The 144179-nt window shown below is 46.0% G+C and overlaps 5 protein-coding genes across 5 annotated transcripts; all 5 read left to right on the top strand.

The window, feature by feature from the left end:
• Nucleotides 1–75421: 75421 nt before the first annotated feature.
• Nucleotides 75422–76166, top strand: LOC123447328 (defensin Ec-AMP-D2-like). The gene is made up of 2 exons (XM_045123919.1): nucleotides 75422–75571; nucleotides 75671–76166. The coding sequence occupies exons 1-2, from the start codon at nucleotides 75508–75510 to the stop codon at nucleotides 75853–75855; spliced, it is 249 nt and encodes an 82-aa protein (XP_044979854.1). The 5' UTR covers nucleotides 75422–75507; the 3' UTR covers nucleotides 75856–76166.
• Nucleotides 76167–82551: 6385 nt separating this feature from the next.
• On the top strand, nucleotides 82552–83023 carry LOC123447327 (defensin-like protein 1). Its single transcript, XM_045123918.1, has one exon. It carries the CDS (start codon nucleotides 82640–82642, stop codon nucleotides 82886–82888), a length of 249 nt encoding a protein of 82 aa, XP_044979853.1. The 5' UTR covers nucleotides 82552–82639; the 3' UTR covers nucleotides 82889–83023.
• Nucleotides 83024–115957: 32934 nt separating this feature from the next.
• Nucleotides 115958–121417, top strand: LOC123450845 (beta-1,2-xylosyltransferease XAX1-like). Its single transcript, XM_045127910.1, has 9 exons — nucleotides 115958–116371; nucleotides 116852–116920; nucleotides 117012–117083; nucleotides 117192–117266; nucleotides 117729–117842; nucleotides 117971–118402; nucleotides 119284–120522; nucleotides 120609–120677; nucleotides 121392–121417. Exons 1-9 carry the CDS (start codon nucleotides 116236–116238, stop codon nucleotides 121415–121417), a joined length of 2232 nt encoding a protein of 743 aa, XP_044983845.1. The 5' UTR covers nucleotides 115958–116235.
• A 107-nt stretch (nucleotides 121418–121524) lies between these two features.
• On the top strand, nucleotides 121525–123233 carry LOC123450844 (alpha-1,3-arabinosyltransferase XAT3-like). The gene is made up of 3 exons (XM_045127909.1): nucleotides 121525–121542; nucleotides 121771–123058; nucleotides 123151–123233. Exons 1-3 carry the CDS (start codon nucleotides 121525–121527, stop codon nucleotides 123231–123233), a joined length of 1389 nt encoding a protein of 462 aa, XP_044983844.1.
• On the top strand, nucleotides 123155–125178 carry LOC123447325 (alpha-1,3-arabinosyltransferase XAT3-like). Its single transcript, XM_045123915.1, has 2 exons — nucleotides 123155–123216; nucleotides 123787–125178. The coding sequence occupies exon 2, from the start codon at nucleotides 123837–123839 to the stop codon at nucleotides 124968–124970; it is 1134 nt and encodes a 377-aa protein (XP_044979850.1). The 5' UTR covers nucleotides 123155–123216; nucleotides 123787–123836; the 3' UTR covers nucleotides 124971–125178.
• Nucleotides 125179–144179: the final 19001 nt, after the last annotated feature.

Here is a 144179-nt window from a genome sequence, read left to right as displayed (position 1 = left end):
GCCGTGGTCATCCCAGGTATTCCACTGTGAGCTTTTAGGGCGTCCAACAGGTAGGCATTCCCAGCTCCATACTGAAAGTAGGAGCATACAACCACCAACTCCACCGTCCTTTGTCGTCCTGCGACAAGCATCGTCCAACTACAAGTAACAACAAACATGCATCAGTTTAGCAGAAAAAGATAACAGAGAGTACTTAATACTAACAATTTATTACCTGCCGATACAAGTAAGCCAGTGCGGCCGAGCCCCAGCTGAACTTGTGGTCGAAAACAGTCAACGCCTTCAGCCACATCCATGGAGCATTCTTGCCTGTGCCGTCAGCAAAGATAGTCCTAGAGATGACGTACGACATGTACACGCGAGCATACCTCTGGATCACCTCGTCATCTGCGTCCTCAGGACAATGAGCAAAGTTCGCGGCAATCCAAGTGAAAGGAGCGCCGGCCGGGACTCTATCTTTCTTCCCTCCATCTTCTACCTCCGGCTCGTGCGACAACATACCAATAAGAGCCTCCATTTGTTGCCGCCATCCCTCGGAATCAGTGCTCATACAAAGAGGCTTCCCCTCGATCGGAAGTGCGGTGATCATGGAAACATCTTGAAGAGTAACCGTCATCTCTCCGGTCCGGAGGTGAAAACTATGTGTCTCAGGCCTCCAACGATCAGTAAGTGTTGTGACTGCCGCAGCGTTCAGATTGGGCGTTGACCGACTCACAAGCTGCACGAATGGAAGGAGTCCTGTCATCTCGATGTACGGGGTGTACCGCTCATCGTACTGCATTACAGACGATGCCCCATGAGACCGGATCTTCAAGGGCGTAAGCTCCTGCAAACAGATAGGAGAAGAAGATATCAAGTGCTTATTACATTTTCAAAAAATTACTCATCTACTAATCATTTTGTACTTACCATGTTCTTCTCCGACATGAAATAGGCCCGGTGTTCAACGTCATAAACATTATTCAGAAGCCACACCATCCTACAAATCACAAAAAAATAATCATATTCAAAAAATTACTCATCTACTCATGTACTAACTAATATTCAAAAAATACTCATATTTAAAAAATTACACCATCCTACAAATCCTAAGAACTCATATGAACTACATATCCTAACTACTACTACTCATCCACTAATCTACATATCCTAACTACTCAAATCCTAAGAACTCATATGAACTACTACTACTCATATACTCATATACTAACTACAAATATGAACTACTACTACTAATATACTCATATACTAACTACTAATATTAACTACTATTACTAACTACTAATACTAACTATTAATACTAACTACAAATATGAACTACTACTACTAATATACTCATATACTAACTACAAATATGAACTACTGCTACTCATCTACTCATATACTAACTCATATCCTAACTAGTCAAATCCTAAGAACCTACTCAAATCAATCTACTCAAATCAATCTACTCAACAAAAACCTAGTACACTTGGATAGAAGGATGGGAAAAGGAAGGGATGGGGGAGGAGATTACCTTGGGGGATCAATCCAAGGAAGAAATCACCAGATCTGAAGGATATGGGGGAGGGGATTAGGGATTCGAAGAGAGCCAACCGCCGCCGTTGCAGTTTCTGTTTGAATGAGGGAGGGGAATGGGGAGGGGGGCTGGCCCGTGGCTAGTTAAGTCAATGTGTGGCGCCTAAGCGTTCGGCGCCACACATTACAATGTGTGACGCCTGAGGCTTAGGCGTCACACGGCCTGGGGGGTGGGCCCTCCCTGCCAGGTGGTCGGGGGGTGTGGCGCCGAACGACTAGGCGTCACACAGTGTAGTGTGGCGCCTAGGTGTCGGACGCCACACAAAAGGGTCAGGCGGGTGAAATATTTCCCGCGAGGGGTCATTCTGTGAGTTTTTTTTCCCCGAGGGGTCATTTTTGTCAATTTTGCCGGGAATTGGCGCCCCAGCTTTCCTCGTCTGTTTGAGCGCTCTGGCAATGTGATTGTCTAGCTAGAAAGTGCTCGGTATGGAGAATGGCACTGTAGTACCCCGGCCAGTGTGAGCATATTGCACACGCGCTTGATGGGTATCGTCATCTCCATATGTACAACTCAGATTTTGCTCATATGCCCATTTGCTATTCAATATTTCTCTCGCACCACACAAACCATAAGAGCATCTCTAGCAGACCCCATATAATGTCCCGCTCTGTAAAATAACCGTTAAAATACGGATCGGGGCCGGAAATGCTGTCAGACCAGACACCGCAAACGCGTCCGATCCGTAATTTTTTTTGTGGGGCACGACAAAAATTCGTCCTCAACCTTCAGTTTCACGGGTGGGAGACCGACCCGAGCTCGCCCCTTATCCGCAACGAGATTTGGCGCGAGGGAAGTTTTCGTGCGCCGTTTCCCGCTCCCTCCTCCTCGACAGCCGTTTCTCCACCCACCGCGTGCTCCGGAACTTCTTCCCCGCCATTCTTCACCGCCATTGAAGCCTTCCAGCCAGCGGATCTCGTCAACATGGAGGTCACGCATGCGTAGTCCCGTCCAGCGGATCTCGTCGCCGGTCATGTCGCCCCCGTCGCCGCCCTAGTCACCAACGCGCCAGCCCCCAAGCGGCTCGGCCGCCGGCGGGGAAAATGAGCGAGGTTTCAGGCGTGAAGCGGAAGAAGGTTCCTACGAAGAAACCTTTGGCCACTCTACGGCGCTGCTTCCACCGACGAGACGTTCCCCGATAGTGCCTTTCTACGGTGCTGCTTCCACCGCAGGGCGTGATGTGCTTTCTTCGCTCACTTACTGTTTTCTTTGATTTTTCGCCATTTGTGGTAGGTCATGATGTGCTTTCACTCAATGTAACGACGGTTCAAACAATGTCGTTGCCGAGTTCATGAACTTGTTGGCCAACAACGCAGTCGACTTCAATCAAGCCCCGATCGATGGTTTCGAGTATAATGAATTGGAGGGTGGTGTTGATGACCACGGTGGTGAAGGTGGGGTGGAGGAGGTAGATGAGACGACGTATCAGCAACCGCGAGGAAAAAAGCATGAGATCGAAGAACTACACGATCTTGAAAGATCAAATCTTGATTAAGGCTTGGAGTGCGGTGTCTATGGATCATTGCACGGGGGTGTCCCAAACCGCCAAGACGTATTGGCAAAGAATTGAAGATCAATACTTCCAACTCATGACCAAGTATCCAACAGGACAGCACGAACCTTTCAGTCACTCCAAGGTCGTTGGGAGCCGTTGGGCAACTTGCTTGGATCATCGAAAAATCATGTATGGATGGATCATCGGAAAATCATGTATGTACTCATGGCCAAGTATCCAACAGGACAGCACGAACCTTTTGGTCACTCCAAGATCATGGACGGATCATCGGAAAATCATGTATGTACTCATCAAACCGACTTGTAGCCGTTGGGCAGCTTGCTTGTAACAAGTTTACAATGCTCCTCCAAGTGGAACTGTCGAATCCGACTATGTGGGTTGGTTCATGTCAAATGATTTCAACAGTTTGCATAATGTAAAATGGTTCTATCAGTTTGACTTTATTTTAATTGTGTAGGAAAAAATTGCCCAACAATGATACAAAGACATGGATGCTTGCGTAGGCAGATTTTTTAAACTAGAGAATTGTTAGGAATTGCTCAAAAACTACGACAAGTGGGAATTTATTGACAAAGAACCCCCACCGAAGAGAGGTTCATTTACATACATGGATGAAGATGAAGATGATGATGGCCCAAGAAACTTGCACAAGCTCGATGATGACAAAAAGACAAAGGAGAAGCTCAAAAGGGAACGCAAATCATCGACCTTGCGGGACAAGATAGATTCCATGTTGCAATCAAATGAGGTATTGTTAGCGAAGTCTTTGGAGGCAAAGATAGAGTTGACCGAGAAAAAGGCGCGAGAGAAGCAAGAGAGGTGGAAATTGCTCAAGAAAGTTGAGGAGAGAAAAACACGTGCCGCTGAGAACAAAACCATGGCCAACCTTCTTGCTGAAGAGAATAGGATCATCACTTTGAACCGTAATGACATGGACGACATCAACAAAGATTGGCATGATATGACAAGAAGAGAAATCTTCAAGAGGAGGATGATCGCTGTCAAATTCCAACTATGTTTTATTAGGAGGTTTTTCGGTTTGCGGGTCGACGCGGTGCCGCCCGAGCAGACCACGCATTGACGACCCGCACAATAGCATATTCTGTGAATATCCTTTTATACGGACCCGTTTTGGGGGTCTGTCTCTGTCCGCACCCGTGCCGTCCCGCAAAATACGTTTTTCGTGAATTGGTAAACGATTTTTGCGGATCAACATTATACGGGGTCTGCTAGAGATGCTCTAACGTACCAAAAACCTCATCCGGACCGCATTCAAATATTTGCTTGTTGAATTCAAGTTTGAATTATTTCATTTGAAAACTTAATTGGATTATAATATTTACATTAAAACTACGATCGTATTTAAATATTTTCAATCGTCTATAATTTGATACGATGTTATTTTGAGCTTGCTAAAAGAAAAACGAACAAATAAAGGGACATGGTTAAATGGTCGGTTTCAGTAGACTAGTCCAGGGACGAATACCGTGTTTGTATTGAGGGTAAACGTTGGAGATGTCTTTAAACTAGAAATTACCCTCCTTATAAATTTGTTTTCTTTCATGTCATGTCCCCCTCCTCAATTATGCTCAAGCTCTGCCACCGGAAATGAGTACATCGTTTGGCAAAACCAAACAGTGTGACCACACCTTTGCCATTCGCTAGTGGATCACCAACAAAGGAAGATGACAGGGACGCCTGCCTCGTAGATTTGGCGACAAACATGGTTCTATCTTCCAACCGATTTTATGATCCCCCGGTAGACCCAAACTCTCGTCCGGGTGATGGATTGATCGATTGATTGGCACGCCCTCCCTTTTGCCCCGGCATGGAAATGTCTGTGCCTGCCTACATATGGAAACGGATAGCGTTACCATCTTCTCCGACTGATAGACTCCTACTCAGAAAGAGCTAGCGGTAGACACCAGCGATGCGTAGGTAGGTACATGTTTTGGGTAAACTGTTTCAGTGGACTGCCCATCCATGACTATATTTCTTGCACTATCTTGGATGAGTACATACATGATTTTCCGATGACGGTCGGGCTGCACTATTTTGGGTGAGTACATACATGATTTTCCGTTGACGGTCGGGCTGTTTCGGATGAGTAGCAGTAGTGTTTGTAGCCACTATTTCAGTGGGCTGCCGAGATCTTCAAATTAAACGTTGGCGGGGAATTTATGAACTTTGTATGATTGTTCGTGTTGTGTGCTTGCGTAGCTACATCTAGAAAATAGTACAGACCAACCACGCCGACGTCGCCGAGGTGCTCCATCTGTGCAAAGAAAAGAGGCATGCGGCCCGGACAGCAATGTGATTATTTATGCTTCATTCTTAGACCAGCAGTCCTCCTGTTTTAGTGCGTCTCGGACGTCCTCACAGGTTTGAGGAAAAGCTTCTATCCTTGTGTTGCACGCACTTTGTATGAGTGCGGTGTGCCGATACAACAGGAATCTCGAGACAGTACGACAAGGGCCGGGCGTGCTCCGGACAGGAGCCGGTATGCATGTACACAGGACAGAGGCAGCTACTAGAATGGAGAATAGTTTGTTTTTGTTACAATACCGTGACCTTTGCATACTAAGAGGGTGCTTGGATCCAAAGGACTAAAACTAGTCTGACTAAAAATAGTCTTTTTAAGAAGCTAAAGTTTCAAGCACCCCTGACTAAAAAAAGGCTAAAACTATTGTTGAGGCTAAAATCTTTTCGTCAGGCGTACCCCTACTAAAATGTGGATTAGTCCTCTCTCTCCTTATTTAACTCCTCTCCTTTAACACATGCGAGTTCCGGATTGGAGGGTTTGGAGGATAATAAATGCTCATTAACCTGATTTTAGTCTCTTTAGTATTTCGATCCAAGCATGGATGAGGCTAGCAAATTTTAGTCCCACTATTTTTAATCATGGGACTAAAACATATCCGCCCTCTAAATCTTACTTAAATGATTAGGTTATTTATGGTGAAACCAGTTCGTACGGGTTTAGAACATCTACAACCGGACTTAACAAATTTATCTTCTCTAAACATCCACAAACGTGTCCGATCAGTGATCGGATCTGTCCGTTTTAAGTTCTTGTTTTTTCGTCCATACAATCATACTATTTATGTCCACCCTTGTATGTCCGTTTATTTGTACGTGTTATAGACACGGAGTGAGGAAAAGAAAAAAATAAGGAAAGAAAAAATATAGTCTGGGATGGACCGCGTCCTATGTGACGGACTAACCGGATGGATACGCAAGCCCTTATATATTTCTTACATTTGTTCTCAATACGAGGTTTTACGGACAGTCCAAATATATAAGGATGTTATGAGCAGTTGAGTTTGGTCATTTTTTCACTTCTCTATTTTGTGTGGTCAATGACCGTATGCGTCCGTAAACGTTTGATGTGGATTTGAGGAGGCCGGATGTAAATGCTCTTAAATCTTCGTGAAAACATGACTGGTTGGCTCCAACGACCGTGTCGCCCCCGCGGGCAACCGGTCACGGCCTACCTCCCCTTCCTCCAGCCCCACTCTCTCCCTTCCCTCTCCGCCGCCGTCGCTAGCACCCGCGGCCAACCTGGCCCCGGGTTCGCCGGTGGCGGCGGCCCCCCGGCACTTCCAATCCCGGTGGCTCTACGACGCGGGGCGGAGCTGCACCAAGGGGAGCTCCTAGACGGCGGCGTTCCCCGGCACGGCGTGGGCAGACGGCTAGGCGTCGGCATCGTCATTGGAGGCGGGGTGATGCTGCGGTGAGATCTGGCGGCGGCCTTTCGGCCCAGATCTGGGCCCTGCGGGGGCCATGTGGGCCTGGGCGGGCCAACGGCGGAGCAGGTTTGTGACGGAGCTTCCAGGAGACGGGGGAGCAGCGACGAGCGTTTGGGTGCTGGCGGCGCCTTTCCCAACCCGCTAAAGCATGGCCGACAGGGCTTAGCGAGCCCGTTTCGGGCCCGGCTCGGCCAAGGGTAGCCTGGTATGCTCTACTGCCGTGTCCGGTGGATGACCGCGGCGGTGCTGGAGGCGCGGGCCTCCCGCACGTCGGTGGTGGAGGTGGATCTCCTCCCGCTCGGTTTCGATGCTGTTGCTTCATCGTTTGGTGCAGCTCTTCGGTCTCTTTGGCCTCGTGTTGGTGTTCGTAGTCAGACTGCGTGGATGATGGCGCAACCGTGCTGGCGCATGGGGTTTGGCGGTGCTTTGGCTGGTCGGCTCCGGTTGGACGGTGGGGTGTGGAGTGCGGGAGAAATCCTTGCCGGTTCGTCCGGCTCTGATGCGATGACATCGACGGGTGCCACCATTCCTTTCTGAAGGGTGTCAGTGGTAGCCATCCCCTACCTTCTTCCACGTGCCAGGGGAAACCCTAGGACTTGTCCGGGCAGCAGCGTTGTTGATGTCGCATCCCTTCTTGGAGGTACTGCTTGGCACGCGGCGGATCGGAGCCTCGGGTTCTGGTGGTTTGTCTTCGGAAGGCTCAGCTGTGGCGGATCATCCGTTCTTTGTCGAGCTAACGCTGTTGGCATTTGTTTCTTTTTCGTTTTTTGGGCTTGATGTGATGTTCGCCCCCGCATTGATCTTTGTATGATGTTGGTTGCCTTGTATATAAAGCGGGGGAAACCCTTTTTCGGCAATGCTCTTAGATCCTAGACTTAAGAGGGTGTCTTTAGCTCGTAATATCTCATAAATTTATTTCTAGCGTTTTGGGGCTGTTTTCCTGGTGACATGTCGTGTATGTCAATTATGAGATGTCTGTAACAAGTTCATCAATCTCAACGACTTAGTCTCTTCTAGATGATAATACGAGTAAGATTGCATGTGCATTCCTATAGTGATGAACACTAGTAGAAAATGAGGCTTTCGGCCGGAGCCCCAAATCCCATTAGCCTCGGGTCCAAGTAAAACCAAGACCAATGCCATACATTGGTCCCGGTTTGAGCTGCCAGGGCCTCGCGGGGCAATAGTCCCGGTTCGGTTCGATGCATTAGTCCCGGTTCGTGCCAAAAACCGAGACTAAAGATCCAACAACTCACACATGGCGTGTCGCAGAGCATTAGTCCCGGTTGGGGGCTGTAACCGGGACTAATGGTTAGTCTTCTGTCCCGGTTCTGGCCACCAACCGGGACCAAAGAGATGCCTATATATACCCGCACCCTGCCCACCCTCTCCTCTATTTTTTGGCCTAGGTGTGCATGCCATGCTCTTGTTGCCACCCTTCTATGCTTGCACATGAGGTGTTCGATGAAATGATCGAGCCACACTCAAGCTTTCTCCTCTCCAAGCTTGACCTCCAAGCTCCATTTTCCTCAATACTTGTCTAGGTTTGACGGTGCACCAACTACACAACTGTTCTAAAAGGTTAGCTACTTCATCCTTTCATCTCTCACTACTAGTTTAGTTCATTTCAAATGCTCTAGAAGTAGAGTGGTTTATAGGTTTTAGTGTAGGAGTGTATGTGGGAGTTCTTTTGATTTAGATGCAAAATTTGAGCTCAAACCAACTTCTTAGAGTCTGCACATGTGTAGGGAGCCGTCCCGTGCCCGTCCTCACCGTCGTCGATTGCCCGCGCCGATCTCGTCGCCAGCACCACCGTGGTGAGCCTCTTGTTCTTATCGTATTTTTAAAAGAAAAAAATCTTACTTGTATGATTTAGATAGATACTTGTATAAATTACTTACTTTTATTATTTGTTGTTATTATATAGTGTGATGGTTTTGGTATCCGCCCACGTCGGCCCTCGTCCGGCCTATGATTCGGACGTGGTATATTTTCTTTTATTACTATTTGTTTCATTTAGTGTTTATGACGATAATTATGCCGACCAACGTGATATGGATGTTTTTATCTAGGATGTATGTGAACCGGAAATTCCAACTGATCCTCTTGTCGAGAGGTTAAATTTAGTTGAAAAAGAAAACAATTACTTGAAGAAAAAATTGAAAATAATTGAGGAGAAGAATATGAACTGGAGTTGCATGTTGTCGATGTCGTCGATGATCACAAGATCAAGATGGATGCAATGCGGTTGAAGATGGATGCAATGCGCTTGAAGATTATGTATATTAAAAAATATGACATTGATAAAGAGGCTTGGTATCATTATGTTGTTGGGTCAATTGTTACCTTAGTTGCGGTTTTGATCGCATTTGTTGTGGCAATTAAATTTTTTACATAGTTGTATATTGTTTTACGAGAGAACTTTATGTATTTATTTTTGCACTAATAACATTTGATCACTACTGTACTTTGGTTTTAAGGTGATGATGAACTTGTATTAATTTGGTCATTTCTCTATTCATGATGTTCTGCAATGGTTTTTTTCATATACTTAGTGGGAAAACGGCATTTTTTGTGAAAGAGGTACCAACTACGAGAACTAAAACAACTACGAGTACGAGAACTAAACCCTAAACAACTACACCAACTTTCAATCTTTTTAGAGCCCATTTCTAGTGCTTTTCAATATCAGGGTCAATTAGCTCAAAGAATAAACTAATAGCAAAAATAATGAAGTAAAAAGAATCAACTAAAACATTAACTAAAAAGAATGAACTAAAAAGAATCAACTAAAATTATCAAAGTGTTTATTTGTTAAAAAGAATCAAGTAAAACATTAACTAAAAAGAATAAAAAAATGTCAATTCAAAAGAGTTTTCATAAAGTTTTCAGAGCTCATTTGTAGTGCTTTTTAATTTCAGGGTCAATTAGCTCAAAGAATGAACTAATAGCAAAATGAATGAAGTAAAAAAGAATCAACTAAAAAGAATGAACTAAAGGGGGTGAGTCCCCGACGATCGTCAGAGGAGTCCTCGACGATCGCCGGTGAGGAGTCCCTGACGATCGCTGGAGGAGTCCCGACGGTCGCGGTGAGGAGCCCCTCATGATCGTCGAAGTAGTCTCCGACGGTCGTTAGAGGAGTCTCCGACGATAGCCGGTGCGGAGTCCCCGACGGTCGTCAAAGGAGTCACCGGTGATCGCCGGTGAAGAGTTCCCGACGATCGCCGGTTAGGAGTCCCCGACGATCGCCGGTGAGGAGTCATCGATGATCGCAAATGAGGAGACCCCGCCGATCGTCCAAGGAGTCCCTGATGATCGCCAGTGAAGTGTGCCTGACGATCGCCGATGAGGAGTCCCCGACGATCATCGGAGGAGTGTACTCTCGTGAAAGTATAACCCCGATAACTTCGACATGAGGGGAGCATCATGAGCCCCCCCCCCCCTGTTAAATGACAATACTAAAACGTTTCCCTCTCCCCAAGTTAATTAAAAAAAATCCCTTTTCCTATTATTCTTAATTTTGCACATTGTTCATAATTTGCACATACTATGGATCCAATACACGGCACAAACGAATATTAGGAAGACATGATGCATGGTGTCATCCGTGGGGATTATTTTATTGTTGGCGATGTCGCCAATCAGTTTTTGAACGAGTCCAGTGAGGGAGATGAGTCTCTCAAGACAGGAGGTAGAAGCTCCGGTGAGGTAGACGCTCACGCCTCGGGCAAGGGAGGACTCAGCGGCTCCGATGAGGGAGAAGTCGACGGCTCCGGCGAGGTGCACATATATATTAATAAATTAATCCTCTGCTGTCTATATACATATATTAACGCTCTTTATTCTTTTAGCCCTCCGGATCGAGGAAAACTTCTGTACGGATGAAACGAGGCCCAACCAAGAAGATGGATGATGGTGAGAGGCTCAAAAGGCGGGCAACCGATTGCTCCCACAGATGTAAAGAATAAATTTGTCAAGTCATGCGGAGTTGTTGTTAGGGACCACATCCATATCACCAATCGAGAATGTCTTAAGCCAAGGGCGGAAGGAGTCTCATATGTCGGCACAGTAGCCAAAGAAAACCTTTGGATAAAGCTCATGCTTCATTTCACCCTGCCGGCGCCAGAGGTGGATCCATATGAGGAGGAGACAAACGAGGAGGAAATGAAGAAGTGAAAAAAGGTCAAGGAGTGGGCTCTTAAGAAGATGGTCGATCTATTCAGCGGTTGGAAGAAAAGATTGCACCAGGATTTTATCTTGCAAGACAAGACTCCAGATTTCGATAACGGCTATGAGAAGATAAAAGACTACTGGACCGAATTTGTGGCATACAAGAAATCGGAGGACGCCTTGAAAAAGTCTGTAACAAATAAAAGGAGTGCACGTATGAAGAAGTACCACCATATTATGGGGCCTGCTCGCTACGCCGGTAACATGCCTAAGTGGGATGCACTTGAGGCACCATTTCTGGCTAACAATATCACTCGAGAGCCCTTAACATGGATCGAACAGTCAAGAAACTGGTTTTACGGGCATGGGGGCATGTTGGACGCAGAAGGGAAGGCAATATATAACCAAAGACACAAAGATAATCCCTACTACCCATCGAGAATATTAGAAGTGCAGTAAAGGATGTTGAAGAGGGACGGTTCGTTCTCGATAAATAGAACGACGAGCTCTCACACGCCCTTGGTAATGATGAACACAAAGGACGAGCACGAGGCTTACCAGGCTCCCCGTCGTGGATGCTTGCGTTTTCCGAGGAAAGGAAGAAATTTCCCGATAGAAGCCATCAGAGGAGAAAGGATAAGGAGGCAGCTGAGAAAGCGGCTGCTGCAGATCAGGTGCATAATGTAGAAGAAGCAGTAAAGTGACTGCAGCAGGATCAAATCGACAGACTTAGCTGGCAAGGTAGCGGCCAATCTCAGCGGCTCATGATAGAAGCTGCATCGAATGGAAAAGCAGTGTCGCTTCCACGCAGCTCCAAGATGATGGTGATGATGATGCACTCATGACGGCTCCTCCTCGTCGCTACCGAGTGGATGATATCAGAGAGAGCACACCTTGTGAGCTAAAGGTGAAAGTTGCTAACTTAAGGTTGACGGTGGCGGTCGGCATGGCCGTACCAACTGGACATAATCCAACTTGGCATTGCTCTTTGGTTCCAAAATGGTATGATGTCATCACGGTGGATGAAGTGATGAAAGATTATGAGGAGCTGAAGCTGGACTACCGTGCAAGTGAAGATAGGGATTTGACTGAACTTGGACAAGTCAAGAAACAGACCGTTGTATGGCCAAAGGAGCACATCTTGCTTCCAAATTGGCCGCCAAGGCCACCGACTCCTGAGAGCAGCAATCCTTCTTCGCCTCCGCCTCACCAGTCTCCAGCACAACCGTCGTCTTCGCCACCTCACTAGTCTCTGATACGTCTCCATCGTATCTACTTTTCCAAACTCTTTTGCCCTTGTTTTGGACTCTAATTTGCATTATTTGAATGGAACTAACCTGGTCTCACGCTGTTTTCAGCAGAATTGCCTTGGTGTTATTTTTGTGCAGAAATCAAAGTTCTCCAAATGTCCTGAAAATTTACGGGGAGCAGTTTTGGAAAATATCAAAAATATCTGCGCCAAGTTCCACCTTAGGGGGTGGGCCAGTGGGCCACAAGCCCCTGCTCCGCCACCACCCCCTGGTGGCGGTGGGCAGGCTTGTGGGGCCCACAGGCACCTGCCGCCCCCAACTCCAGCTCTATAAGCGGCCTTTCGTCCTAGAAAAAATAAAAAGAGAAGTTTCCATCGCGTTTTCGATACGGAGGCGCCGCCACCACATGTTCTTCATGTGGAGGGCAGATCTGGAGTCCGTCTTGGGCTCCGGAGAGGGGAAATCGTTGCCATCGTCATCATCAACCTTCTTCCCTCTCCAATTCCATGAAGCACTTCGTCGTTCGTGAGTAATCTATTCGTAGGCTCACTGGGCGGTGATGAGTAGGATGAGATCTATCATGTAATCGAGTTAGTTTTGATGGGGATTGATCCCTAGTATCCACTATGTTCTGAGATTGACGTTGCTACTACTTTTCCATGCTTAATGCTTGTCACTAGGGCCCGAGTGCCATGATTTCAGATCTGAAATTATTATGTTGTCACCAATATATGTGTGTTTTAGATCCGATCTTGCAAGTTGTAGTTACCTACTATGTGTTATGATCCGGCAACCCCGGAGTGACAATAACCGAAACCACTCCCGGTGATGACCATAGTTTGAGGAGTTCATGTGTTCACCAAGTGCTAATGCGTTGGTCCGGTTCTTTATTAAAAGGAGAACCTTAATATCCCGTAGTTTCCTTTTGGACCCCGCTGCCACGGGAGGGATGGACAATAGATGTCATGCAAGTTCTTTTCCCTAAGCACGTATGACGACACACAGAATGCATGCCTACATCACATTGACGAACGGGAGCTAGCCACTTATCTCTCCGTGTTATAGCTATTGCATGATGAATATCATCCAAACAAATCACCGACCCATTGCCTACGAGTTTGTCCTACTACTGCTGCTACTTGTTTTGCTCTGCTGCTGCTGCTACTACTGTTGCTACTTCTGTTACTTGTCTTGCTCTGCTACTGCTGCTACTACTGTTGCTACTGCTGTTACTTGTCTTGCTCTGCTGCTACTGTTGCTAGTACTGTCGCTTGCTACTGTTGCTACTTGCTACTACTGTTCCTTGCCACTGCTATTGCTCGTTACACTGCCGTTACTCGCTACTTTGCTGTTACTACTGTGCTTGCAGATACTAATCTTTCAGGTGTGGTTGAATCTGACAAATTCAGCTGCTAATACTTGAGAGTATTCTCTCACCTCCCGTCATGCGAACCAACAAATTTGGGTTGAATACTGTACCCTCGAAAACTGCTGCGAACCCACGCGCTGGTGGGCCATCAACAACATTCTTCTAGTTTCATTGTCGGGGAGTGCTAGCAACATTCTTCTGGTGTCGTTGCAGGAGAAGGTTTGTTGTCATAAGCATTCGTCTAGCTAACGCCAGAGATTGCAGGATCATCACTTTTCTGGCGCGGTTGCCGGGGAAGCACAGCTGACATCAGCATTTTTCTGGCGCCGTTGCCGGGGAGGTATTGCTATATTCTTTGAGTCACTTGGGATTTATATCTGCTGATCACTATGAAGAATCTGAAGGATCCGAAGACCAAAGTATTGCCCTCAACTACGAGGGGAGGTAAGGAATTGCCATCTAGCTCTGCACTTGATTCACCTTCAGTTATGAGTAAGTTTGCGACATCACCTCCTGCTAGAAATCTTGATATGTCGCTTGTGCTTGATGATGCTTATGATGCTACTGCTAGAGATGCTATGCTTGATACTGCTAGAGATGCTATGCTTGATACTGCTTTGCCTGATGATGCTAGAGATGCTATTTTGCCTAATGATGCTATGCTTGATACTGCTAGAGATACTCATTTGCCTGATGTTCCACTAGGAGTGTTCCTTGATGCTCATATTGCTAGAGTTATTGTCAATGCTCATGATGCTTCTGAAACTACCGATACTATTGAGATAGAACCTGCTTTTGCTCCTGCTAGATCTAGCTCTCCTAGATATGAATTGCCTGATATACAGGAGGGTTATGTTATGGAGGGAGAGATAGCTAAGGATTTTCTTGCGTGTAAGGATGCCTATGACGCTGAGAAATTACTTCTCAACTGGAAGGAAAAATCTCGGGAAGCTAGGATGAAAAATGACCCGAAGTTTGCCACTTCGCCTATCTTTGTCACCGATAAGTATTATGAATTCTCTGTCGACCCTGAGATAATCTCTCTAGTCGAATCTGATCCTTTTCACGGTTATGAGTCTGAGACGGTCTTAGCCCATCTTTCCAAACTATCCGAAATAGCCAACCTTTTCACTAATGAGGAGAAGATCCGCCACTACTATATCCTTAAGTTGTTTCCTTTCTCTCTAAAGGATGTCCTGGATGTGTGCGTAGTCCCCAGGAGATGGTCTATTACTTCTGTGAGAAATATTTCCCTGCCCATAAGAAACAAGCTGCCCTGCAGGAAATATACAACTTTGCGCAACTCCAAGAAGAGAGTCTTCCACAAGCTTGGGGGAGGCTCGTCCAGCTACAGAATGCTTTGCCTGATCACCCTCTTAAGAAGAACGAGATACTTGATATCCTCTATAACGGACTTACCGATGCCTCTAGAGACTACCTAGATAGTTGTGCCGGTTGTGTTTTTAGGGAACGAACTGTAGAACAAGTTGAGACCCTACTGAATAACCTCTTGATCAACGATAATGCTTGGACTATTCCCGAACCACCTCCTAAGCCAACCCCTAAGAAAAGAGGTATTCTATTCCTCAGTCCCGAAGATATGCAAGAAGCCAAGAAATTTATGTAAGAGAAAGGCATTAGATCTGAAGATGTCAAAAATCTACCACCTATCGAAGAGATCCTTGGTCTCGATAACCCGATACAGGTAGTAGAAGTGAATTCTCTGCGTAGGTCTGATGAGAGTGATATTCCTTTTGATAAACCTGCTAGCCTATGCTTTGATGAATTTGACAACTTTGTTGCCAAACAACAGAGTTTCAATGATTATGTTAGCAGACATTTGGAACAAAGTACTCGTATGCTTAGCCATTTAAGTGCTTGCGTAGACAGAAATGTCAATGCTCTGAAGCTTCTGAGTAAACATGCCTCTATGATTACTACTCAAGTAGAACAAGTACTTAAAGCTCAGAATGACCTGCTCAATGAATTAAATGACAACTCTGTCAGAGTCATTACTAGAGGAGGCAAAATGACTCAGGAACCTTTGTATCCTGAAGGTCATCCTAAGAGAATTGATCTAGATTCTCAAGGAACCAATGCTGATACACCCAGTCATCCTAAGGAGAAGAAGAAGGATGATAGAAACATGCACGCCAGTTCACCAAACACTATCACACCTGAAGAACCTAATGATATTTCTGCGTCTCATGCAAAAACACGATCTGGTGATGAACATGAACCTGGTGACAATATGGACTGTGATGTTCATAATAATGCTCAACCTAGCAATGACGAGGATGTGGAGATTGAACGTACGGTTAATCCTGATAATCCACAACCTAAGAAGTACGACAAGACTGACTTCGCTGCTAGGAAGCATGGTAAAGAAAGAGAGCCATGGGTTAGAGACCTATGCCCTTTCCTCCTAAGCCATCCAAGAAAAAGGATGATGAGGATTTTGAGCGCTTCGTTGAGATGATAAGACCCGTCTTTCTGCAGATGCGGTTAACTGATATGCTCAAGATGTCCCCGTATGCCAAGTACATAAAAGATATCGTAACTAATAAACGGAAGATACCAGATCTTGAGATCTCTACCATGCTTGCCAACTATACTTTCAAAGGTGGAACTCCTAAGAAACTTGGTGATCTCGGAGTGCCCACTATACCTTGCTCCATTAAAGGAAACTACGTAAGAACTGCCTTATGTGACCTTGGAGCCGGTGTTAGTGTTATGCCGCTCTCTCTTTATCGTAGACTTGAGTTGGATAAGTTGACGCCCACTGAAATTTCTCTGCAAATGGCCGACAAATCAACTGCTTTCCCTATCGGCGTTTGCGAGGATGTGCCTGTTGTGGTTGCTAACACCATTATCTTAACAGACTTTGTTATCTTGGATATTCCCGAGGACGATGACATGGCTATCATCCTCGGAAGACCCTTTTTAAACACCGCAGGGGCTGTTATAGATTGCAACAAAGGCAATGTCACTTTCCATGTCAACGGTAATGAGCACACAGTGCACTTTCCGAAGAAACGATATCAAGTACATTGCATCAATGCTATCGAAAAGACTTCATCGATTCTCATTGGGAGCTTTGAATGCCATATTCCTCGTGTCAAGATGAAGTATGATTTGCTTGTTGGGGAAATACATATCCCCACTGAGGTGACTTAGTGGCTATTCGAAGATTCTCCGTTCTCTCTTGTGATTCGAGAAGGTTTTGTCATAAGGACTTGATCAATCCCATTGACGGATTTCTTTCGATGACCATGAGACGGATGAATCAGAGAGTCACATACCTCTGTTTTGAGTTTTCCTTTTTGGTTGCTTAGAAGAAAAATGATGGAATTAGTTTAGCTTTTCCTGTTATCTGTTTTAGCGTCCCAGAGAAAAATACCTTGAAAATAAAAGATCTCCAATGGTCCTGAAAATTTAGTATGATTTTTTCTGGAATTTTTGAAAATTTCTGGGCCTGAGAGCTGGTCAGGGGGCGTGACTAGTGGTCCACAAGCCCCCCCACCGCCACCTACCCCCTGCTGGCGGGGTGCAAGCTTCTGGGGCCCACATGCACCCCCTCCACTCATTCTAGCTCCTAGACTCTTCTTCCACCTCCAGAAAAAATTGTTTCGCAGCTCAAACCATTGTTCTTGCTCATTTGGCTGTAATTTTCGATCTCCTTGCTCAAAGCACCCTTCTCCGAACTGTTTTGGGGGAAATTACTCCTTGTTAAGTAACTCCTCCATTGGTCCAATTAGTTTTTTGCTCTAGTGCTTTATCCTTCGCGTATTCTTGCTACCTTGGTGACCCTGTTCTTGAGCTAGAAAAGTTGATTTTAGCTGGTCCCAAGTAGTTTTAGCGCGTGATACGGTCTCTAGGCACTAGTAGGAGTAGTTGCTACAAGGTGTGGTGGGTCTTTATTCACTTTTCTCTTGAACTTCAAAAATTTCAGCAAAAGGAAATTATGTTCAGGAGGAAGTTTCATGGTGGTTCCTCAAGTAAGAAGGGTCCCCGTCTCTCTTTTCAGGAGCCCGAACCTTTTCAACTAAGGGACGCGCCGGTGCAACCATGTGAATGGCCTTCCGATGAGTTCATGATCGAAGCAGGCTTCAAGGATGAGTTTGATGCACTTGTCCGCAATACCGGGTTAGAAGAATTCCTCTCAGATAAATGTGAACAATATGCTATGTTCACTACCTCTTTCGTGCATAGATTTAAATTTTTAGCTGGCCGTGAATCATCCATACTGTTTGATCTGTACGATAAATCCTATATCGTGGATCTGGGCGATTTCAATAGGATTTGCAAAATATCCGATGGGGGTAGTGTTAATGATCCTCCTAAGTCTTCGGTAAGAGACTTTGTCTCCAGTATCATTGTTGGAGAAACCAGAGATATCACACAAGCCACCATAGGAAGCATCCATTTCCCTGCCTTGCACTACCTTGCCCTCTTCATAGGTAGGTGCATTAACGGCAAGGGTGCACATTGTCACCTATGCGCTTCCGACCTTAGTATCCTTAAGAGCGTAGTAACAGGTGAGAGGAGCTTCAATATGGGAGCCATTATAGCAAGGAGGCTGAATAAAAATGCCAGTGAGGGGGATTTCTTTGGTGGAGTTTATGCTACATGCTTAGCAAATTTTCTTGGGGTATCCATCCGTCCAGAAGACCCGCCTCTCCGTACAGCCTACCTTGATCGCGTCGCGCTAACACGCTACCAGTTCGTTGAGAGAGATCATGGATCCCTCCTATACCGATTGATATTTAACCGGCAGCGTGTTTTCCATATTACCCTTCCTGCTCCTGCTTTCTTTGACTTTCAGGTTAAACGAAGATACTACATAACTATAGGAGAGGCACAGGAGTATGAGAGGGAGGCGACGGCTGCTCGACTTCGTGAGGCAGCTATTCAGGCAGTGGCTGCAGCACTCCCGTATAACACCCATTATGACTTTGGGTTTCGCCAGGATCATCCATGGGAGTAGACCAAGCTAGGCCAAAAGCCTAAGCTTGGGGGAGTACGTGTTCTCACTGACTTTACATTCATGCTTATTCTTTCACTTTGTTAGCCGGTGTTTACACTTTGCCACTGTATTATCCATGCTAGTTTCTTTTCGTTTTCTTGTTTTCTTGTTTTGTGTCCTTTTGAGAAAACCCAAAAAGATTTTTCTTTCTTCTTTTGCTTGTTGGGAGCTTTCCCGTGTAAATAGCTTTCTTTTCCTTTGTGTCAAGGTAGAAGATATTGGTTACAATGCTTAGTGGTTCTTACATGCTTACCTGTTTAGCTTTCAAAGAGCCATATTATTTTGTCTTCTCCTTTGTGTTTGCCTGTAGATTCAGCTTAGTGCAATGCGCTTATTATCGTTTTCATCGTTCGATCGTGCAAATGAAAGGCAACAATGATGATATATGATGAAGTGACTGAGACTGAAAAGCTGGTATGAACTCTATCTATTTTGGTTTTGTAAATATGACTAGCTTGTCGACCGAGATTTAGCTTTGTTGTGAGAGAACCATGTTTGCAATGACAACTTAGAGATCATAGTTTCTGATGCCATGCTTATTTAGCTGAGAGCTTATAATGGTTTGTCTTGATTGCCAACATAGATTTTGAGATGACTATGATGTAGTATGATAGGATGGTATTCTCCTTTGAATGTTTCAAGTGGCTTGACTTGGCGCATGTTCATGCATGTAGTTGAAACAAAATCAACATAGCCTCTGTGATGTTCGTGTTCATGGTGATTTATATCCTGGTCATGCTTGCATTCAATGTTAGTCAAACTCATTGCATCTTGATGACTGTTTTCGCTCTCTAGTTGGTCGCTTCCCAGTCTTTTGCTAGCCTTCACTTGTACTAAGCGGGAATACTGCTTGTGCATCCACTTCCATAAACCCAAAAGTTTTTCCATGAGAGTCCACCATACCTACCTATTTGCGGTATCTACCTGCCGTTCCAAGTAAATTTGCATGTGCCACTCTCTAAACCTTCAAGAAATAATTTGTTTTGCATGCCCGAACCGCTCATGTGGTGACAGAGGGCTGTTGGTATCTTCCATGCTAGGAGTGTTATCCTCGACATGTGTTTATTCACAGTCATTCGAGAAAGGGGCTGGTATTTGGGATGCCCAGTTCCACGCTTAAATCAAAAACATAACTGTAAAACAAAGACCCCCCCACCCGGATTGATGTTAGTATGGACGGTACCCGAGGATTCGGCTAGCCGTGGAGTGTGATTGATTGGTGGTGGGGGAGTTAAAACTTTACTTTTCTGTTTGGGAACCGCCTATAGCATGAGTAGCATGGAAGATATTGAGAACTCTTGGTCATTGCGTTGACAATGAAAGCATGCCACCCAAAATTATTATCTCTGTTTTCAAAGCTTGAGCTCTGGCACCTCTGCAAATCAATGCTTCCCTCTGCGAAGGGCCTGTCTATTTATTTTCCTGTCGAGTCATCCTCCTCTTATATAAGCACCAATTATAGAGCACCTTTGTCATTTTTATGCTTTGCTTTTGATTGATATTGAGTATGACTATGACTGGATCTTCGTTGCTATGAATTACAATGTTTAGTCAGCCCTTGATCTTTGAAAGTGCTCTGCATTTATCTTTTGCGGTCTTAGAAAGAGCTAGCGAGATACCACCTATTCATATTGCGTCATGCTTGTTTTGATTGAAGTATTGGTATTTGAAACTCATTATTATTTGCTCGTTAGCTGATTATGCCATTGATATTAGTTTACCGTGAGACCTTTGTGTCATTTTCTTATGTGGTTAACTTGTGATCTTGCTGAAATTCTGGTTATGAGTTAGACATAGTTGCAACAACAAGATCAAACAGAGTTTGTCAAAGTTTTTCTTTCTCTCTCAGTTTGTCAACTGAGTTGCTTGAGGACAAGCAAGGTTTTAAGCTTTGGGGAGTTGATACGTCTCCATTGTATCTACTTTTCCAAACTCTTTTGCCCTTGTTTTGGACTCTAATTTGCATGATTTGAATGGAACTAACCTGGACTGGCGCTGTTTTCAGCAGAATTGCCTTGTTGTTATTTTTGTGCAGAAATCAAAGTTCTCCAAACGTCCTGAAAATTTACGGGGAGCAGTTTTGGAAAATATCAATAATATCTGCGCCAAGTTCCACCTTAGGGGGTGGGCCAGTGGTCCACAAGCCCCTGCTCCGCCACCACCCCCTGGTGGCGGTGGGCAAGCTTGTGGGGCCCACAGGCACCTACCGCCCCCAACTCTAGCTCTATAAGTTGCCTTTCGTCCCAGAAAAAATAAAAAGAGAAGTTTTCGTCGCGTTTTCGATACGGAGGCGCCGCCACCACCTGTTCTTCATCTGGAGGGCAGATCTGGAGTCTGTCTTGGGCGCCGGAGAGGGGAAATCGTCGCCATCGTCATCATCAACCTTCTTCCCTCTCCAATTCCATGAAGCTCTTCGTCGTTTGTGAGTCATCTATTCGTAGGCTCGCTGGGCGGTGATGAGTAGGATGAGACCTATCATGTAATCGAGTTAGTTTTGATGGGCATTGATCCCTAGTATCCACTATGTTCTGAGATTGATGTTGCTACTACTTTGCCATGCTTAATTCTTGTCACTAGGGCCCGAGTGCCATGATTTCAGATCTGAAATTATTATGTTGTCACCAATATATGTGTGTTTTAGATCCGATCTTGCAAGTTGTAGTTACCTACTATGTGTTATGATCCGGCAACCCCGGAGTGACAATAACCGGAACCACTCCCGGTGATGACCATAGTTTGAGGAGTTCATGTGTTCACCAATTGCTAATGCGTTGGTCCGGTTCTTTATTAAAAGGAGAACCTTAATATCCCGTAGTTTCCTTTTGGACCCCGCTGCCACGGGAGGGATGGATAATAGATGTCATCCAAGTTCTTTTCCCTAAGCACGTACGACGACACACGGAATGCATGCCTACATCACATTGATGAACGGGAGCTAGCGACTTATCTCTCCGTGTTATAGATGTTGCATGATGAATATCATCCAAACAAATCACCGACCCATTGCCTACGAGTTTGTCCTACTACTGTTGTTACTTGTTTTGCTCTGTTGCTGTTGCTACTACTGTTGCTACTTCTGTTACTTGTCTTGCTCTGCTGATGTTGCTACTACTGTTGCTACTGCTGTTACTTGTCTTGCTCTGCTGCTACTGTCGCTTGCTACTGTTGCTACTTGCTACTGGTGTCACTACTGCTGTTCCTTGCCACTGCTATTGCTCGTTACACTGCCGTTACTCGCTACTTTGTTGTTACTACTGTGCTTCCAGATACTAATCTTTTAGGTGTGGTTGAATCTGACAAATTTAGCTTCTAATACTTGAGAGTATTCTCTCACCTCTTGTCGTGCGAACCAACAAATTTGGTTGAATACTCTACCCTCGAAAACTGCTGCGAACCCACGCACTGGTGGGCCATCAACAACATTGTTCAAGTTTCATTGCCGGGGAGTGCTAGCAGCATTCTTCTGGTGCCGTTGCAGGAGAAGGTTTGTTGTCATAAGCATTCGTCTAGCTAACGCCAGAGATTGCAGGATCAACACTTTTCTGGCGCCGTTGCCGGGGAAGCACAGCTGACATTAGTCTCCGGCGCAACCGTCGTCTTTGCTGCCACACCAGTCTCCAACGCAGCCATCTCCACCGCCGCATCAGCCGTCTCAACCACCCCATCAGCCGTCTCCGCCCACTCAGGATCAAAGCCAAAAGTGGAAACGTACCACCGCTAATAGTGGTGGTACAAAGGGGTTTCGATCACCGAAACGTAATTCGTTGCCCCTCCCAAAAGTACCTCATAAGGATATGGAGATGAGACCTTAGGACTATAGTGAAGAGGAGAATAAGAAGAGGGCAAACGCCCAGTATCAATAGTGGAAGGCTGACATGGCTAACAAGAAGAAGCCAAAAGAGCCAGAGTTCCCGGTCATCCCAGAAGATCACGCCGCGTGCGTGAAAATGCTGAATACCCTTGCACAAGCCCCGCCAACGTTGCCAGCAGACTATGAACGCTATATTCTCAAGTCGGTTGAGGCAAAAAAAGCAGCGGTTGAAGAGTAATAGGTCCAGCAGGAAATCAGTTGCCCAGCTCGGACAACAGAAAAACCAATCGTGCCCCCCGCTCAAAGTGTATTCCTATACACAGGTGTGCTCGAACGGAGCTGCGGACGAGCAGAGGTATGATGAAACAACTGACATCGATCCGGAGTTTGCTGCACTTTATGGAGAAGCGGCCAAGGCTCATGGCATGTCTATGGTTCGGTACTTAAACCATATACAAGATTTCGCTGACGTAACATACCGGTACCGGGACGGGTCTCCTCTCGTCAAACCTGAGTTAGTCAACGAGGTACCAACAAAAATGCGAAGATTGCATAAGTGGTACATGCGAGGATCTGCTGAACAGTGAAACTGGATCTACTACGCATATAAAAACGAGCATTACGGGCATGGAGAAGGCGTTCTAATGATTGAATTCGACGAATTATTTTAGTTATACAAACAAGACGCCCTCGACAAATCTATCATCAGTGTCTATTGTTTGTAAGTATTATTAATTTATGTCATTAAGTCTTACTCAGCTCGTTCATTGCATGTATAATCTTACTCATCACTATATTAATTTTGCAGAATGAAGATTCTCTAATGCAAAAGAGGACGAATCTATGACATTGGGTTCATTGACCCATATTTCATTCATGATAAAATTCTCGAACTGAATCCCCGCGAGACAAAGAATAAGAATAACTTGGTACAAGGGTTAAGGTTTTCCGCTACCAAAAGGGAAATACTATTTCCTTACAACTTCAAGTGAATGTTACTGTCTTGTACACACATTCTATTTTCGCTTACTCGGTGTTAAATGTATAATTGACTCGGTATGCGTGCGCAGCTTTCACTTTATTCTGTTAATCATTGTACCTAACGATGGACTAGTAAAAGTCATGGACCCGAAACGCAAACCCCTCGCTGATTGGGCGAACATGCAGGAATGCCTCGAGAGGTAATTTCAATCACTATGGTACTATATCGGCAACTTTTCGTTCATTTCCTGATAGCAAGTAATTACTATAGAACTCCTTTATTCATTTTCTTTTCTTGGCAGGCCTTAGAAATGCTTCACCGCCAAGTGTCGGGGTGTTTGGAAGCGAAAGTTTACATTTAGACAAATGGGTGTAAGTATATACTATTAGCTAGATCTGCGCATCTCTTTATTCTAGCTTCCATACCATTATCATGCTTGATTATATTTTTGATTGAACTATGTTATCGTAAAGTGCTTGAGGCAGGAACAGGGGAACAATTTATGTGGATACTCTCTTTGTGAGTTCATTCGCTAGACGACCCATGTGACGGGCAAAAACCGGGACTTCAAAAAAAAATTGAAGTACGATAAACAATAGTCACAAGTTTATTTTATTACCATCAATTGTGTTCGGTTTCATTGATATATATTGACCCCTTCTTTAAATTGGATCGAACGGTTGCGGGACCGTCCTCTACCACAGGAACACGTACGAGCAATTCAGGAGGAAATTGTGGTATTCTTAGATGCAAAGGTCCTAGATCTGAAGGGAGAATACTATTGCCCACCGGTTGAAGCGAGATGAAAGTGTAAAAGAGAAGCATATGTGCATATAACTCGTGTGTACATTTTGTAATATATTCGACAAAGCATGACTGATGAGATGGTGTAATATATTCGTGATGATGATGTGCAATATAGTTGTTCCTTTATTGTTGTGTATTTACCATCCAATTTAGTGCAAAACATAAATTAAAAAGTGCCCAAAATAGATAAATGGGAAAATAGCAAACAAAAAAGTGGCAGCAAAATAACCCACATCCAATTTAGTGCAAAATCCTAAACCCTAAAAAGTGCGTTAAAAAAGGCAGCGAAGCAATAGCTCCGGTTCCTAATAAGAACCGGGACTAATACCCCTCCACCCCCTCGCTCCCAGCCCCGCCACATGGAGGACCATTAGCCCCGGTTCGGAACCGAACCTGGGCTAGCATTAGTCCTGCTTTTCTGATCTCGGTTCCTTAACCGGGGCTAATGGCTCACACGAACCGGGTCTCAAGCCTATATTTCTGCTAGTGGAATGTGCATGCTTGTGTATTTTTGAACCTAATAAGTCATAAATGTTTATATATACTCACATACATTTATCAAGCTGGGTGCTGTTTTTCCTTTTAAGCAAAAGAATGTTTCACCTCCGATTTCATTTAAAGAAACCAGCGAGCCGGAACCAGAATTCAGCAACAGAGTGCAATCGTCAAATACAAAAGAAAAGTCTAAACTAAGGCTAATCACCTAGATTTGTTAACTAGACTAGAGCATCTACAATCGAACCCCTCAAACATTTTTTAAATGTTCGGGCAAGCCGCCATCCCTCATATCCAGCCCAAATATGGGCCGGATATGAGGGAACCGTCCGCCAAGTCGGCCTGACGATGTGTCCCCACACGAACTCGTCGGGAAACCCGACGGTTCAACGGGCACCTCGACCGGCATCGCTGTGTGAACGTCGCATGGCGCCGCTCCGGCTCCCCGCCCTTATCCATAGCTGACTATTTAAGCCGGCCGGCGTCCCCCAGCCCTAGCACATCCACCTCCTTCCTTCCTTCCGTCGCCGCCCGAGCCATTCAGCCATGCCCCCATGCCGCCGGCACTACCCAATCCGGCACCGTCTCTGGCTCCTTAAGCAGGTCCGGATCCGGAGGAAGGCTGGGCTACCTCTGGATCTGGAGGAGGATTTCCAGAAGGTGGAGGACGAAGAGGAGGAGGAGGAGTTGGGGATGGAAGAGAAGGAGGAGCAGGAGTCGGCGGAGGAGGCGCCGCCGCTATCTGTGGGAGAGTATCAACAAGAGCCGATGAAGGAGGCACCGCCGCTAGTTATGGGGGAGGGCTAGTAGGAGTCGGCGCCTCCACTAGATGTGGGGGAGGAGGAGGCATCGACGGTCGTGGATCTGTGATCCGAGCAGCTGGTCATCCTTAACTTCATCCGCTCGGAGGCAGCTGCGGAGGCCAGACGACTTCATCGGCAACAGACGAAGGCGGCACAGGCCATCTCCGACAACGTCGATGAGCAATATAGTACTACGTAGTACGTAGGCGTTTCATTTTGCATGTTTTTTATGAAAGTATGGGATAAAATATGGAAGACTTGAATATGAATGAACATATTTAAGATGTGACTGGTCACTGTCCATGACCGCGCCCGGCCAGATCAGCGAAAGGGTCCAGATTTACAATGTCCGGATGTGGACGCATTTGTGTTGTTGAGCGCCTAAGTACGTACTGTGTTATAAAAATGTACTCCTAGTGACGTTCCAGTACGGCGATACGTATATGTGTGCGCGGCTCATTTGACTTTGATCGACCGGGTGTGAAAGTTGACAACGGACTAAGTTTTCTTTATGCTTTCTTTAGAGAATTCGTTATGCGCATTTTCGCAGGTACCACGCTGAACTAGTAGAAAACTTCGCGGGTCTTTCGTCCTGCACCCAACTTAACTAGTCCCAAAGTCAATGCTGCAGGTTCGCAGCTGAGCAGGACGAGCGACTCAACGCTGCGAGATGATCGAGACCACTTGTCAACTTCACTCCATCGGCAGCGGCAGTCTTTGTTCAGTAGAGTAGACGAAAGAAGACAATGCAAGGGTCGTCTCGAGTTGTTCAGGTCCGGGGTTGTTTCGGGGAGAGGAGAAGAAAATCACAGCTGCCGCAGGGATATACAGCGTTGATCGATCATCTGGTGACTCGCTCCAAAGTGGCCCGGCACTACTATGAATTGATTTCTTTTTGGCTCAGCGTGAGATGATGGATCCATGCATGGACTGACCGCTTCCCCGGCATACGTGTAACGGGAGGACGAATTAACCATGTAATTGCGTGGCTAATGCTTCGCTGGTAAATTACCTGCGGGTGCTCCAGCATTTGCATTTGCATTTCTGCGTTCTAGTACTAGCAAACGCAAGCCTGGAAGGAGAACGAAAAATAAGTTCATACATCAACGTGAGGTGGAGACAAACTTCGTATTTTTAAAAAAGGGAGAGTCATCGAAAATGGAAAAAAAAAAGTAAATTCCAATTTCATCCCCAAGTTCAGGCTTATGACATAAAAATAACTGTTTAGTAGGATTTTCTTCTTTTTAACCAATTTAAGCAAAGTACCATACTTATATACTCCATTCGTCCTAAAATAAATGACTCAAAAATAACTTAAATTTGCACTACCTTTAGTACAAAGTTAAATCATTTTTAAGTCACTTATTTTAATACGAGTGAGTATTTTTTTAGTAGGAGTAATTACTAGCAAACATTTTGATTGTTGGGCCTAAATATCAGTCTTGATCTGGCTTGCCATGTAGATAGATTACTTACTTTTAAAAAAGATAGATTAATTACTTTGACTGTATTTTTTGTTTATTTTGTGGTTTGTCCTAGCTCCGGTATTCTTCCTTGGGCGAGAGGCCGCAACGGTACCTGTGAGCCGCATGGTAGTGGGTAGGCTCTATGGCGCTGTCTCGATAGTGGCGACGACGGTATGAGGGCGTGCGACAGCAAGAGGTACCTGCATGACCATGAAAAAAAGGATTTGTCGTTGTGTGGGTGGGCTTCGTATTTAGGACGAGTTCTTTTGTTAGCTTTTTTGAATTTCTAAAATAAGCTGTCTTGTACCTAGCTTATTCTAAAAGTCTAACTACAAATATATTTTTTTAAAGTCAACTAGTCAAGTTTTAATTAGCAGGCTTCTAAAATGATAATTTTGATTGAGCTTTTAGAATAAGTTGGATAGGAAACATATTATTTTAACTTACTCTAAAAGCCAGCAAAAGAACCGGCCCATAATGTTGGTCTGGTTGCACACAAAGAAACTAGAGAAAACTTTGGCTTCAAAAATTCAGCTACATGGCACACCGGAAAAGGCTTATGCTCTGATTTATAGATAAAGCAATGACCAACATACGACCCAACATATACTAGTGATGTTCATGTCCCTCATCGCTTGTTCTATTTTTCAATCGGAGCGAGCAGTCGGCACATGATCAGTACACATGTGTCGTCCCGTTTATCTATGTATCTATCTACTTCACGCGTCCGGGCGACGTCTCTACTTGCACCTGACCACTATATCATTTCACGTAGTGTCAATGCACATGTCAGCATATGATTTAACATACTAAGATGGCTAAGACGGGGCAAGCAACGGCCGGACTCCTCCGCAAGCTAGAGCTAGCTAGCTCATTCGAATCGATTCAGTCAGAGTTAGATAGCTAGGTAGCGTCATTGGAATCGAATCAATTAAGCTAGAGCTAGCTAGCCCCTTCGAATCGAATGGATTCAGCTAGATAGTTGAGCCGCAGACGGGCACAACCAACGAGCGCAGCAGCCGGTCAGCGGACGGCCGGCGGGCGCAGCGGACGGCCGGCGGGCGCAGCGGCCGGGCGAGTGGCCGGTGGGCGCCGGGGAAGGGCGGACGGAAGCAAGCCATAAAGGTTTCGATGGCAGTTGGACTCCCGCCAATGGTCTTTCGCGTATACAGGTTGTCCTCGGATTACCTTCGAAATCCTTATTTTTACGGGTTTGATGGAAATGTTTTTAGTGCCCTTAAAACATTTCACAGGTCGCGGTTAATACAGTCTGATATGATAAAAAAAATTCATGAATCCATATTTTAAAGGTTATTTTATCGTTTGGGATATTATACGGATCTGCTAGAGATGCTCTTAGCCACAAGACCCAAGCAATTTGCAGGGAAATCCGGGTCCTCGTGCATGCGACCTTTTCATACGCGCTGATCGACGCTAGACGCGAGCATTGTTGGAGTACTTAAATTGGCGTGGACGGTGGCGTAAACCGTCAGACGTCATTTCAAGATTAATCCATGACCATCGCGCATTGAAACGAGGTCAACTTGATTATGGTTGGACGAAAACTTTCCGGTTGATGGTTTAATTATGCATGGACGCACATGCATGCATGGACTGGTCAAGCCATGTGGACGGAGCGAGCTTGAGTGGTACAGCAGCCCGTATTAGGTATTTTCGTCGCGGTGCAGGGGAGAGATCCTACGGGGCGAGGGGATGGGATTCCCTGGAACGAGACCTTCAAGAGAATAAATTAAGCATGATTACGAACGTATGTCCGTAAGAGCAGCTCTAGCGTAAACTACGGAACTGATATCGCGATTTACAATTGGCGCAACAGGATGTATACGGGCTTAAAAGATCCCTGGCAGAACCGAATCCGAAAGGAAAAAAGTCTAATTTGAACTTTGAACTTGTATTGATCGGACGGAATAAACCCCGAATTGAAATCCCGGTCAATTATACCCTGAACTATGCTTTTCCGGTCTAAGTCGAACATCGCACCATATCAACTGGGATTCGTCTGATGGGCCGGTCCGTTTTAATTTTTGCTGTTTAATTTTTTTCAATAGGCGCGCACCCTACTCCCTGCTGGACCAGCCCACTTATTTTTTCCCAAATGCATGTGTTTCGTGCAGGGGCTGGTAACCTGGGCCGGTCCATTTGCGTTGTCACGACCATGAGACTAAAAAAGCAAAATTCGAATTATTTTTTATAATAGCAAACATTTTAAAAAGGAACAAAATAAAAAGGAACATTTTTTTCGTGCAGGGGCTGGTAACCTGGGCCGGTCCATTTGCGTTGTCACGTACATGGTGGTGTCGGTCTCCCTACAGCTGCCTGTCACGTACATGGTGGTGTCGGTCTCCCTGCAGCTTCCTGTCGGTCTCCCTCCCCGCAGAGCATGCGAGACCGAGCCTTCTTCTTGTGGAGATTCTTGCCATCGATGATGAGTAGCATGGTGATGAACAGGGACGCCACAAACACCATGGTGTTGGAGAATATGAACACCGGGTGCCGGCGCCGTATGCGCCCATGAGACTGAGGAGGTCCAGCATCATGAAGACCCGCAGGGGCACGATGACCCATGAGGCTAAGGAGGTCCAGCATGCAGCATCAGAAAGATGAACGTTTTTTCAAATTGCAACATTGTGTTGAAAAACTTGAACATTTTTTAAATAGACAAACAATTTATTGAAAACACGGACATTTTTTCAAAATGAGGACAAATACGCATCAAAAAATATATAATAGAAAAATATAAATAGAAAAAACGAAAAAAAAAGAACCAACGAACTAGGCCCGATCCATTGTGTGAAAAAAACAATCCCGACCATCCTTTACAATCCCGGTTTGGTAAACAATCTCAGGGTTCGATTTAGACCGAGATTGCATTGTTTAGGATGCAATCGATAGGGATTTCGACTTTGGGGTTCATTTCGCTGAAACTCTGCGGATTCAGGATTTAAAATGAACTTTTGCCAACCCGAAACTGTAAATTTTGAAAAACTAGTTTCGCGCGAGAAATAAACGTAAAAGCGGGATTATCGTTTTTTTCTTGGAAAAGAAGGTTAAAACCCCCGACATCAGCAACAACTTATGCATACAACCATATTTCATACATGCCATAGATTCCGTACATAAAAAGATCGCCGGAGCCCATCCGGTGCGGCAGCCGACCTCGAGCTCACCGAAGCCCAGCGGCGGCGCTCAATCCTCGTCGAAGGTGAGGTCGACATAGATCTTCTCATCACGGCGCCACTCCTCCTTCTTCTTGTCGAACACGAGGGCCTTCACGAGGCCTTGCTCGTAGAGCACAACGTCAATTTCCTCCTCCCGCCGGCGGTGCTGCAGCTCCTCTTCCTCCTCCCACGTACAGCGTGCGCGAAAGGCGTTCGCCTTCGTCGGGGGGAGGAACTCCTCCAGACGGACGACGCCACCGGCCCGCTCCTTCGGCCCAGTGTTGGCCTCCGGCTCCCTCTTGACCGCGCGAACTGGGGGGAGCTCCTATGGCTCCATTTTCACTGGGGTGAGCGACGAGCGCGAGCTCGGCGTCCCTGGGGAGTTGCCTGCGCCAAAGAAGAGCCGCCCGCACGCGTTCTCGTACTCCTCCGTCCCGCGGCGAAGGAGCGACGACGGTGGCGACAACCCATGCTTTGTGTATCGCAGGCTTCCGTTGGCTATGATGCAGCGTCTCCGCTCAAGGTCGTCGTCACCATGACGGTCGGAGCTCGACGTCCCGTGGATCGATGGGCGGGGCGACGGATTTTAGACACCGATGACGAAAAATGAAGGTGAGGAATCGAGAATGGCGACGATGGAGGCATAGGGTTTCAACCCGTACCGATCTCGCGAACCCGAATATATACCGCGCGCGGGGATGGGGCATCCATTTGCGGGCCACTGTAAAATATTTACGGGCCGGCCCGAATATAAAGGGTCTGATGTGAAAAAAAACCAAATCCGTATACTCGTCGGAACTTTACCTTTCACGCACTTTTACAAGGGTGTACTAGAGTTGTTCTAAGTTCCGACATTTGGTGCAAACTGAGCGTATCTCACATGGTTAGATTATTGGTGAGGAAATCAACCAATCAGGTTTCAAACCTTGGATTTATCACCGATGCTTTCTTTTTTGCGGTTTATTTCGAGCTTTCTGACGACGTCAGTTGAGTTGGTGGTGACATTTTTGTCGACTACAGATTTATGATGATTTCTTCAATTCAAGACGTGATACCGGCTCAATATCTCACAGAAGCTTAGAGATAAAGTGTGTGTGCATGTATTTATAGAGATAAAAGCTTAGAGATAAAGTGTGTGTGCATGTATTTATAGAGATAAACGTACATGAATATTATTGATTGTTACCGTATTTAAAGTTACATCATTTCTGATCACGGAAATCTATCGATCCATCGATCTGTCTATCAATATAAATGCGCGTGTACATAAACAAACTAAATAGAACTGATTATAATGGATAGTATCATATACTAGTATATCATGCATATGATACTAGTGTATGATATCACATCCGTAATGCATATTATCATATATTAGTATCATAGGGTAGGCCATTTATTGTCATGTAATACATATAGTAGCACATCATTTAATATGATACGGTATCATGATATGATACTTAATCATCTCTTTATTCATTTAATTCTATGTCACTTCATCAAAATTGCCCAGTTGGCATGCATGATACTACCTATGATACTCCCATTACGGGCAGACTAAGAGTGATCGACGGTGTCCATACACCTCGAGGTGTACGTACATACGTGGAACTTCAAGCCACGGTGACTCGCGGATAGGGATTGCAATGGATACCCATTGCCCATGTATCCAGCGAGTAAAAGCCCTATTAGTATAAGGTATGCCTTAAAAAATACCCATGGATACATAAATGAAAAATATATAAAACCCATATGTATAATAAGTAAGGGTATGGTTTGGTATAACCCATACCCGAGTACCCAAGTACCCGCATATAATATAAGAGATAAGACTTAAATATTATTTATCCATATATTAAACGTATTATGTACACATAAATTCCGTAGCTAGCCCATATCTAGAATGTTTTTCTATTTACAAGTATGTGTTGTTGCATAAAGTGTTGTTGTTTATATATTACTATTGTAAGTTGTTGTTTACGATTATATAATACTCGAATTGAATTTTGCAAATCTAGGTAATTTTATTCGCGGGTACCTATTTACCGTGACGCGTGATGGGTATGTTGAAGAGAGATGATTGGTGAAATAGTTGTTCTATTGCATGAGCCTCATGGGCATATATATATATATATATATAGGGTCGCGCTATTCGTCACCTTGGGTGAGGAATAGTTATTCTTCACCCCCTTCTATTTTAACATCAATGCATCGTAATTTCACGTTTCGTAAATTTTGTCTTATTTTATACGTAAAAAGAGACCATAAAAAATATAATTAATGTAAAAATATTTTATGTCACGTAAAATTACGGCCATACAAAAATAGTGCAAAAAATACAATAAACTCATTTTTTTGGTCTTGTGACCTATATTTTTGTTTTTCTTTTGTCAAATTTTACATAGTGATTCAATATAAATGTAAATAATTGTATTTCAAATGTAATTTATTTGTAAATTGATCGTAAGATTATCTCGGGTGAAGAATAAACTATTTTGCATCCTGGGTGATGAATAGAGTTTCTATATATATATATATATATATATATATATATATATATATATATATATATATATATATATATATATATATATATATATATATATTCAACATCCATTCGGAGTTACAATGATAATGACGCAGACGGTGAGACTGTAGAAGAATCCGAAGGTAAGACAACGGTCATCCCTCCCATAGTTGTAACGGTCAATGCGGAAGTTGTGGCTCGAGTGGAAACCGACGAGGTTACTCAAGCAAGGCGGTATCCCTTTGTGTCGTTGTCGAGGTAGCCGAGAACGGAAGGTGGCGTAGCCGTGGTTGAGGGATCCGTGTGTCAAGGTAGCCGTGCAAAGAACGCCGTGGTCGATGTCAAGTCGGGATAGCCGGTGTCGAGGAAGTCACCGTGAAGCTGCGAGCGCAAGGAGACCCAGAGTTAGTCATGGACGCAGTGGTGTCGAAGTAGTGATGCACCGGGAAGGAGACGTAGTTGACGACTCATCGCGCCAGGTTTGCCAAGCCCGAGGACACTTCGTGGACGAAGGCACACCTCGGTGTTGCCAACATCGGGCATGCATAGACGAATGAAGACAATGTGCGTTGTTCCAGGTTTGCCAGGCCTGGGAACACACCAGGGACAAAGGCACACGTCGGTGTTGCCTGCACCATACATGCGTAGATGAGGGACCTGCACAAGCTATACGTCATGTCGAGGAATCGGAGGGGCCATCACAGAAGGAGACTCAACGACGGTTGCGGTACAAATTGTTGGGGGCGATGTCGCCCGCGGTGGTCGAGGTAGACGATGACGATGTTGGCGATGAGCAGGTGCTGGTCGGATGACGAAGGGGGTAGACGGGAGGCGCGACTCGGTTGGACCAGCAACAACGACGTCTAAAAAGAGGCGCGACGTCGCTCGGGTCGACGAACGCAGCGTCGCCAAAGAGGATCGGTGGTCGCGGCCTGACGGCAGCGGTGACGGTTGGTTAGGAGTGCGACGACGATGCTCGAAGTAGACGAGGAAGAACTCGACAACGTGACGAAGACCGACGCGGATAGTGTCGTTCCCACGCCAAGGGAGGCAGCGCGGCGCATACCACATTGAATCGACACACGGAGACGGCGGATTGGACCGCGAGCCGCGACGCTACGCCCCGAATAGGTGCCGCAACGCGGGAAGGCGGGTTAGGGCAACGACGAGAAGACCTTGGGGCGGCGACGTGGACCGTGTGCCGTGATGCTACGGCTCGAAGAGGGGACGCAGCGGTGGTGCGCGGCTCGATGCAGCCATGAGGACGGCCTCGAGTGACGGGCGACCGCGTGCCACCACGCTATAGCCCCGAAGGTGCGGCGTAGTGTCTCCTCGTGGGTCGAGGCAGCCACAGAAGACCTTGAGGCGGTGACATGCACCGCTTGTCGTGACGCTACGGCCCGAAAGGGCGATGCAGCGGCGGTGCGCGGGTCGGTGCTGCCACGGGGACGGCCTCAGGCGGCGGTGGGGACCGCGTGTCCCCGCGCTATAGCCTGAAGGGGCGATGTAGCAGCATCTTGGGTCGAGGCAACCACGGCCAGAACCGGCGGCAGGACGGGCGGCAACATGGACTGTGTGCCGCGCCGCGACAACCCTGAAGGGGTGATGCGAAGGCGGTGGCTACGGGAGTAGCCGTCGAGAGGATCTCGGTGCGATGGCATGGACAGCGTGCCACAACGTAACGGCCCGAAGGGCGTCGGCGGTAGCGTCGTGTAGGTCGAAGAAGTCGGTGGGAGGACCTCGGGGTAGTGACGCAGGAGTCCGAAGGGACGACGCGACGGCATCCTGTGGCTCGATCGGTGATAGGTGCGTGCTCGGGGACGTGTTTGGCGAAGAGAGGTGCGTGATCGGTTGATCAAACCGATGGTAGCGTTGCATGTGCCACGATGACGACGACGCACAAATCAGAGTCGATGCCGACGTTGTGGGTGATGTCCCGAGCGATGACAAAAAAGACGAGCCGACAATTGAGACCACGCGTGTCACGTCCAAGATGCGACCCTGTCCTTAATTTGGCACGAAGGTCTCGTCAGGGATAGAAGCGCATCTCGTCGTGTCACAAGAATGGATATCGTTACAAGTACAAGTACTGAAAAGAAGAGATATATATATAGAATTGGCTTACACTCGCCAGAAGCTACATCAGAGTCACATCAGTACATTACATATTCATCAAGCATAAGAGCAGGGTCCGACTACGGACGAAAACAAACGAGAAAAAAAGAACGACGTCCACCCTTGCTATCCCTGGCTGCCGGCCTAGAACCCATCCTAGATCGAAGAAGAAGAAGAAGAAGAAGAAGAAGAAGCAACTCCAAATGAACAATCAACGCGCTCGCGTCAAGTAACCTTTAACTGTACCTGCAACTGGTGTTGTAGTAATCTCTGAGCCACAGGAGACTCAGCAATCTCATTTCCAAAGGTATCAAGACTAGCAAAGCTTAATGGGTGAGGCATGGTTAAGTGGTGAGGTTGCAGCAGCGGCTAAGCAGATATTTGGTGGCTAAACTTATGAGTACCCGAAATAAGAGGGAGAAGATCTACGCCTAGCGGACGTGAACTACTGTTGATCAAATAAATGATCCTGAACACCTACCTACGTCAGACATAACCCCACCGAGTCCTCGATCGGAGAAGCAACTCACGAAAGAGACAATCACGGTTACGCACACGGTTGGCATATTTTAATTAAGTTTAACTTCAAGTTATTTAGAACCAGTGTTAAACAAAGCTTCCATGTTGCCACATAACTGCGGGCACGACTTTCCGAAAAGATTTAAACCTGCACGGGTGCTCCAACTAGTCCATCACAAATTACCACAAGCCGCATAGAAATCCTCAATCACGAAGCTCCCGATCTCGTCGGATTCCTAGTGGAAAACCTCAACTCTGAGATTACCCAAAGCATCACCGGAATCCCGATGCACAAGATATCTCGTCAAAGGTAAAACTAATCCAGCAAGGCCGCCCGACGTGTCGACGAACCCGATAGGAGCCGCGTATCTCGTTCTCAGGACACGACGGATGGAAAATCCTACAGGTGCCAAACCTCGAGTTGCCCCGTGGTGGCCCCACAGTCTGTCCAGTTTGGACCAACACTCATGAGGAGCACTCGCCCAGGAGTTGATTAAATTATCCTCGGGGTCCGGAAAGTCCCTATGCAATTTTATTAGGTGATTAGGCAAATGTAGTACCAAAGATGGGCCTTGCCAGACCAGCTTTAATCTAAAACGAATTATCAAGGGGGTCCCCATAACAACCCCGATCGTGTTAGGAGCGCTCAACTATGGAACATAACACCGGTAGCCGAAACTAAGGGGTCAAAGGTGGAAAATAACACCTGGCTAGAAAGGCCGAGCCTTCCACCTTTAACCAAGTATATAGGTGCATTAAATTAAATAGCATAAATAGGGTGATATAACAAGGAACCCATGTTATCACATGGAAGCAACTGCACCTGCAAACTAGCAACGCTATCAACAGGGTTAAGCAAGCAGTAACATAACCAATCAGTGGTTTGCTAGGTTGAACAGTTGAAGGTTTTCATGGCATTGTTGAGAGGCTAATATTTAACATGTGGTAGGCAACGAGACATAGACGGTAGAAACGGTAAAACTAGCATGGCTATGATAGTAATGGTATCTGGGGAAATGGTCATCTTGCCTGAAATCCCGCTTGGAAGAAGAACAACTCCGTGAAGCAGACGAACCGATGTAGTCGGACGGGTCCTCACTTTCCGACACGCTTGCGAAACTCTATCGAGACGAAGGAAACCGGAAACAAGAATCAACACACGATATACACCACACGATGCAAGACACACATGATGCATGAACGGTCTAATGCAAGGCATTATAATCACAACAATCAAACACTACACATTAAGTGAAGCTCGGTATGCAACGGGTTGCACATCGACGAAACTCCATATTTAATTATTAGTTCACTCCCGTTTATTTACACGGAAATATTTAAATGTTGTTAACATGGCACGGGGTGAAGCACAATTAAACTACCTATCTAGGCATTTTAAATGAGGCCGGAAACGACATATAGCATCTCTGAAATGACCCCACGTGTTAAATCCTAATTCTGTCCAGATTTGTTCTAATCACCTTTTATGTTTGTTAAACGGTGAAACAAAGTTGTTCATGTGATTCTACTCGTCGTTCTGGTCCATTTACATATATGACACATCCCCAACGGAGCTACGAACAAATAGTTACGACCTCAACCGTTTTCAACATGTCTTCACGCACACCGATGCAAACAGCACGCTAAACAGCTCTGATTATGCATGAGAGTTGGAAAATATTACCCTACGCAAAATTCTACATGTTTTACATATACAGCTTGCTCCGATCCGATGCACAGCTTAAAATCTACGGTAGTTTTTAAATCAATGCTTTTGTGAAAAGGAAATAAAACGGAGGCGTAAAAAAAAAGAAAACCCTACACGGGCCGAAACAGGGCACGGTCCAAAGAGTGCAGAGTTACTATGATGTGCCTAGGGCGATCTATTCTCCCTCAAAAAGATGGAAACAACGAAAAAAGGCTCCCATGGATTCGATCCCTTGGTCGCCTGGGTTGCAAAGAGTGGCGCTGTCCACTAGGCTAGAGTCTTTATCATGGCTTAAGTGTGGCTGTGGGTGAAGTGTAGTGCCCAGGAATAAATTTAGAATACCACACGCAAAAATTGGGTTGCCTCGGACTCGAACCCAGGATCTCTCAGGTGCAAAACTGCTCAGATAACCAACTCGGCTAGGCATCTGATCGTGTTATAGAATACATACGCTAGATGAACAAGGACCGCACTGAACTGAACCTGAACAGGTCACGACGGATCCGGACGAGGGGATTCCATTCCCGAGGCTGTAGGCGTCGCGCGCAGCTGTCGTGATCTAGGGCGGCGGCGGCGGTCTCCCGTTCTGCTCCTGGCAGAAGAACGAGTAGAGGGAGAGATTATAGTAGAGGAGGGAGAAGAAAAGAGAGAGGGAGAAGAGAGGGATGGCACAGGGGCACCGGCCTGGGTGTCATGGGCTTGGGCGCGGCTCGGCTAGAGGAGCAGGGTGCAGCGGGCGCTGCTGCTGGCGGATGCTGGCCCCGCTGTCCATGGCGGATCATGTGGCTGCGAGCTCTGTTCGTTCCGTGACAGAGAAGGGGAAAAACCAGGAGAGAGAGAGAGATTAGAGGAGGAAGGAGATGGGAAGGAGCAGGAGGAAGAGAGCACAGGACGGCGGGGTACTGGCCTGGGCGTGGTGCTACTCCGGCGCCATCAGTCGCCGGTGCGGCTACCGACAAGGCTGGCCTCGAGAGCTTGCTGCCCCCGTTCTAGATCGGAAGCGCCAGCTGGGGTTGGGACTGCTGCAAGACAGAGAGAGATGAGACGAGGAAGAGAGAAGAATCAGGGAAGAGAGGAGGAGAGAGGAGAAGGGGCACCAGCGTGGATGCAGGGAGCTAACGGTGACGGACGCTGGCATCGCCGGCTCCTGGACGCGTCCAACATGTAGAGTAGAAGGTGGCTCGGGGCATGCTTCTTGCTGGTTGGGCAGGGGAACGAGATCCCGAGGAAACAGGAGGAGTGGCGGCGGCGGTGATGGGACAAGATCCCTAGGAATTAGGGTTGAACCTCTTTTTATATAAAGCTATTGAATTGGGCTAGAGTCTATCAGGACCCTCCGATGCAGATTAGACGGTCGAGAATAACTAGGTTAGGGAGTCCAATGGACAAACCAATGATGGTTTGCGGTATTACGGGGTTGAACCGGATCCAACGGTCACAACCGTGTGTTTCGGGCACCGGGAGGTTTCGGACTGGGCTGCGCGTAGGGACGAAGCACTGTGCAGAGGGGCTAGGCGGAGATGAGAGGGAAAACGACACCCGGCAACGTAATTCTGAAGACACCGAGAAACGTCCGACGATAGACCGAATACGGTGCCGCTACGGTCGACCGTTCGGGTACCAGACGGACTCCGATCGCGACGAAATTTGACATGCGTCCTAGCTATATTAAAATAACTCCGCACGTCAAATCTCACCCCAATCAGAGAAAGTTTTACGCATACTTTTAAAACAAGGTTTGACGATGCCGCGGGCGCGTGCGGGTGCGGTCGGGCTCAGAACGGACAACGACGAGAACCGGCAACTACTAACGGATGCAAGTTTTGAAAACTGGCGGCAACGGAGATGCTGATGTAATGCAGATGATGCGAATGATGCGATGATGATGCGACAAATGAAAATAGACACACGACAAAAACGAAAAGAAAAGGGGAATCTTCTAGAAACGTCGGCATCGGGCTGTCACAACTCTCCTACACTACAAGAGGATCTCGCCCCGAGATCCAAGAATGAAAGGGGGAGAGGATGAGAAAAGCAAAAGGTAAAACTTAGTCGCTTCTTTGACAAACGAGTGAAAACAATGAACCTTGAAGGTTGCAAAGCGTTGAGGAGAGATATGAGAAAGAAGCAAGAATTCACGGAAAATTTCGGCAGCACTTCGGTAGGAAAATGGGACAAAAAATTCGGTAAGATGGAAGAAATAGACAATATTCACAACCAACAACTAAATAGAGCAAGGAAACACCATGATCTTGATAGAACAACATGATTGACCCAAAAGAGCAACATCACAAGGCCTCTGGAACAATAGAATAGGAATTAGCTCAAACGGAAGAAGAGGATGAAGAAAAGAATGACAACAATTATCTCAAATGAGCTTGGCAAGCATCCTTGTAAGAAGAATTGAACGGAGTTGTTGGAAAACAACAACGAAAAGAACAAGACAGTAGTGGGCTTATGGAAACATTTTCAAACTAATGAAGTGACAACCAGCCACTAACAGAACAAGGATTGTTTGGGAGAACAAGATATGAACAATTTCTTACACCAAGAGGATACATTGAGAACTTGGATTAATGACAAGCACCATGATAGCAACAATCCATAGGAAAAGCTTTTGGTGAAAACTAAGCCAAGATAGCTCAATGAAGAAATCATGGGTTGAAAATATCTCATGATCATAGAATTGGTGGATTTAATTATCTCACTCTTGAAAGGAAAATCTCTTCAAGTCTCCTACACTAACAAGAATGCTATAATACCACCTCAAATGATAAAGGAGGAAGAATTGCACTTTGAAATGCAAGAGAAAGGGTACTTGAGGTTCTTCAACAAGAATCTTGAAGTACACTTGAGAATGGATTGAAACCTTGATGAACCACCATGAAGGACCTCCGTATACAAATGAATGATGCAACGATATGAAGGTAGAAAGGAATAAGATTATGACCTTGCCAAAATTTAGATGAAGCCTCACAAAGAGATACTTAAAAGAACTTGGAACTCCAGAAAATAAAGATAAGCACACGAGAAAAGAATTGAAACCATGAGCCACTCCGGAAGAAGAATTCAAAATACTACGAACAAGAATAAGAATTATGTTATGCTTGTCCTTCATCAAGTTTAATTGATGACAAGCAGCGGATTTAGCATACCACTTATTCTTCTTGAAAGACTCTTGGAGAGACAGAGAGGAAAAACACCACTTGGAGCAAAATTGAAGGAAGCACCGGTAAGAATTCACAATTGAATGGGAACACCGTGAATTGATGGATATACAAGAGAATGAAAAGATCATGAGCCACCTAACAGAAAACTTGAATAAGGCACCGGAATAATCGAGAGACGAACGAAGAGACAACAATTGAGAAGAATCGAGGATGAAAGCTCAAAGTTGAGAACGAAGAATCTTCTCAAATGATGGCATGCGGAGGAACGAGAATGAAAACAACTCAGAAAAGCACCGGATAGCGAGAAATGGATTCTCATGATTGGAACAATTCAAGATGATGGCACAAGCTGAAAAGATAAATCTTCTAGAGAATGAACCAAGATTCGAGAGAAACACTCCTTCGGATACAAGCTGAGAATGATGACGAGAAACAACACCAAGAACTACTGAGACACTCCGGAATAATGAAGAATGAAAGGTTGAGCCAATATGAGAATTAAATTCCAATAGATCTTGGAGAAGGGATATGACTGATGAAATTCATACTTCCGTCATAGTTGAAAAGAATTAAAGATCTCCGGATGATTACAAGAGCGAGACAAGATCCTGGGAAAACCTGTGGGTTATGGGCCCACTCAAAGAAATCACCGTTGAAACAATTGCTATAACGAGAGATATTGCACCGGTATAAGAAAACTAGATGAGGTTAGCACCTCAAAATAATTAAAAGAATTGAAAACACAAAACTACTGAGATAACTTCAACGCTCCGGATAGAAAAAGAGGAATTAGTAACAAGATAGGCTGAAAGAATTTCCAACATAGGAAAGAATTACAAGGATGAATGGATAAGATGACACGGATAATTAAATTGGATTGGCCGGAAAAGATAACAAGATTGAATAAAGATGAACACTAAGCTCCTGATAATCTTCACAACGGATCACCGGGTAAGAGAGAAAGGACAGACAGCGGAAGCTCAATAAAAAGAAAACTGTTGGATGAAAATTGAATCACTGAGAAAAAAGGGCGGGAGGGTGGGGAAAAACAAAGACAACTTGGGCTAGATGAGACAACTCCGGAAAGAATTCAGAGAATGATCTTGCAAAATAGGAGAGGATGGAATGCACTTGAAGATAAACACACCGATTGGAAAAGAATGAACATGACGACTCCGGTTGACAAGAATTGACATGACAATTGAACGAACAAAAGAATTTGCATTCTCACATAAAAATATGAGAACACCTCTTAGGAAAGATCTGAAATCACCACTTGACATCGAAGCAACTTAAATTACCATATTCCAACAAAACAAGGATGCGGCTTGCAATTATCCAGAACAAACTCATGAGAAAGATTTCGTCCGAAATTTTCATGGACAGGATCGCACGGGCTCGATTTTACAGTAGCCATCAAGTGCAAGGCAGTGCACCCGACATACGAAGCATCCCCGAGTCGTAGCAAGCTACAAGGACTCTATAAGACACAACGTGTACCGCTGTAAGTCGACCGTGAACAAACGAATCCACTAGATGTCGAACCCCAACCTAACATCATGCATTTGTTGGAAGATTGTCCTATAAGCAACTACCTGAATTCCCACCTATGAATTCCCGAAATATCTGGTCATGCAATCTGGTACACGGATACAAGGAGTAATATCACACAACTCCTATACTAACCCGTCACCTGTATCACATCTGTCAACACACGACCAGAATCTCGGACCTTCATCTACAACAGACCCTAGTGATCACAATGATACAAAGTATGGCAGTACTCCCGAACAATCTGCACCAGTACTGGAGACATCGGGGTTATCTCGCCACTACTAGTATTGAAGCAATTACGAACATCCTTGGTTCTGAGATAGTAAGAAATCTGAATGATAACGATGTGCTCAAGAATCCCCTGGAGCTCAATTCCCCTGAAACTCAAAGCAGATAGGAGGCACCAAGACAGAACTCCATCACATCGGCATCATATAGATCGCAAGAATATCCGCGTGATCCTAATTTTTTTTGAGTGAGAAGAGGAGTAGAATTAAAATATTACGTCATGATTCCTCACCAGAGCATAGAAGAGGAGAAAAAAGAATCCTACTCTCCGATATATAACTAGACTCAAATCAGTTTTTCACTAGACTCGACTCGGCCAAGTTCGATCAATCAAGGGGGCTCCTAGGTCGGTACTGCTCTGATACCAACTTGTCACGCCCAAGATGCGACCCTATCCTCAATTTGGCACGAAGGCCTCGTCAGGGATAGAAGCGCATCTCGTTGTGTCGTAAGAATGGATATCGTTACAAGTACAAGTACTGAAAAGAAGAGATATATATATAGAATTGGCTTACACTCGCCAGAAGCTACATCAGAGTCACATCAGTACATTACATATTCATCAAGCATAAGAGCAGGGTCCGACTACGGACGAAAACAAACGAGAAAAAAAGAACGACGTCCACCCTTGCTATCCCTGGCTGCCGGCCTGGAACCCATCCTAGATCGAAGAAGAAGAAGAAGAAGAAGAAGAAGCAACTCCAAATGAACAATCAACGCGCTCGCGTCAAGTAACCTGTACCTGCAACTGGTGTTCTAGTAATCTGTGAGCCACAGGAGACTCAGCAATCTCATTTCCAAAGGTATCAAGACTAGCAAAGCTTAATGGGTGAGGCATGGTTAACTGGTGAGGTTGCAGCAGTGGCTAAGCAGATATTTGGTGGCTAAACTTACGAGTACCAGAAATAAGAGGGGGAAGATCTACGCATAGCGGACGTGAACTAATGTTGATCAAATAAATGATCCTGAACACCTACCTACGTCAGACATAACCCCACCGAGTCCTCGATCGGAGAAGGAACTCACGAAAGAGATAGTCACGGTTACGCACACGGTTGGCATATTTTAATTAAGTTTAACTTCAAGTTATCTAGAACCAGTGTTAAACAAAGCTTCCACGTTGCCACATAACCGCAGGCATGTTGGAGAACGTCGCATGGGAAACAAAAAATTTCCTACGCGCACGAAGACCTATCATGGTGGTGTCCATCTACGAGAGGGGATTTCTGATCTACGTACCCTTGTAGATCACACAGCAGAAGCATTAAGAAACGCGGTTGATGTAGTGGAACGTCCTCACGTCCCTCGATCCGCCCCGCGAACCGTCCCGCGATCCGTCCCACGATCCGCTTCGATCTAGTGCCGAACGGACGGCACCTCCGCGTTCAGCACACGTACAGCTCGACGATAATCTCGACCTTCTTGATCCAGCAAGAGAGACGGAGAGGTAGATAAGTTCTCCGGCAGCGTGACGGTGCTCCGGAGGTTGCTGGTGATCTAATCTCAGCAGGGCTCCGCCCGAGCTCCGCAGAAACGCGATCTAGAGGTAAAACCGTGGAGGCATGTGGTCGGGCTGCCGTGGCAAAAGTTTTCTCAAATCAGCCCTAATTGCTCCATATATATAGGAGGAGGGAGGGGAGGCTTGCCTTGAGGCTCAAGGAGCCCCAAGGGCAGCACACCAAGGGGAGGAGGATTCCTCCTCCAATCCTAGTCCAACTAGGATTGGAAAGTGGAGTCCTTCTCTCCTTTCCCACCACTTTTTTTTCTTTTCTCTTTGATTTTCTATCCTTGGCGCATAGGGCCCTCTTGGGCTGTCCCACCAGCCCACCAAGAGCTGGTGCGCCACCCCCAAGGCCTGTGGGCTTCCTCGGGGTGGGTTGTCCCCCCCCCCCCCCGGTGAACACTCGGAACCCATTCGTCATTCCCGGTACATTCCCGGTAACTCCGAAAACCTTCCGGTAATCAAATGAGGTCATCCTATATATCAATCTTTGTTTCCGGACCATTCCGGAAACCCTCGTGACGTCCGTGATCTCATCCGGGACTCCGAACAACATTCGGTAACCAACCATATACCTCAAATACGCATAAAACAACGTCAAACCTTAAGTGTGCAGACCCTGCGGGTTCGAGAACTATGTAGACATGACCTGAGTGACTCCTCGGTCAATATCCAATAGCGGGACCTGGATGCCCATATTGGATCCTACATATTATATGAAGATCTTATCATTTGAACCTCAGTGCAAAGGATTCATATAATCCCGTATGTCATTCCCTTTGTCCTTCGGTATGTTACTTGCCCGAGATTCGATCGTCAGTATCCGCATACCTATTTCAATCTCGTTTACCGGCAAGTCTCTTTACTCGTTCCGTAATACAAGATCCTGCAACTTACACTAAGTCACATTGCTTGCAAGGCTTGAGTGTGATGTTGTATTACCGAGTGTGCCCCGAGATACCTCTCCGTCACACGGAGTGACAAATCCCAGTCTCGATCCATACTAACTCAACGAACACCTTCGGAGATACCTGTAGAGCATCTTTATAGTCACCCAGTTACGTTGCGACGTTTGATACACACAAAGCATTCCTCCGGTGTCAGTGAGTTATATGATCTCATGGTCATAGGAACAAATACTTGACACGCAGAAAACAGTAGCAACAAAATGACATGATCAACATGCTACGTCTATTAGTTTGGGTCTATTCCATCACATGATTCTCCTAATGATGTGATCCTGTTATCAAGTGACAACACTTGCCTATGCTCAGGAAACCTTGACCATCTCTGATCAACGAGCTAGTCAACTAGAGGCTTACTAGGGACAGTGTTTTGTCTATGTATCCACACATGCACTGTGTTTCCAATCAATACAATTATAGCATGGATAATAAACCATTATCATGAACAAAGAGATATAATACTAACTAATTTATTATTTCCTCTAGGGCATATTTCCAACAAGGCACGGCTTTCCGAAAAGATTTAACCATGCAGGGGTGCTCCAACTAGTCCATCACAAATTACCACAAGCGGCATAGAAATCCTCAATCACGAAGCTCGCGATCTCGTCGGATTCCCTAGTGGAAAACCTCAACTCTGAGATTACCCAAAGCATCACCGGAATCCCGATGCACAAGATATCTCGTCAAAGGTAAAACTAATCCAGCAAGGCCGCGCGACGTGTCGACGAACCCGATAGGAGCCGCGTATCTCGTTCTCAGGACACGACGGATGGAAAAGCCTACAGGTGCCAAACCTCGAGTTGCCCCGTGGTGGCCCCGCAGTCTGTCGAGTTTGGACCAACACTCATGAGGAGCACTGGCCCGGGAGTTGATTAAATTGTCCTCGGGGTCTGGAAAGTCCCTATGCAATTTTATTAGGTGATTAGGCAAATGTAGTACCAAAGATGGGCCTTGCCAGACCAGCTTTAATCTAAAACGAATTATCAAGGGGGTCCCCATAACAACCCCGATCGTGTTAGGAGAGCTCAATTATGGAACATAACACCGATAGCCGAAACTAAGGGGGCAAAGGTGGAACAAAACACCAGGCTAGAAAGGCCGAGCCTTCCACCTTTAACCAAGTATATAGGTGCATTAAATTAAATAGCATAAATAGGGTGATATAACAAGGAACCCATGTTATCACATGGAAACAACTGCACCTGCAAACTAGCAACGCTATCAACAGGGTTAAGCAAGCAGTAACATAACCAATTAGTGGTTTGCTAGGTTGAACAGTTGAAGGTTTTCATGGCATTGTTGAGAGGCTGATATTTAACATGTGGTAGGCAACGAGACATAGACGGTAGCAATGGTAAAACTAGCATGGCTATGATAGTAATGGTATCTGGGGAAATGGTCATCTTGCCTGAAATCCCGCTTGGAAGAAGAACGACTCCGTGAAGCAGACGAACCGATGTAGTCGAACGGGTCCTCACTTTCCGACACGCTTGCGGAACTCTATCGAGACGAAGGAAACCGGAAACAAGAATCAACACACGATATACACCACACGATGCAAGACACACATGATGCATGAACGGTCTAATGCAAGGCATGACAATCACAACAATCAAACACCACACATTAAGTGAAGCTCGGTATGCAACGGGTTGCATATCGACGAAACTCCATATTTAATTATTAGTTCACTCCCGTTTATTTACACGGCAATATTAAAATGTTGTTAACATGGCACGGGGTGAAGCACAAATTAAACTACCTATCTAGGCATTTTAAATGAGGCCGGAAACGACATATAGCATCTCCGAAATGACCCCACGTGTTAAATTCTAATTCTGTCCAGATTTATTCTAATCACCTTTTATGTTTATTAAACGGCGAAACAAATTTTTTCATGTGATTCTACTCGTCGTTCTGGTCCATATACATATATGGCACATCCAGAACGGAGCTACGAACAAATAGTTACGACATCAACCGTTTTCAACATGTCTTCACGCACACCGATGCAAACAACACGCTAAACAGCTCTGATTATGCATGAGAGTTGGAAAATATTACCCTACGCAAAATTCTACATGTTTTACATATACAGCTTGCTCCGATCCGATGCACAGCTTAAAATCTACGGTAGTTTTTAAATCAATGCTTTTGTGAAAAGGAAATAAATCGGAGGCGTAAAAAAAAGAAAACCCTACACGGGCCGAAACAGGGCACGGTCCAAAGAGTGCAGAGTTACTATGATGTGCTAGGGCGTTCTATTCTCCCTCAAAAAGATGGAAACAACGAAAAAAAGGGTTCCCAAGGATTCGATCCCCTGGTCGCCTGGGTTGCAAAGAGTGGCGCTGTCCACTAGGCTAGAGCCTGAATCATGGCTTAAGTGTGGCTGTGGGTGAAGTGTAGTGCCTAGGAATAAATTTAGAATACCACACGCAAAAATTGGGTTGCCTGGGACTCGAACCCAGGATCTCTCAGGTGCAAAACTGCTGAGATAACCAACTCGGCTAGGCATCTGATCGTGTTATAGAATACATACGCTAGATGAACAAGGACCGCACTGAACTGAACCTGAACAAGACTGAATCGCAAGGATGATAAATGAACCTGCGAAACAACAGGCCGGCCTTGGCTCTGCTTGCGGCGGCGCGGTGCTGCAGGCGGCTCTCCAGCGCGGATCCTAGGGGGAACGGCGGGGTTTGAGCAGGTCAGGACGGATCCGGACGAGGGGATCCCATTCCCGAGGCTGTAGGCATCGGGCGCAGCTGTCGTGATCTAGGGCGGCGGCGGCGGTCTCCCGTTCTGCTCCTGGTAGAAGAACGAGCAGAGGGAGAGATTATAGCAGAGGAGGGAGAAGAAAAGAGAGAGGGAGAAGAGAGGGATGGCACAAGGACACCGCCCTGGGTGCCATGGGCTTGGGCGCGGATCGGCTAGAGGAGCAGGGTGCAGCGGGCGCTGCGGCTGGCGGATGCTGGCCCCGCTGTCCATGGCGGCTCCTGTGGCTGCGAGCTCTGTTCGTTCCGTGACAGAGAAGGGGAAAAAAACAGGAGAGAGAGAGATTAGAGGAGGAAGGAGATGGGAAGGAGCAGGAGGAAGAGAGCACGGGACGGCGGGGTACTGGCCTGGGCGTGGTGCTGCTCCGGCGGCATCGGTCGCCTTTGCGGCTGCCAACGAGGCTGGCCTCGAGAGCTTGCTGCCCCCGTTCTAGATCGGAAGCGCCGGCTGGGGTTGGGACTGCTACAAGACAGAGAGAGATGAGACGAGGAAGAGAGAAGAATCAGGGAAGAGAGGAGGAGAGAGGAGAAGGGGCACCAGCGCGGATGCAGGGAGCTAACGGTGACGGACGTTGGCATCTGCCGGCTCGTGGACGCGTCCAACATGCAGAGTAGAAGGTGGCTCGGGGCATGCTTCTTGCTGGTTGGGCAGGGGAACGAGATCCCGAGGAAACAGGAGGAGTGGCGGCGGCGGTGATGGGACAAGATCCCTAGGAATTAGGGCTGGACCTCTTTTTATATAAAGCTATTGAATTGGGCTAGAGTCTATCAGGACCCTCCGATGCAGATCAGACGGTCGAGAATAACTAGGTTAGGGAGTCCAATGGACAAACCGATGATGGTTTGCGGTATTACGGGTTGAACCGGATCCAACGGTCACAACCGTGTGTTTCGGGCACCGGGAGGTTTCGGACTGGGCTGCGCGTAGGGACGAAGCACTGTGCAGAGGGGCTAGGCGGAGATGAGACGGAAAACGGCACCCGGCAACGTAATTCTCAAGACACCGAGAAACGTCCGACGATAGACCGAATACGGTGTTGCTACGGTCGATCGTTCGGGTACCAGACGGATTCCGATCGCGACGAAATTCGACAGGCGTCCTAGCTATATTAAAATAACACCGCACGTCAAATTTCACCCCAATCAGTGAAAGTTTTACGCACACTTTTAAAACAAGGTTTGACGATGCCGCGGGCGCGTGCGGGTGCGGTCGGGCTCAGAACGGACAACGACGAGAACCGGCAACTACTAACGGATGCAAGTTTTGAAAACTGGCGGCAACGGAGATGTTGATGTAACGCAGATGATGCGAATGATGCGATGATGATGCGACAAAAGAAAATAGACACACGACGAAAACGGAAAGAAAAGGGGAATCTTCTAGAACGTCGGCATCGGGCTGTCACAACGCGGGCGAGCGGCCGACGGCCATGCACGAAGGCGTCCCTTGGGCGGCGCGTCCATCCTTTCCGCGCGATGGATGACGATGTGATGGGTGAAGAGTCGATGTCGGTGTCGGATTAGAGGCGCGGGAGTCGACAATGGCAGCGGCGGGCGACGCAAACCGTTCTTAGATCGGAAAACCGAAAATAAAACGTCGACCAAAGCGACCGGCGGAGGAGAGAAAAATCCGGATCAAGAGATTGGGAAAAAGACTCTCTAGGACAGCCGGTCAACAAGACCGGTGGACAAACCTAGGTACGGGCGACGCGGCCTCCGACGGCGATCATGGAGGCCAACTGCCCCCGGGGCGGCGCGCGGGGAGGAAGCAGTGGGCAACGGCTAGGTCTAGGAATTTGCAGCAGATACCATGTTGACGAGAGAGAGGGATTGGTGAATAGTTGTTGTATTACTTGAGTCTCATAGACCTATATATAGGAATAGAGTGATCAATTTGAAGTACAATGCAAGGTAGGATAAATCATAGTCTATCTCATATTTTCTTATTAATCAATATATAATCAACATGATATAGACAACATGGTATAAGAAAAAATTACATCATTGACGAATATGAATACAGATGATTGGTAAGATTTAGAACGACTTGATGGCCTCACCGCTATGCAAACCACGGGTGCCATTCTTGTAGTCGAGATGGTCAACACACTCTACTCGTCTCCTACGGCACAGTGCTAGTATCGTCCGGTATTCTTCCGTCCGGATGGCGCATATGTATTATTCTTGGGAAACGTTTATATACGACGCGTCGGTCGAACCGTTTCGACCGGACGCACCGTGTTCGTCCGATCTGGGCGGATCGCGTGCGTCTCCTCTGCGCAAGTCGCCGTCGCCCCTCCCCCCGCGAGGCGTCGCCGTCGTGTGCTTCCCCTCTACGCAGGTCGCCGTCGCCCCCTCCCCCCAGCAGGTGCCGCCGTCGCGTGCTTCTCCTCTGTGCAGGCCGCCGTCGCCCCCTCCCCCGCGCAGGCGCTGCCGCACGCCCTCTTACCTTCATTAGCGTTCCCTTTGCGCAGGCCGCCATCGCCCCCTCCCCCGCAGACACCACCGCACGCCCTCGTACCCTTCGCTGGCGCTGCTGCAAAACCACCATCGCCGGTGCTCGGGCCGAGCCACAGGGGAGATGACATGGCTGCCTCCTGCCATGGACGGATCTGTGTGTGTGCATCTATTAAAAAAAGCTACAAGCGGTGTGCAAAAAACTTCAAACGGCATAAAAATAGCTTCAACCGTTGATAAAAGAAGTTACAACCACGTCCATGAGAGTTGCAACCAAACTTCGCCGGAGTTGCAACCATGATGAAAAAATGCTGCAACCATTATACAAATTTGCTACATCAGTCATTCTTTTTTGTTGCAACCGTATTGTTTTTTTGCTACAACCGTTGACATGGGCGAGTTGCAACCATGATGGAAAATGCTGCAACCATTATACAAATTTGCTACATCAGTCATTTTTTTTGTTGCAACCGTATTGTTTTTTTGCTACAACCGTTGACATGGGCGAGTTGCAACCATGATGGGAAATGCTGCAACCTTTATACAATTTTGCTATATTTGTCGTTCTGTTTTGTTGCAACCGTATTGTTTTTTACAAGGGTTGCTACCATGAGCGCACGTTGCTACATTCATGGAGGTTAGAAACGCACAGAAGGCGATATAGGTGAGGGCGGCGAGGGCAGCGACCGACGGTGAGGGCGGCCAGCGGTGAGGAGGTGAGGCGAGGCGGTCGGCGCGTGCTGGGGCGTCAGCGGGTGCGAGGCGGGCCTCTCCCCTTTTTCCGTGCGAGAGGTTGAAGATAGGAGGGATGGGGACGACGGGATCTGACGGCTCGGGGGGGGGGGGGGGCAAATCTGACGGCTGGAGCTCGACCGGCCCAACAGTTGGGCCGGCGCGGCGGCGCAGGGTGCTTTCCATTATTCTTTGAATTAAAATCATCTCCTAGAGGAAGTACGTAGGTAAGTAGTTGCACGGCTAGTCTGGTCCTGTGGTCCGTTATTCTCAGTTTCAACTCTGGTCACTGTCGCATGGTGAGAGCAGGTGGGTGCGTTGTGGGCTGCATTAGAGCATCCATAGCCAGACATAGTAAATAAAACATTCTAAACGTCCACAAACATGTTTGATCCTATTTGTGCATTCGCATAGTTATATTTTTTTATTTATTTTTTTCGTACGTTTCGTCACTTGCACGTGGTTGATGAAAAGGGAGAGAGATAAAGAAAAGAATGACTAAAACAAAAGGTAATTTGGGGTGGATCGCGTTCTATGTCACAGACAGACCAGGCGCGTGGGCGTGCTACTGAGCCCTCACATCCTTTTTATATTTGAGATGAATATATGCATTTGTGGACAGTTTGGATGTATAAGGATGATACGAGGAATTCGGTTGGATCATTCAATCCTTTTCTCCTATCTGATCATCGATTGGACGGGTCCGCGTCCCGCGGGCATATAAGGAATGGTTTGAGGTGTCCAATTGTAGATGTTGTTATGGACTTTGAGTACCGCTCAATCTATAGGATATCGGTCCGCTAACCGCTTTGGTTTGTCCATTGGAGCCCAGCCACAACATATTCCCATCAATAGGTTTAGCCCATAAGTTCATGGGCATGATCTAAAACGGCCTGTTAAGAAAAAAGCAAGCTACTCAAAATACTATACAGATGGCACCCCGTGTGTTCTTGTGAGAATTGAGCGTTTTATATGAATATGAATTTTTAAAGTAATAATATAGGAGTTAATTTTGATATTTTTCTTATTGTTTGATTACTATATAGTTCTAGAATATATATTGAATACACATAGCATGCATGGTTGCATGTTGTGGTGGCCCTTTTTTTCCAGGCAATGGTGGCCCCTTTGCCATGCATTATGTCACCTTGGGTGGCATGGTTACATGTTGTTGAGAGAAATATATCAGTGATGATCATCTATTAAGTTATACTAGATGATACTTCAAGCGTTGTTGCGATAATTGGTAACAATATTTCTCGATGAGATACAATTGTAGGAACATCAACATTTGTATTTGTAACATATTGTGTATCTATGATTCCATTATATCTGCCTCAGTTAAATAATGTGGGTGAATGAAACTGGATATGAAAGACGTATGCATGCAATCATCTTCTAAAGCTAATTGGGGTGAAGAGGCAATCATGATGAGGTAACATATATAGTTGTATGTGCTCTAAATAAGTTAGTTGCCGCTAGTTTTTAGATATAACATATAGTAAATCAAGGTTTAAAGTATACCTTGTATATTATTTTATTAAATAAATTTTAAACAAATTTTAGGTAACATTGGACACTAAGAAGATTCATCCTTGAATTTCTACATGAGAGTTAGTTACGAGGGTTCTTTACGCCATGGGTTGCATCATACAAGATTATTTCTTTAGGTTACTAGGTAATTGCATGTGTGTGTTTTTTGAGGGAAATCACAATACTCATTAACTTAAATGGTGTGAGGGTAGATCCCCTTCCACACAAACTGCCACATGGGCAGGAACAAGGTTATCCCACTCCTCTACTTGGTTGGGATGATACATACGAGCGATTCTAGCTAGTTGGTGCGCAACCGAGTTTGCTGCCCGCCGGCAGAGCATGATTTCATGTGCAGAAAACCAGATTTTGAGCTGGTACTTCAGGTCCTCGATTACCGCTGCGTATGCAGAAGCATCGACACGGGCAAAGTCCATGGCCTCCATTAGCAACGAGCAATCTGTCTCCAGAATGACCCTCACGACCCCAAGGTCAGCTGCGAAAGAGATCGCATGTGCCAGGGCGTATAGTTCAGCCGCGAATGCATCCTGCACATGGGCTTGATGACCTGCTCGTGCACCAATGACGCTCCCAGTCGAATCACGCACCACCACGCCCCAGCCTGAGCTATCCTCCCCCGGAACAAAGGACCCATCCATATTGATCTTGATCATGCCGTCAGGGGGTTTTCGCCAACGAGGGGCTTCCTTTTCAGGGTCCAAGCGGGTATAGACTTGTTCATATTGCATGACATTAGCTCGTGTCCTGCAGGCAACGACCTCTGCCGCCTCCGGGAGTTCTCCTTCCCTTAGTTTGTTGCGGTTAGACCACCAGAGCCACCAGAAGGTTAGGATATGCAGTCTCGTATTCTCGCTAAGACTCCAGATATAGTCCAGGGCATGATGTACTGATGGGATATTCTGCAATACCTTCCTCTCCTGCTCCAGCTCCAGCTCACGCCACACCACCTTGGAGTATTTGCACTTAATGAATAGATGTCCCCCATCTTCGTCTGCCTTACCACAAAATAGGCACCTCGTATCCTCCACTGGAATCCCTCTCTTCTTAAGGTTCATCCGAAACGCTAGGGATTCATGCTTCAATCTCCATGTGAACATTTGGATGTTCCTTGGGCTTTTTAACTTCGACAGTCTGGTCCAAGAGTCATCAGCTCGCGGGATAATAGTCGCGCCACCCGAACTAGATCCCACATCCCCTCTGTCCATAGCTTTGTTGAGTTTCACCTGCAATTTGTACGCGCTTTTCACTGAATGGGAGCCCTTACTGTCATACTGCCAGGCTACAAAATCCGAAACTCCTCACAGGGGGATTTGCAGGATGTACCGGGCGTCCTCCGGCCAAAACGTCCCACGAACAAGTGTTTCATCCCATTGAACAGTGACTGGATCAAAGAGCTCACACACCTGCTCCAGAAGGTTCCCACGCCTAGGTGTTACCACCCTTCTTGACCATGGTCTCGGAATCCAGGGGTCCCTCCAGATATTGACATGCTCACCATCCCCAATCCGCCATATATATCCCTCCTTGATAAGTTCCAACCCATGAAGCAGGCTGCGCCATGAGTAAGATATGCCCAGTTTAGGGGTAGTGTTCAGAACATGGGTGTTGGGGAAGTATCTGGCCTTCAGAACTCTGGCACAGAGTGTATCTGGGTATTGGATTAGCCTCCAGATCTGTCTCGACAGCATGGCTATGTTGAAACTATCCATGTCTCTAAACCCCAGACCACCTTGATTCTTCGGTCGTGTAAGCTTTTCCCAACTGATCCAGTGAATAGTATCCTCCTTGTCTTGTCGACTCCACCAGGAGCGCCCTAGCAATGAGCTGAGCTCCTCACAAAAGGTCTTGGTAAGGTAAAAACAAGACATCGCATAGGTTGGAATAGCTTGTGCAACGGCCTTAACCAAAACCTATTTGCCTGGTTTGGCGATCAACTTCTCTTTCCATCCATATATTCTCCCTGTGACAACCCCTTTTATATACGCGAACGCCTTCCTCCTGGAGCGTCCCACATGTACCGGCAATCCCAAATACTTATCATTCCAATTCTCACTTTGGATCCCTAGCACACCCTTCACTATTGCTCATATGTCCTCATGAGTGTTCGGACTAAACATGATCGCAGATTTCTCCGTGTTGATGCATTGGCCCGAGCAACTCTCATACAGGTCCAGTATGCCTCGCAGCACCTCAGCCTCCTGCAGATCAGCCTTCATGAGCAGAATAGAGTCATCAGCAAAGAAAAGATGGGACACACTTGGCGTCGTGCTGCAGATCTTGACTCCACTTAAGCGGCCTGATCGTTCTGCATCATGGAGTAACGCTGATAGTCCCTCCGCACAGATGATGAATAGGTACGGCGACAAAGGGTCCCCCTGCCGTAAACCTCTGGATGGGCTGAACTGATTTGTAAGAGCACCGTTGACTTTGATTTGGTATCTCACCGTTGTAATACACTTCATAATTAGTTGTACAATGCTTGGAACGAAACCCAACCTGAGCAGCATGGCCTCCAGAAAGTGCCATTCAACCCGATCGTACGCTTTGCTCATGTCGGCCTTGATTGCCGCATGCCCTTCTTTCCCCTTCTTCTTGTGAAGCAGGTAGTCCGAGATTTCATAAGAGATCAGCACATTATCTGTAATGAGCCTGCCTGGAACGAATGCACTTTGGTTGTCAGAGATAATCTCAGGGAGGATCATTTTCATTCTGTTGGCAATCACCTTTGACACTAGCTTGTAGATAACATTACACAGACTGATCGGGCGCAGATCCTTGATCCTACTTGGGTTTTTGACCTTGGGTATTAGGACGACGATAGTATCATTCCACCCTGGTGGGATTTCACCTCCGTGCAGAACTGCTAACACTTCCTCCACAACCTGGTCCCCCATAAGAGGCCAACTGCTTTTGTACACGATCGCCGGCATCCCATCTGGCCCCGGGGCCTTCAGATCACCAATATGATCCAGCGCGGCTTTGATCTCCTCTCGCGAAAACTCAGCAGTCATGAGATTGTTCATTGCATTTGTGACACGGGGTTGCACCGTTCCCAGGAGCTCAGGCAAGCGGTCTCCCAGGGTAGAGGTGAACAGGTCCTGAAAAAACGAAGGCACATAGTTAGTCAGCTCCTCCCCCTCCTTCACTACCGTGCCATCCTCCCTCCTAAGCCCCTTAATCTTGTTCTTCTTCCTCCTGGCAGAAGCAACTGCCATGAAATAACTAGTATTCTTGTTTCCATCCTTCAGCCAAGCTACATGGGCTCGTTGCTTCGCTCTTGTGTTCTTCTTCTCCTCAAGATTATGCACTACGCCCCGTAGTCTCCCCTCTTCTCTGATTTTGGATTCAGACACTGGTTCCCGCATGCACTTCTCCAAATCAGCCCGTGCCCTCTTTAGACGTCCTGCCAACTCCCCAATCTCCTCCTTGTGCCAGGTGCGCATTCTGGCCGCCACCTTCCGTAGATTTTGCACTACACTACAACCTTCATCTTTCCCTTCGTCCCATGCTTCCTTAATCGCCTCAGCACACCCTTCCTCCTGTAGCCACCAGGCTTCAAATCGGAAGCCCCGGTCACCCCCACCTCCTCTTCGATCTTCCTCACCCACCGTATTGACGATTAGCGGCCGATGGTCTGAATGGCGTGGACTCGCGTTCACAATCGAGAAGCCGGGGAAACGCTCACACCAGTTGGTATTGGCTGTAGCTCGGTCCAACCGCTCACAAATATAGGACTGCATATCCTTACTATGGTTCCTCCATGTGAACTTATCTCCAGTGTACCCAATGTCGCACAAGCCTGCTACGTCTAAGGTCGCCCGGAATCTATTCATACATGCTTGGGGCCGCCGACACCCTCCTACCTTCTCACCATCCAGAAGTATCTCATTAAAGTCACCTAGGCACATCCATGGTCTCCCCGGCTGGTGTTGCTGCCCCAACAGACGCATGGTGCGCCAGGTCTCCTTCTTGCGTTCTGCTTCCGACTCTCCATAGATCCCAGTCAGCCTCCAAACCCCTCCATCCTCCTCTGTGACATCAACGTCAATGTGCCGTCGACCATAAGATCTGAGAGCCAACCGGACCTCCTTCCTCCAGAAGAGTGCAACTCCTCTACTCCGTCCCTCCGAACTCCATGCGATCATATTACTTAGTCCTAACTTCCACTTGAACTTCTCCATCTCCCTGTCCGAAAGCTTGGTTTCTGACATGAACATGATATCGGGATCCTCCATTCTCCCCAGCTCGAGGAGACTTTGAACTGCCGGGCCGTTCCCGAGCCCCCGGCAGTTCCATCCTATGATTTTCATTGATTCCGGCGGGGCTGCTCCAACAGCCCGGCCGATGAGTTCAAGGTTTGCATGACTTCTGTTCCTTCCTCTGCTCCCGTACCAACTCGTCACCATTGTCCATCCGCCCCCTCTTTGCCTCCTCCTCCGCCACCCAACTTTCTTGGGGCCGTTTGTGTCCAGCGAGATTACCCTGGTTCTGGACTTCTACTCCGCTGCCCCCATTTGCTCTTGCAATGCGTTTGAACCTCTTTTGCCCAGAGCCTTTGGCCTTCCTCACCTCTTCCCCTTCCTGCGCTCCCACTCCCTCTAGTTGTGTGTCAATCAGGTTCCTTCCCCCTTCTGCAAGATGACCTATAGTAGCAATGCTCGCTCCCTCTACTCCTGCCTGACGAGATTTGTCTGTGACTTCTGCATGTGGGCGAGGATCCGTGGCCTGAACTGCCTCCTTTTCCACTCCTGTCCCACCCTCCTGTGCCACCATGAGTTGCCTCTTAGATTTACCCCCCTCCCCCTCCACTGGTATTGTTTGTTTAGCCGGGCTAGTCACCTCCTCCCCCTTCTCTGCTTCCACTTGCTTACCCTCCGTACTCCTAGAACTATCCTTTCGCCACGATAGACTGTCACTTCCACTCCCAGATCGCTCCTGTGACTTACTACTCCCAAAGGGTTTGACTCCGCCTACTCCTCTTCCTCTACCCCTCCAGCTACCGGCCTCCTCTCCATATATCTTCCTCCGACCCATATCTGCTCGAAGCCAACATGCAAACTGCGCCTGCTCCCCTTTCTCCATCCTCATCTCACACATTTTCTCACTGTGTCCAACGAGTCCACAGACATAGCAGAAATCAGGTAAAAACTCATATTCAAACCGGCACCAAGCTCCCTCCTCCTCCTCCCTGCCCCCATCAATGTTCATATTCCTTTTCTGTTTCTGTCCAGTCCCCGTGGAAGCTTCATCCAGCATGATGCCCCTCATGATTGGTTTGTCGATGTTCATCCTGATCTTCACCCTCATAAACCTTCCCATAGCTTCCCCATTTCCTCCAACATCCGCCTCCACATAGCTTCCAATGATATTCCCTATGACCTCTGCTGCATGAACGTTCATCATCCCTAACGGAAGGCTAAAGATCCTCACCCAAATGGGTACTTCGTTAAAAGCATAGTCCTCCGGCCTCTTCCCTGGATCGTAATCTTCCACCACCACCAGATCTTTCTCAAACATCCAAGGTCCATCCTCCAAGGCCCTCCTCTTCCTGGATTCTTGGTTGAATCTGAATACAAACAGGTTCTCTCCCACTTCCTTGCAGTCAATTCCTTTGATCGGACACCACACACGCCCTAGTGACAGCCGGATCGCATCAGGATGTGCCAACTTTTCCGACAGTACCTTCCCCACCGCCTGCGCCGCCATTGTCTTCCCTTTCTCGCGATCCAGGATCTTGATCTTGACTCCACGCCGTTCCTCCTCGGACAGCCGCAATCCCCTCATCAAACCATCCACCGCATCCATCCCCCCACTTCCTCTCTCTACCAATGGGATGTAGGGTTTTGGGTGTCTTACGACCGTGCAACCCTAGGCACACGGAAGGCTTTTGAGGTGGGTAGGCACTACGCTCATGGGAAGAATGACACTGGATTCCTACCCCTACGTCGATGATCGGAGAGACCTCCGCCGCCGGCCAGATCCGTTCGCCCCTTTTTTGTTGCAACTGGCGATAAATGTTCTATTAAGTTTGCTCGTTCTTGAATTTGTAAACGAGGGAGGTCGAGGAGGAGGAGGGTGGGTCACATGCGGGTGGGAGGGGGATCGGCAAAATCAGCGCCCATGATCTGGTGCAGAGTGCAGACCACACGATCGTGTGACCCCCGCACGCGGTGTTGAGTTGATTGGCCAAAACCTCCTCCACACGGAAACTGCCAACCCACCAACGAGAGGGGCATCTAGTGCAACCGACGAGTGGGACCAGAAACAGTGTCGGCCCACCCATCATCACGGCAAGCCAAAGGCGAGTGGAGTAGTCGGGTGCACACGCACTAGTCAACCCCCTCTGCAATTGCTCCCCACGACGTGGGCAGTGCACCGGGAATGTCCCACCATGAGCAGTTGACCCGAAAAAGCTCTAACCTACACCCCCACGCCGTGCGACATGCAACCCAGCAACCGACAAGCAGGACCGAGGACAACATTGGCCCGCCTGGCATCGGTACAACACCGGTGTGGGCGTAAAAACTGGCTGCATAAACGCCAGCCAACCCCACTGCAGCTTGCCCTCGCCGCACGACGCAGACTCCATGTGACAAGACTCGCAATGCAGCAAGAGTGGCTCACCCGATGCAATCTGACCCAACAAATGGAAGGCTTTCCGGAGCCCACGAGTCACCCACGAAGCAATTCGAGGTCAAAACGGACTGTAAGAATCAAACGGCTGGCAAAACAACGTTGACCCGACCAAGGCCCAATCGAAGGGTCAAAACGAGATGAAATTGAGGGAGCACTTGGGATGGCGGGTTGCCCAGCCTCCTTATAGCTAGGTTAGAATAGAATGAGTGTTCATCAAGATGGTTCTTTCCGGCATGGGTTGCATTGTAGAAGATTTTTTTTAGGTTAGTACTCCCTCCGTTCCTAAATATAAGTTTTTTAAGAGATTTCACTAAAGGACTACATACGGAGCAAAATGAGTGAATTTATACTCTAAAGTATGTCTATATACATCCGTATGTAGTCCTTTAATGAAACCTCGAAAAAAACTTATATTTAGGAACGGAGGGAGTAGATAATTGGGTGTGCGTTCTAATGAGAGAATAAATGCTCTATTAGGTTAGCTTGCTCTTGAATTTTCAAATGAGTAACTAGGAGGCTTATTTCTGGCGTGGGTTGCATCGTACAAGATTTCTTTCAAGTTACTAGATAATTACATGTCCAGTGCAACGCGGTGCTAAATATTCTATTATGTTAGCTTGTGATTTAGGTGTCTGTATTAATGCTTTTTTAAAAGTATAGCTTTTGGTAATCTTACTTCAAAAACATTTATTGACGTATTAAAGCGGAAACCCGATGCACACAGCTCCCATTTGCGTAGGGTCCGGGAAAGTGTTTGAACATTTTGGGTCAATTGTACGTAACAATTTTCTACATTTCTTTAAGAGTTTGTGGTTTCGAACATGTGAGATTACGGGGCAACAAATTTACCACCGTACAAGGCTCCCCTTCATATTCACTTATTGAAGAATTATTTTTTTGGCAAGCCAATAAAAGGTGAGGCTGCTGATGCGTTTTTAGGCAAAATTGATGGGATGTGGGGACAAGAGACGGGAGGAGAAGTAATAAAAAATGTGAGAACTTGGGGGATACGTATGTAAGATTGACAAAGGATGAGCGAACAACATAACATTATGTTCCTTTAAGTAGGAGGGAAGATAATTGGGAAATTTGTGCACGTCTATTTGGTTCTACACCTCCTAGCGTGAATCATAATATTACTCTGATGCAATATACTCCCTCCGGTTCTTTCTACACCACATATAATTTTCTACAATCAAACATTGTAAAGTTCAATCAACTTTATAGAAATTAATATCATCATTCCCAATACAAAATCAATACTCCTGACGTTTTTATATACAAGGCCACTGTCAAAATTACAATTTGCACAAATACAAGACCAGTAACACTAATCGATGTAATATTAATGATGTGTGTCTCGTACTACTAACAAAGGAGAACATTAATTATCCCTTCCATGCATTAGGAAGTGAGATTATTGGCTTGATGTGCATGAGAGAAAAAAATACATTAATTTACACGGCAAACAAGGGGACAAATGTTGAAATTTGGAGGTGGGCCTTAGGCCCATTAGAGAATTTCAGAAAAATCTACAAGGGCCCATGTAGGTGGTGGCATGGCAAGGTGGTGGGAGTTTAGTCCCACACCGCTAGTGGAGGAGAGTTTGGACCCCTTTATAAGGGTCTCTCTTCCACATGCTATTGGAGAGTGAGAAGAGAAGGTGCCCCCGCGCACTCCTCCTCCGCCGCCCGCCTCGTCACGACGCGAGTTGCGGGAATGAGCCGAGCTCATACCTACGCGCTTATTTTTGCCGGTCAGGAACGGAGAATACGTAACGGACAAGGAACGATCCGAGACGTCGGATCGTGGCTGTTACCGACTCGGACGTGGGCTTAAGCACGCGATCGCCTACCCTAGCCGTCACGAAAATCAGATCACATCTGCCTCACGCCTTCGTTCCTTGACTGCTGCTGCCGCCGGCGACTCCGTCCCGTTTACCGCGTACACGGTCGACGGGAGAGCAGGCCTCCGAAACCTCGCCTCAGATCACATCTGCCTCACGCCTTCGTTCCTTGACTGCTGCTGCCGCCGGCGACTCCGTCCCGTTTACCGCGTACACGGTCGACGGGAGAGCAGGCCTCCGAAACCTCGCCTCAGATCACATCTGCCTCACGCCTTCGTTCCTTGACTGCTGCTGCCGCCGGCGACTCCGTCCCGTTTACCGCGTACACGGTCGACGGGAGAGCAGGCCTCCGAAACCTCGCCTCAGATCACATCTGCCTCACGCCTTCGTTCCTTGACTGCTGCTACCGCCGGCGACTCCGTCCCGTTTACCGCGTACACGGTCGACGGGAGAGCAGGCCTCCGAAACCTCGCCTCTCCGGTTCCTGTACGGGAGAGGGGCGATTAGGTTTTTGGGGAGCGATCACGCGACTGCTCGCCTCCGTCCGTCTGCTTCGTCTACGTCCGCGTCGCCCTCGTCATCGCCATGTCTTCACCAAGCGAAGCTGATCGTCTCCGCGAGGAAGCCGAGAAGAAGACGGCAGAGGATACTGCCGCCGCCGCCGCTGCTGCTGCTACGGCCAACTGGCCGATTGGAGGGTATGACTCGTTTATCCTCTTGTTCGTATCTATTCTAGAAGTACTACTTGTTTGCATAGATGTATCCACTATATGCGTAGTATGTGCTAGGTTAGCTCAAGATCAGTATGTCATTAGTCTAGTCAATGCCATGCTATTTATTATTTTGTGGATTAATCTACTCGGAAAATTGCCTATTTACTCAACAACAAATTGTCTTGAAACATTGACTTAAAATGCATTAAATTTTACCTTAATACCTGTAATATGAATTTGTGACCTTGTATACAAAAATGAAGGGAGTATCATTAGATGTGTCATCAAATTTTCTTTTGTTGTGTAAGTTTAGTATTGTGCATCTTAATATCTTTTCATATAAATAAGGTGAAATTATATGAAGTCTGACTCCAGACAAATCTTATATGCATGGTAAAAAGGGCGAGACGGAGTATATCATAAATTGTGTATTCCTTCTTGCTCTATACTATACTCCTTAGATGTTTGCCGCACGTGACCATTTCTGCACATATGCTAATACTCCATTCGTTTTAAAATAAATGTCTTAAGCTTAATATAATTTTATACTAAAGATAGTACAAAGTTGAGACACTTATTTTAGGACGGAGGGAGTACAAAAGTTAGCATGTTGGCAGACATATGAAGCTCAGGTTATGAAGCTCACCCTCTGCTTTACGCAGACGCAGACGTACGTACGTGGGAGATATTTTGACACACCCTTGGAGATGCCTTTGATTACGCGACCGGAAAAATTGCCGGATATTCAAGTGAGTTGCGAGCATGCGGGATGCCCATGGATCACGTGAAGCTAGCCGGGGAACGCAAATCCTTCCATCAACATCCACGTAGATCTGAACCGACCAAACGGTCGCCGGTGTTCACACACCACAACGAGGCCGTGAGGCGTACGTGCGTATATTTGCGCTCGAGATGGTCAACGGTCTACCTATCTCCTCGTACCGTGATAGTCCGGTCCGGTGTCCCGGCGCATACATATACTTGTACCTGCATAGTTGCGGACGGTCGCCGTAGACGTAGCGTGTGATGTCCTTGCAAACTACGGTCGCCGTCGTACTAGGCGACAGCAGCTGGTGCGTTCTGAAGGCCCACTTTGGTCTGTCCATTGGAACCCAACAAGAGTACATGGCCCACAAGCTAGGCAAATCTTATTTAGAGCCGCAGGCGTCTGTTTTACTTCTTTTTGCAAACCGGCGCATGCAGCGCGTTAGCTGGGCTCGGACCGTTTTTGCAAACCAACGCGTTAGTTCTTTTATTAGTTCTTTACGTAGCGTTTTTTTCTTGATTTTCAATGCCCCAAAAAGTTCATAAGAGCTAGGAACCGAACCAGGATCTCCTGATTCACTTCGCACTCTGGTAACCACACGACCACGAGAACTTAATGTAGAACTTTTCCATCACTATTATATGTTCCATACTTTTGTTTCGCTTTTTCCTTTTTCGTTTTTTTCTTCTGATTTTTGTTTTTTGGGTTTTTCGGTTTTTGTTTCATCGTACCATCAATTCGATGAACTTTTTTCAAATTCAATTATTTTTTTAACAGGATGAACGATTTTCAAATTCGATAAAGTTTTTATAAAACTTCATGAACTTTATCCAAATTCGATGAACTTTTTCCAAATCCAGTGAACTCTTTTCAAGATCGATGGATTTTTTTTCTTCAAATTTGAGATTTTTTTCAAAATCGATGAACTAGTTTTCAAACTTGATGGACTTTTTAGTCTTTCTCTAGTTTACATTCCTTTTTCTTTTCTACCTCTTCCGTCCCAAAATTCTTGTCTTAGATTTGTGTAGAAATTGATGTATCTAAATACTAAAACTTGACCAAATACATTCATATCTAGACAAATTTAAGACAAAAAATTTGGGACAGAGGGAGTATTTCTTAGTCTTTTTCCAGTTTGCATTTCTTTTTTTACTTTTATACTCATTTATTTTTCATAAATGCACAATTTTAAATTGATGAACTTTTTCTTCAAAATCAGCGAACGTTTTTTTCTCAAATCCATGAATGTTTTTCCAAATCAATGAACTTTTCTCAAAAGTTGTGAACTTATATAAACATTTGATGAATTTTCTTCAAAAATCCACGAACTTAATTTTCGAATTCAATGTTTTTTTAAATCCAATGAACTTTTTACAAAAAACCATGAACTTGTTTTTCAAAATCGATGTTTCTTTCAAATTCAACAAACTGATTGTTTTGAAAATTCATGCACATTTTCAATTAAGATGAACCTTTATCAAAATTGATGTGCTTTTTTTCTAATTCAATGAAAAAATTTCAATACATGAACATTTTTCGTATTTAATGAGGTTTTGTTTGAAAATTGATGAACTTTTTTCAGGTTCATGAATTTTTCTTGAAAATTGAGGAACCTTTTTGAAATCTACGAACCTTTTCAAAGTCATGATTTCTTGGTCCAATTATTCAAAATATATATATATCAATATAATGACATTATTATGAAGCGTTTGGTGTCGGTACCTATCACTAATGCTTGGTAGCTCGAGTGGTCAATACAACACGTACGCTAATATAACTGTATGAGTTCAAAACGTGGAAAGAGCTTTTTCGGCATTTCCTATTTGGCATCACAGGCGCTATTTTTTTTTTAGGGGTAAGGCCAACTTTATTCATAAAAAACCACAGATAGTGGGATACAACGAGGATCATGGGGTTGACCCAGCCATACATGGCGGCCCGGACCCAGACCTAGCGAGAACTTAGCTAACTTAGGTGCTTCAGAATTTGCAGCACGGCCTTCAAAATAAAAAATACAATTGAAAAGGGAAACTCTAAGAGAGATTTCATGAACTATAGAACCATTACGCCCTCCTGCACCCTTCTTAATATCCGAAATAGTTTGTTTTGAATCTGACGCTATGGCGATGTGTGTTATGTTGAGATCATCTGCGAGAGCCAAGGCCTCACGGCAAGCGATGGTTTATAGGATTGCTGGATCCTCCAAACCTGCAATCACAAACGCCGAGCTCCCCATATAATTTCCTTGACTATCCCAACAAACAGCTGCAACGGGACCTCCTCTTCCCTTTCTAACAGCACCATCGACATGTATCTTGGCAGAGCTAGTTAATGTGCATTTTTGTTAACCGAAGCCTAAGTTACTTATAAATGGACAGTCCCATCTAAACATCACTTAAAGATTTTTTTTATGTATGAACTTACTTGAATATTGATAATTTTTTAGAAAATTTAGATTATCTATTTTTAAGATTAATGAACTTTTCTGAATATTGATTAACTTTTTTGAATTGTGATGCGCATTTTTTTAAGATCTATGAACTTTTTTCAGTTCAATGAACTTTAAAAAAAAAACTACATTAATTTTTATTTAGTTTTAAGGCATTTTTGTAAATTTATTGAACTTTTTAGAAAATTAGTGCACTCTTACTAAATTGGATTAAATTTTTTTCATTTTCAATGAACTTTATTTTTTTATCTGATGAACTTTTTTCAAAATTGATGAACCTTTTTTTAAAGATATGAACTTTTTCAAATGGATGAACATTTTTCTCTAAATCTGTAAACCTTTTTTGATTTTATATTTTTATTTTCATAAAGAAAAACTGGGCATACCTCTAATGGGCCGGCCCTTGGTAGCAGCGCTGCAGGTTCCGAATCGATAACGGGCGCATGCGTCGCTGGATAGGAGCTGCCAACTTTTCCCTTTGCAGCTTTTTTCAAATATAAATTTTGACGCTGTGGTGTTTCATGGACCAGCCCAACTAACGGTAGTAGGCGCCAGAGAGGACTTCTCGCGCTTCAAACGTCTAATAGGGAGAGCAACTAGTTAGCAAGCGCTCCCTCCCGAGCCTTCAGTGACCGCTTCCGCGAATCGCCATTCGGCACGTTTCCAGCCGCCGCCACGTGTCGCGCTTTGAACGTTTCCTTTGGTTTATGTTTTTTTTTGCACGCGTTTTTGTCTTTTTGAGTGGTTTTTTCAATTTTTTTGGTGTTATGGTTTTTCACCAGTCTTTCTTAACTTTTGGATGAAAAAAATATATTTTTTTATGAAAAATGTGTTTTCTTTTTTTACGGGAAAAGAAAAAAACGCGTCTTCATTTTTCTTGCCAGAGGCACGATTTTTTGGTTTCATGAAAGGCATAAGTTTGCCTTCGCGACAGGTACGGTTTTGCTTCGGCGAGAGACACGATTTTGCCTTCGCGAGAGGCATGACCCGTGCCTCTCGGAAAGGGAAAAAACCGCGTTTTGTGTTTTTTTTCTATCGCGTGAGGCATGATTTTTTCTTCCGGTTTTTCATGGAAAAAAAAAGATCATCAAAACCTATCAACATGGGATCTAGTTTTGAAGATCTTGACGCGAGAAAGCCAACGATGAAAACGGTTCGAGATTTGGACGCACGATATAGGAGATAAAACGTTTTGAAAAAACGGATCTACGGAAAAAGGGAAACTCCCAGGTTGCGACAAATGGCATGCATGCAGTATCTCATTTGTCACAACCTGTGGAGATGAAATTAATCGTTGGATGGTGTACTCGCTAATTAATTATTTCGTCTAATACGAGATCCCCACAAGCTAAGGGAGCTCCTAGTCAGTGTTGCAGGCCTCCGTTACCTATCCGGTTCCTGGAGCATCGCTCGCCTGTGCAGGCCCACTAGCATGCATGTGAGCTGCTCATTTGTTTCCTATTTTTCTTATACAGTAGGAAAATACATATAGAGTTTTTATATTTTATGGAAAATAAAAATATAAACTCAAAAAAGGTTTATAGATTGAACGAAAAAAGTTCATGCATTTGAAAAGTAGAATTATATGTTTCCAAAAAGTTCATTCATTTGAAAAAAGTACGTTTTCATTGAAAAAATTCATCCAATTTGTAAAATGTTCTTTAAATTTGTAAGTAGTTCATTAAATTTGAAATATATTCATCAAAATTCAGAAAACATTCATGTATTTTCTAAATTTTCATTAAATTGAAAGAAAAGTTCATAAATCTTTAAAAAGTTCATCAATTTAAAAAATCATCCATTTTTAAACAGATTTTCATCAATTTTCAAAAACATTCATTGATATTCAAAAAAGTTCATAGAATTTAAGGGTTCATCGATTGTCACAGAAAATTTCATAAGTTTTGGAAAATTTAAAACAAATTCAGTAACATTTTATAAAAAAACATAGAATCTTCAAGAAATGTTTATCACCCAGCGTCTAGTGGACATCCCATTTAACAAAAATGCACATTGACGCCTGCAGCGCTAAATAGAAAATGTCGTTTTTCGTTGAAACTCTTATACGAGGCATAATCATGTTTACAACGTTAAGGAGATTCCCGTTTTCGGGAATCTAATATTTCAAGCCGGTTTTTACCGGTTTTAGAAACCTTCTAGCGGTTTTCTGAACCTAATTGTTTTCTGCTATTTCTATTTCTTTTCCTTTTTTGATTTTTTTGTTTTTGTTTCTGTTTCTGTTTCTCTTTTCTTTTTTGTTTCTTTTACAAACATTTATGAACAAATAAACAGCTTTTTTCAAAAATGATCACATTTTTGAAAAAATATGATTTCAGAAAATGTACAAGATTAATAATTTTGTTCACAAATTAGAAATATGTTCGCATTTCCAAAATTTGTTTATATTTTTAGAATTCTTTTTAGAAACTTACAAAATGTTCATTCTTTAATAAATGTTCTATACGTTTTTTATTGGTCATGTTTTCAATAACCAGTAGTCAATTCAAATAATATTGGCATTTTAAATAAAAGTCGGCATATTTTTCTTATTTTTCAAAAATTATTCAGAAGTTATCTGTTCAGTATTTTCAGAACTTTTGAAATATTGAGCGGGATTTCAAAAAGTGTCTCTATTTTCATAACTTGTTCACAAATAAAAATGTTCTTGTTTCCAAAAAATTGAACGTACTCAAAAGTTGTTCCATTTTTTAATTCTCTTAACAATTTAAAGAAAATGTTTGAATGATTTGAACAAAAATCGGTTTTAGTTTTTTGTTCACTAATATAGAAAAGGTTTGCATTTCAAAAAAAAAGTCAGGATTTTCCAATTGTTCATAGTATAATTTTTTTGTTCTGAATCTAAAACATTATCCCAGGTTTCAAATTTTGTTTACCAATTGAAGAAAGGTTCGCGTTTTCAAAGCATGTACAAACAAATTATGAAATTTTGAACAAAATTTTCAACCTCAAATATATTTTGAATTTCTGGACAAGTATTTGAAAAATGGAACATTTCATGAAATTACAAAAAAAAAATCAAACCACGAGAAGTGATGTCCAAAATGTGTACTCTTCAATTAGTGATTTCGATTCAAAACAGTCGTGTTCACGGTTCTTGTTCTTTCTATTTGTTTTCTTCCTTGTTTTTTTTTCATTGCCTAGTTTGCTGGTTCTTCTTTCTAAAAGAAAACCAAAGGACCAGGAATTACAAAAGAAAGAATTACACAATATTTCCAATAAAGAGCATCTATAGGAAGGAGAAAGAATTGGACTAAGGCCTTGGCTAGGCCGGACGGGCAGCTAACAAAAAATGTAGATGAGCTTGAGTCGATGACAACAGAGTTTTACGAAAGTCTTTATACTTTGGAGGGATGCACATATATGCATCAAGTCTTAGCTTCGGCCTCTATGAAGGTCACAAATGAAATGCGAGTACAACTTGATGCGGCTTACATGGAGAAGGAAGTGAAAACAACTCTTTATCAAATGTTCCCCACTAAAGCACCAGGCCCCGACGGATTTTCGCTGCATTTCTTCCAGAAACACTGGGGTGTGTGTCGAGAAGAGGTGACTAAGGTAGTCCTCGAGATTATAGAGGGGAAGGATAGTGCGAAGGTATTACCCAAATGTATCTTGTTTTAATCCCTAAGGTAAAAAAAACCCATCTCAACTTTCACAGTTTCGTTCAATCAGTTTGTGCAATGTGCTCTACAAAATAGCTTCCAAAGTTGTTGCTAATCAACCGAAGGAGATACTTCCAGAGATCATTTCAGTAGAGCAATCTCTTTTTGTACTAGGTCAGCTGATTACGGATAACATCATTGTAGCATATGAATGTTTGCACTTTATGAAATGTAACATGGCAGTTAAACACCGGCATTGTGCTCTCAAGCTAGACATGATGAATGCTTATGATAGACTGGAATGGGAGTACCTAAGAGCAATAATGTTAAAGATGGGTTCTCCCAGAGGTGGGCTGATATTGTGATGAGCCTGGTCACATCAGTATCATACTCTGTTTTATTCAATGGAAAGAAATTGGATAAGTATAGACCTAGGAGAGGGATCCGACAGGGAGATCCTATCTCCCCTTACGTACTCTTATTGGCATCGGAGGGCCTTTGAGGCCCATTGAAAAATTTAAGTCAGTCATCTCAACTTGGTGGGATACAAGTGGCGCCTTGAGCTCCACGGTCAACCACTTGTTATTCGCATATGATAGCCTGTTGTTCTTTAAAGCAATTGGAGGAGGGCGACTAAGGTGTCAAACCTGTTGGAGAAATACTACGAGGCTTCAGGGCAGAAAATCAACAATTCAAAGACATCTGTTTTTTCAGCAAGGGAGGTCCAACCACCATAAAAGATGAAATAAAATTTATCCTCAATGTGCCTAATGAGACTCTGAATGAAAAGTATCTAGGCATGCCGTCGGATGTTGGTACATCCAAATTTGGTGCATTTAAGTATTTGAAAGACATGTTATGGAATAAAGTGAAGGGATGGATGGAGAAATGTTTATCTCCAACGGGGAAGGAAGTTTTAGTAAAATCAATGGCATGGGTAATTCCAGTGTTTTCAATGTCATGCTTCAAACTACCTAGAGGCCTATGTGAGCATCTGAACAAGCTTATAAGACTATTTTGGCGGGGGAGCAAAGAAGACATAAGAAAGCCAGCTTGGGTTTTATGTAATTCTATGACCCAACCAAAATTCATGGGAGTTCTAGGTTTCGAGTTGTTCAATTTAGCTCTCCTAGCGAGGCAACCGTGGAGACTCTTTCAAACGTGATGATTCCTTTTGTGCAAAAAATTTAAAGGCCGTATATTTCCCTCAAAGCAATATTATGGAAGTCGAGTTCGACAACCACCCCTCTTAGGTCTTGCGGGCAATCATTGAGGGAAGAAATGTACTCAAATAGGGTTTCATCAGAAGGATTGGCGATGGCTCTACTACAAGGATATGGCTTGATAATTGGATACCAAGACATGCTACAGTGAGACCGCCAACTTTCTTGTCGGTTGATCCTCCAACATTGGTGCAAGAGTTGATCGATGCTCAAAATGCGGCGTGGAATAGGGAGGCCCTTGACCAAGTCTTTGTAGCAGCACATACAACGACAATCCTAACTATCCCTATATGTACGGGGTAGATGGAGGACCATCGGGCATGGAACTATGAGAGGAACAACTTATTCTCGGTAAGATCTGCATATAGAATGCTATGTGACACAAAGAGGCGAAGGGAGCGGTGGTTAGAAGGCAATGCTGGCTCCTCTGATTACGCTCCTTAAGCCAAGTCATGGACGTTGTTATGGTCTGTCCAAGTGCTCGGGCAAGTACGTAATTTCTTGTGGAGATTGGCTAATCATACGATATCGAGAGAGGATGTACGCCATAACAGAAACATGTATGGTGATGATAAGTGCCAGCTATGTGGAATGCCGGATTCGTCGCGCCATTCACTTTTTGAATGCTCGGTTGCCTGATGTGTCTGGTCATTAGTTGATGAAGATGTTATGAATTATATACAATGTTCCACGGAACCGAGCTCTAAGGTATGGCTGTTGTCCGCAATGGAACACCTGCCACATGAGGGCTTTGTGAAGTTTGTGGTGACCATGTGGACAATATGGTGGGTGCGGCGTAAAGCAATACACGAGGGCTTCCTACAGAGTCCGCATGCCACACACTTTTTCATCAGAAACTTTATCGCAGAACTTGCAACGATCCAATGTGCGGCGACAGGAACTACACAAGGCCCACAAAATGGGGGACGCCCTAGTGGTATGCAGAGATGGCTTGCTCCTGAACCGGGTTTTGCCAAAATACCAGTTGACGAAGGGATCTAAAAAACAAGCGGAGCAGGAGCAGCTGCTACTATTGGTAGAGACAACACACGGCAATTCCTAGGGTCCTCAACAATGGTGTTCAATGATATAACTGATCCGCCGATGCTGGAAGCGCTCGAGTGCAGGGAGTCCCTTGCCCTAGCTTTTGATCTATCCTTGGATCGAATTGTTATCGCTTGTGATTGCAAAACAATGGTTTAAGAAATCAAGACTGGAATGGTGGGAAGATATAGTGCCATCATTAAGGAGATCCAGGCACAGGCTAGAGAGTTTACTAGTTGTGATTTTATTTTTGAAAGTCCGCCAGCTCAACATTTTGGCTCATAATTTCGTTAAATTTTGTACTACTTTAGAGTTGGGGCGCCACTTGTGGCTGGGAGTACCCCATGATCCCTTTGTTATCCCTGTAAGCCGTAACATGAATCAATAAAGTTTGGTTTACCGCTCAAAAGAAAAACTAATCTCCTGCCGTGTTAAACCCATTGAAAAAATAGCGTGCTATAGCGTCCCTAATAGCATATGGTATATCATGTAAAAAATTATCTCACTATATCGATCAATGTCTCGTTAATGATATACTAATAACATATTTTATGGAGCGACGTTATTTTATATAGCGTGTTATTATTTTTTCTTGGTTCAATCCCCTAAACAAATCAGGAGCTAAACGTAATCTACCTTGATAAAAGCTTGCCAAAGAAGAAAAGCCTAGTTGTCAAGAAGAAAAGCTTCTTTTTTTCTTTTAACACAAGAAGAAAAGCTGAGATGAACACGTTGAAATCTGTGGGATTATCACTTTGCTCAGCTTTCCTTTTCTGGAAATGAGCTAGCCTTGTCCCGCTTTCCCGCTCCAATCCTTGTCACAGGCACGCACCTGGTGATCCCTTGCACCTCTGGTGCGGCGATCCTTTGCTGACATTCTGCACGTCGGCACCGACGCGAAAGGCCCGGCTTTTACCTATTTCGTGCCCTTTCCGCTTTATTCGCGCTACGCTTTTGCCTCAGAAATCCATCGACCGACCTCGAGATCGATTCGGGCGTGTGATGCGGACCAATCGATCGAACAAGCATCAAACGGTAAAGGGTAAAGCGCCACAGCACTGCGCCCCCCGCAAGAATGCTAGATACTACGTTCAAAGCGGGGATGCAGATAGCTAGACGTAGCTAGAGCATCTTCAACAGTTGTCCAACACGCTGATTTGCGACGCGTTTATCGTCAGGTTTGGCGCGGCACGCAGCGCTAGTTCCAGCAGCCGCGTTAAAATTCAGCGCGCGCTGCTCAGCGAGTGCGAGCAGCCGGCGCTTACATTTGTTCATTTTGGACACAAATTTCACACATCAACACAAAACACATGGCATATAATTTGAATCACAAACATCATTCAACCAAGTTCGTGCCCAAAAGTTCATGCCCACAAGTTTAAATTCATGTCCACAACATCATTTAACGAAGTTCAAAATGTAAACCAAGTTCATGACACAAACAAAAGCACAACAATCAAGCAATGAGGCAAGGTAAATGGCCTTCCTTTCTTTATCTTCCCCTTCTTGGTCCTCTTCTCCTCTTCTTTAAACAAGTTTTGTGCAATATATAACTACACGAAAACAAAATAAGTTAGCACAAGAAACACCAACAACAAGCATGATGATGAACATGAGGAATGATGAAATGGCACTTACCCTATCGTTATCATTGGTGCCACTTGGGTTCAACTTGACAATCACTTTTTGTGCGGCCGCCCATTGTTGACAATCCTTGTTGATGGTCGACCACCGGGAGCGAAGCAATCGTGCCGAGCGGTCAATTCTACTCACGTTGCGAAGATCAAAGTGTTCTTTCATCCAGAGCTAATAAGCATCTCTACTTTGATCACCTCCAACGGATCCTCGACACATCCAACCAAGTTTTGCATAGCACGACGTCTTCTTCGTTGGTGTAGTTACCACCTCTTCCTTTCGGTGCACCGACAATGCCCTCACCATCCTCGTCCACCTCGAACTCATGGTCTTCCAAATGCATGTCATTGGTTTGAGACCAATGCGAATTATTCGAGCCAACACCCATTGACACTACAAAATATATAGAACAATGCAAATAAGATATCTATATGTATGCATTCAAAAAATAACAAGAAAAAAAGTTGAGGAAATTTTCTACCTTTGGGGCATATCGTCGAACACGTTGTGCGCGTCGGCCGCCGGCTCAACAAGTGAGCTCGCCGACGCTTCGGTAGCCGCCTCGCCCCTCACACGCCCTGCAAGCTTCTTCCTCGACGCCTTCGAGGTGCCGGAGCTGCCCGTCGCCTTGTTCTTCTTCACGGATGTCTTGCCCTTCTTCGGTCGCGCCGCATTTGGGAGCTTTCGAGGGGGGTGCACAGGGCTTCATCACGGCGGGCGCCGGCGCCGGCGCGACAATGCCCGCCGCCGAGGTCATCCGCGGCGGCATGAAGAGGCCACGCGCGAGGATGATGCTCGGAGGAGCTCCGGCGGAGGCCAACGCTCCCAGCGCTAGGGTTTGCGGTGGTGGCGACGACGGCGATGGCGGCTGAGGGTTCGCCGCTGTAGGATGCGGTGAGGGGGGGAGCCGGCGCGTGCGTCCATCGGGTCAGTTTGCCGGTGTCGGCGCGTGCGGGGCTAAGGTGGCGCGGTCGAGAGAGTGCGGCACGAGCGCTCGTGTGTGCCGCACGTGGAAGCGGATCCCTCAAATACGCAGCGCGCGATGGCGATTCAGACCGTGCGCCCAACTCTATATGCCGCGCGCACGGTTATTGGGCGCCAGCTTGAGACACTCTGTCGATTGCTCTCGCGCTAAAATGAGTAAATTTAAGGCGCGGCGCTTGTTTAGCACGGCTGTTGAAGATGCTCTTAGAGCATCTACATCCGAATGTCTTAAATTCATTACAAACATGTAAGCGGATGATTCATTCACAAAAAATTAATCCACACGGGCGTTTTAAACGAATCTTAAACGTTCGGACCGACCGTCACGTCTAACCCGATCCATATTTTGGCTAGATGTAAAGGATGTCGATCGGCCTCGGTGTTTAAAATTCGTTTAAGACCCTCATCTGGATTGATTTTTCATGACCATTCAATGTTTGGACAATTTTGTCCGAACATTTGAGACGGATTTGGGATGTACGGTCGTAGATGCTTTAATGGCGGCTAGCTAGCTGCATCTTTGTTGTGCACTCCCGGTCCTGTGACCCGCGAAACATATCTAGCATTTTTGCTAGGGGTGCGTAGTGCGGTTGTGGCGCTTCACTCTCCTTCACCCCCCTTTGTCATTCGAGCTCATCTTCGGCGATCTTCGACCTTTTCCGACATGACGGGCAGCCGATCTGACTACGGCCAGTCCGAATCTAGTGACCGGGGTGTCATCACGTGTGGGTTGAAGAAGCCAATGACCGTCCGCATTGCACTCCGTCGCTCTAGAGAAGACAAGCCCGACCGATAGCAGGATCTGTCCCGTGCAAATCCATAGCGCCGGCTCAACAGGCTCACGGATCCTCCAGGGATGGATCATCGTTTTCCCGACAACCTTCTAGTCTCTCCTTCCCTATCATCGGTGTGCGGAGTATGAGTCTCACCAGAACCGATGTGCCTGCCGTGAGAAGGAGAGGATAAGGGCCTCAGAGCCCGGACTCGTTGCCAACATGACGACGGCTGGTGCGGCGGCGCGGGCTGCCGTAGAGAAGGAAACTAACGCGTGCATTATGAAGAAGCGGCAACGGAGGAAAACGTGTGCCCTCGTCCGAGAGCAAGATCAGGCGGTCCGTGAAATGGTCGGACAACCATCAAAAAAGGATAACGCTGGTTTGATGCATACCGCATCTTCAAGCGGTACTTACGTAAGAAAGACGACAATGGCATTGGAAAGGGCAAGGACAACTGGGTATGGTCTTCTTCACAATAGACAAACATGCTAATTGTTTATAGTTCGATGACATGTTATATTTAATAGTTGAACGTTGTGTATATATCATTCATATAGTTGAATGAGTTTGTATCGATTTAAGGTAGTACTTCCTTCGTCATAATTTAGAAGACATGGTTAAATTTACGCGTGTTTTCATAATAGACAAGGTTTATGGCGCATTGAATTTATTTCTAGTAGCTAATTAGACTCCGCTATACTACTCATATTTCCATACATAGTGTGAATGTTATTTTTAAGCTTATATTACAGCCAATCAATAATCATATAGGTTTTAGAGAATTTTCAAGCACGTCTTCTAAACCGTGACGAAGAGAATATACTAATTGAGGTGGTTGGTTATGAAAAAATATATACATATACTCCCTTCGTTCCAAAATTCTTGTCTTAGGTTTGTTCAGAAATGAATGTAGTATCTAAATACAAAAACATGACTATATACATTCATGTCTGCACAAATATAAGATAAGAATTTTGGGACTGAGGGAGTATATAACACATGACCAATCAATGTGTGCACATACGTTTGATGGACGGAATTAGCCCGTCATAAACGTGGATGCTCATAGTGTTTCGTGTTCACGAGACGAGAGGCGTGCGCGACAAAACCGTTCGTCGCTCCCTAGCTAGCTCACGGCGACCCAACCAATAATCGTCGGCGCCGTAAGTCACGTGAATTTGCTCTAGCGATTCACCATAGCTCGAAGACAAACGCTCGCAGCAGTGCAAGTATAACGGCTAGTTAGTAGTACTCCCTCCGTTTCTAAATACAAGTCTTTTAAGAGATTTCACTATGTGTCTACATACGGAGCAAAATGAGTGAATCACACTCTAAAATATATCTATATATATCCGTTTGTAGTCCACTAATGGAACCTCTAAAAAGACTTATATTTAGAAACGGAGCGACTAGCTAGCTAGCTCTGCACTGTGATCGCCGAGCCGCCTCCTGGAGCGGAGCGGACGGTAGCAGAGCACGACAGCACGTACGTGCTGGAGCGTCCACGTTGCTCGGCGCCTCGTTGCCTTTTCCTTCGAGGCGCACACATGCTCTAACTGCCGCATCGGTGCGTGTGGCGTGACCACCACCCCCATGGCATCGGCATCGGCATCGCTTGGGCGTGCGGCGCCGTGCCTCTATATAACGCAGGCCCCCGGGCTGGGCTGCTCACACACAGACGCAACACACACACCAGCTCTATCCCTCCCCCAACACCCTGACCTCCGAGCTGTAGCCGATCCATCCATGGAGGCTTCACGCAGGCTCCTCTCGGCGGCGCTGCTCCTCGTGCTGCTGCTCGCCGCCACAGGTACGCATAGCAACGGTGCAGTGAGCCGGTGTGTGTGTGGTACTGTATTTGGTTTGGCTCTGAGCTTGTGGTCTGATCTGATTGGCTTTGCATTTGCAGGGGAGCTGGGAGGGCCGGTGATGGTGGCGGAGGCGCGGACGTGCGAGTCGCGGAGCCACAGGTTCAGGGGGCCCTGCGTGCGCAGGTCCAACTGCGCCAACGTCTGCAAGACCGAGGGCTTCCCCGACGGCAAGTGCCGCGGGTTCCGCCGCCGCTGCTTCTGCACCACCCACTGCCACCATTAACCAACAGGCCTCTGCTTCGCGTCATGCATGCCTAGCTTCGTCCGCCCGTGCACGTACGACGGTGGCTGAACTGCGCCTCTCTCTTCCTGCGTGCGTCCATGCGTGTCCATGAATAAGTCTCAGCTTGTCTCGGCAAGCTTCCCTTCTTCCTTTTTTTTGTATGTTTGTTACGAGTGTGCACGAGTCGTTGTGTCTCGCTCGGTTCGTTCTCAGAGTTTGCTGTAAGGTTTGCCAATTATCACAGTGGAATCCTTCTTTCGATCATGTAAGTTTTTTCTTCTTTGAAAATTGAAATCATGTGTGGTGTACTATATGCGTTACTCGGTTGCTCACTAGCTCTGTACACAAATGGCATGCATGCCTCGTCGTGTTGTGACCAGTATAGACATTCGCGTGATTGATCGATACGATCGGCGCGCCATGTGTGCGTCGGCCGCTGACACCCGGCGGCACGCATGCGCGAGGACCGCTGCTAGACCTGACCATCTGTTGGGCCGGGCTTTTAAAAGCCCAACCCTACAAATCTAAGCCTGAGCCCAGCCCGGTCCAGAATAAATAACAGTAGTGTCTTCCTATTTAAAATACTTAATTTTATCATTCCAGAATAGATTAATACATTATTATAACTTTTATAGAAATTTTGTTTTTGTTTTCTAACGATACAGATGCTAATGATACAGAATGCTAATGAATAGATTAATACAAAGTCATCACACGTTCCTCACTATCGACAACAACATCTCCTTAATTTTCAAAATGTGACATTGAAGCCACTGGCAATCAATTGTCTCATTTTTTTGGGGTAAGTTAAAACATGGACATAAGTATCATTTGGTCAAATGGGGGCTCATCTCTAGAAGGAAAGAATTTGATGGACTGGGAGTCCCTAGTCTACGGGATTTTAATATGGCTATGCTTGCCTCTTGGAGTTAGAGATTCTTTGACAATAGATCAGGTGGCCGGCTTCCGGGAGCACGTGCTCCTGCCGATCAAAAATTAAAAAAAAAATGTGTTCTTTGTCACATTCAAATGCTGCCTGAAATTTTTTAGTTAAAAAGGTTAAGCATATTGGTATGTGCAAAAAAACAAAAACAAATTAAACATCAATTGTTACCCCAAAATGTCACATCCAAATTTATTCTTTTCAGTGAGGAAACACCACTCTTTCGATTCGCATGACAAATTTCAAGCATGCTTGCAACACTAACACGAACATCTAGAAAAAAATTCAGATTTTCATGGAAACAGTTACTATTATTTTTTCAAGTTACTCTTCATCCGGATGCAAATGCATCAGGTAGCCAAAACACCTTTCCTGATAAATCCAATATTCTTTGGGCTAAACCTAGGTTGGGGTCTCCCTTTCTGAAGAGCATATCTTGGGCCTTTCATGCCGCATTTTTTTATATATGGAAACTTGGTAATGAGCAACCTATTGCTTTCTAGGATGACATTTTGATTGAAGATTGAAACTCAATTTTGGGACCTCTTTGAAATATGTCCATTATAAGATGCCTCTGTTGCTAAAATTTGGGATGGTCATGATCTAAAATTTACTTTCACGAGATGTGTTGATGCACACACTATGTCTAGGTGTTGTGAGTTGGTGACACCATTTGGAAATATTAGAATTTCATCCGAGGATGACACGGCTATCTAGATGCTTACACCATCTGGTGTTTACTCTATCAAGGCTCTTCATAAGCTGATTAATTTTGACGGCGTGCTTTCTAACTTACAAGATTGTATTCGAAAAATAAAAGTGTCTCCAAACATTTGTATCTTTATTTGGCTCATTCTCTCCAATAAAATTTTAAGTAGAGATAATTTAGCTAAACGTCATCCTGTTATTGATCCTACATGTGTGTTCCGTGATGAATTTGAATCCATTCAACATCTTATTTTTTGATAGCATTGCTGCAAACAAAATTTGGAATATAATTGCTGACATCCTTAACATTCAAGTGCCTACATCCTTTTCCTCCCAGTGTACTTTTTTGAACAGAGAAATGAATCTGATTCCATTAACTTGATATAACTTCTGCTATTTTGTGGGGCTTATGGCTTCTTTATAACAATTTTCCCCTTCGAGGGTCAAAAATGGCGAAGCTTATGGTGCATCATGGATTTGGAAGGTTCTTTGGTCAATCAATGGAATATTTTGTGTTTCAATGCTCAGACTACATTGCTCCTCCGATGCATAAGGTTGCTTGATCATGGTCATGAGGAACTTCTTAGCATTCTCGGGCCTAGTTATCCACAATGGCATCATGATAGCTCTTTTTGCTCTGCATATGTACATGTTGAAATGCCTTCTTTCATTTCAAAACTATTGTTAGGAAACTTGTGTTGTAATAATCCTTTGCAACTACTCATAGATGTGGCCAAGAGATGTGAAACATTTATGTCGTCGTTTTTTGCCTTGGTTGTTTCTTACAAAAACTCATTTGTTACAAAAAGGATTTCATTTTTTTGAACTTATTTGAACTTCAAACTTTATGTGTGTTCAAAATGCACCATTAAAGGCCACATCATCAATTTCCAACACTTTCTGACTCTCAATTGGTTGAAAGTTGGCATGGTATCATCATTTCACCCACATAGCATGTGCTAAAAAGTTGAGAGGGTTATGGCAAAAACTGGATGCACTTCGTGTACAAATCGGACAACCTCTTTCGAAGCATTAGGGTTTCTTACGAAAACTCATTTGCTACAAAAGAGATTTCATTTTTTTGAACTTATTTGAATTCTAGATTTTTGTGGGTTCAAAATTAACCATTCAAGGCAACGTCATCAATTTCCAACACTTTCTGACTTCATTTGGTATTTTTCATGCATTTACTGATTTGTTTTGAGCTAAATGAAACAGAAATTGAAAAGCACTACAAATGAACTCTGAATAGGTTGAAAATTGGCATGGTATCATAATTTCACCCACATAGCATGTGCTAAAAAGTTGAGAGGGTTGTGAAAAAAAACTGAATGCACTTCGTGTACAAATCGGACAATCTCTTTCGAAGTATCACAGTTTCTTACGAAAACTCATCTGTTACAAAAGGGATTTCATTTTTTTGAACTTATTTGAACTCTAGACTTTTTGTGTGTTCAAAATGAACCATTCAAGGTCACATCATCAATTTGCAACACTTTTTGACTTCATTTGGTATTTTTCATACATTTACTGATTTTTTCTGACTTCATCAGGTTTTCATTTTTAACGCTTTTCAATTTCAGGGTCATTAGTTTGTACACGAAGTTAAGAGGGTTACATCAAATGAAACATGCTATATGATCGAAATGCATGATACCATGAAAAGCAGCAAATGAAGTTAGAAAGGGATAAACCATTCAAATTTGAAAACTATAATGACACAAACAGAAACTAGACATATATAAATTGGTCCAAGAAGTACATAATAATACTCGTGTAAGTAGTACATAATAATATCTAGCACATATATATATATACAAGTGTTCGCCGTTGTGAACACTACTCATCTGAATCAGAATGTCCACAAGCTAGTGTGAGGTGATGCTGGCCATAGTTCATGATTCGAATCTTGCGGTACAGCTCGTATGAAACGTATGCATCTTTTGTTGCATACTCAATGTTGATAGGGTCAAGTGTGGCCATCTCCCACTTTTTGTGTTGATACCTTGGGAATTTGGTCTTCATATCAGCGTACTCCTCGTCAATCAAGGCGACTGCCATATGAGCCATCGAAGTCCTCTCATGTTGAAGCTTGAATTTGTCTTGGATATCAATGTGGAAGTGAGCTGGTATCTCAGTACCGAAGTTGTGCCTCATCTTGAGCTTGTCGTTCCTTATATCAACAATAGCAAAATGTATGTCGCTGCGAAGGAAGTCCATGAGTTCAGGACAATGCTTGTCACTACTGCAACAACAACAAATTAAAATGAAATAGATGTTACATACTACTACAACAAGGAGAATTGTTTCACTACAACTAAAGATAAATTGATCTTTAGGATTCAAATGGAACATATTTTAGGATTCTGCAACAAGGAAAATTATTTCATTACAACTTTTGCTTCAGCAACCTAAATTTTGTGTCATTCTTGCGGGAAAAGTACAAGATTCTCGACAAAGAAGGTAGTATGTAGTACTACTGCTTCTAGCATGAAATATGTATAACTTTAGTTTTTTATCTTCTTCTTTTGCCACCTCATGATGCTAAATAAAATGCTTCTACACCTGCTACTACAACTATGAGATTGCTAAAAGCAAAGTTGATGTTTGTTGATCACGTTTTTTATACTACAAATTAGCTTTTCCTAGTAAATGCAATATTTACTAGGAGCAATTCAGGAAATGGCCATCATTGCCATTGTTTGTAACATAGCTGTCAATACTAGTTCGGGACATTGCAACATCTACATCTCCCTAACTTCTCTATTGTAGAAACACAATAACATGCCTAATTTTGAACGATGCAATTCATACTGCAGTTTTATACAGAAAACCATGAACATGTCACTCTCATCTTGCTACATGCTTGTACATGAATGATTATATTTTTGGTCATTTCGTTTCTAAGCTTTCCTAGATGTTGCAACATTTTGTTCGTTCAACCTTTTTAGTACAGAAAATTGTCCAATATCAGCAGATATCATTAACATGCAACATGCAGGTTATTTGAGGAATTTTTCTTACTTACTATTGCAATTCTTAAATATTTTTAAACTATATTTCACTACAACTTAAGAGAAATTGATCTTTAGGATTCAAATGAAACATATTGCTATCCCATGCAATTTTCATATCCTATGAATTGATAAATAAACCCTAAATTAACTATGACATTTCTATCCAATGGAACATAGAAACTGCATATATTATAGAAATTGCATAAAGTAACTATGACATGTATTTTTCATTGGATAACTACATATATATATACATATATATATATATATACATACATATATATATATATATATATATATATATATATGTATATATGTATGTATAGTTATCCTATGAAACCTAGATCACTATATGCAATTGCTATCCAATGGAACATAGAAACTGCATATTGCTATCCAATGAAACCTAGATCGCTATATGAAAATTTCATAACCTTGGATCAAATAAAGCCTCAAAACTTACTCGCCCATTGAAAGATCATGACATTTCTCTTGAAACATAGTTGGATGACGGCAACACCTTGTTGATTGGCCGTGTACTCCAGATCAAGCCCCATGAAATTCTCATTCTCCTCCGCCTCTTGAAGCCATTTCTTGAAATAGGTAAGAAAACGCGGCATCGTGGCACTGTCATTCGTGTACACGACATTGAGTTCGGTCGTGCCATGTGCGAGCACCTCTCTATAGCGAGTGGTTGGCATGGTGGAAGAAGAGAAGGGAAGAAAAGAGGGGAAGAAGAGAGGAGAGCGAGAGAGAAGAAGAAACAGAGAAATGGCGATACTCTGCTTCAGTTCGTGCTTTTCATTGCTCGAAACGACGCGGGAGAGGAACCGTTTGGACCTTCAGTCCCGGGTTGAGCCACCAACCGGGACTAAAGGGGCGAGACGAACGGTTGCCATCACCCCATAATCCCGGGTTGAGCCACCAACCGGGACTAAAGGGGGATACGAACGGTTGCCGGCCTATTAGTCACGGTTTGTGTCTGGAATCGGGACCAAAGGGATGACACGAACCGGGACCAATGGCCTAGGATGCCCGGCCGGCGCCCTGGCCTCACGAACCGGGACCGATGCTCCATGGATCCCGGTTCGTGAGTGAACCGGGACTAATGAGATTTGATGCCCTAGACCAAAGTCCTCTTTTCTACTAGTGTATTCAACAAGAAAAAAAATACTAGAATACCCCGAACAGGCCAGCATAAGGGTCTATCCTTCCTCATGATGCTCTCAGCCTGGACCATGTGAAGGCATCACAACACGTGCATCTTTGACGGCGCGATACCATCCGCATCCCTCGAGTCCACACCATCAAGGAGGAAGCTCGCACCCGGACCAGTGCTGGCGCTTGAGGGCTTAGCTCAAACATTTCCGTAACTTGACTCTTGTAGCTTGAGGGCTGCGCATCCCATCTTCTGCTCCTAGCGATCTCCTAAGCGCTTGCGAGTGTATGCTCTTCAAGATCTGTCATTGTATTTTCTCCCCCCTATTAATGGAATGATACACCATAACGCGTATTCATGAAATTAAAAGAACAACCCAAAAACGAGTGCACGCAGAAAGTAGAGAGCTCACGATTGCAGTTTGTAACGACGCATCCTCGAAAAGCTTGTCTTCATCACTCGATCCAGAGCCCGAAGGGCACCCCCTCTTCTCCAAAAATTATAATCCTTCAAACGTCACATTTGACCGGTCGCCGCAGGCCGCGTCGCAGGCTGGCGGAACGACGTCCACCTGCCATATAGTCGTCGGCGTCACAGACAACGTAATTAAGTTTGTTGTAGCAATCCATCCACCTTGCTTGAACACAAACGCTCACGGCAGTACGTACGTACCGGAAGCACCGTGTCCTGGAGAGCTGACAGGCAGCGGACGGCCGCACGCACCTTCGTCGGATCCTACCTACTTCGCTTTGCCGCCATTTTTTCTCTTTGAGACGTATGGTACACTCTGGGCTCTGGCTGCCAAATCGTTGTGTCTCGTGTCGTGTGGCATCGTTTGTGCGCGCGGTGTGCCGCTATATATGAGCTGGGGGTGCTCACACACAGCAGCTCCGTCGACACCCAACCCTGACACACTCGTATAAACTACATACAGTACAAAGCAGGATTAATCGATCGATGGAGGCTTCACGCAAGCTCCTCTCCGCCGCGCTCTTCCTCGTGCTGCTGCTCGCGGCCACGGGGGAGATGGGAGGCCCGGTGGCGGTGGCGGAGGCTCGGAGGTGCGAGTCGCCGAGCCACAGGTTCAGGGGCCCCTGCGTGCGCGGACACAACTGCGCCAACGTCTGCCGGACCGAGGGCTTCCCCGGCGGCAACTGCCGCGGCCTCCGCCGCCGCTGCTTCTGCACCACCCACTGCCGCTACTAGCCCGCCTCCACTTCGTCCGCACCTTTGTCCGTGTCTGCGTCCATGTCCGTGTCTGCGTCAATGTCCATGAATAAACCTCGGCCGGCCTGTCAAGGCCGAGCTGGGTACATGAAATAGCTTCTCCTTGTTGTGTCCCTTCGATATCTCGGTTCGTCCTCAGAGTTGCTGTGAGGTTTGGATCGGTGCGTTGCGTATTATCGGATGTTCACTTTTTCCTTTCACGTGTGTTGTGTGCGTGTTCCCTCGGTCACTCATTTGATCTGTACACGAAAGGACATGCATGTCGCATGCTAGTGCGCTGCTTTCGCGTGATCTAGGCAGGTCATTTGTGCAGCAAGGAACACGACAGCTAACAACTGGCGCTGCTCATGCACGTACGATGGATTAGCCACGCGTAAAGTCCCGGGCTCTATACATCGCGAGGTGATGGCTTTCCTCACATCTATCTCATCTCCCTCACCGCAGGCGCGCCCGCGGCGGCGCTCATCATCGCCGGCGGCTCAGGCCGACACGCAGGAGAGCGTGACCGTGGAAAGTATCCACGTACACCTGCGCGACCGTGTGCCGCAAGCCACGCACGAGTCGGGTATTCTCGGGCCTAGGCCCATGTCGAGCGTTGGGCAAGGAGAGGCCCCGGCCCCGCTAAGAGAAGGCCCGCGTGCTACAGGAAGCGGTGGTAGGGTTTCGACGATATCCCCACCCGTCCCCGCAGCGTCGCCCATTCCAGATCTCGCCTCCCTCCTCGGCCACTTCTGGGGAAAAGCTAGGGTTTCGCCACCTAGGGTTCCACCTTCATTCGGCTGGTGGGAGGGGAAGGTGGGAGCGGATAGCAGATCATTTGCTGAGGTGACAACGTCGCCACCGTGGAATCCACCCATGGCAGGGCGAGAGATGGGTGGTCGTGGGTTCCGTGGAGATGGAGGTGGCGAAGGTCGATTCAGGCGCGGTGGAGGTGGTGGTCAGATCGGACCTGGAGGAGGTCGCGGCCGTGGCGAAGGCGGAGGCGGACACAACATGGTGTGGACGCGCGAAGCCGAAGACGGCGGGCAAAACTCCTCCGACATAGATCCACGACACGGTGGTTCTGACAAGGCCAGATGGGAGGCGGCGGCCATGAAGGTGCAAGGAGGAGCCCGCGGGGAGAAGTGGGGCGACAACAGCACCTAGGTCGCCCCGGGTGGATCTGCGGGAGGACGACTTCAGGAGACGCGTCCGCAACAACTTCATCAACCTCCTGATCGTCGACATCCTACTCCCGGCAAGAGGAACGCCTCTCCACTAGTGGGAGGCGCTGAGGTTTGCGTCACTTGCAAGGATCCTGGGCACTTGCCTGTTTGCTGTCCGCGTGCTATTTGTGGTAGATGTGGGATTCATGGACATCTAGCCCCGATATGCAATACTGTTCTTCCATGGGAGTGTGTAGCACCCATGTGTGGGTTCCAGGCAGAGGGGAAATGCTTTTTCTATATCCATGATCATAGTACTCCTAGCCAGACTACTGATAGGAACAGGTTTATTGTGATTTCTATGGTGGAGGGCCATGCATCTGCTAGACAGTTGGAGGAATTTTTTAATTCATACATCAATACTAACTGGAGGTGCTCGGCCAGATCTATTGGCCCTAATACCTTTTTTATGATATTTCCATCTCCTAGAGATGTGGATAAAGCTTGCTTTGCTGAGAGTATGAATGTTTAGAGTTGTGGTGCTGTTATTAATCTGAGAAAATGGTCTGAATCTGTGGGGGCTAAAGGGGTGCTGAATGTTGCTTGGGTTAATGTGAGTAACATTCCTCTAGATAAGAGACATGAGAAGAATATTGCTTATGTGGGATCCCTTGTGGGAGTAACCTTGGAGATTGATAAAGCAACTATTAATAGGCCTGAATCTGTTAGAATTAAGCTGGGTTGTAGAGATGCCGAGGATATCCCTACTTTAGCACAAGGGGTGTTGGGAGGACACTTTTATGATTTCTTCTTTTCTGTTGATAAAATCCTGATTAAAAATCCTCCAAGAGAGAGAATTGGAGTGCAACAAGAAAATGAGGAAGGTAATGCTGCTAAAAAGTCTAGATTCAATACTGATATTCGTGGTGAGAGAAACATTGCATCCTCATCGAATATGGGGGAGTCTTCGGCTCCTCTAGGAACAGCTGGAGGTGGTTATGGGAAAAATGTGGTGATGAATCCTGTGGAAGAAAATATGGAGGAGGAAAAGAAACAAAATGAGAGTGAGGACATATTGTCTGAGGAAGAAAGTGAGGAAGTGAGAAATGAACTGCTTATTGATACTATGGTGGAAGAGGCTGAAAAAAATCAAAACAATGAGGAAGGGGGGAATGTGGATTCTGGGATGGTATCCTATGATGAAATTATAGTGAATTCTATGCAGATTTTGCCAAGCTCTATTTTTGTTTCTGGTAAAAAATTCTTATCATATCTTGATGCTTGTATGGGTGAACCTGTGGTGACTGAGATGGATCCAAGTGACATCTCTGGTAACCAAAAAATGCAGTCCTATCTGGTGCAGTCCCCTGATAATTCTGGTGAGAAAGTGGAAGTGATTCCTACTCCCCCTGTGAGGGAGGAAATGCAAGTCAGATGTAGCAAGAGGAATGTGGGGCAATGTGGAACATATGGGTGTCAGAGCTGAGAGGCTGGCTCAAAAGAGAGACCTACAAGGTAATAGCATATCTCCTGGTAATTCTTTTGAAGTTTTATCAAATCTTGAGATTATATCTGCTGCTGTCAAAATGGGTGTTAATATTCCTGATGATGATTTTGAAACCATAGATATTATAAGAGAACTTGAGATTTCTAGAGCTAATATTGCTAAAAAAGTTGATAAGAATGATAATCAACATGATAAAGTTTTGTTGATCACTAATGCTGCTGGAGAAGCATCTCCCTTAGATACTGAGTGGGGAAGAGATGAGGGTTTAGATGCTGATGACTTTACTGTGGTTAGATCTAGGAAAAAAGAAGGAAAAAGTTAATATCACTATATCTAAACCTGTGACTAGAAGTCAAAAACAGAAAGTGGGAGATGGTGCAGGTAAGGCTATGGCTCCTGGCAAACCTAGCACCAAAAACCACAATCCAAGAAACAAAAAAAAAATGATTAGTCTCTTTTGGAATTGTAGGGGGATTGGGAAGAGAGGCATGGGGACATATATTTCTAACTTGGTCAGGGATTTTAAACTTGATTTTATTGGGATTCAAGAAACTATGAAGAAAGATTTTTCACCTAAATTCTTGAGAAAAATTGATCCTGGAGAAGCTTTCAGTTGGAAGTGGACCCCTTCGGAAGGGAAGTCGGGTGGAATATTGGGAGGCTTTAGAAGTAATATATTTGATCTTGTTAGCTGTGTGGAGGGCAAATATCTTATGAATTTCGAATTATGGAACAAGATTCTTAAGATGAAATGTTGTATTCTGGTGGTGTATGGATCAACACATGAAGAATTTAAAACTGATTTCCTGACGGAGCTTGCGGCTACTTGTAGTCACATTACTTGTCCCTACATTGTGGGGGGAGATTTTAATATCCTTAGATTTGTGGGGGAGAAAAATAAGAAGGTGAGGCTAGGACATTCCTCAGACCTTTTTAATTCCATTATTAATGCTCTTTCCTTGCGGGAGGTGGATATGAGTGGTGGCATTTATACCTGGTCTAATAATCAGCAGAATCCAACTTTGGAGAAACTGGATAGAGTCTTCATGTCCAAATCCTGGGAACATCTGTTTCCTTTCACTTTTGTTAGGAAGATTGTTAGAGAGATTTCGGACCACTGTCCCCTGATTCTTAATACTGATGATAATGTTCCCATTAATTTTGGAAAGAGGGAGTTCAATTTGATCTGAATTGGTTAAACAAACCTGATTTTCATACTTTGGTGGCTAAAATCTGGAGGCAACCTGTTTATTCTGGTAATCCTATTGATGTCAGGAATATCAAATTAAAGAGGTTCAAAAAGTATTTTAAAGGGTGGGGCTCAAATAATTTTGGTCAAGCCAGGAAGAGAAGAAAGTGGTTGAGAGAGGAATTAGGGCATATTGAGGAGTTGCAAGAAAATGATACTTTGAGCCCTGAGCTCTACTGCAAAAAAGTGGAAATGCTAGTAGAACTAAACAGCTTGCTGATGGAAGAGGAGGTAGCTTGGCTACATAAATCACATGACAATTGGTTGCTAAAGGGTGATAGCAACACTGAATATTTTCATAGGATTGTGAATGGGAGGAGAAGAAGAAATACTATAGTTTCTCTTAGCTGTGGGGATGTGATAATAGAAGGGAATAAGAACATGCTTAAACATGCTACTGATTTTTATAAAGAACTTTTTGGTCCTGCTCCTGGGAACATGTGTAAGATAGATGGGGATATGTGGGATAAAGAGAAATTGGGAGATATTGAGAATTTTCTCTTACTTAGACCTTTTTCGGATACAGAATTTAAAAATGCTTTGTTTTCAATGAAACATAATAAGGCCCGTGGACCTGATAATATTCCTATTGAGTTTTTTCAATCCTGCTGGGATATTGTTAAGGAAGATGTGATGTCACTTTTTCGATGGTTTCATGAAAATAAGCTCGATGTGGAGAGAATCGACTATGGTATAATAACGCTGTTACCTAAAGTAGTTGGAGCTGATAAATGCAACAGTTCAGACCTATTTGCTTGCTTAGATGTATTTACAAGCTGATTACTAAGGTGCTGACTATCAGAAGAGAACCCCATGCAGACATCTTGTTTAGTCGGCATCAGAATGCCTTTATCAAAAATAGAGATATTATGGACGGGATCATGTCATTGCATGAGATCCTGCATCATACTTATGCTCAGAAGAAAAAGGGGATTGTCCTTAAACTTGACTTTGAAAAAGCATATGATAAAGCTAACTGGGAATTCCTGTTGGATTGTCATAGCAAAAGAAATTTTGACCCACGCTGGATTGATTGGATTAGGAGAATCCTGGTAGGTGGTACTATCAGCGTGAAGTTAAATGATGAGGTGGGAGAATATTTCCAGAGTGCTAAGGGAGTGAGACAGGGTGATCCCTTGTCCCCTTTCCTCTTTAATCTTGCTGCTGATTGTCTTACTAAGATGGTCCTGAAAGCACAGGAGAATGGCCTATTTACTGGGTTAGCAGCGTACTTAGTGGAAAATGGGGTAGCAATTCTTCAGTACGCGGATGATACTACCTTATGCTTTGAAGACAATGTTAGTAATGCTTTGAATATTAAACTGCTGCTTTATCTCTTTGAGATTATGTCTGGTTTGAAAATCAATTTTGTGAAGAGTGAGATCTTCTCGGTTGGTGCGGATGATGACACTATGAGAAACTATGCTGATATGTTCAATTGTGAGATTGGGGCTTTTCCTATTAAATACTTAGGTATGCGTGTCAGTTATGCTAGACTTAAGTGCAGTGATTGGCTTTTTGTTGATGACAAGTTTATTAGTCATGGGGAATCCTGGATTAGTGAATCTTTGTCAAGTGGGGGTAGGCTTATTAAAGTTAGTGCGGTGCTATCTCACATTCCCTCATATTATATGTCCATGGCTTTGATAAAAAAATCTACACTGGAAAAATGGGACAAACCGAGAAGAAAATTCTTTTGGCACCGCAAAGGGAGAAAAGGATATCATATGGTGAAATGGACCCGTGTTTGTAGATCTAAAGCAAAGGGGGGGGTCTGGGGGTTAAAGATTTAAGGAAACAGAATATCACCTTGCTAGCTAAATGGTGGTGGAAGTTGGAGAAGAAGAAGGGATTGTGGCAAGATATTGTGAAAGCTAAGTACCTCAGAAGGACATCTGTAGCTAAGGTTAAGCAGAAAGCTTCTGATTTCCCCTGTTGGAAAAATATTTTGAAAGTTAAGGAACATTACATGGCTGGTAGAGGGGTGGTGCTTAATAAAGGTAATATTTCTAGCCTTTGGCTAGATGATTTGGGTGAGAATATCCTCTTTAAAGATAAATATCCTGATCTTTTTGAAATTTGCTTAGATAAGGAGTGTACTATGGATAAACTGGAAAGTATGAATCATCTAAATTCTTTTAGGAGAAGGTTCTCTCCAGCTATGCTTCAGAAATGGGATGATATGAAGCAATGTGTGTTGGATAAAATTTGTGCAGGTAAAGATGATGAGGTTTACTGGAGGTTAGATAACTCCAGAGAATATTCCACTAAATCCATGTATAGATGGTTGGAGAGAAACCTTGCGGGGGCTCATTATAAGTGGATTTGGGGGACTAAAATTCCTTTGAAGATCCAAATTTTCTTGTGGCAGCTATTCCAAAACTCTATTCTTACTAGAGATAATATGAGAAAAAGACAGTGGCAGGGAGATCCTAAATGTTCTTTTTGTGATGAACTTGAGTCGGCGCAACTTCTATTCTTTGGGTGCTATGTGGCCAGGATTGTTTGGAGAACGGTTGGTGCTGTTTTTGGTACTAGTTATATTCAGAAAACAATCTGGCAGGTCTTTTCTTGGTTATATGCTTTTTTGCCAGGCTTATGCGAAATTTATACTGTTGGCTTAGCTGCAGTTTGTTGGTCTATTTGGTTGGCTCGGAATCGGGCTACTTTTGAGAAGAAATGGATTAAAACTCCTTTTGAAATTGCTTTCACAACGTGTGCGTTTATTGAATACCGGGCAGGTATGCAGAAACCGGCGATGGTAGAGAATGTAAGAAGGGAGCTCAGTTGCTGAAAGAGAGTGCAACTCAGATGCTGCGGCTGTGTAAACCGCCGAGGGCAGAAGCGAGCGAGCAGGCTGATGTAGAAGAAGTCTGGGATGAATGGTAAATGCAGAAAGGAGATGTTCGACTCCCTTTTGCTGGTTGAAGTGCTGATGGCTTGATGTCCATGGTGATGCTTTTAGGCTTTATGTCCCATTTGGTGAAAATTTTCGGTCTATTTCTGTGCTCTTTGGTGAGCCTGGTTTTGGTGGTGGTTGGTGTGGGGCTCCTGGTAGTGGTACTGATTCATGGTAGTGTAATACTTGTGGTCTTTGTTGCGTAGTTTCGGATGATATCAGGTTTTTGCCCCGCAGTTCATGTTCCTGACGACAGGCGTGAACGGTGGGTTTCCTGATATTGTTTTCCCTTTCCCTCTCTTTCTGGTCCTGGTCTCAAAACATTGTATTTCCGTTATGAAAGTAATGGAAAGGGGAGAAAGCCCGGTTCGAAGTCCCGGGCTCTAGCAGGTGCGCCAATCGCCGCAGCAAAAGGCTGGTTCCTATCGGCGCTTATTCTAGAAGGCGGCTGCTACTGATCAGGCAGATGATTTCATGCATAAATCATCTGGCTAGCCAACTGTACGACCATGCCTTATTAGATGGCTCATCTGCACAACACCAAGCGCCCCTGAGTGCTATCTATGACAAACATCCAGTGCAGCCCCGATGGCACCTCTGATGAAGCTCCATTGCAACACCTAAAGGCGAGACAAAAGTTGCAACACAACATCGACGGCGCCGACGAAGCTCCGTTGCACCATCAGCGACGCTCCAATACAGCACCGGCGGAGCTCCATTGCAACCTACAATCTCGACGACGTTTCATTGTGTTAGAGTTGTGTCGAATATTGATGTACGAGTTGGGTTACATATGGACTTGGTGTTGCAGTGTGGGTAGGATACATGTAGTGTCGTAGTCGGACACGTCATACCCTTGGCCTCTTATATATGAGGAGACGCGCACCGCGCCATCACCGGACCCCCCTCTCCACCTCCCCTCCCGCTTCGCCGCTGCCGGAGGGGACGCCGGCGAAGCCACGCGCGCCTCGGGGATGGCGGCGGCGGGGCCCCTCACGTCGGCCCTCAGGCTCTGACGGCGGCGCCCCGCGTCGGCAGTTGCGGGATCCGGTGTGATCTTGCCAATCGGCGGCGGCGGAGGGCGGATCCGGGGCTCCATGGCCGGATCTGGCGGGGCACTCGGCCCTGGTGGTAGGAAGAGGCAGCCGGGCGTGGCTGCGCTAATCGGCTGGGCACGAGCAGTGTCCAGGGCGCGCGGTACAGTGGCCTTGGCTGGGGGTCGTGATGGTGCGTGGCGGCCATGCTCAGCGGTCGGTGGCGGTGGTTATCCAGCGCAGCTCCGGGAGAAATCCTTGCTCGGTCTTTATCGGAGGCGCGACGGCGACGCCCACGGGTGTCGCTTTCTTTCTTGGAAGCGTCGTTGTGGAGGTGTGTTGTTCCCCTTCGTGGGCCGCTGCCCAGTAGTGCCCCAAGTGAGAAGCTTTCCCTTTTTGTAACCTCCATGTGGGACCACCTTGACATTGTCATGAGAGCTATCTATGCATGTGTGATTTCATGTGTTACCTTGTGTTCTTCTTTTGCATGCATGCATCCATGCCATACCATCCTTGCCATACCTTATCATTCTATGTCATGTTATGAGTGCATGTGATCTTGCTAGGTGTGATTTAGTGATCTTGTGATTTCATGTGTTGATGCACATGTGAGGATGTGGTGTGAAGTGGTGGAGAGTGGTGCTTGACATTATTTTCATACCCCCCTTGTTAGTTTCAAACCTTTTCACTCTTTTATTCCCAAGCTCAAAATTTTACTTGCTCTTTACCTGGTTTTAAAATGTCCTCTGCTTGCTGAATATTGTGGGTATATTGTTGTGCATGATTTGGTGTTTTGTTAGGTGTTCTAAAGGTGCAATAAACCACAAAACAGCTATTATAATTGTTGTTTTCTATTTATTTAATTGCCCCATAAAAATTCCTTTTGCATTTTATTTAAATAACTAATGTATTTTCAGATCCAGGGGCATTTTTGTTTTGATTTAATATTCAGTAGTTAGACCTGTGGTTTTTTTTCTTTTCTCTGTGCTTTAGTTAAATAGGAAATAGGCAGAGTTATTTTTTTTCTCTATGATGCGCTCTGGTGGGCTTCCTCCCACCATAGAGGCCCATCTCTCCCCTCCAGCGTGCAGCGCAGCCCATCCCGCGTCCCTCTTCCTCCTCCGTCTACGTCACCGTGTACGACTCCACCTCCTCCACCGATTCTCCATGGCCTCGATCCTGTGGCTCGAGCGCCTCCCCCAAGGTGATATAAGATGCAGGGAACCTTCCTCCTTCCCTAGGGTTCCCCCTCCTTCCTCCAGCGCCGCCGCCACCTCCCTCCTTTTATCCTCCCTCTCCCTGGTAAGTTCTCTGTAGAGTAGGAGCAGAGAGAAAGAAAACCCCTCGCGGCCGTCTACCCTGCCTTCTCCGTCCAGCAGCGTCGGCGGCCATGTCCAGGAGCTCGGGTAGACTCCCCGCGACCCATTCCCACCAGCGTTGAGGACGAGGGGTGACCACAGCGACGGCCAGCAACGCGTCATCACCTCGGCCTCGGAGCACCGTCGTCTTCCTCTACCCCGTCAGCAGCAGGAATCGTCGGCGACTTCTTCCCGTACGACTACTCCTTCGATCGGGTGGCCTCTGTTCCTTCCTTCTCTAGGTGAGGTCGTCCTCCCCCTTCCTTCCTCCTCCGTGGTCAGCCCGGATCCGACGAGGGCGTGGGCGTTCTCGCTGCTCGAGCAGCAGCAGTAGCAGGTTGACATTAGTGGTAGTAGATGCATGAGCTTTTGTGTGTGGGTGTGTTGCGCGGAGGAGGGCCGCATCCCTCCTCGTGCTAGCAGCGCCACGGCCAGGGCGTTCCCCTCATCGACATTGGGCGTGGGCAGTCTGCCCCGCGTACGTTCTCTGTCTCTGGCGAGCAGGAAGTTCAGAGTAGCAGATAGGCAGGAGGAAGGCCCTTTTCTTTTTTTTCTTTTTTTATCACGCGCTTATGTCAGTCGTCGAGCCATAGCGTAGTGGTAGTGGTGCGTCTGCCTGATGAGGAGGGTGTGGGTTCGAGTCCCCCCCTCGGCACTGTCTTTTGGTTGTTTGTTTGTTTTGGTACAGTGGTCTTCAGGGAAGCCTTACCCTGCGCTTTTCCTTCTCCTTGTCAACGGCAGTAGCAGTAGCGACGTGGTTGTGTGTGGGGTGTTGCACCAGGGGCTCTGGGGTTCGAATCCCAGAGAGACCTCATTTTTTTCTTTTCCTTCTTTCTAATTTTTGTTTTCCCTTGCTTTGTTTGCTACACTTGTGCCTAGATCAATGGGTTACAAGTGCCCTCATATTTTTTTTCTGTTGTTTGATAGAGGTGTGAGAGCGAGCATGTATGTAGTGTTCATGTGTGTTAGGGTAGATGGTAGATTTATGTGTGTGTGAGTGAGTGCTTGAGGGCGAGAGTGTGTGCAAGTGTGTGTGTGACCCTACACACATGCTTGTGCAATTTCACAAGCCCTTGAGTTTAAGATTTGGTGGTAGTAGTTTTGTGCATGTGTGTGTGTCTCCCCACACACTTATGCATACACACCCATGTGAGCATGAGTGTAGGTTTGAGCTACACCATGATGTGTGTGTATTAGCTTGTGGTTTGCACTAGAATAGTTATGATGTGAGTGTGTTTCCCTTGTGCTTGGTGTTGGGCTCTTGCACCATGTGGTGCTAGTGTGATTGATGGGAGTGTGAGCCTCACACATGCCAAGGCATGATGTGCCTTGATGTGCACATGAGCAAGCTTGGGTGTGTGGGTGTTGGAATCATGATTTGAGTGTAGTTAGTGTATGTTCTAACTAGCATGGGTAGGACTAGCTATATGTTGTGCTTTACATATGTGTGTGTGTGGACCTTCCCACCTTTGCAAGTTGTGCACCTCCTCATGTTTAATATGAGAGATGGCATGTTGTGTGTGGGGGTGACTTGTGAGAAGTATTTGTGTTGTTGATGTACATGACACAAACATGGGGTTAAACCCCCCATGTCACTTTGTCATTGTGCACATGAACACCACCTTTGTAGTTGTGGTCTTAGTAGGAACTACATGAAATGATGCCCGTTCCCTAGGCATGATTTGGAGTAGTTTACTCTCCCTTAATTTGTGGTCACTTGTTCCAAGTAAGTGTCCCCATATTATAGATGGTTTTGGGGTAGAATCTCCCAAGTAATCCAGTGGTGAAGTTTGTTTTGCCATTAGGATACTTTATGGAGTTGACATATTCATATTTGTTGCAAGTTTGATCCTTGATTCCATGGAATAGGTGGAGCCCAAGGGCATGAGTTTTTGTGTGATAGTAGTAGGGGTTTTGCTCTACACTTTAGTGGTGTCAATTATCACTTGGTGTAATGTGTGTGCAAACTATGCCTAGACAAAGTGGGCATGTGGCTGAGAAATTCCAGATTAGTGAAATCAAAAATTTCACTAAGTCTGGGATTCTGGAAACATTTTCTTCTCTTATAGATGAGGATGTGCTGGTCATTCTATTGAGAACTAGCCTTAGTTTAGTGCTAGTATTTTGAACCTGGTATGTTTGTGAAGCATCCTGTCAAATTTAAAATCATTTGGAGTCCAGTAGGTTGTGTTTTGATTGCTGCCAAAAAGCTTCAGAACAGAGACAGAAACTCAGGTGCATAAATTTTCACTAAGTCCCTGAGATCTGATGGTTTTGGGAAAGCTTGTGGCCTTGTATCTTTTAGAGTTTAATTCCTTTTGTTGTGATTCTTGCTGGTGCTTGTAGTGTTCTTGGTGGGCAACAGCCACACATATTATTTGTCATGTTTGGAGGCCTGTAGCTAGGTTGCATGTAGCTCCCAAAGAGCTAAGATGCAGATTGTGGCAGATTATGTAGTATAGTCATTTTGATCAATGTGTGTGCTTAGATGATGTTGTGGTGTTCTTCCTTGCTCCATTCCATCCATGATGGCTTTTTTTATGTGTTGGCAACCTGGGAATACCAGATTTGTGCCAATTGCGAGTGTGGTGTTGATTCTTCCACGTAGAGCTTCATATCTTGTTTCGTTGATTCCCGTTGATCCGTAGCTCCGTTTGCAATGTTCTTTAAATGGTTTTGCACCATTTTCACGAGCCGAATTTGTTCATGTCATTCTCATGCATGTCAAAATAGCTTAGTGTACAGTACTGTCCAGAAACTTGCAGTAGTTTATTTTGATTGTGCTAGTGATAGAAATAGTGGTGCATGCTCAATTTTCTTCTCATGCATCATGTGATTGTTGCATCTTGTGGTGCTGCTGTTCATTGGTTATTATTCTTATGTTGGGTAGCACCGGGATCGGAGAACGAATACGTGGAGTCAGGAGAGTACGTGCAGGACGAACCAGAACCATTCCAAGCTGAGGATATCACAGGCAAGATGATATGACCTTGATTCCATCTCTAGACTTGTTATGTTAGTTTCGTTTCCATGTCATATTGCTCGCTGCCTACCACTGAATTAAATTGCCTCTTGAAATGCCATGAGCCCAAACACCGTTCCCCTTCCTAGCAAAACTTGTATGGCTAAGTAGGCTTGCTCTACTAATGTTAGCATTGCTAGTTGCAGGTGCTTTGCCTCATGTGATAACATGAGCTTGATATCATTATCTTAAATTCTGTTATTTAATTAATGCACCTATATACTTGGTAAATGACGGGAGGCCTAGCCTTTTGCCGGGTGCTTTGTTCCGTTATTGTCGCCTTAGTTACCGGTTACCGGTGTTTGATTCCATAATGATCGCTCCTAACACGTTCGGGGTTGTTATGGGGACCCCCTTGATAAATCGCGTAGTGCTAAGGCTTGTCCGGCAGGACCCAACTTTGGTTTTAATCTGCTAATCACATAATAATCTGCATAGGGAATAGCTACCCCGAGGAATTTAATCAACAACCCGGGCCAGTGCTCCTCATGAGTGTTGGTCCCACATGAGCGATGTCCGGGGCCCCACTTGTCACCCAGAGGTTTAGCCATCCCGACATCTAGCTCATCCGTCGTGTCCTGAGACTGAGATACGCGGCTCTTATCAGGGTCGTCGACACGACGAGAGGTCCTGCTAGCCTTGTCTTACCTTAGCGGTATATCTTGCGTATAGGAATCCCAGTGAAGCTTTGGTTTCCCCAGAGTTGAGGTTTTCCTCTAAGTAATCCGACGAGATCACGAGATTCGTGATAGAGGATGCCTTTGCGGCCTGTGTTCCTTTGTGATGGACTAGTTGGAGCACCCCTGCAGGGTTTAATCTTTCGGAAAGCCGTGTCCGCGGTTACGTGGCAACTTGGAATATTTTGTTAACATCCGGTATTAGAGAACTTAAACATAAGCTAATAAAATTGCCAACTGTGTGCGTAGCCGTGACTGTCCCTTCGAAGATCTCTCTTCGATCGGGAACACGGTGGGGTTATGAATGTCGTAGGTAGGTGTTCAGGATCACTTAGTGATCAAGTAAGCCCGACCGCTAGCGTAGACCACCTTCACTTCCACTTTGCGTAAGTTAGCCACTTAATCAAGCATAGGTTGCTGCAGCCTGATACACTCCACCCTTACCCTACCCAATAACATGACTAGTTCTGGCACCAAGGTCTTAGATTGCTGAGTCCCCGTGGCTCACGGATTCCTCCGAAACTCCCAGCAGGTACAGGTACCCCAGAGACAGATGATCCCGACGGCACCCAGCTGGCGTGGCAGTACGACGAGGAGACAGACCGCCTCTACGTGAACTATCAAGAGGACTGAGGCGTGGTCGTGATCGTGGGCCTGTAGGTAGGGTAGCATAGCATTTCCATGTTTTGTAGTCCGTAGCGGAACTACCTTGATTGTATCTGTGATGTACTCTGAGTTATTAACAAGAAGACAGTTGAATCCCGAATTGTCTACTTGTATTATTATTTGTGTTATGTTACTTGCTTGCGAAATGCTTAGATGCGCTTCTTTCCTATTCGGGGGCCTCGACCCCCAGATCGGAAAGGACCGCATCTTGGTCGTTACAAGTTGGTAATCAGAGCCTTACGACCATAGGAGCCTTTGTGTGATCGTACTTGGCCGAGTCGAGTCTAGAAAATGTTTTGAGTCTTAGTTATATCGGAGAGTAGGATTCTTTTTCTCCTCTTCTTTACTCTGGTGAGGTTCCCGTCTTAGGATATCTTTAACTCTACTCCTTTTCTCGCTCAAATTTTTTTTAGGATCACGCGGGTATTTGTGAAATCTATATGATTTCGATGTGACGGAATCATGTCCTGGTGCCTCCTATCTGCTCTAAGTATCAGGGGAGTGGAGCTCCAGGGATTATCGCGCACATCGCCATCATTCAGATTTCTGAGTATCTAAGAACGGAGGGTGTTCGTTATTGCTTCAATACGGGTAGTGGTGAGATAATCCCGATGTCCCCAGTACTGGTGTAGATTGTTCGGGGGTATTACCACACTTGGTATCGTTGTGATCACGAGGACCTGTTGTAGATGAAGGTCCGAGATGTTGGTTGTGTGTTGAAGGATGTGATACAGGTGACGGGTTAGTTTAGGGGTTGTGTGAAATACTCCTTGTATCCGTGTACCTGATTGCATGACCAGTTGTTTCGGGAATTCATAGGTGGGATATCTAGTAGTATCTTATAGGGATATCTTCCTACAGATGCTTGATTGAGGTTTGGGAAATCTCGATCATATGTTTGTTCCGAGAAGTTCTAGCTTACACTTGTTTGCAGTGGTCCTTATCGGAATTTTGTCGTCTGTTACTTTGAGGATGCACTCTTGCTATGTTGTTCGAGCGCAATGCTAAATTCTGTTCAGATATTCTGTCTTTTGATTCAGCAATATCTTCAATTATTCTGTGGACTAATATGCTGTCCGTCTTCAGGATGGCTCCACCGACTCGTCAGACCCCAACGCGTGAGGATATGCCGCCTCCACCTCCTCCTCCTCCTCCGCCGCCGCCTCCTCCTGCAGAGGCCTGGCAGGCGATGATGGCAACTACTAATGCAAACACTCAGATGCTGTTGCAGTTGATCCAGGAGAGAGCCAATCATCAGCAGGGTGGCAATCACTTCGCCAATCTGAGTCAGTTCCTGTCAAACCAGCCTAAGACGTTCACTTCTTGCGACTAGCCGTTTGATGCGGAAGATTGGATCCGTGATATGAACAAGCATTTTGAGTGTAGCAATGTGCGTCCGGAGGACTATGTCAAGTTTGCAACGTTTCAGTTGAAGGGGCAGGCTTCTATTTGGTGGCAGCAACTTAAGGACTCCAGAGGTGGCAGGATGATGTCTTGGGACGAGTTTTGTCGTGACTTCAGGTCCCACTACATCCCTTCCAGCTTTGTTGAGGAGGTGCGTGAGAAGTTCAGGCGTTTGAAGCAGGGCGGCAATTCTGTGTACAAGTACAATGTCGAGTTCCACGAGGTGGCCCGTTACGCGTTGCAGGATGTTCCAGATCAGAAGAGCAAGATTTATCAGTTCAGGGGTGGCTTAAAGGAGGATTTGCAGTTAGCGCTTTCTTTGCACGATCCTGAGGAGTTTGACAAGTTCTACAACTTAGCTCTTAGAGCAGAGGCAGCCTTGCTCAGGGTGGAGAACTCCAAGAAGCGCTTCAGAGATTCCAGCTTTTCCTCGACTCAGGTGGTTCAGAAGCAACAGAAGTTTTGGGTTTCTCCTCCTCCTCCTCGGCACTCACAGCAGCTGAAGCACTTAGGTGGACATGGTTCTTCCCACCCACCCAACCCTGGCTTCCAGCAGAGATACCAGCATCAGAAGCAAGGGCCTCCTCAGTCTCAGTTCCGGCAGCCAGCAGATGTCATTTGTCACAAATGTGGGCAGAAGGGTCACTATGCCAACAAATGTACTTCTCAGCTCCGTCTGCCGCCTCCTCCTCCAAGCAAACCTCCAAGCAACGCTCTTGTAAAATTCAACCCCAGATCAGCTCGAGTCAACATGGTGAATGCAGCTGAAGCATACAACTCCTCTCATGTGATCATGGGTAACCTCCTTGTCAATGATAGTCCTGCTAAAGTGTTATTTGATTCTGGTGCTTCGCATTCGTTCCTCTCCATTCCATTTGCATCCAAGCATAATGTTCCTGTTGAAGAGCTTCCTCGTCCATTGTCAGTAGTTTCACCAGGCAAGTTCATGCATGCTAGTACCCCTGCTCCCGATGTTTCTATCAGGATGGGCAATTATTCTTTTCTGGCCTCTCCGTATGTCTTGGGCAAGTCCGACATTGATTTGATCCTTGGTATGGACTGGTTGGCCATGAACAAGGCATCAATTGATTGTGAAGCTAAAGAAGTCAAGCTTACCCACTCTTCGGAGGATGTGATTATATTCGCAGTGCGCGATGATACAATCCGCTTGTTCTCCTTGAATGAAAAGGGTGAGATAAATCCTATTGAGCAAGTTCCAGTAGTCTGCGAATATCAAGATGTGTTTCCGGAAGAGCTACCAGGCATGCCTCCGCACCGTGAAGTTGAGTTCGTCATTGAGCTTGTGCCACGCACAGAGCCAGTGTGCAAACGGCCGTACAAGCTGGGTCCAGAAGAGTTGAAGGAACTCAAGAGGCAACTCGATGAGCAGGAGCGTTTGGGTTTGATCAGACCAAGCTCGTCTCCGTGGGGATGTGGTGTTCTATTTGTCAAGAAGAAGGATGGTTCGGACCGGTTGTGTGTCGATTACCGCCCATTTAACAAGAAGACAATCAAGAACAAATATCCACTTCCGAACATAAATGAGTTGTTCGAACAGTTGGAAGGTGCTAAAATATTCTCCAAGCTTGATCTCAGAATGGGCTATCATCAGATTCGCATTCGCGAGGAAGACATTCCGAAGACGGCATTCAGGACTAGTTTTGGCTCGTATGATTATACGGTCATGTCTTTTGGTCTGGCTAATGCTCCTCCGACTTTTTGTCGACTGATGAACTATATTTTCTCACCATACAAGAATGAATTTGTCTTGCTCTATCTCGACGACATTCTGGTCTTTTCTGAGAATGAGGAAGAACATGAGAAACATCTAAGGTTGGTGCTTGATAAACTGAGAGAATACAAGCTGTATGCCAAGTTTTCCAAGTGCGAGTTCTGGTTGAAAGAAGTGGTTTATCTTGGGCATATTATCTCTGCCGAGGGCATTAAGGTTGACCCGTCCAAGGTTCAAGCCATTGTTGAATGGGAACCTCCGCAGAATGTGAAGCAGCTTCGAAGCTTTCTCGGTCTTGCCGGATATTGCAGAAGATTCGTTGAGAACTTCTCCAAAATCGCCAAGCCGCTCTCTAGTCTTCTTCAGAAGGGTGTCAAGTATGTTTGGTCTCCAGAGTGTCAACTGGCTTTCGATACACTCAAAGAGAAGCTTATCTCCACTCCGGTATTGGCCCCTCCGGATGATTCCAAGCCGTACCAGGTCTTTTGCGATGCTTCCCTCCAGGGTCTCGGTGCAGTCTTGATGCAAGATAGGAAGGTGGTTGCTTATACCTCCAGGCAGCTGAAGCCTGCGGAGAAGAACTATCCTGTGCACGATCTCGAGCTAGCAGCTGTTGTGCATGCCTTGATGACTTGGAGACATCTCTTGTTGGAACGTAAGGTTGAAGTTTTCACCGATCACAAGAGCCTCAAGTACATCTTCACTCAGCCTAACTTGAATCTTCGGCAAACACGTTGGGTGGAGATGCTCCAGGATTTTAATCCGAGTGTTGAGTACACGCCAGGCAAGGCAAATGTTGTGGCAGATGCATTGAGCAGGAAGGCATATTGCAACAGTCTGATTCTGCAACCTTTCCAGCCGGGTCTTTCTGAGTCTTTCAGGAAGCTCAATCTTCAGCTGGTTCCTCAAGGTTTTCTTGCGAACCTTCAGATCTCTCCTACCTTGGAAGATCAGGTCAGAGCAGCTCAGCTACTTGACTCTATGGTGAAGAAGGTCAAGATTGGCGTGGGAAAGAGTCTTCCCAAGTATAAGTGTTTCACTGTTGATGCCAGGGACACATTGTTTTTCGAGGACCGCCTTGTCGTCCCGAAAGGTGATCTCAGGAAGGTGATCATGGAAGAAGCTCATAACTCTCTGCTCTCTATTCATCCTGGAAGTTCCAAAATGTACCATGACTTGAAGCAGACTTTCTGGTGGACTCGTATGAAACGTGAAATTGCACAATTCGTAAACGAGTGTGATGTATGTCGAAGGGTGAAAGCAGAACATCAAAGACCAGCGGGCCTCTTGCAGCCTTTGCCGATTCCCGAGTGGAAGTTTGATCACATTGGGATGGACTTCGTCACCGGGTTTCCGATGTCCAAGAAGGGCAATGATGTTATGTTCGTCGTCATCGACAAATTGAGTAAAGTAGCGCATTTCCTTCCAGTCAAGGAGTCCATTTCAGCAGCTCAGCTGGCAGAGTTGTACACCTCCAGGATTGTCTCTTTGCACGGTGTACCTATGATGATCTCTTCATATCGCGGAAGTATCTTCACTTCCAAGTTCTGGGACTCCTTTCAGTCTGCTATGGGCACGAAGATCCGCTTCAGCACAGCGTTCCATCCTCAGACTAGTGGTCAAGTGGAGAGAGTGAATCAAGTTCTTGAGGATATGCTGAAAGCCTGTGTTATCTCTTTTGGCATGAAGTGGGAGGATTGTCTGCCTTTCGCGGAGTTCTCGTATAACAATAGTTATCAAGCTAGTTCTGGCAAGGCTTCATTTGAAATTCTCTATGGCAGGAAGTGTCGTACTCCGCTCAACTGGTCCCAGACAGGCGAGCGTCAGATCCTTGGCAATGATAAGATAGAAGAAGCTGAGGAGATGTGTCGGATCATTCGCGACAACCTCAGAGCAGCGCAGTCCCGTCAGAAGAGCTATTACGATAGCAAGCACCGTGACATGTCGTATGAGCTTGATGATTTCGTCTATCTCAAGGTGTCGCCTATGAAGGGCATGCAACGTTTTGGCATCAAAGGCAAGCTTGCGCCTCGTTTCGTTGGTCCGTTCAGAGTGGTTGGAGAAAGGGGCGACCTTGCGTACCAGCTCGAGCTTCCGTCAACCTTTGCAAATGTCCATGATGTGTTCCATGTTTCTCAGCTCCAGAGGTGTTTCAAGACCCCCAAGCGCACTATGCATCTTCAAGATATCGACCTTCAGCTTGACCATTCTTATCGTGAGCATCCAGTTGTGGTTCTCGAGGCGACTGAGCGCAAGACCCGTAACAAGACTGTCAAGTTTCTCAAAGTGCAGTGGTCACACCATTCCGATAAAGAGGCTACGTGGGAACGCGAGGATCACCTCCGTTCCGAATTTCCCGATTTCTTTCAGTCTTAGATCTCGAGGGCGAGATCTTCTTTGTAGTGTGGGAGAATTTGTAGTGCCCCAAGTGAGAAGCTTTCCCTTTTTGTAACCTTCCATGTGGGACCACCTTGACATTGTCATGAGAGCTATCTATGCATGTGTGATTTCATGTGTTACCTTGTGTTCTTATTTTGCATGCATGCATCCATGCCATACCATCCTTGCCATACCTTATGATTCTATGTCATGTTATGAGTGCATGTGATCTTGCTAGGTGTGATTTAGTGATCTTGTGATTTCATGTGTTGATGCACATGTGAGGATGTGGTGTGAAGTGGTGGAGAGTGGTGCTTGACATTATTTTCAAACCCCCCTTGTTAGTTTCAAACCTTTTCTCTCTTTTATTCCCAAGCTCAAATTTTCACTTGCTCTTTACCTGGTTTTAAAATGTCCTCTGCTTGCTGAATATTGTGGGTATATTGTTGTGCATGATTTGGTGTTTTGTTAGGTGTTCTAAAGGTGCAATAAACCACAAAACAACTATTATAATTGTTGTTTTGTATTTATTTAATTGCCCCATAAAAATTCCTTTTGCATTTTATTTAAATAACTCATGTATTTTCAGATCCAGGGGCATTTTTGTTTTGATTTAATATTCAGTAGTTAGACCTGTGGGTTTTTTTCTTTTCTCTGTGCTTTAGTTAAATAGGAAATAGGCAGAGTTGTTTTTTTCTCTATGATGCGCTCTGGTGGGCTTCCTCCCACCAGAGAGGCCCATCTCTCCCCTCCAGCGCGCAGCGCAGCCCATCCCGCGTCCCTCTTCCTCCTCCGTCTACGTCACGGTGTACGACTCCACCTCCTCCACCGATTCTCCATGGCCTCGATCCTGTGGCTCGAGCGCCTCCCCCGAGGTGATATAAGATGGAGGGAACCTTCCTCCTTCCCTAGGGTTCCCCCTCCTTCCTCCAGTGCCGCCGCCACCTCCCTCCTTTTCTCCTCCCTCTCCCTGGTAAGTTTTCTGTAGAGTAGGAGCAGAGAGAGAGAACCCCTCGCCGCCGTCTACCCCGCCTTCTCCGTCCAGCAGCGCCGGCGGCCATGTCCAGGAGCTCGAGGAGACTCCCCGCGACCCATTCCCACCAGCGTTGAGGACGAGGGGCAACCATAGCGATGGCCAGCAGCGCGTCATCACCTCGGCCTCGGAGCACCGTCGTCTTCCTCTACCCCGTCAGCAGCAGGAACCGCCGGCGACTTCTTCCCCTATGGCTACTCCTTTGATCGGGTGGCCTTTGTTCCTTCCTTCTCTAGGTGAGGTCGTCCTCCCCCTTCCTTCCTCCTCCGTGGTCAGCCCGGATCCGACGAGGGCGTGGGAGTTCTCGGTGCTTGAGCAGCAGCAGTAGCAGGTTGACGTGGTAGTAGATGCATGAGCTTTTGTGTGTGGGTGTGTTGCGCGGAGGAGGGCCGCATCCCTCCTCGTGCTAGCAGCGCCACGGCCAGGGCGTTCCCCTCATCGACATTGGGCGTGGGCAGTCTGCCCCGCGTACGTTCTCTGTCTCTGGCGAGCAGGAAGTTCAGAGTAGCAGATAGGCAGGAGGAAGGCCCTTTTTTTTATCACGCGCTTATGTCAGTCGTCGAGTCGTAGCGTAGTGGTAGTGGTGCGTGTGCCTGATGAGGAGGGCGTGGGTTCGAGTCCCCCCTCGGCACTGTCTTTTGGTTGTTTGTTTTTTTGGTATAGTGGTCTTCAGGGAAGCCTTACCCTGCGCTTTTCCTTCTCCTTGTCAACGGCAGTAGCAGTAGCGCAGTGGTTGTGTGTGGGGTGTTGCACCAGGGGCTCTGGGGTTCGAATCCCAGAGAGACCTCATTTTTTTTCCTTCTTTCTAATTTTTGTTTTCCCTTGCTTTGTTTGCTACACTTGTGCCTAGATCAATGGGTTACAAGTGCCCTCATATTATTTTTTCCTGTTGTTTGATAGAGGTGTGAGAGCGAGCATGTATGTAGTGTTCATGTGTGTTAGGGTAGATGGTAGATTTATGTGTGTGAGAGTGAGTGCTTGAGGGTGAGAGTGTGTGCACGTGTGTGTGTGACCCTACACACATGCTTGTGCAATTGCACAAGCCCTTGAGTTTAAGCTTTGGTGGTAGTAGTTTTGTGCATGTGTGTGTGTCTCCCCACACACTTATGCATACACACCCATGTGAGCATGAGTGTAGGTTTGAGCTACACCATGATGTGTGTGTATTAGCTTGTGGTTTGCACTAGAATAGTTATGATGTGAGTGTGTTTCCCTTGTGCTTGGTGTTGGGCTCTTGCACCATGTGGTGCTAGTGTGATTGATGGGCGTGTGAGCATCACACATGCCAAGGCATGATGTGCCTTGATGTGCACATGAGCAAGCTTGGGTGTGTGGGTGTTGGAATCATGATGTGAGTGTAGTTAGTGTATGTTCTACCTAGCATGGGTAGGACTAGCTATATGTTGTGCTTGACATATGTGTGTGTGTGGACCTTCCCACCTTTGCAAGTTGTGCACCTCCTCATGTTTAATATGAGAGATGGCATGTTGTGTGTGGGGGTGACTTGTGAGAAGTATTTGTGTTGTTGATGTATATGACACAAACATGGGGTTCAAACCCCCATGTCACTTTGTCATTGTGAACATGAACACCACCTTTGTAGTTGTGGTCTTAGTAGGAACTACATGAAATGATGCCCATTCCCTAGTCATGATTTGGAGTAGTTTACTCTCCCTTAATTTGTGGTCACTTGTTCCAAGTAAGTGTCCCCATATTATAGATGGTTTTGGGGTAGAATCACCCAAGGAATCCCGTGGTGAAGTTTGTTTTCCATTAGGATACTTTATGGAGTTGACATATTCAGATTTGTTGCAAGTTTGATCCTTGATTCCATGGAATAGGTGGAGTCCAAGGGCATGAGTTTTTGTGTGATAGTAGTAGGGGTTTTGCTCTACACTTTAGTGGTGTCAATTATCACTTGGTGTAATGTGTGTGCAAACTATGCCTAGACAAAGTGGGCATGTGGCTGAGAAATTCCAGATTAGTGAAATCTGAAATTTCACCAAGTCTGGGATTCTGGAAACATTTTCTTCTCTTATAGATGAGGATGTGCTGGTCATTCTGTTGAGAACTAGCCTTAGTTCAGTGCTAGGATTTTGAACCTGGTATGTTTGTGAAGCTTACTGTCAAATTTCAAATAATGTGGAGTCCAGTACGTTGTGTTTTGATTGCTGCCAAAAAGCTTCAGAACAGAGACAGAAACTCACGTGCATGAATTTTCACTAAGTCCTTGAGATCTGATTTTTTTATGGAAAGTTTGTGGCCTTGTATCTTCTAGAGTTTAATTCCTTTTGCTGTGATTTTTGCTGGTTCTTGTAGTGTTCTTGGTGGGCAACAGCCACACATATTATTTGTCATGTTTGGAGGCCTCTAGCTAGGTTGCATGTAGCTCCCAAAGAGCTAAGATGCAGATTGTGGCAGATTATGTAGTATAGTCATTTTGATCAATGTGTGTGCTTAGATGATGTTGTGGTGTTCTTCCTTGCTCCATTCCATCCATGATGGCTTGTTTTATGTCTTGGCAACCTGGGAATACCAGATTTGTGCCAATTGCGAGTGTGGTGTTGATTCTTCCACGTAGAGCTTCATATCTTGTTTCGTTGATTCCCGTTGATCCGTAGCTCCGTTTGCAATGTTCTTTAAATGGTTTTGCACCGTTTTCACGAGACGCATTTGTTCATGTCATTCTCATGCATGTCAAAATAGCTTAGTGCACAGTACTGTCCATAAACTTGCAGTAGTTTATTTTGATTGTGCTAGTGATAGAAATAGTGGTGCATGCTCAATTTTCTTCTCATGCATCATGTGATTGTTGCATCTTGTGGTGATGCTGTTCATTGGCTGTTATTCTTATGTTGGGTAGCACCGGGATCGGAGAACGAATACGTGGAGTCAGGAGAGTACGTGCAGGACGAACCAGAACCATTCCAAGCTGAGGATATCACAGGCAAGATGATATGACCTTGATTCCATCTCTAGACTTGTTATGTAGTTTCGTTTCCATGTCATATAGCTCGCTGCCTACCACTGAATTAAATTGCCTCTTGAAATGCCATGAGCCCAAACACCGTTCCCCTTCCTAGCAAAAGTTTTATGGCTAAGTAGGCTTGCTCAGCTACTAATGTTAGCATTGCTAGTTGGAGGTGCTTTGCCTCATGTGATAACATGAGCTTGATGTCATTATCTTAAATTCTGTTATTTAATTAATGCACCTATATACTTGGTAAATGACGGGAGGCCTAGACTTTTGCCGGGTGCTTTGTTCCGTTATTGTCGCCTTAGTTACCGGTTAGCGGTGTTTGATTCCATAATGATCGCTCCTAACACGTTCGGGGTTGTTATGGGGACCCCCTTGATAAATCGCGTAGTGCTAAGGCTTGTCCGGCAGGACCCAACTTTGGTTTTAATCTGCTAATCACATAATAATCTGCATAGGGAATAGCTACCCCGAGGAATTTAATCAACAACCCGGGCCAGTGCTCCTCATGAGTGTTTGTCCCACATGAGCGATGTCCGGGGCCCCACTGGTCACCCATAGGTTTAGCCATCCCGACGTCTAGCTCATCCGTCGTGTCCTGAGACTGAGATACGCGGCTCTTATCAGGGTCGTCGACACGATGGGAGGTCCTGCTAGCCTTGTCTTACCTTAGCGGTATATCTTGCGTATAGGAATCGCAGTGAAGCTTTGGTTTTCCCCAGAGTTGAGGTTTTCCTCTAAGGAATCCGACGAGATCACGAGATTCGTGATAAAGGATGCCTTTGCGGCCTGTGTTCGTTTGTGATGGACTAGTTGGAGCACCCCTGCAGGGTTTAATCTTTCGGAAAGCCGTGTCCGCGGTTATGTGGCAACTTGGAATATTTTGTTAACATCCGGTATTAGAGAACTTAAACATAAGCTAATAAAATTGCCAACTGTGTGCGTAGCCGTGACTGTCCCTTCGAAGATCTCTCTTCGATCAGGAACACGGTGGGGTTATGAATGCCATAGGTAGGTGTTCAGGATCACTTAGTGATCAAGTAAGCCCGACCGCTAGCGTAGACCACCTTCACTTCCACTTTGCGTAAGTTAGCCACTTAATCAAGCATAGGTTGCTGCAGCCTGATACACTCCACCCTTACCCTACCCAATAACATGACTAGTTCTGGCACCAAGGTCTTAGATTACTGAGTCCCCGTGGCTCACGGATTCCTCCGAAACTCCCAGCAGGTACAGGTACCCCAGAGACAGATGATCCCGACGGCACCCAGCTGGCGTGGCAGTACGACGAGGAGACAGACCGCCTCTACGTGAACTATCCAGAGGACTGAGGCGTGGTCGTGATCGTGGGCCTGCAGGCAGGGTAGCATAGCATTTCCATGTTTTGTAGTCCGTAGCGGAACTACCTTGATTGTATCTGTGATGTACTCTGAGTTATTAACAAGAAGACAGTTGAATCCCGAATTGTCTACTTGTATTATTATTTGTGTTATGTTACTTGCTTGCGAAACGCTTAGATGCGCTTCTTTTCTATTCGGGGGCCTCGACCCCCAGATCGGAAAGGACCGCATCTTGGTCGTTACATGCCCGCACCGCCACCTGCGCCCCCAGGTCCTGATCTATGGGCCTCTCTCCTGCGGGTTCTTGGCGGTGCCGGCGTGGTTGCCGGGGCCCTTCCTGCGGGTGAAGCCGGTGGAGGAGATTCGGATTGGGGGAAACCCCTTGGTTGGCCCAGGCCGACCGCGCCGACGACGACGCTCAAGGGCGCCGTTATTCTTTTTGGAGACGTGGGTATACATCTGCTCCTCTGCTCCCCTTCCTTGCCTTTTGGGTGAAAACCCTAACTCCGGTGGGCGGCGGCGGCGTCCTCGACGTCGTGACCTTCCTGAAGGTGTCGCCTTGAGGGCTGACTGGTGGTGGGCACTGTGTGGGTCCTGATTGGTTTCTGGTGGTGGGCACTGCTTCGGGGGAAACCCTAGGATCCGGTCTTCCAGATCGGACGATGGCGGTACTGCGGTGCCGTTTCTCTCTTGGGAGCATCGTTTGTGGAGCAGCGCTGGCAGACTGAGGCAGGAGATGGAGAGGCTTCTTCTTGCACGGAATTTCGGTGGAGCTGTCAAGTTATGCCTGGCCGACAGGTGCTACGATGAGTCATGCCTGGTTGGCAGGTGCTACGCACTACAGATCTCCCGGAGTCTTCGCATCTGGACGGATGAGCACAGGGTGGTGGCGCCGTTGGGCGTCGTGGTGGCGTCGACGGATGATTGGCCTGGCAAGGATGATGCGGATCTCTTTCCTGAAGATGGGTCAGTGGTTCGAGGATGATGGCGGCTGGTAAAACGTGTGCGTGAGGTGTGCGTTTTACGTGTGCTGCACCGACTATTGTTCCCGATACGTTATGTGGATGGATTGGAAACAACACCGGTCTTAGATATGTGGAGGGAGAGCACACCACATTATCGAGTTTGTAGGTATGAGTGGTGGCTTTGGATGGATTGATGTATATTTTTGTTAGACCTTTGTGGAATAATTAATAAGATGGCTGCATGCATCGATTCATGCAGAGGCCGGAGGTTTAGCCTCCTTCTCTCTCTCTCTCTCTCTCTCTCTCTCTCTCTATATATATATATATATATATATATATATATATATATATATATATATGAGGAGGCACCCCACGTTGTAACCTATGACAACTAGATAGCGACAGGCTCGCAAGGGGGACCCGGCGGCTTGTGCCGGCGCCCGGGTGGTCGGTGTTGCGGTATCTCCGGGAGGAGCGTCCGTAATCATTGCCCCGAAGAGTAGACGAGTTCGTCGAACCTCGTTAACAAATATCGATGTCGTCATCGTGTTGTGATTACTTGTTCCTAGGTGGCGCGAAGATCAGGGTCGTGTACTCGTGTACAGCCAGAACACCATCCTTCGGGATTTGTTTTGAAAGAAAAAGGGGACAGAGTTCCAGGACAATTCGTGTACAGCCAGGACACCACCGTTCGGGATTTGTTTTAAACTCGTGTTCGAGCCGGACAGCAACACCTGTACGCATGCAAGTTAAAAGCAGTGGCGGCTGGACGAGACGCATAGTAGATCAATTGGCAAAAAGGAAAAAGTCCATTGATACGTAGTAGTACATCGGAAAACATCAGGCTTTAGCAAAGCAATTAGCATCAAGCGTCTAGATTTGTGCTTACGAGTAGATCACGTGGAACGCCAATTTATTTTGATGGATTGCTACTAGTGCACGGAGGCGAGACCACGTGGGTTTTGCTAGTGTACTTCGGCATCGCGGGGATAACTCGGGTATTTTTTTCACACAATCAGCCATACAAAGAATCATGGCGCCAATGGGTACCAGGTTTGAGGTGGAGAAGTTCGACGGGACTGAAAGCTTTGGGTTATGGCAGACAAGGATGAAAGATTTGTTGGCACAACAAGGATGTTTGAAGGCGTTGTTGCAGGAAGCCAAGCCAGCTAAGATGGAGGCTGAGGACTGGGAGGAGTTACAGTTGAGGACAGCCGAAACTATACGTTGTGTCTGTCGGACCAGGTTATTTATCATGTGATGGATGAGAATTCGTCGAAGAAGATCTGGGAGAAGCTGGAGAGTCAATTTATGTCCAAGACTGCGACGACCAAGGTATATTTGAAGCAAAAGTTGTATGGGATGAAGATGCAGGAGGGGTCGAATCTTGTGGAGTATATGGACGCCTTTAATCAAGTCGTGACGGATCTAGCACGCTTGGGTGCGACGATTGACGACGAGGATAGGGCAATTCTGCTTCTGTGTTCATTGCCATCATCCTATGACCATTTGATCACTACTTTGACGCACGACAAGGAGACCGTCAAGAATGAGGATATTACTGCAGCCTTGCTATCTTATCATATGAGAAAGAAGAATGCGGTGGAAGTCTCTCATGGTGAAGGTTTGCTAGTCAAGGGTGAAGAGTGGCGGAAGGGATATGAGGGAGGGAAGAACAAGAAAAAGAGAAAGAAAATACAGTGTCACAAGTGTAAGCAGAGGGGGCATATTAAAAAGGACTGTCCAGAGCTCAATGGTGGGTCAAGTGCTAACATGGCAATTCATGGTGATGACTCAGATAGCAGTAGTGATGCCCTTGTAGTATCAGACAAGCGGTCAACCAAAAGTGAAGCGTGGATGTTGGATTCAGCTTGCTCTTTTCATGGGACACCCAACAAGGAGTGGTTCTCTTCATACAAGTCTGGTGATTTTGGTTTAGCCTATATGGACGATGACACTGGTTATCGTGTTGCTGGAGTAGGTGACATCAAAATCAAGATGTTTGACAGAGTTGAGCGGATGCTTCGGGGAGTCAGGCATGTGCCGGGGCTAAGGAGAAATCTAATTTCGCTTGGAGTTCTTCACGATGGTGGTATGGTATTCCGTTGTGATCGGGATAAGAAGACTATGAAAATCATGAAAGATGAGGTGACCGTAATGATTGAAGCGAGGACGGCTTCGCATCTTTACAAGTTGCAAGGAAGCACTATTGCAGGTGGAGTCACGGAGACTGGAGTTGCAGGAGTAGCAGCAGGTTCCCACGGAGACGGCGAGTCTGGGGCAGACTCGTCGGGTAGGTCTCGGTAAGCTAGAAAGAAAACAACACAAGTCCGGAGTACATGGAAGTTTGATGCATGGACAAGTGGTGAAAATATTCGCCAAGGTGGAGTTTGTTAGAGTTGTGTTGAATATTGATGTACGAGTTGGGTTACATATGGACTTGGTGTTGTAGTGTGGGTAGGATACATGTAGTGTTGTAGTCGGACACGTCGTACCCTTGGCCTCTTATATATTAGGAGGCACCCCACGTTGTAACCTATGACGACTAGATAGCGACAGGCTCGCAAGGGGGAGCCGGCGGCTTGTGCCGACGCCCGGGTGGCCGGTGTTGCGGTATCTCGGGGAGGAGCGCCTGTAGTCATTGCCCCGGGGAGTAGGCGAGTTCGCCGAACATCGTTAACAAATCTCGGTGTCGTCATCGTGTTGTGATTACTTGTTCCTAGGTGGATCGACCGCGTACCTCGGATTTATTCTAACACATTGCAGCCGCGGGTGACACTTCATTGTATCCCCGGCGGCACGACGAAGCTCCACCGCAGCACCGCCGGAGCTTCATTGCAGCTCCGTCGATCTTCATGTAGCCTTGGCCCCGGCGGTGCTCCATCGCCGTCTGTAGCACAGAGAGGCAAAATCGACGTCTTGGTTGCGCCACCCTGCTCGAACTGCTCACTCGCTGCAAGGAAAAAAGCACCTTGGGCACGGCCCTCTCCTGCAACAACATGCGCTCTTGTGCGCACCAACGACGCTACATCGTTGCTCTCTACAACAACGGCAACAGCGAGGCCGGTACGGGAGCTGCAAGTCGACACGGTTGCTGCTGGTCACCGGCTGATTCAGTGTGGTAGGCCGCCGTCGGGTACTGCAAAGCCTCCCTGTGGGCTGCTCTAACGAGGGATAATGGCGATCAGGTAGACATGTGGTACCTGTGTAGAGACAGAGGTGGGAGAAGAAGCAGAAAGAGATCTCGCTCGAGTTGGGAAGAAAACGAATGATTCGCGTTGACGCTAAAGATAACGAATAACGTGGGTGTGTGGCTCCATGACGCGTGGCGTGCGAACGACGCGGCTGATTTCTCCATTTTAGAAACCAACCAAATTTATTGTTTTACAAGTCCGTCAATTACATTGCACGGAAGAAGTCTGTCAATTAAAACTTAATTAGTAGTCTTTTAAAAATAATTTTATTAAAAATTTATAATATGGTAGGTAACAAACAGCTTATTCTAAATCTAAAAGTTAAAAAAGCTCGTACAAAACCAACTAGGCCGGCCCGCCTTGGAATGTTCCTAGTTTTTGTGCAGTGGCCGCAGTGGCGGAGCTTGCAGCAAACAATTGGACGGGCCACCGTGCAGAAGGATGCTCATAACTGACTTTTTTAGGCCCATGCGTTGACTGTATTAGAGGTAAATGCTATAAACCTGAGCGGGCCATGGCCATGCAGCCTTGCAGTACCCTAAAAAAATGTAGCCTTGCAGCAGCTTCGCCACTGTGTTGCCGCTTCTAGGAAGCTTCTAGTAGTTTACAACGAATTTAGTAAACTGATCAAAATTTTCCTTTCTTACGTTATTTCATATATTTTTTGCTTTTTGTTCATTTTAAATTTCATGAACTTTTTTGAACTCGCAATTTGTTTAAATTCATACTTTTTTAAATCTATAAACATTTTTTTCACTCTGTGAACATTCTTGAAATCAGTGTTTTTAACAAAATCATGGACTTTTTCCAAGTTCAGAAACATTTAAAAAAAATTAAATTCATAAAGATTCTCCAAATTTATGATTTTTCTGAAGGAAATCATTCGGCTCGCTCGCGTGCCACGTGTCCTCGTGGGGCCATGCATCACTGCCTTATCCCCTAGCGCTAGGCGAGCCGCTCTTATCTTTCTTGTACCCAACGAGATTCCATTGTCCTCTTTTCGTCTCCACCTCTCTCACGCAAAGACCCATCTTCCACTTCGCTGCTGGCCTCGTCGAAGCAGTCTGTGGGGATCTTGCAGCACCAGATGTCGATCCAGCACTTCAGCGTTCAACGATCTGTAGTGTCTGCATCAACATGCAACTCCTTGCACCGGCGATCTGCAACTCCCTACGCTGACCTCGCTGCTGCTGCTGTTGTGAGCACGACGGTGCAGCGTCGGTGGTGCTGAGGGGGAGCACCCGGTGTTGTAGAGCGTGCCAATGCAACGTCTTCGATGTGGTTGCACAAGCGGCGTCGCGGACTCATGGAGATCGACGTCGGCGATGCTGCAATTGAGCTCTCATCTGCTGCTCGCCGATGTTGTGTTGCAGTGCTTGCTGACGGCTGTTGAAGCTGCAGTGCAGCGCTCGGTGCTTCAATGGAGCTTGAAAGCACTCTCAGTGCAACACAAGTGACGCCGCGACCCCGTTGAGATTGTCGGCGGCGGTGCTGCAATGGATCTCTCGCTAGTGGCTCACGATGCGTTAGCGGCTGTCGAAGCTGCATCGCTCGGTGCTCCAATGGAGCTCGCCGGCACTCTCGAAGTTGTAGTGCAGCGCTCGGTGCTCCAATGAAGCTCTTGCTGGCGGCTCCTGGTGCTATATTGCATCATTTGTCGGCGGGCTGTGTAACACACAAGATGCGATACTATCCTTATTTTGGCACGAGGGCCTCGACAGGGATAGATGTGCATCTCGCCGTTTGCAAGAATGGATATGGTTACGAGTACATGTACAGAAGAGATGAGTATATGGAATTGTCTTACACTCGTCACAAGCTACAGCGTAAACAACACACTACAACAATATATTCAATCATCATATAGAAGAGTAGAGTCCGACTACGGACGAAATCAAACGATAAAAGAAATGACGCCCATCCTTGCTATCCCAGGTTGCCGGCCTGGAACCCATCCTAGATTGATGATGAAGAAGAAGAAGAAACTTCAAATAGCACAATCATCGCGCTCACGTTAAAGTCTTGCTTTACCTGTACCTGCAACTGTTGTTGCAGTAATTTGCGAGTCATAGGGACTCAGCAATCTCATTTCCAAATGTATCAAGACTAGCAAAGCTTAATGGGTGAGGTATGGTTAAGTGGTGAGGCTGCAACAAGCAACAAAGCATTTATTTGAGTGGCTAACTTACGAGTACAAGAATAAGAGGGGGGTGATCTACGCATAAACGAACGAGACTAAAGATGATCAAATGAATGATCCTGAACACCTACTTACGTCAAACATAACCCCACTGTGTCCTCTTTCGGATGCAGAAGTCACGAGAAGAGAAGGTCACGGTTACGCACACAGTTGGTGTATTTTAATTAAGTTTACTTCAAGTTATCTAGAACCGTATGTTAAATAAAGTTTCCAAATTTGCCACATAACCGCGGACATGGCTTTCCAAAAGATTTAACCCTGCACGGGGCTCCAACTAGTCCATCACAAACTACCACACGCTACGTCGAAAACCTCGACCGCAAAATCCGTGATCTCCTCAGATTCTTAGTGGAAAACCTCAACCTCGAGATAGCCCAAAGTATCCTCGAAATCCTCGCACAAGACGCTCGAGAAAGTTAAAACAAAACCTGCAAGGCCGCCCGACATGTCGACAATCCCGATAGGAGCCGCGTATCTCGTTCTCAGAACACGATGGATAATCGAAGCATACGGTAGCCTCATAGACATCTCCTGAGTTGCCCCAGGTTGGCCCCGCACGGTGCTCTGTTTAGGACCATCACCAACAGCACTTGCCCTCCCTGTATTATGTTGAATTACTCATTGGTAGCACTAACTCCCTATGTGTCAAATTAATTATCAGTATTATTATGTTGGGCAAATATAGTATCAATGTTGGGCCTTGTTAGAGGAGTTTTATCCCAAAACGAAAGTCAAGGGATCCCCATAACAACCCCAAGCATGTTAGGAGCGCTGAATATGTAACTTAACACCGATAGCCGAAACTAAGGCGACAAAAGCGAAACAAAACACCCAGCCAAAAGGCCAAGCCTTCTGCCCTTTACCAGGTATATAGGTGCATTAAATTAAATAGCAATAATATGGTGATATAACAAGGAACCGAGGTTCATACGTCGACCATCGAAGACTGAGAGGTCCCGGCCGAGGTTCACGCCTCGGTCACCGAAACCCAGGAGGTTGATCCCCTCCCGACGAGTGGAGAGGGGGTTGTTATTCATCCGAGCTTCCTCCGGAGACAACTCCACGGACCTCCGATCCTCCGCGTCTTCAACGTCGCCTCCAGTGCCGCCTGTGACAGAACGGCTGCGGCCGAGTGGCGTGCAATGATGGAGGAGGCTTTATCTAGCTCATCCATTGCCGATGAACATCGCACCCTTATGGGTGGGATTCTACAAAGCATTCAGTCTGTTGACACCGGACTAAAGGGAGCCTTCAGCTGTTTGCTGGCAGGCTTCAAGGTAAATCATGTAGTGTTAGATTTATTTATAAGGTTTTACATGCCTTATAGGTATGACAGCCCCCGAGCCACGGGGAGTTGAAAAACTTGCGAGTGGATCAAAATAACTTATAAACATGAATAAAAACAGTTTGGGGATCCTTGAACTATAACAACTCAGGGGGTACTTTAGCCGAATGTCCCAGTCCTGTTAGCTCGGATGCAAGCCAGACCGCACCCAGGATTGGTTTGTGGCCAATTAATTCCGCGAAGAAGGCATCCTTTGTGTGCGTTATCATTTGGCCCGTAGACCGACGTGATTTTGAAGGAGGAGTCCGAGGCACGAATCCACAACAGTACAATGGCGGAGAGGCAACAGGACGAAATGGCGATGTCAGTAACCTCGAGGAAGGTGTCATCCCAAAGAAGAAGGATCCCACCCCTCGTCCCGTCGGCCTGTCGTTGCGCAAAATGACGTAGTCTATTGCCCCAAGAGATGCAGGGATGAAGGTGTCGACGGAGCTCAGCTTAGTCGACGGAGCTCAGCTTAGTCTCGTGGAGACAAACCAGATGGCAGGATGTACCAGCGATGGTTGCCTTGACAGTTGCCCTTCGGTCAGGGCAGTTCGACCCTCTCACGCTCTAGCTGAGAGTATTGAACGGTTGTTCTAACATGGGTACATTCTAGCTGCCTTTAGCCTAGCATGGAATGTATCCTTGCTGCGAACTGGGAGCAAATTAAGGTCAAAATACATGGCCCACGGCCTAAGCAGGAGAGCTAACACACACAGAGGTTACACATTCCCTGATACAAGAACCATTGAAATAAAACCACAGTGCAATTTCATACGGGGAGTAGCGTACGACTCTGTACAGAGATATTTTATTGTAGATTATTACCAGAGTGTAGGAGTGAAATATATAGACTAGACGTAGACGTATGCTCCGTCGGCGGATGGCACTAGTATGGTCGATCACCGCAATGGTGCCATTATTACAGTGCCTGGGATCTAATGACGCTCGAGGTCGGGGTCAACCCAAAGACTTAGGACACACTCTGGAGTATGAGAAAGCTCGGATTAAACTAAGCTCGAGCATTAAAGCGCGTTCAGAAACAAGATCACATCACGCTTCACTTGTACTAAAATCTTGGGGGTTGACCTCCGGTGTCATTAAATCCCATGCGCACACGCATATACTAGTAGCTCCGAGGTCAGTGAGGATCGGTGACCACCATTCGCTAGAGCTAGGTGCTCAAGCCAGTACAAGAGCAGCCCGGCTGCATGCGAGATGAAAAAGGCCAGGAGGAACGAGAGCGGCAAGAAGCTCGCGAGCAGGGCAGGAGCAAGGGCCATCGTGTGGCTTCTGCTTCCCATCCTCGTCTTCGTCCTGCTCAATGCCGATTACATGCCGCAGGTTCCCCGCCGTAAGTCCTCTCGATTACAATCAGCAACTCCTTTTCGGGTGTTCAACTGTTTTCTAATTGTTCATCTGATCTATATATGTGTACGTGTGTGCGTTCTTCTTTGATCCATCTCCCCAAGAAGAAGAAGAGCAGTAGTCTTGGTCCATAGTATGAATTTAGCTGTCACAATTATTCAACATATTTGTTGCAGCATGAGTGTGTGTATATTACCCATGAGCTTGATCATCTTCGATAAAACGCTCGAGCTTTTTGATTCACCTAGAATCGAACGGCTGTTCAAGGTTGGGTGCACTGATTTCTCCACATGCATGCACGCCAGCCAATGAATACAACCAATCCCTCGCTTTGAACTTGACAAGATCTCGATCCGGATCAACGTTTAGTGATACTTTAAGCGCGCGTACCTCTCGAGAAATCGGTTCTCGACAGATTTACATGTAAAATCTACAGCTTGACATGACTTTCCTCCATGTTTTGCAGTTACAGGGACCAGCGTTACGGAAGCCGCGGAGTATTTTCGACAGTCGACTCACAAGGTTCCGTCGTCAGGTGAGCCTCACCTCGGTTTCTCTATATATCCTGTATTAGGTGATTAATTAACGTGAAATCCTGGCAATTAACTTGGCCGTCCCTCTCCCAGGTATAGAGGATACAATATGGCAGCAGCAGGAGAGACTGCTGCATGACGTGGCCAAGTTCAGAGCTGAGCATGGTACTCGATCCATCTTTGACCCAGCTACAGTAGAGAAGCTTCAGCTCTCTAATTAAATCATCGATTGGCGCTAACAACAATGGTATATGGATCCTTCATTTAATTCAGATTCGGTCGTCGAAGCACCACCTTCTCGCGAATCCAGCCACGAGATGGCCGGCAAGCTTGTCGGTGCCGACATAGGTAATTAGTCACCCTTTTCTCTGCACAACGGAGGTTAAGTTAATTAGCTGGTTCAAAAGTTAAGTTAATGTGCACTGCATATTCTATACTACTCGCTGCGTACAAGATTACCTGAAGTTCCTGTTAATTTGATCATAAGCCATTGTTTTCTAGGTTTGACCTTAAAAAAAAAAGACATCACCATCTACAATGCCAGAATAGTTTCATTATACAATACATTTTCATACTACACAGATTTGATGTTATATATTACTCACTCTAAGAAATTTGACTTAGAATAGGTCTTAATTGAACATCAATAATGTGGAATTAAGTAGTTCATGTTTTGAGGCACCTTGTTTGGTGTCATATATAAATATATATAATGAAATAGAGCCTAGCTTTAGGAAAGCTGATGATGCTATTAACCATTGTAATCCAGGCAATTTAACTTCGCCCCTGCGTCCTCTTTCGCCGTCCCAGGTACAGAGAGTGCAATATGGCAGCAGCAGAGGCAACTACTACGTGAGGTAGCCGAGCTAAGAGCTGCGCACAAAGAACTACTACTCGAGGTAGCCAAGTTAAGAGCTGCGCATGGTATGCCACAAACTCATTCTTTAACCGAGTTAATAGTAGAGAAGCTTTAGTTCCTTAATGAAATCATCGATTGACGCTAACCATACAATAATAGTATATGCCATGTGGTTGACCCTTATTTAATTCAGATTTGGCCGTACAAGCACCGCCTTCTCCTGCATCAACCGACGAGACGCCCGCAAAGGCCATCGATGCACCACCTTCTCCCCTATCAAGCGACGAGACGGCCTCGGCCGGCAAGGCCGTCGATGCACCACCTTCTCCCCCGTCAAGCGATGAGACACCTGGCGAGGCCGTCCATGAACAACCTTCTCCCGCATCAAGCGACGAGACGCCCGGCGAGGCTGTCCATGAACAACCTTCTCCAACATCAAGCGACGAGACGCCCGGCGATGCAGTGGAAGCACCACCTTCTCCCGCATCTAGCGACGGCACGCCCGATAAGGCCATCGATGCACAACCTTCTCCCACGTCAAACGATGAGACACCTACCGGGGTTGTGGATGCACAACCTTCTCCCACATCAAGCGACGAGACCCCCATCGTCGATGCGAAGAGAGGTAATCACTCCTTTTCTCTGCAGAAAGGTTGCTAAATTAATTATTTTTTTCAAAAGTCAAGTCTCGTTACATTAAATAGCAAAAAAACTAATGCTACTCCCTCCGTCTGAATACACAAGGCTTGCTACATTTTTTAAGATTGCCTTTGAGGCTTTGACCATTGGTTAGAACAACAACATATGATGTGTATGTTTAAAAGAATATCATCGAATGATAACATATGATGTGTATGGTAAAAACAGTATGCCAACACTTTCATACGTGGAAGAAGTTTTTAATGATATAATTTCATATCCATTTTATATATTATTAATTTTGTCAATAATTTAAAACAACCTTAAAACGCATTAGGCCTTTTATATTTGAGCAGAGGGAGCAACAGACACCGTGTTAGTTCTACAAGTATAAAGTACTCTCTCTGCTCCAAATAAGTGTCTCAATTTTAATATAGTCTTATACTAAAGTTAGTATAAAGTTAACATACTTATTTCGAGAGAGGGAATATATACTTTCTTTTGAAGAAAATAGAAGCTAGCCACGCGGATTTCAGGTCTTCAATTTAATTAGTGAAAAAAAGTGTTGTATGTCAACAAAAATATAATTTTAGGTTCAATTGTCCAATGAAGTTTATGAACATTTTTTTTGCATATTGTACCTCTTTTCATAGTCAAATTGACGACTTCAATTCCCATGCCAAACTTATATTCCACACGAAAAAAGCACTGTATAGTAAGGGGCTGCTCGTAAACAAAATAATCAACACTTAAGAGAAGTTTGAAAATAATCAACGGCATTTGAAAATTTCCGAGGTGACAAAAGAAAATTTAAGAGAAGTTTCAAACTAGTAGTACTAATTCGTAACTCATGTTCGCGAGATACAGATGTGATGGCAGCAAGAAGCAAGTCAACTTGCGATTTCAGCAGTACACGCATGGACATCTGCGCCATGGAAGGTGATGTCCGTATGCATGGCAAAGCCGCCACAGTGTACGTGGTCTCAGCGTCCGACGACAGCTACCGGCCGGAGAACGGGATGGTGACTATCCACCCGTACCCGCGCAAGTCGGAGACAGAGACGATGCAGACTATCCGGGAGGTGACCATCCGCTGGAACGACCCTCCAGGACCGGATGCGCCACAGTGCACGGTGGCGCACGACGTCCCTGCGGTCGTCTTCTCCATCGGCGGCTACCTCAGCAACTTCTTCCACACCATGACCGACGGCATCATCCCTCTCTTCAATACTGTGCGGGAGTACGACGGCCGCGTCCAGCTCGTGGTCACCGACTACAACCACGAGTGGGTTGCCAAGTTCCGAGACATCCTCGCCGCCCTCTCCAACTACCCGGTCATCGACTTCGACACTGACGACGAGGTACGTTGCTTCCCGTCGGTGCACGTCGGCACCGAGAGCCATAAGGAGCTAGGGATAATCCCTGCTTTCTCCCGCAAGGGCTACACCATAACAGACTTCCAGAACTTTCTCCGGTCAGTCTACTCGCTGAAACGTGAGTGGTCGACCCCCGTAAACCGGGCCTCCGGCGACAGGCCTCGTCTTGCCATGATACTACGGCGCAACTCGAGGGCGTTCGCAAACGAGGCGGAGGCCATCGCAGCAGCCACGGAGGTCGGCTTCAAGGTGGTGTCGGCAGGGCAGGAGGCCGTGAGCGACACGGCCCGGTTCGCGGAGGTGGTGAACTCGTGCGACGTGATGGTGGGCGTGCATGGCGCTGGGCTCGCCAACCTGGTGTTCCTCCCTCGCAACGCTACGGTGCTGCAGGTCGTCCCGTGGGGCGACCTCCGCTGGGCGTCCTTCAGTGCCATCGGCGCTCCGGCGGCTGACATGGGGCTCCGGTACGTCGAGTACGAGGCGACCGCCGAGGAGACGACGCTCAAGTACGTGTACCCGAGGGACCATGCCGTCTTCACCGACATCCCCTCCGTAAACAGGCAGGGGTACAGTAAGACGTGGGAGATCTTCCTCAACGGCCAGAACGTCACCCTCGACATCGACCGCTTCAAAGGGGTGTTGCAGCAAGTCTACCAGAATTCTGTAATGGCTGATCCTTCTCCGGCATCAAGTGATGAGACGCCCGGCGAGGTCGTCGATGAGAACAGAGGTAATCAAATACCTTTTCTATGCAGAACATGGAAGCTTGTTCGAAAGTCAAAGTCTGACTAAACTGAATACTGTAATCTGCTGCAGGTCTCAAAAACGAGGAGAAGGGGTTGCAAGCCATGAACGAGGGAGTAGATGGTTCTTTGGTAAAACAAGGTACGTCGCGGAAATTCAATTCAGCTCTTGAGAGCATATATATGCTCCTGCATGTCAAAAATATTTTTTTTAAATGTAAGATAAAATAAAAATAAATGTGTCCATGGTTACACCTAAATGCTATCTGTAAATTTTTATGAGAAACGATTAAGCATTTTGACCTGTACAAAATAAAACAGGTAGAAAACGACAAATGCTACCTCTAAATGTTACTATTTGTATAAACTAATATAAGAACGTTTAGATCATTATTTTAGTCATTTAAATATTTTTCTATTAGTTTATAGAGGGATTATATTTTTTAAAATCTTTTCAGCGATGTAGCATTGTGGTCCCATGCCACATAAAAATTGTCAAGCACAGTTGTTACACTAACATGAATATCTACAAAAGAAATCATAATCCTTCAAAAAAATACTATTTTTAGATTTACTGTTTATCCAAAAGCATATGTTCCCAGAGCAAAAAGGCCATTCCCATAGCAGAAATACAATTCACGTTTTGGTTGGGGAACTCTGGCTAGCAAGGAGAAAACGTACGTAGAAACTATACTGCATATTCAATATTGCGTATTTGGATTTATTATTTGGTTTTGGAACACTGGCTAGCAAGGAGAAAACATAAAAATGTGGGCGATAATAGAATTTGGTAGCAAACGACCTAATACTAACAGATTTTGCGTTAGTTGTACAGTTGTATAAACTGTACAAATAGAGTACTCTCTTCAATCCATAATGTAGTGCAAAAAGTTTTTTAAGTCAAACTTAGTGAAGTTTGATCTAATTTATAGAAAAAACCATCTATATCTACAATATCTAACATATATAGTATGAAGCTATATCCCGTGATGTACATAATGCATGACGTGCATTTTATATTCTAAGTATAGATAATTTTCTCTATAAAATTGATCAAACTTTGACAAATTTGACTTTTAAGAAAATCTATAAGCGCCACATTATGGAACGGAAGGAGTTCCTAATAAGGGGGTGCCCATGGTGGAATAATTCGACATGCAATGCTTTTTTTTCCTAGGAGTGACAAAAGATAACTAGTAGTAGTAACTACTAGTAACTATTATCCCTTGAAAAAGATTAATGACTATTGTCTGCCTGATACAGATGTTGTTGCAGCGCCAAGAAGCAAGTCAAGTTGTGACTTCCGCAGTGAACGCATGGACATATGCGCCATGGAAGGCGATGTTCGTATGCACGGCAAAGCAGCCACTGTGTACGTGGTCTCAGCTTCCGACGACAGCTACCGCCCAGAGAGTGGGACGGTGATGATCCACCCGTACACGCGCAAGTGGGAGGCACAAACAATGCAGATTATCCGGGAGGTGACCATCCGATGGAGCGACCCACCGGCACCAGATCCGCCACAGTGCACGGTGACGCACGACGTCCCCGCGGTGGTCTTCTCCACCGGCGGCTATCTCACAAACTTCTTTCACGCCATGACCGACGGCGTCATCCCTCTTTTCAACACTGCACGGGAGTACAACGGCCGCGTCCATCTCGTGGCCACTGACTACGACCCCAAGTGGATTGCCAAGTTCCAAGGCATCCTCTCCGCGCTCTCCGTCTACCCGGTCATCGACTTCGATGCCGACGATGAGGTGCGTTGCTTTCCGGCGGTACACGTCGGCACCGAGAGCCATAAGGAGCTGGGAATCATCCCTGCTCTCTCCCGCAAAGGCTACACAATGACGGACTTCCGAGAGTTTCTTCGATCGGCCTACTCGTTGAAGCGTGAGTGGTCGACTCCCGTAAACCGGGCCTCGGGTGAGAGGCCTCGTCTAGTCATGGTGTTGCGGCGCAGGTCGAGGGAGCTCGCGAACGAGGCAGAGGCCATTGCAACCGCCACGGATATCGGCTTTGAGGTGGTGCCCGCGGGGCCAGAGGTCGTGAGCGACATGGCCCAGTTTGCAGAGGTGGTGAACTCGTGCGATGTGATAATGGGCGTGCACGGCGCAGGGCTCACCAACCTGGTGTTCCTCCCGCGCAACGGCACCGTGATGCAGATCGTCCCGTGGGGCGACATGAGGTGGGCGTCATTTAGTGCCTTTGGCGCCCCAACGGCCGACATGGGGCTCCGGTACGTCGAGTACGAGGCGACCGCCGAGGAGACGACGCTCAAGTACGTATACCCAAGGGACCACGCCGTCTTCACCGACCCCCGCTCCATACAAAAGCAGGGGTTCGGTGTGGCTTGGGGGACCTTCTTCAACGGCCAGAACGTCACCCTCGACATCAACCGCTTCAGAGGGGTCTTGCAGCAAATCTACCATGATAGTGTGTTGGCCGATCCTTCATTTGATCCGCCTCCGGTCGTGGAAGCACTGCCTTCTCCAGCATCAAGCGACGACGATGCGAACAGAGGTAATTAACTACCGTTTCTCTGCACAACGGAGGTTCAAATAGCTTGTTCAAAAGTCAAGCCTGACTAAATTGACTACTGTAATCTGTTGCAGATGCCGAAAACGAAAAGCGACTCCAAGCCATCAACGGGGGAGTAGATGGTTCTTTGATAAAATCAGGTACGTACAAAGTATAGTGCATATTCAAGCACTAGATATTTACATTTCGTAATTTTGTTGGGGCACTCAAGCATTAGATAGGTACGTACAAAGTAATTGTTGGCCATGCTCGAATATGGTAGCAAACAAACTAACACACTTTGCGTGTAATAATGAGCTTCCCATGATGGGAAAATCCAACTACAATTGATTTTTTTCCCAAGAGTGACAAAAGAAAACCTAAAGAGAAAGTTTCTAAAGAACACTGATTACTCTCCTTCCTTTCCATATATAATTCAGTGGCTATAGAATATGTTTTGTCAAAAATCAAATTTGCAATGTTTGGACAAGTCCATGGAGAAATATACGTATATTTAGAATACCAAAACGTTTATCATTACATACATAATGATATATATTTTCATATTATATATGTTTAATAGATATAGGCAATTTTTCTTTATAAACATGGTCAAAATTTGTAAGATTTACTTTTGAACCAAAAAAATATCATATGCACTACACTGTGAAATGAAGTCAGACAATTGTTCCTAACACTACTAATTAATAACTCCTCTGTGCATGATACAGATGTGGTAGCACCAAGAAGCAAATCAACTTGTGATTTTCGCAGTGAACGCATGGACATATGTACCATGGATGGCGACGTCCGCATGCACGGCAAAGCCGCCACCGTATACGTGGTCTCAGCGTCCGGCGATAGCTACCGGCCAGAGAACGGGACGGTGACCATTCACCCGTACACGCGCAAGTGGGAGCCACAGACTATGCAGATTGTCCGGGAGGTGACCATCCGCTGGAACGACCCACCGGGGCCGGATGCGCCAGGATGCACGGTGACGCACGACGTCCCCGCCGTGGTCTTCTCCTCCGGCGGCTACCTCGCCAACTTCTTCCACGCCATGACCGACGGCATCATCCCTCTCTTCAACACCGCGCGGGAGTTTGATGGCCGCGTCCAGCTCGTGGCCACCAACTACGACTCAAAATGGCTTGCCAAGTTCAAGGATATCCTCGCCGCACTCTCCAACTACCCGGTCATCGACTTCGACGCCGACGACGAGGTGCGTTGCTTCCCGTCTGTGCGCGTCGGCACCGAGAGCCATAAGGAGCTAGGGATCATCCCTGCTCTATCCCGCAAGGGCTACACGATGACCGACTTCCGGGACTTTCTCCGGTCAGCCTACTCGTTGAAGCGTGAGTGGATGACCCCCGTAAACATAACCTCCGGCGACAGACCTCGTCTCGTAATGGTGTCGCGGCGCAGGTCGAGGGAGATTGCCAACGAGGTGGAGGCAATCGCAACTGCCACGCAGGTCGGCTTCGAGGTGGTGTCTGCGGGGCCGGAGGTCGTGAGCGACATGGCCCGATTTGCGGAGGTCGTGAACTCATGTGACGTGATATTGGGTGTGCACGGCGCAGGGCTCACCAACCTTGTGTTCCTCCCACGCAACGGCACAGTGATGCAGATTGTTCCATGGGGCGACATGAGGTGGGCGTCCTTCAGTGCCTTCGGCGCTCCGACGGCTGACATGGGGCTCCGGTACGTCGAGTACGAGGCCACGGCCGAGGAAACGACGCTCAAGTACATATACCCAAGGGACCACGCCGTCTTCACCGACCCCCGCTCCATACAGAGGCAGGGGTTCGGTGTGGCTTGGGAGACCTTCTTCAACGGCCAGAACGTCACCCTCGACATTGACCGCTTCAGAGGGGTGATGCAGCAAATCTACCAGTCCGTTACCATCACATAGCTGGATAACCGCCGATGGTAAGAGCATCAGTGTGATTTTTTGCCTTTTTGCTGCTTCGTTTCTGGGGTGCTCTTCAAGTGAAGCTTATCGATAGTCATATCAATCATTTGTAAATTACTTAGCTGAGGGTAAAGCACAAGCTTCATTATGAATGCACGTTTTGGGCCAATTTGCCCATTATATATACAACGCAAGCTATCTCGCCAAAGTCCTTTTCTAGCGATGGCGAGGTCGCCGCCTACTAAAGCATTGCCTCGGTACAGCAGGTCTCTATGCCTGAGCAGCCCCGAAGATCTCACTTATTCGCTATGTACCTCTAGATTTTACCGTACTTGCTGCAAAACTGACCAAGAATTAATCTAGTAGCACAACAGATGAATCAATGCAAAAGGATCATTGATCCTCTTATCCGTAGAACAAATATCATTTCTACTTCTCGAAATAGTTCAGAACACAGCAGCAATTCCGACAGAGACCAAAGATTTATAATTCTTTGGATAACTGCTGAGCCAAATCCCAAAACATTGTTTTAGGTTAACAGGCACCGTTCTTAAATTAAAAGCACATTGCAGCTAGTTCTAAATGATCCTAGCCACAAAACAAATAGAAAGAAGTGATCCACGGTTTCATCGTTTACAAATTAGCCGACAAAAGGACAGCCGTCAGCCCACCAGGCGATAGCAATGGGAGCCGCCGCGCCCAATGCTCGCGAGTGAGTGAGGAAATTCGAAATGAAAGTATGACATTTCGTAAAATGGCAGGAAGGTGCCCCGAAATTTACGCAGTCCACCATGCTAGTTCTGAAAAAAAGATGTCACCTTGCCCTCCTTTGGTTTTAGAGGAATTGTGTAGGATAAGATTTCTATAGAAAAAAATTATTTACTGCACTTTGATTCGTAGCAATAGAATCCTATTACTATGGATATCCTCTGCTTTCGTAGGAAAATAAATACTAGCCTAGACTTAATGGAAAAATTCCTAGTATGTGAATCAAAGGACATCTCTTCTACTATTCATGTTCATGGGATTTGAGATGTATGGCATCTCATTTTTTAGAAGTTTTCTATTCCTACACTGTGAACCAAAGGAGGCTTTAAATGTTACGTGGCTCAGATAGAAAATTCAGTAGAGTTTACCGTTCGAGGCGGAGTACGGTTCTGGTTGATGGAGCAGATCTTGTGTGTGCAGTGCTGTGCACATTACCCAAATGCAGTGAAACATAGAGCATCTGAACCTGACACTTCTCTTGAATCTGTTAGAAACCATTCGCATCACATAGCATCAGTACAGAGTATAGACCAAAAGTGTATCTCGATCGGTGTATATATCATAATCTAGAAGCAAGCCTTAGCGCAGCAAACCTGCGGCAATTAAATCTGCTAGACATTTACTTATGCGGCGCAGCACACATTCTCTAGTCATTTGCTGAGAGTGGACGCACGCAAAAATCAGGTCGAGTTTCCACGGAGCTACAGGACGGGAGGAACTGAACCTATGGGAAGAGGCGTGGCGACGTCGACGGCCTGCGCGGGGAGGAGGTCAAGCGCGCCGAACTTGTCGGCCTCGAAGCCGGAGGAGAGGAGCACCGCGATGGCATCGTCGTCGCGGAGGTGCTCGTCCGTGCCCATCTACCCCAACCACTCACGGGCAGTTACCTCCGGCCGCGGCGGCGCGGCTGGGAGGCGCGGATCTCGGCGCGGTCGCCATGACCGTTCGAGATAAGAGACGAAGGTCCGCAGACAACCTGGGCTTTCTCGTCCCGCCAGCCGCCCTTCGTTCTCCGCTTTCTGGTTTGCGCGATCTTTTCCGAAACGGAGACAAAAAAAAAAAAAAAAGGTTTCATCGGTTAATTAAAAAGAAAAAATTGTCAAGTTATTTAAAAAAAGGGACGAAAATTAATACAAACGAAGTACATACAAACTTCTCACACGGTATAAAACCCTACAATCGTATATACAATCCGTCATATTCACCGAATACATATCCACGTATTTCGAAGTGTCTTTTAACCCATAATAACAACCCAATCAAGCAGCGAAAGACATCTAGTCTTTAACGTCACTTTTACTTTTACCCATCTTTTTTTGTTTGTTTCTTATCAACGTCTCCGCAAACAATGAATCTCTTCAAATTAGGTCTAACAAACTCCACACCGACTATTTACGTAAAAAAAGAAAAAAAAACTCCACACTGACTAGCAAGCTACAAAGTTTCTTGGCTAAGAGAGCATTTGAATTTGAAGTAGGTGCCATCACAAGTGGCTCAATGGTCATATGCCACTCACATGCATTACCTGCCTGATGGCCACAGACGTGGGAATGACGGCAACATCTAAAACTCCATGCTCCATGACACTAAGAGGTAGGTTGTTTGATGCGCGACAAGGCTCCATGAAGGGTGGTGAGGACACGGAGTCCACCTTTGAAGCCTGGAGAGAGTCCATCGATAAACGTCACACTACACCTGTAGGCCGGGCATGATCTACAGCATCGGAGACAAAACCTCGACAGATGCCTCACCCTTGAATTCCGGCAACACATGTTGCGTCGAATTAGAACCAACACGGGGCGAGAAGCCCAAAGAACGAGGGGCGAAGGAGCTATAGAGATCCACATCTTTGTCGCCCTCGAAGTCAACAACCAGCTTTGGTAAAGGAGGCAACATAGGAGGGTGAGACTACTCGGCCGTCGCATGAGATAGCTTGCTGATACGTCTCAAACGTATCTTTGATTTCTCCTTGTTCCATGATCTTTTGGGTGACATTGTTATATGCTTTGCTATACTTTTATATCTTTTTACACATATTTAAACTAACCTACTAACTCAGTGCACTCAGTGTCAGTTTCTGTCTGCTAGTGTCTTTTTTGGAGGGGCCCAACTTTCCGGAGCCCCAAAAATACCAAGAAAAAATATAAAAAGCAGCGCACCAGAAGCTTCACGAAGCACGAAGCAGCGCACCAGGCGACCTGTGGGCGCGGCCCACCCCTAGGTCACGCCAGGAGGCCGCCTGGGTGGGGCCCACGCCCTCTGGTGCCCTCCTTTTTCCTATATTTACGTGTCGTCGAGGAAAACCCTATAGTGGATCCAGAATCGCAAATTTCTCCATCGTTCCGCCGCCACAGCGCTTCCGAGATCGGGAGCGTCAGGAGACCTCTTCCCGGCACCCTCCCGGAGGGAGGATTGATCTCCGGGAGATTCTCCACCACCATGGACGCTTCCCGGGCGTGCTGTGAGTAGTCCTCCTTGGACCATGAGTCCACGACCAGTAGCTATGTGATGTCTTCTCTCCAATCTTGTGCTTCCATGATTTGTCCCTGTGGGCCGTCCTACATGATCAAGGCACCTATGTAATTTTCATGCCATTGCTATGCTCGGTTTGTTGGGTTCCAATGGATTATGAGATTATGTTCAGATTGTTATGAGTTATATATTTGATTATCCTTTTATATTATGTTCTTTAGTGATTCATGCATATTCTCTGTTGCTTTGTATTGTTTTGGCCGAGTAGTAGATTGCAACTCCAAGAGGGAGCGTTATGCATGATTGTGGGTTCATGTCCCCTGATGTCTAGCTTGAGTGACAAAAATACGAGACTAGGGGATGTGTTGTTGCCACCAGGGATAAAACAACGGTGCTTGTGACCACGGTTGCAAGGATTGTTTACCTTACGCATAGTTCGTTAATGCAGTTGTCCGTTGCTTTGAGTTTACACTTTGGGTGGGGCTCGCAACTTAATACCAGCGAGATGTTCTGGATAGATATCTCAACATGGATGATTAGTAAGTAGATGTTGATGAATGAACGGTCTACTTGTCTTGGCGTACTGCCCATTACTATTGAGCCTCTAACTTTCAAGTAGCATAATTAACATTGCGGTGCGTTCATGTGACTCCGATCCATATCACCACCATTGCTTACACCTTCATCATGTACTGCTTTCATTTACTTTTTCATTGCAATCACTATCACTATTCCTGCTTGCGTTTGGATTCTTTGCAAACTACAAGGCCGGAGAGGTTGACAACCTCTCTGTACTCGTTGGGAGCAAAGTTATTTGTGTGTGTGGAGGTCCACGTCTTCTGCTAGCGCCAGGGTGGGAGACACCTACTTGTTGATCCTAGGAGTCCTCCTGGTTCGATAAACCTTACAGTCTCCGTGTAAGGGAAAACTTGTTGCTGACTACATCTCTACCTTCCACTTGGGGTAACCAACGAGGAGCGAGAAGTATATACATCATCTCGTCATCAAGCAAGCTTTCTGGAGCCGTTGCCGGGGAGTTGCACGCTATCCTTTACCTTTGCTTTTTAGTCTTGTTAGTTTGCTTTTTAGTTTTTGCTTTAGATTCTTATACCAAAAAGAACAAAAAAATAGTTGCTTTGTTCTTGCTTTTTGCTGCTGCTATGGGTTCCACTTAGAACACTAAGTTGTGTGACTTCACTAATTAGGCTTATGGAAAACTGCACTCTTAGTTCACTACTTGGGGAAGGCCGCTTTACCACACCCGTGGTAGAGAAGTCTCCTCCACATAATGAATGTATCCATTCAAAATAGCACTTGGGATAATTGAAATAAGTTAGGAATGATTGTTATGGAGGAGATGGAACAGTCAATCCTAGTATTCATTTGTTGAAACTTATAGAAATTTGTGAGTTGTTTAAGATTCCAGGTTTGACAAGAGATAGAGTCATGAGGAAATTATTTGCCTTGTCACTAAAAGGAAAAGCATTGGAATAGTATAGGCTACAATATGATTCTCACCTACGGGATTGCGAAGAGATTTAGTCTCTCTTTTACTCCAAGTTTTATCCTCTTCATGAAGTCCATGTGGATCATGGTAACAATGCTTTATGTGATACTTATATTGTTGAGTTTATTCATGATCCCACTGAAAATTATTATGAGAAGAGAACATATGCTTATAGATATTTCAATAATATCAAGTTCCCTCTCTTTATGTTGAAGGTTTTGATGTTGTACTTGTTTTGCCTTCCTATGCTTATTGCTTTGTGCTTCAATAGATTATTCTATTGCAATATTCCTATGCATAGGAAGCATGTTAGACTTAAATGTGTTTGGTATTTGCTTCTTGATGCTCTCTTTTGTTCTACAACTCTTATTCCTACGAGAGCATTGATAACCCACAAGTATAGGGGATCAATTGTAGCCTTTCTCGACAAGTAAGAGTGTCAAACCCAACGAGGAGCTAAAGGTAGGACAAATATTCCCTCAAGTTCTATCGACCACCGATACAACTCTACGCACACTTTACGTTCGCTTTACCTAGAACAAGTATGAAACTAGAAGTACTTTGTAGGAGTGATAGGAAAGGATTGCAAGAAAGTAAAGAACACGTAAATAAAACTAGGGGCTGGTTAGATAAAGAAACAACTACGAGTGTCTAACGAGTGTGGAAAAGTGGTGGTAGGAGTTGCGGAATTGTCCCTAAGCAATTGACTACGTTACTAGATCGATAGCAAGAATCATGTGGGAGAGGCCTCTGCTAGCATGTCATCCCTTACTTGGAATTCTATGCACTTATGATTGGAACTATTAGCAAGCGTCCGCAACTACTAACGTTCATTAAGGTAAAACCCAACCATAGAAATAAGATATATTGGTCCCCCTTCAATCCCATATGCATCAATTTCTATGCTAGGTTTGAAGCTTCTGTCACTCTAGCCTGCCAATACATAGTCCTATCAACATACAACTAACCCTATGGTGTGATCCATGCGCCCGATCATATGATGGGCACCAAAGGACAGCAACATAACCACAAGCAAATTAAACCAATCATAGCAATTCATCAATCACTGATAGGACAACGATAATCTACTCAGACATCATAGGATAGCAACACATCATTGGATAATAATATGTAGCATAAAGCACCATGTTCAAGTAGAGGGTACAGCGGGTTGCGGAAGAGTGAACCGCTGAATATAGATGGGGAAAGATGATGGAGATGTTGGTGAAGATGACGGAGGTGTTGGTGTAGATCGCCGTCACACGATGATGTCCCGGGCAGCGTTCCGGCGCCGCCGAGAGAGGGGGAGAGAGCCCCCCTCCTTCTTCTTCTTACTTGACATCCTCCCTAGATGGTAGAAGGGTTTCCCTGTTGGGGAACGTCGCATGGGAAACAAAAAAATTCCTACGCGCACGAAGACCTATCATGGTGATGTCCATCTACGAGAGGGGATTTCCGATCAACGTACCCTTGTAGATCGCACAGCAGAAGCGTTAGTGAACGCGGTTGATGTAGTGGAACGTCCTCACGTCCCTCGATCCGCCCCGCGAACCGTCCCACGAACCGTCCTGCGATCCGTCCCAAGATCTAGTGCCGAATGGACGGCACCTCCGCGTTCAGCACACGTACAGCTCGACGATGATCTCGGCCTTTTTGATCCAGCAATAGAGATGAAGAGGTATATGAGTTCTCCGGCAGCGTGACGGCGCTCCGGAGGTTGGTGGTGATCTAATCTCAGCAGGGCTTCGGCCGAGCTCCGCAGAAACGCGATCTAGAGGTAAAACCGTGGAGGTATGTGGTCGGACTGCCTTGGAAAAGTTGTGTCAAATCAGCCCTAATAGCTCCATATATATAGGAGGAGGGAGGGGAGGATTGCCTTGAGGCTCAAGGAGCCCCAAGGGCTACGCACCAAGGGGAGAAGGAGTCCTCCTCCAATCCTAGTCCAACTAGGATTGGAAGGTGGAGTCCTTCTCTCCCTTCCCACCTCTTTTTTTTTCTTTTCTCTTTGATTTTCTATCTATGGCGCATAGGGCCTTCTTGGGCTGTCCCACCAGCCCACCAAGGGCTAGTGCGCCACCCCCAAGGCCTACGGGCTTCCCCGGGGTGGTCTGCCCCCCCCCCCCCCCCCGGTGAACACTCGGAACCCATTCATCATTCCCGGTACATTCCCGGTAACTCCGAAAACCTTCCGGTAATCAAATGAGGTCATCCTATATATCAATCTTCTTTTCCGGACCATTTCGGAAACCCTCGTGACGTCCGTGATCTCATCCGGGACTCCAAACAACATTCGGTAACCAACCATATAACTCAAATACGCATAAAACAACGTCGAACCTTAAGTGTGCAGACCCTGCGGGTTCGAGAACTATGTAGACACGGCCCGAGTGACTCCTCGGTCAATATCCAATAGCGGGACCTGGATGCCCATATTGGATCCCACATATTCTACGAAGATCTTATCGTTTGAGCCTTAATGCCAAGGATTCAGATAATCCCGTATGTCATTCCCTTTGTCCTTCGGTATGTTACTTGCCCGAGATTCGATCGTCAATATCCGCATACCTATTTCAATCTCGTTTACCGGCAAGTCTCTTTACTCGTTCCGTAATACAAGATCCCGCAACTTACACTAAGTTACATTGCTTGCAAGGCTTGTGTGTGATGTTGTATTACCGAGTGGGCCCCAAGATACCTCTCCGTCACACGGAGTGACAAATCCCAGTCTCGATCCATACTAACTCAACGAACACCTTCGGAGACACCTGTAGAGCATCTTTATAGTCACCCAGTTACGTTGCGACGTTTGATACACACAAAGCATTCCTCCGGTGTCAGTGAGTTATATGATCTCATGGTCATAGGAACAAATACTTGACACGCAGAAAACAGTAGCAACAAAATGACACCATCAACATGCTACGTCTATTAGTTTGGGTCTAGTCCATCACGTGATTCTCCTAATGACGTGATCCAGTTATCAAGCAACAACACCTTGTACATAGTCAGAAGACCCTGACTATCTTTGATCAACTGGTCAGCCAACTAGAGGCTTGCTAGGGACAGTGTTTTGTCTATGTATCCACACATGTATATAAGTCTTCATTCAATACAATTATAGCATGGATAATAAACGATTATCTTGATACAGGAATTATAATAATAACTATATTTATTATTGCCTCTAGGGCATAATTCCAACAGTCTCCCACTTGCACTAGAGTCAATAATCTAGCCCTCACATCACCATGTTAATTACATTGTAATAAATCTAACACCCATACAGTTCTGGTGTTGATCATGCTTTGCCCGTGGAAGAGGTTTAGTCAGCGGGTCTGCTACATTCAGATCCGTGTGCACTTTGCATATATTTACGTCCTCCCCTTTGACGTAGTCGCGGATGAGGTTGAAGCGTCGTTTGATGTGTCTGGTCTTCTTGTGAAACCGTGGTTCCTTTGCTAAGGCAATGGCACCCGTGTTGTCACAGAACAAGCTTATTGGATTCAGTGCGCTTGGCACCACTCCAAGATCCGTCATGAACTACTTCATCCAGACACCCTCCTTAGCCGCCTCCGAGGCAGCCATGTACTCCGCTTCACATGTAGAATCAGCTACGACGCTTTGCTTGGAACTGCACCAGCTTACCGCACCCCCATTAAGAATAAATACGTATTCGGTCTGCGACTTAGAGTCGTCCGGATCTATGTCAAAGCTTGCATCGACGTAACCCTTTACGGCGAGCTCTTCATCACCTCCATACACGAGAAACATCTCCTTAGTCCTTTTCAGGTACTTGAGGATATTCTTGACCGCCGTCCAGTGATCCACTCCTGGATTAATCTGGAACCTGCCTGCCATACTTATGGCCAGGCTAACATCTGGTCTAGTGCACAACATTGCATACATGATAGAGCCTATGGCTGAAGCATAGGGGACGGTGCTCATATGCTCTCTATCTTCATCAGTTGCTGGGCACTGAGTCTTACTCAATCTCGTACCTTGTAACACTGGCAATAACCCTTTCTTGGACTGTTCCATTTTGAACCTCTTCAAAACTTTATCAAGGTATGTGCTTTGTGAAAGTCCTATCAGGCGTTTCGACCTATCCCTGTAGATCTTAATGCCTAGAATGTAAGCAGCTTCTCCTAGGTCCTTCATAGAGAAACTTTTATTTAAGTAACCTTTTATGCTCTCCAAAAGCTCTACGTTGTTTCCAATCAATAATATGTCATCCACATATAATATTAGAAACGCCACAGAGCTCCCACTCACTTTCTTGTAAATACAAGATTCTCCAACCACTTGTATAAACCCAAATGCTTTGATCACCTCATCAAAGCGTTTATTCCAACTCCGAGATGCTTGCACCAGTCCATAAATGGATCGCTGGAGCTTGCACACCTTGTTAGCATTTTTAGGATCGACAAAACCTTCGGGTTGCATCATATACAATTCTTCCTTAAGGAAACCGTTAAGGAACGCCGTTTTGACATCCATCTGCCAGATTTCATAATCGAAAAATGCAGATATTGCTAACATGATTCTGACGGATTTAAGCATCGCTACGGGTGAGAAAGTCTCATCGTAGTCAATTCCTGGAACTTGTGAAAAACCCTTTGCCACAAGTCGAGCTTTATAAACGGTCCCATTACCGTCAGCGTCCGTCTTCTTCTTAAAGATCCATTTGTTCTGAATAGCCTTGCGGCCCTCAGGTAGTATCTCCAAAGTCCATACTTTGTTCTCATACATGGATCCTATCTCGGATTTCATGGCTTCTAGCCATTTGTTGGAATCTGGGTCCACCATTGCTTCTTCATAATTTGCAGGTTCATTGTTGTCTAACAACATGATTGTCAAGACGGGATTACCGTACCACTCTGGAGCAGCGCGTGATCTTGTCGACCTGCGTGGTTCGACAGAAACTTGAACTGGAGTTTCATGATCATCATCATTAACTTCCTCCTCAACCGGTGTCGCAATCACAGGGGTTTCCCCTTGCCCTGCGCCACCATCCAGAGGGATGAGAGGTTCGACAACCTCGTCAAGTTCTATCTTCCTCCCACTCAATTCTCTCGAGATAAACTCCTTCTCGAGAAAAGTTCCGTTTTTAGCAACAAACACTTTGCCCTCGGTTTTGAGATAGAAGGAGTACCCAACTGTCTCCTTTGGGTAACCTATGAAGACGCACTTTTCCGCTTTGGGTTCCAGCTTTTCAGGCTGAAGCTTTTTGACATAAGCATCACATCCCCAAACTTTAAGAAACGACAAATTTGGCCTTTTGCCATACCACAGTTCGTATGGTGTCGTCTCAATGGATTTTGATGGTGCCCTATTTAAAGTGAATGCAGCTGTTTCTAATGCATAACCCCAAAACGATAATGACAAATCGGTAAGAGACATCATAGATCGCACCATCTCTAATAAAGTACGATTACTACGTTCGAACACACCATTACACTGTGGTGTTCCAGGCGGTGTCAACTGTGAAACAATTCCACATTGTCTTAAGTGAGTACCAAACTCAAAACTCAGATACTCACCCCCACGATCAGACCGTAGGAACTTGATCTTCTTGTTACGATGATTTTCAACTTCACTCTGAAATTGCTTGAACTTTTCAAATGTTTCAGACTTGTGCTTCATTAAGTAGACATAACCATATCTACTCAAATCGTCAGTGAAGGTGAGAAAATAATGATATCCGTCACGTGCCTCCACGCTCATAGGACCACACACATCGGTATGTATGATTTCCAACAAGTCACTTGCATGCTCCATTGTTCCGGAGAACGGAGTGTTAGTCATCTTGCCCATGAGGCATGGTTCGCACGTGTCAAGTGAATCAAAGTCAAGTGACTCCAAAATTCCATCGGTATGGAGTTTCTTCATGCGCTTTACACCAATATGACCTAAGCGGCAGTGCCATAAAAACATGGCGCTATCATTGTTAACTCTTACTCTTTTGGTCTCAATGCTATGTATATGTGTGTTATCACTATCAAGATTCAATATGAACAATCCTCTCACATTGGGTGCATGGCCATAAAAGATATTACTCATAGAAATAGAACAACCATTATTCTCTGACTTAAACGAGTAACCATCTCGCAATAAACAAGATCCAGATATAATGTTCATGCTCAACGCAGGCACTAAATAACAATGATTTAAGTTCATCACTAATCCCGATGGTAACTGAAGTGACACGGTGCCGACGGCGATTGCATCAACCTTGGAACCATTTCCTACGCGCATCGTCACTTCGTCTTTCGCCAGCCTCCGTCTATTCCGCAGTTCCTGCTTCGAGTTGCAAATGTGAGCAACAGAACCGGTATCGAATACCCAGGCACTACTACGAGAGCTGGTTAAGTACACATCAATAACATGTATATCAAATATACCTGATTTTTCTTTGCCCGCCTTCTTATCTGCCAGATACTTGGGGCAATTGCGCTTCCAGTGACCCATACCCTTGCAATAGAAGCACTCTGTTTCAGGCTTAGGTCCAGCCTTGGGTTTCTTCGGCGGATTGGCAACAGGCTTGCCGCTCTTCTTTGAATTGCCCTTCTTGCCTTTGCCGTTTCTCTTGAAACTAGTGGTCTTGCTCACCATCAACACTTGATGCTCTTTACGGAGTTCAGACTCTGCGACTTTCAGCATCGCAAACAACTCGTCGGGTGACTTGTTCATCATTTGCATGTTGTAGTTCAACACAAAGCCCTTATAGCTTGGCGGCAGTGATTGAAGAATTCTGTCAATGATAGCCTCTTGCGGGAGTTCAATCCCCAGCTCAGCTAGACGGTTTGAGTACCCACACATTTTGAGCACATGTTCACTGAGAGACGAATTCTCCTCCATCTTGCAAGCATAGAATTTATCGGAGGTCTCATACCTCTCGATCCGGGGGTTCTTCTGAAAGATAAACTTCAACTCCTGGAACATCTCATATGCTCCATGACGCTCAAAGCGACGTTGAAGTCCCGGCTCTAAGCCATACAAGACTTCACATTGAACTACTGAGTAGTCCTCCTTACGTGTTAACCAAGCGTTCGTAACATCTTGGTCAGCCGTAGCGGGTGGTTCATCAACTAGCGCAGCATTAAGGACATAATCCTTCTTCCCAGCTTGTAGGATCAACTTAAGATTACGAGCCCAGTCTACAAAGTTGCTTCCATCATCTTTCAACTTAGCTTTCTCTAGGAACGTATTAAAATTCAGGGTGATTGTCGCGTGAGCCATGATCTACAACACAAATATATTCAAAGTGGACTTAGACTATGTTCAAGATAATTAGAGTTCAACTTAATCAAATTACTTGCTAAACTCCCACTCAAAAAATGCATCTCTCTAGTCATTTGAGTGGTTCATGACCCACTTACACCAGCTCAAGTCCGATCATCACGTGAGTTGAGTATAGTTTCAGTTGTAAGCATCCCTATGCTAATCATATCAACTATATGATTCATGATCGACCTTTCGGTCTCATGTGTTCCGAGGCCATGTCTGCACATGCTAGGCTCGTCAAGCTTAACCCGAGTGTTCCGCGTGCGCAACTGTTTTGCACCCGTTGTATGTGAATGTTGAGTCTATCACACCCGATCATCACGTGGTGTCTCGAAACGACGAACTGTAGCAACGGTGCACAGTCGGGGAGAACACAATTTCGTCTTGAAATTTTAGTGAGAGATCACCTCATAATGCTACCGTCGTTCTAAGCAAAATAAGGTGCATAAAAGGATTAACATCACATGCAATTCATAAGTGACATGATATGGCCATCATCATGTGCTTCTTGATCTCCATCATCAAAGCACCCGCACGATCTTCTTTGTCACCGACGCCGCACCATTATCTCCATCAACGTGTCGCCATCGGGGTTGTCGTGCTACTCATGCTATTACTACTAAAGCTACATCCTAGCAATATAGTAAACGCATCTGCAAGCACAAACGCTAGTTTAAAGACAACCCTATGGCTCCTGCCGGTTGCCGTACCATCGACGTGCAAGTCGATATTATCTATTACAACATGATCATCTCATACATCCAATATATCACATCACATCATTGGCCATATCACATCACAAGCATACCCTGCAAAAACATGTTAGACATCCTCTAATTGTTGTTGCATGTCTTACGTGGTGACCATGGGTATCTAGTAGGATCGCATCTTACTTACACAAACACCACAACAGAGATATATGAATTGCTATTTAACCTCATCCAAGGACCTCCTCGCTCAATTCCGATTCAACTAAAGTTGGAGAAACCGACACCCGCCAGTCATCTTTGAGCAATGGAGTTACTCGTAGCGATGAAACCAGTCTCTCGTAAGTGTACGAGTAATGTCGGTCCAAGCTGCTTTGATCCAACAATGCCGCGGAATCAAGAAAAGACTAAGGAGGGCAGCAAGACGCACATCACCGCCCACAAAAACTTTTGTGTTCTACTCGAGATTACGTCTACGCATCAACCTAGCTCATGATGCCACTGTTGGGGAATGTCGCATGGGAAACAAAAAATTTCCTATGCGCACGAAGACCTATCATGGTGATGTCCATCTACGAGAGGGGATTTCCGATCTACGTACCCTTGTAGATCGCACAGCAGAAGCGTTAGTGAACGCGTTTGATGTAGTGGAACGTCCTCACATCCCTCGATCCGCCCCACGAACCGTCCCGCGATCCGTCCCACGATCTAGTGCCGAACGGACGGCACCTCCGCGTTCAGCACAAGTACAACTCGACGATGATCTCGGCCTTCTTGATCCAGCAAGAGAGACGGAGAGGTATATGAGTTCTCCGGCAGCGTGACGGTGCTCCGGAGGTTGGTGGTGATCTAATCTCAGCAGGGCTCCTCCCGAGCTCCGCAGAAACGCGATCTAGAGGTAAAACCGTGGAGGTATGTGGTCGGGCTGCCTTGGAAAAGTTGTGTCAAATCAGCCCTAATAGCTCCATATATATAGGAGGAGGGAGGGGAGGCTTGCCTTGAGGCTCAAGGAGCCCCAAGGGCTACGCACCAAGGGGAGGAGGAGTCCTCCTCCAATCCTAGTCCAACTAGGATTGGAAGGTGGAGTCCTTCTCTCCCTTCCCACCTCTTTTTTTTCTCTTTGATTTTCTATCCATGGCGCATAGGGCCTTCTTGGGCTGTCCCACCATCCCACCAAGGGCTGGTGCACCACCCCCAAGGCCTATGGGCTTCCCCGGGGTGGGCTGCCCCCCCCGGTGAACACTCGGAGCCCATTCGTCATTCCCGGTACATTCCCGGTAACTCCGAAAACTTTCCGGTAATCAAATGAGGTCATCCTATATATCAATCTTCCTTTCCGGACCATTCCGGAAACCCTCGTGACGTCCGTGATCTCATGCGGGACTCCGAACAACATTCGGTAACCAACCATATAACTCAAATATGCATACAACAACGTCGAACCTTAAGTGTGCAGACCCTGCGGGTTCGAGAACTATGTAGACATGGCCCGAGTGACTCCTCGGTCAATATCCAATAGCGGGACCTGGATGCCCATATTGGATCCCACATATTCTACGAAGATCTTATCGTTTGAACCTCAATGCCAAGGATTCATATAATCCCGTATGTCATTCCCTTTGTCCTTCGGTATGTTACTTGCCCGAGATTCGATCGTCAGTATCCGCATACATATTTCAATCTCGTTTACCGGCAAGTCTCTTTACTCGTTCCGTAATACAAGATCCCGCAACTTACACTAACTTACATTGCTTGCAAGGCTTGTGTGTGATGTTGTATTACCGAGTGGGCCCCAGGATACCTCTCTGTCACACGGAGTGACAAATCCGAGTCTCGATCCATACGAACTCAACGAACACCTTCGGAGACACCTGTAGAGCATCTTTATAGTCACCCAGTTATGTTGCGACGTTTGATACACACAAAGCATTCCTCCGGTGTCAGTGAGTTATATGATCTCATGGTCATAGGAACAAATACTTGACACGCAGAAAACAGTAGCAACAAAATGACACGATCAACATGCTACGTCTATTAGTTTGGGTCTAGTCCATCACGTGATTCTCCTAATGACGTGATCCAGTTATCAAGCAACAACACCTTGTACATAGTCAGAAGACCTTGACTATCTTTGATCAACTGGCGAGCCAACTAGAGGCTTGCTAGGGACAGTGTTTTGTCTATGTATCCACACATGTATATAAGTCTTCATTCAATACAATTATAGCATGGATAATAAACGATTATCTTGATACAAGAATTATAATAATAACTATATTTATTATTGCCTCTAGGGCATAATTCCAACATTCCCCTCTGGTCCATGGTCTTCATGGAGGCGGAGGGGCGAGAGCCCCTCCGAGATTGGATCTCTCTCTCTCTGTGTCCTTCTGTTTCTGCGCTCCCAGATTCTGCATTTCACCGTTTCTTAAATTCCTGTAGATCTGTAACTCCGATTGGGCTGAAATCTTAACACGATTTTCTTCCGGATATTATCTTTCTTGCGGCGAAAGAAGGGATTCAACCGCCTTAAGGAGTGGCCACAAGCCTGCCTGCCGTGGGCCCACCCCCTGGCCGCGGCGACAGGGCTTGTGGGCACTCCGTGCATCGCCTCGCGTTGATTCTTCTTCCCAAAAGTCATAAATATTCCAAAAAAATCCCCTAAGTTTTTATTATGTTTGGACTTCGTTTGGTATGGATATTCTGCGAAACAAAAAACATACAACAAACAGGAACTGGCACTGGGCACTGGATCAATATGTTAGTCCCAAAAATAGTATAAAAAGTTGCCAAAAGCATATGAAAGTTGTAGAATATTGGCATGAAACAATCAAAAATTATAGATACGACAGAGACGTATCAGCATCCCCAAGTTTAATTCCTGCTCGTCCTTGAGTAGGTAAATGATAAAAAAGATAATTTTTGATGTGGAATGCTACCTAGCATAATCTTGATCATATAATCTAATCATGGCATGAATACTAAAACACGAGTGATTCGAAGCAATAGTCTATCATTTGACATAAAGACAATAATATTTCAAGCATACTAACAAAGCAATCATGTCTTCTAAAAATATCATGGCCAAAGAAAGTTATCCCTACAAAATCATATAGTCTGGCTATGCTCCATCTTCCCCACACAACGTATTTAAATCATGCACAACCCCGGTTTTAGCCAAGCAATTGTTTCATACTTTAGTGTTCTCAAACCTTTTCAACTTTCACGCAATACATGAGCGTGAGCCATGGACATAGTGTTGGGGAACATCGCATGGGAAACAAAAATTTTCCAACGCGCACGAAGACCTATCATGGTGATGTCCATCTACGAGAGGGGATGAGTGATCTACGTACCCTTGTAGATCGTACAGCAGAAGCGATTAGAGATCGCGGTTGATGTAGTGGAACGTCCTCACGTCCCTCGATCCGCCCCGCGAACAATCCCGCGATCAGTCCCACGATCTAGTACCGAACGGACGGCATCTCCGCGTTCAGCACACGTACAGCTCGACGATGATCTCGGCCTTCTTGATCCAGCAAGAGAGACGGAGAGGTAGAAGAGTTCTCCGGCAGCGTGACGGCGCTCCGGAGGTTGGTGATGATCTTGTCTCAGCAGGGCTCCGCCCGAGCTCCGCAGAAACACGATCTAGAGGAAAAACTATGGAGGTATGTGGTCGGGCAGCCGTGAGAAAGTCGTCTCAAATCTGCCCTAAAAGCCCCATATATATAGGAGGAGGGAGGGGGACCTTGCCTTGGGGTCCAAGGGAACCCCAAGGGGTCGGCCGAGCCAGGGGGGAGGACTCTCCCCCCCCAAACCGAGTCCTACTTGGTTTGGTGGGAGGGAGTCCTTCCCCCTTCCCACTTCCCCTCCTTTTTTTTCTTTCTTTGATTTTTTTCTTCCTTGGCGCATAGGATTTGGTGGGCTGTCTCACCAGCCCACTAAGGGCTGGTGTGACCCCCCCAAATACCTATGGGCTTCCCCGGAGTGGGTTGCCCCCCTCCGGTGAACCCCCGGAACCCATTCGTCATTCCCGGTACATTCCCGGTAACTCCGAAAACCTTCCGGTAATCAAATGAGGTCATCCTATATATCAATCTTCGTTTCCGGACCATTCCGGAAACCCTCGTGACGTCCGTGATCTCATCCGGGACTCCGAACAACATTCGGTAACCAACCATATAACTCAAATACGCATAAAACAACGTCGAACCTTAAGTGTGCAGACCCTGCGGGTTCGAGAACTATGTAGACATGACCCGAGTGACTCCTCGGTCAATATCCAATAGCGGGACCTGGATGCCCATATTGGATCCTACATATTCTACGAAGATCTTATCGTTTGAACCTCAGTGCCAAGGATTCGTATAATCCCGTATGTCATTCCCTTTGTCCTTCGGTATGTTACTTGCCCGAGATTCGATCGTCAGTATCCGCATACCTATTTCAATCTCGTTTACCGGCAAGTCTCTTTACTCGTTCCGTAATACAAGATCCCGCAACTTACACTAAGTTACATTGCTTGCAAGGCTTGTGTGTGATGTTGTATTACCGAGTGGGCCCCGAGATACCTCTCCGTCACACGGAGTGACAAATCCCAGTCTTGATCCATACTAACTCAACTAACACCTTCGGAGATACCTGTAGAGCACCTTTATAGTCACCCAGTTACGTTGCGACGTTTGATACACACAAAGCATTCCTCCGGTGTCAGTGAGTTATATGATCTCATGGTCATAGGAATAAATACTTGACACGCAGAAAACAGTAGCAACAAAATGACACGATCAACATGCTACGTCTATTAGTTTGGGTCTAGTCCATCACGTGATTCTCCCAATGACGTGATCCAGTTATCAAGCAACAACACCTTGTTCATAATCAGAAGACACTGACTATCATCGATCAACTGGCTAGCCAACTAGAGGCATGCTAGGGACGGTGTTTTGTCTATGTATCCACACATGTAAATGAGTCTTCATTCAATACAATTATAGCATGGATAATAAACTATTATCTTGATACAGGAATTATAATAATAACTATACATTTATTATTGCCTCTAGGGCATAATTCCAACAGTCTCCCACTTGCACTAGAGTCAATAATCTAGCCCTCACATCACCATGTGAATTACATTGTAATAAATCTAACACCCATACAGTTCTGGTGTCGATCATGTTTTGGCCGTGGAAGAGGTTTAGTCAGCGGGTCTGCTACATTCAGATCCGTGTGCACCTTGCATATATTTACGTCCTCCTCCTCGACGTAGTCGCGGATGAGGTTGAAGCGTCGTTTGATGTGTCTGGTCTTCTTGTGAAACCTTGGTTCCTTTGCTAAGGCAATGGCACCAGTGTTGTCACAGAACAGGGTTATTGGATCCAGTGCACTTGGCACCACTCTAAGGTCCGTCATGAACTGCTTCATCCAGACACCCTCCTTAGCCGCCTCCGAGGCAGCCATGTACTCCGCTTCACATGTAGAATCTGCTACGACGCTTTGCTTGGAACTGCACCAGCTTACTGCACCCCCATTAAGAATAAATACGTATCCGGTTTGTGACTTAGAGTCGTCCGGATCTGTGTCAAAGCTTGCATCAACGTAACCTTTTACGGCGAGCTCTTCGTCACCTCCATACACGAGAAACATCTCCTTAGTCCTTTTCAGGTACTTCAGGATATTCTTGACCGCCGTCCAGTGATCCACTCCTGGATTACTCTGGAACCTGCCTGCCATACTTATGGCCAGGCTAACATCCGGTCTAGTGCACAGCATCGCATACATGATAGAGCCTATGGCTGAAGCATAGGGGACGGAGCGCATATGCTCTCTATCTTCATCAGTTGCTGGGCACTGAGTCTTACTCAATCTCGTACCTTGTAACACTGGCAAGAACCCTTTCTTGGACTGTTCCATTTTGAACCTCTTCAAAACTTTATCAAGGTATGTGCTTTGTGAAAGTCCTATCAGGCGTTTTGACCTATCCCTATAGATCTTAATGCCTAGAATGTAAGCAGCTTCTCCTAGGTCCTTCATAGAGAAACTTTTATTTAAGTAACCTTTTATGCTCTCCAAAAGCTCTATGTTGTTTCCAATCAATAATATGTCATCCACATATAATATTAGAAACGCCACAGAGCTCCCACTCACTTTCTTGTAAATACAAGATTCTCCAACCACTTGTATAAACCCAAATGCTTTGATCACCTCATCAAAGCGTTTGTTCCAACTCCGAGATGCTTGCACCAGTCCATAAATGGATCGCTGGAGCTTGCACACCTTGTCAGCATTTTCAGGATCGACAAAACCTTCGGGTTGCATCATATACAATTCTTCCTTAAGGAAACCGTTAAGGAACGCCGTTTTGACATCCATCTGCCAAATTTCATAATCGAAAAATGCAGCTATTGCTAACATGATTCTGACGGATTTAAGCATCGCTACGGGAGAGAAAGTCTCATCGTAGTCAAT

Source organism: Hordeum vulgare, chromosome 4H, assembly GCF_904849725.1.
Source record: "Hordeum vulgare subsp. vulgare chromosome 4H, MorexV3_pseudomolecules_assembly, whole genome shotgun sequence".
NCBI classification, from domain to species: Eukaryota; Viridiplantae; Streptophyta; class Magnoliopsida; order Poales; family Poaceae; genus Hordeum; species Hordeum vulgare.
This window is presented reverse-complemented; position numbering and strand designations above follow the sequence as displayed.

Bases quoted from the DNA above. Each gene is read 5' to 3' on its own strand.
- LOC123450844 (XM_045127909.1), top strand. The intron at 123,059-123,150 runs GTAATTAACTAC...AATCTGTTGCAG, and splicing joins CGACGACGATGCGAACAGAG to ATGCCGAAAACGAAAAGCGA.
- LOC123447327 (XM_045123918.1), top strand. From the start codon at position 82,640: ATGGAGGCTTCACGCAAGCTCCTCTCCGCCGCGCTCTTCCTCGTGCTG.
- LOC123447328 (XM_045123919.1), top strand. From the start codon at position 75,508: ATGGAGGCTTCACGCAGGCTCCTCTCGGCGGCGCTGCTCCTCGTGCTG. The intron at 75,572-75,670 runs GTACGCATAGCA...TTGCATTTGCAG, and splicing joins GCTGCTGCTCGCCGCCACAG to GGGAGCTGGGAGGGCCGGTG.
- LOC123450845 (XM_045127910.1), top strand. From the start codon at position 116,236: ATGAAAAAGGCCAGGAGGAACGAGAGCGGCAAGAAGCTCGCGAGCAGG. The intron at 117,084-117,191 runs GTACTCGATCCA...CATTTAATTCAG, and splicing joins CAAGTTCAGAGCTGAGCATG to ATTCGGTCGTCGAAGCACCA. The intron at 117,267-117,728 runs GTAATTAGTCAC...TCGCCGTCCCAG, and splicing joins GCTTGTCGGTGCCGACATAG to GTACAGAGAGTGCAATATGG.
- LOC123447325 (XM_045123915.1), top strand. From the start codon at position 123,837: ATGGACATATGTACCATGGATGGCGACGTCCGCATGCACGGCAAAGCC.